This window comes from Salmo salar, chromosome 20 (genome assembly GCF_965601325.2).
Source record: "Salmo salar chromosome 20, fSalSal1, whole genome shotgun sequence".
Lineage (NCBI taxonomy): Eukaryota > Metazoa > Chordata > Actinopteri > Salmoniformes > Salmonidae > Salmo > Salmo salar.
In genome coordinates this window covers 67,622,177-67,759,983 of record NC_138310.1, presented here as the reverse complement: position 1 = coordinate 67,759,983, position 137,807 = coordinate 67,622,177, and the positions used below count along the sequence as shown (strand labels likewise).

The 137,807-nt window shown below is 43.6% G+C and overlaps 1 protein-coding gene across 1 annotated transcript; it reads left to right on the top strand.

Moving 5' to 3' along the window:
• Positions 1–16,532: 16,532 nt before the first annotated feature.
• LOC106581102 (CXADR-like membrane protein) lies at positions 16,533–116,621 on the top strand. Its single transcript, XM_045703857.2, has 7 exons — positions 16,533–17,058; positions 95,715–95,872; positions 101,039–101,240; positions 104,614–104,781; positions 108,337–108,459; positions 109,018–109,159; positions 109,954–116,621. Exons 1-7 carry the CDS (start codon positions 16,953–16,955, stop codon positions 110,300–110,302), a joined length of 1,248 nt encoding a protein of 415 aa, XP_045559813.1. The 5' UTR covers positions 16,533–16,952; the 3' UTR covers positions 110,303–116,621.
• The last annotated feature ends 21,186 nt before the right edge of the window (positions 116,622–137,807 follow it).

Genomic DNA, 137,807 nt, shown 5'->3' with positions numbered 1-137,807 from the left:
TTTGAATAAGACCCACCTTAAACAGTTTGTGTAATGTTAGGCCTGCTGGGCCTTGGGGATACAGCGGAGAGAGGGGGACAAAACCAGGAGGTTTGGTGACTTCATGAATGAAAGGATCAATTGATTGATTTTTTTAAATGCCTGGATGGTAGTTGCATGTGGATGTCTGCTGTGCCCCCAGCATGATTTACAGACACCCGTGGACAATGTTAAACAGTGCTAACACATACGCCTCACAGCTTTGACTGGGGGGAGGAAACTAGAGCCAAGCAACCTTTGGTATTTATCTAAAAGCCAATGCGTATAATTGTCCAATAGCTACATTCCAAGAGACAATGTCACAGCACAGAGAAATCCATGGCTCCTTTAACCTCTGATGAGAACAGAGTCTATTTTTAGAGCTCTGCTGATATTTTAGAGTAAACCAGGCTCACTGAGGCATGGAGATATAGCCTTTGTATTAGAGTGCATTAAGGAACATGTGAAGGAAAGCATATGATCATCCATATAAAAAAAGAATCCCTGCATGCAGGATTTTCTAGGTTACAGCGTTACATTGTCAGGATAAAGGGTATCATCTTTGTGCTACATTTTTCATGTCTTGTCATTCTTCTTTGGTAGGGGCTTGTCAAAGAAATGATCTTGCTTGGCCGGACACTGCGTCAATTACGCCTCAGTCCATAGTTGCTCTGGAAAATAGCCGGGACTTTAGATTAGTTTGCAGCTAGAGGCAAGGAATTTTCTCTGACCAATAAATTCTCCCTTGTTGAATTTTTTTTTTTTTTTTTCTGATTTGGAAGGTTATTTGGCCCCAAAGCGTTACCATCGTAATCCCATATCTTTTCTTTTTTTTGATCGTTCCAAAAATGTACGGTACATTTATCCTTCGGCTCTGTGTGTCTATTTTTTATACTGTGACAGGCATTGACTCTGTATTGGAATGTGGAGGTTTACTTAAGAGTAATAACCGTAAATGTCCTTCATATGGTAGATTATGTTTGCTTTTAATGACGAAAACGCCTCTTCATCCCTTCCAATAAAAAACGCAGTGGTTTTGCCAATTTAGCAAGGGACAGATGATAACATAATTTGTTCCACTCTTGCAATTATTGAGTTGACCTTGGGTGATGTCTTGTGTTATCTCCAAACTCTGCCTTAATCAAGTGACAGTGCCTTAAGAAGGATTTCCCATGAACATTAAACTGCTCTCCTCATCTCCATCTACTGTATACCCATACATTTAAACAAGAGCATCTGGAGCATATATACAGTACATTCGGAAAGTACTCAGACCCCTTGACATTTTCCGAAATTTGTTACGTTACATCCTTTGTAACGTTCGTCGTATGGAGTAGACCAAACTGCAGCGGCTATATTGAACATGTTCTTTTATTCAAAGGAAAACAAAACACTTACACAAAACAAACGACGAAAACAGTCCCGTCAGGTGCACAGACTAAACAGGAATCAACCACCCACAAACACAAGAGAAAATAAACCCACTTAAATATGGCCTCCAATTAGAGGCAACGACAACCAGCTTCCTCTAATTGGAGGTCGTTCCAACATAGAAATAGAAAAACCAGATAAACACATAGAAATAGAAAATATAGAACATACACCAAAAACCCCGAAACACACAAAACAAACACCCCCTGCCACGCCCTGACCAAACTACAATAACAAACAACCCCTTTTACTGGTCAGGACGTGACAGTACCCCCCCACAAAGGTGCAGACCCCGGATGCACCGAAACACAAAAACCCCACAAAATATAACCCCAAACTTAAAGGGAGGGAAGGGAGGGTGGCCACCGACACCGACGGCTCCCGTGCTACACCCCCCCTCCCTAATCCTCCAACTACGGAGGTGGCTCAGGCTCCGGCCTTAGTCCCCCTTCTAACCTGCCCACCCCCGTTGAAGGCTCATGGCTGTAGACCACTGCTGAAGGCTCTGGGCTAAGATGCGTCGCTGGAGACCTCGGGCTGAGGTGCGTCGCTGGAGACCTCGGGCTGAGGTGCGTCTCTGGAGACCTCGGGCTGAGGTGCGTCTCTGGAGACCTCGGGCTGAGGTGCGTCTCTGGAGACCTCGGGCTGAGGTGCGTCTCTGGAGACCTCGGGCTGAGGAGCGTCTCTGGAGACTCAGGGCTGAGGAACGTCTCTGGAGACTCAGGGCTGAGGAACGTCTCTGGAGACTCAGGGCTGAGGAACGTCTCTGGAGATTCAGGGCTGAGGAACGTCTCGGCAGGCTCAGGGCTGAGGAACGTCTCTGGAGACTCAGGGCTGAGGAACGTCTCTGGAGGCTCAGGGCTGAGGAACGTCTCTGCAGGCTCAGGGCTGAGGAACGTCTCTGCAGGCTCAGGGCTGAGGAACGTCTCTGCAGGCTCAGGGCTGTGGGCCATCTCTGCAGGCTCAGGGCTGTGGGCCGTCTCTGCAGGCTCCGGACTGTGGGCCCTCTCTGCAGGTTCCGGACTGTGGGCCGTCTCTGCAGGTTCCGGACTGTGGGCCGTCTCTGCAGGTTCCGGACTGTGGGCCGTCTCTGCAGGTTCCGGACTGTGGGCCGTCTCTGCAGGTTCCGGACTGTGGGCCGTCTCTGCCGGTTCCGGACTGTGGCCGTTTCTGTCGGTTCCGGACTGTAGGACGTCGCCGGAAGCACTGGACGGGGCCCTCTCGCCGGAAGTTCTGGACGGGGAACTGTCGCCGGAAGTTCTGGACGGGGACTGCGCACTGTAGGCCTGATGCGTGGGGCTGGCTTTGGAGGCGCCAGACTATGGACATGCACCTCAGGGCTAGTGCGAGGAGCAGGAACAGGACGTACTGGACTGGGCAGGCGCACTAGAGGCCTGATGCGTGGGGCTGGCTTTGGAGGCACCAGAACAGTAACACGCACCACAGGGCTAGTGCGAGGAGCAGGAACAGGATACACTGGATCTTGAATACGCACTGGAGGTCTGGAGCGCAAAGCCTGTACAACCCGTCCTGGCTGGATTGTAACTGTAGCCCTGCACGGGCGGAGTGCTGGCACAGGGCGAACTGGGCTGTGCTGAGGCATGATGGCTGCCGTGCGTAGAGCAGGCGCAGGGTAGCCTGGGCCTAGGAGACGCACTGGTGGCCAGATGTGCTGTGCCGGCGCACTTCTCCCTGGCTGGATGCCCACTCTAGCACGGCACTTGCGGGGAGCTGGTATCAACCGTACCGGACTGTGCGTGCGGATGGGCGAGACCGTGCACACTTCCGCATAGCACGGTGCTCTCAACGCCAAACACTCCCCATAATAAACACGGGGAGTTGGCTCAGGGCTAACCCTTGGCCCAGCCAAACTACCCGTGTGCCCCCCCAAAAAATGTTGGGGGCTGCCTCCTCTCCTCCTGAAATGGAGGATATAATGCCTCATACCTCTGTTGTTCTGCCTTAGCTGCCTCCAGCTCCTCCTTCGGATGCTTGTACTCCCCAGCCTGGTGCCATGGTCCTTTACCATCTAGTATCTCCTCCCATGTCCACGACTCCAAATAGCTCCTCTGTTGCTCCTTCCTCCGCTGCTTGGTCCTTTCTTGGTGTGTGGTTCTGTAACATTCATCGTATGGAGTAGACCAAACTGCAGCGGGTATATTGAACATGTTCTTTTATTCAAAGGAAAACAAAACACTTACACAAAACAAACAACGAAAACAGTCCCGTAAGGTGCACAGACTAAACAGGAATCAACCACCCACAAACACAAGAGAAAATAAACCCACTTAAATATGGCCTCCAATTAGAGGCAACGACAACCAGCTTCCTCTAATTGGAGGTCGTTCCAACATAGAAATAGAAAAACCAGATAAACATATAGAAATAGAAAATATAGAACATACACCAAAAACCCCGAAACACACAAAACAAACACCCCCTGCCACGCCCTGACCAAACTACAATAACAAACAACCCCTTTTACTGGTCAGGACGGGACAGCCTTAGTCTAAAATTGATTAAATTGTTTTTTTCCCTCATCAATCTACAAACATTACCCCATAATGGCAAAGCAAAAACAAGTTTTTTTTTTTTTTGCAAATGTATTAAATATAAAAAACGGAAATATTACATTAACATAAGTATTCAGACCCTTTACTCAGTACTTTGTTGAATCACCTTTGGCAGCGATTACAGCCTTGAGTCTTCTTGCATATGACTCTACAAGCTTGGCACACCTGTATTTGGGGAGTTTCTCCCATTTCCTCTGCAGATCTTCTCAAGCTCTGTCAGGTTGGATGGGGAGCGTCGCTGCACAGCTATTTTCAGGTCTCTCCAGTCTGAGTTCGCCACAGTCTGAGGTCCTGAGAGCTCTGGAGCAGGTTTTCTCTGTACTTTGCGCCGTTCATCTTTCCCGCGATCCTGACTAGTCTTCAAGTCCCTGCCGCTGAAAAACATCCTGACAGCATGATGCTGCCACCACCATGCTTCCCCGTGGGGATGGTGCCAGGTTTCTTCGAGATGTGATGCTAGGCATTCAAGCCAAAGACCTCAATCTTGGTCCCATCAGACCAGAATCTTGTTTCTCATGGTCTGAGAGTCCTTTAGGTGCCCTTTGGCAAACTCCAACTGGACTGTCGTGTATTTTACTGAGGTGTGTCTTCATTCTGCCATAAAGGCCTGATTGGTGGAGCGCTGCAGAGATGGTTGTCCTTCTGGAAGATTCTCCCATCTCCACAGAGGAACTCTGGAGCTCTGTCAGAGTGACCATCGGGTTCTTGGTCACCTCTCTGACCAAGGCCCTTCTCCCCCAATTGCTCAGTTTGGCCGGGAGTCCAGCGCTACCAAGAGTCTTGGTGGTTCCAAACATTGTCCATTTAAAAATGATGGAGGCACTGTATTCTTGGGGACCTTCAATGCTGCAGAATCTTTTTATACCCTTCCCCAGATCTGTGCCTCAACACATTCCTGTCTTAGAACTCTACGAATCATTCCTTCGACCTCATGGCTTGGTTTTTGTTCTGACATGCACTGTCAACAGTGGGACCTTACATATACAGGTGTGTGCCTTTCCAAATCATGTCCAATCAATTGAATTTACCACAGGTGGACTCCAATCAACTTGCAGAAACATCTCAAGGATGATCAATGGAAACAGGATGCATCTGAGCTCCATTTCGAGCCTCATAGCAAAGGGTTTGAATACTTATGTAAATAAGATATTTCCGTTTTGTATTTTTAAAAATCAGTTTTTTTGTCATTATGGGGTATTCTGTGTAGACTGATGAGGATTTTTTTTGTTTAATCCATTTTAGAATAAGGCTGCAACGTAACAAAATGTGGAAAAAGGGAAGGGGTCTGAATACTTTCCGAATGCACTGTAGAAGTAATTCTGTAAAAAATGTTATCTCACCCACCATGACCCAATGGACACTGTTAGCCTATAGACCTACAATATAGGGGTAGGGGAGTCACATAACAGACATCAAAGGGACTTTCCACCTTTACCAGGCTTAGTGCTGTGGTGAACAAACCAGTTCTATTTATCAGCAGCAGAGTTAGGTCCCCTACCTGTGGAGAACTGATGTGTTCCCACCCACCTGACATATGATGCAATTCAATGTTTTATTTTTTATTTAACCTTTATTTAACCAGGTAGGCCAGTTGAAAACAAGATCTCATTTACAACTGTGACCTGGCCAAGATAAAGCAAAGCAGTGTGACAAAAAACAACAACACAGAGTTACACATGGTATAAACAAAAGTACAGTCAATAACACAATAGAAAAATCTATATACAGTGTGTGCAAATGGAGTAAGGAGGTAAGGCAATAAATAGGTCATAGTAGCGAAGTAATTACAATTTAGCAAATTAACACTGGAGTGACAGATGTGCAGATGATGATGTGCAAGTAGAAATACTGGTGTGCAAAAGAGCAAAAAAAGTAAAGAAAAACAATATGGGGATGAGGTAGGTAGTTGGATGGGCTATTTACAGATGGGCTATTTACAGATGGGCTGTGTACAGCGGCAGCGATCGGTAAGCTGCTCAGATAGCTGATGCTTAAAGTTAGTGCGGGAAATATAAGTCTCTAACTTCAGTGATTTTTGCAATTCGTTCCAGTCATTGGCAGCAGAGAACTGGAAGGAAAGGCGGTCAAAGCAGGTGTTAGCTTTGGGGATGACCAGTGTGACATACCTGCTGGAGCGCGTGCTACGGGTGGGTGTTGTTATGGTGACCAGTGAGCTGAGATAAGGCGGAGCTTTATCTAGCAAAGACTTATAGATGACCTGGAGCCAGTGGGACTGGCGACGAATATCTAGCGAGGGCCAGCCGATGAGAGCATACAGGTCACAGTGGTGGGTGGTATATGGGGATGGCACGGTGATAGACTGCGTCGAGTTTGCTGAGTAGAGTGTTGGAGGCTATTTTGTAAATGACATCGCTGAAGTCGAGGATCGGTAGGATAGTCAGTTTTACGGGGATATGTTTGGCAGTGTGAGTGAAGGGGGCTTTGTTGCGAAATAGGAAGCCGATTCTAGATTTAATTCTGGATCGGAGATGTTTAATATGAGTCTGGAAGGAGAGTTTACAGTCTAGCCAGACACCTAGGTATTTGTAGTTGTCCACATATTCTAAGTCAGAACTATCCAGAGTAGTGATGCTAGTCGGGTGGGCGGGTGCGGGCAGCGATCGATTGAAGAGCATGCATTTAGTTTTACTAGCGTTTAAGAGCAGTTGGAGGCCACTGAAGGAGTATTGTATGGCATTGAAGCTCGTTTTGGAGGTTTGTTAACACGGTGTCCAAAGAAGGGCGAGATGTATAAAGAATGGTGTCGTCTGTGTAGAGGTAGATCAGAGACTCACCAGCAGCAGAGCGACATTGACCCATAAAGGATGCAGGCAATGCGGCAGTGATCACTGAGATCCTGACTGAAAACAGCAGAGGTGTATTTGGAGGGCAAGTTGGTCAGGATAATATCTATGAGGGTGCCCATGTTTTCGGATTTAGGGTTGTACCTGGTGGGTTCCTTGATAATTTGTGTGAGATTGAGGGCATCTAGCTTAGATTGTAGGACGGCTGGGGTGTTAAACATATCCCAGTTTAGGTCACCTAACGGAACGAACTCTGAAGATAGATGGGGGCAATCAATTCACATATGGTGTCCAGGGCACAGGTAGGAGCCGAGGGGGGTCTATAACAGGCGGCAACAGTGAGAGACTTATTTCTGGAGAGATTCCTTTTTTTAATTAGAAGCTCGAACTGTTTGGGCATTGACCTGAAAAGTATGACAGAACTTTGCAGGCTATCTCTGCAGTAGATTGCAACTCCTCCCCCTTTGGCAGTTCTATCTTGACTGAAAATGTTGTAGTTGGGGATGGAAATCTGAGAATTTTTGGTGGCCTTCCTAAGCCAGGATTCAGACACGGCAAGGACATCAGGGTTGCTGGAGTGTGCTAAAGCAATCAGTAAAACAAACTTAGAGAGGAGGCTTCTGATGTGAACATGCATGAAACCAAGGCTTTTACGGTTACAGCAGTCAACAAATGACAGCGCCTGGTGACACACAGGGCCTGGGTTAACCTCTACATTACCCGAGGAACAGAGGAGGAGTAGGATGAGGGTACGGCTAAAGGCTATCAAAACTGGTCATCTAGTGCATTGGGGACAGAGAATAAAAGGAGCAGATTTCTGGGTGTGGTAGAATAGATTCAGGGCATAATGTACAGACAGAGGTATGGTAGGGTGCGGGTACAGTGGAGGTAGACCTAGGCATTGAGCGATGATAAGACAGGTATCTGAGGCATGTTGAGTGGGGCTAGGGGCTCCGCAGTAAAATAAAACAATGATAACTACCCTAAACAACAGTATACAAGGCATATTGACATTAGAGAGACATAAAGCGAGGCATAAAGCAATCACAGGTGTTGATTGGGAGAGCTAGCTAAGACAACAACGGGTAAGACAACAACAGCTAATCAGCTCAGACAACAACAACAGGTAAAATGGCGATGAATGGGCAGAGAAGGTCAGTTAACTACACACAGGGCCTGAGTTCGAGGCTGGGGCCGACAGATAAACAAAATAAACAAAATGGAGTACCATGATTAATGAACAGCCCAGCAGGCATCAGCTATGTAGCCAGGTGATCATTGGGTCCAGTGAACAGCAATAGATGAAACAGGGAAGCCGTTAGGTAGTCGTTACACCACTAGCAAGCGGGAGACACGGCGTTCGTAAAGTTAGCAGGCCGGGGCTAGCAGAAGTGTCTTCACCAACGTCCGGCAATGGCCGGTTGAGGACACATCAGACGGAATTACGTCGGCAGACCAGTCGTGATGGATCGGCGGGGCTCCGTGTCAACAAAGGGTCCAGGCCAATTGGCAAAAGAGGTATTGTAGCTGGAGTCATGTTGTTTGCTAGCCGGGAGATGCGCCTGGCTTGAGGCTAACTGGAGCTAGTTTCGGGACAAGGGCGTTAGCCACTATAGCCACTCGGTAGCAGCTAGCTAGCTGCGATGATCCGATGCAAAGGTCCAGAGCTTACGACAAGAATCCGGTGATGTAGTGGCTTCTAATCGTGTTAGTGAAGAGTCCGGGAGGCATCAGCTGTGTAGCCGAGGGATCATAGGGTCCACTGAGTAGGCCGGAAGATGGGCCTGGCTCAAGGCTATCTTCGGGGCTGGGCCACTCGGTAGCAGCTAGCTAGGTGCAATGATCTGGAGTAATGGTCCAGATCTTACGGCAGGAATCTGGTGATGTAGTGGAGAAAAGCAGTCCGGTATGCTCAGGGTTGATATCGCGCTGTGCAGACGGGTATTATCCAGGCTAAAAGTGGCTGGTGTCTGAGCTAAAGGTAAAGGCCGCTAGCAGTGGCTAACAATGACTAAATAGCTAGTATCTAATTAGCTGGTTAGCAGCTGATGGCTATCTTCTGATGGCAGTTCTAGCTATAAGGTCTAAAACAAAAGCAGATCCGTATCACATTGGGTGAGGCGGGTTGCCGGAAGGTATATTTAATTTAAAAATGGAAAAAGAGATTGAAATATATTGAAAAATATACCAAAAAAAAGACAGAAAAACCTAAATCCACACGGGACAACGACAAACACGTCTGCACTGCTACGCCATCTTGGATAAAGCGCCTGTTGATTTACAATGGCTCTCCTAGCTGTGGCGTGCGCCTCGGAAAGCCTCACATCCCTCACTCCCCATTCCCTAGATAGGGAACATTTCATCAAGGGAGGGGTGGTGGGATTGGAGAAGGAGTGGAGATGTGGCATGACATCAGCTACTCTTCCTGGGATCCACATCATCATACATGACCAGCATTCACATGAATAGGCCTTAAAATGCAATGGAATCAATGCCAAGGAATGCATTCAAAGTGGGTTTAAATCCCAGGCTAATCAGCTAATTCATGGAGTTCAAGAAAGTATCCCAATCGGTGGCTGAGGATCCTCAAATGTCTTAATAGATACATAAAGATTGTTTTCTCTTTTCCCATTAACCACTTTTGCAGGGGGAAGGGTATGGGACGGGGTTGCAATCTGGTACAGTTTCTCTTTGGGATAAACTTCCTCCTGTCAAAAGAGGCTGCCCCTGTGGAATAGAGATGAAATTAAAAACAACAAAAAACAACAGTGGCTCTTTGGGGAGTGGAGAGGGGATACTGAGCCAGGCGAGAATTCATAAGCACCCATTTGCATTTCTTAGTGTCGTAAACCGGCTATGCTAACATAGTAACATAGTTTGCAGTATATCAGTCGATATCTCTGAACGAATGGTTCACAAAAAATTAAGGACCACTTCCTAATATTGAGTTGCAACCCCCGCTTTTGCCATCACAACAGCCTCAATTCATCAGGGCATGGGACTCTACAAGGTGTCGAAAGCGTTCCACAGGGATGCTGGCCTATGTTGACTCCAATGACTCCCACAGTTGTGTCAAGTTGGCTGGATGTCCTTTGGGTGGTATACAATTCTTGATACACATGGGAAACTGTTGAACGTGAAAAACCCAGCAGCATTGCAATTCTTGACACAAACCGGTGTGCCTGGCACGTACTACCATACCCCGTTCAAAGGCACTTAACTCTTGCCCATTCACCCTCTAAATGGCACAGATACACAATCCATGTCTCAATTCTCTCACTGCTTAAAAAAATCCTTCTTTAACCTGTCTTTAACCCCCCTTCATCTACTGTACACTGATTGAAGTGGATTTAACAAGTGACATCAATAAAGGATCTTAGCTTTCACCTGGATTCACCTGGTCAGTCTATGTCATGGAAAGAGCAGGTGTCCTTAATGTTTCATACACTCAGTGTTAACCAAACAATCCGTTCCCCAGGTAGGTCGTCATTGTAAATAAGAATTTGTTCTTAACTGACTTGCCTAGTTAAATAAAGGTTAAATGTAAAATGTTAAAAAAATGCAGAGTTAGTATAAGCAGTATCACACAAAACCTTTGCGAGGTCTTTTTGCACACACAAACATCCACACAAAGGTAAAAACAAAAAAACAATCAAATTAGGCTAAATGTCTTTATTTTAGTAATTATGAATATTTTTCATTAAGTTATGCTTTCTGGCTATAAGAGATTGCATTTTCCTGCGCCTAGTGGTGCTGAAAATACCAAGCAATGTTGGGGAAAACAACACCTAATGTTGTGTGCAATGTAGTGGAAATTATGTTGAAAAGAGATTGATCTGTTTACCTTGAATGCACCATGCATTATACCACCCAGTGCAGAGGAGGCTGGTGGGAGGAGCTTTAGGAAGACTGGCTCATTGTAATGGCTGGAATGGAATTAATAGAATGGAGTCAAACTTGGTTTCCATTATATGTTTGATGTGCTTGATACTGTTCCATTTATTCCATTCCAGCCATTACAATGCGCCTGTCCTCCTATAGCTCCTCCCACCAGCCTCTGACACAGTGGTATATTTTACCTCTCAAAGAATACAACCATGAGATTCATCATAAACAGTGATCATATTCAGACTTTTTGACAATAATCTTCTGACTGACCCCTTTTGATCCATTCAAGCAGCTTACGAATGCAAAACAAAACATTGGTTCCACGTTTGGCTCTTGATTCTGATTCAGTCATTTCCCTTGTCTTTAATCAGTGCATGATAAACATGTTCTGATTTTCGCTCCCTCTCTGATTCTCTACCATGATGAAAGCTTCATGAATAAATTGAAAAGCAGACTCAGAATCTGCTTTTGAAGTCATTGGTCCTTTAACTGCAAGGAGTGTGCACTGCTCCCCAAATAAGATATGGGAATAACAAATGACAGAGAGACAGAGAGCGAGAACGAGAAAAAGAGAGAGGAAGAGAGAGAGAGAGAGAGAGAGAGGAGAGAGAGAGAGTAACAAACATTCACTAACCCTACCTAGCAGTAATTGTGGAGCAATGAACATGCATCTGAACAATCACTTTTCCTCTTGCCATGACTACATCATGGTGAGAGAGGCAGAAACAAAGGACCTTTTGGAAGAGAATACATTCATGTGATTGGATTAAAATATGCTGCCTGCATGTGGATGTGAGCATCACTAAAGGCCTGGCAGTGTTCTAGTACACAGGAGGGAATGTGCTTTACTGTGCTATAAACGAACATTCAACATGGCTCAATAGGCCGAGTGGCCAATGCTGACTCGGGATGCTGACCATAAATCTCCCAGGGCCACCTTCTCCCTCATTAAATTATAAAAGATCTATGAGCCGTGAAACACTGACGGTGAAGGATCCCATCGGTGCCTAAAAATAGAGACCAACAAAAGAGATTTTCAGTCCATATTGTTACTCAAGAATCCTTCTAAGTATGTCTACAGAGCTTATGCACATCTGTGATGCGTCAGCTTGTCAAGAAAATGCTTACACCTCTGTGTGATGTCACGACCACGGAAATACGGTGTAAGAGCGACCAGGGAACACTCGACAGGTACGTTCCTGAGGTTCGAGCTGCAGCTCATTGCTTGTTATATTTGAATTGAAAATCCACTGCAGCACATAAGTTAGGAGTGCTCGGAACTAAAACGGAAGCCATGTTGTGTCTGAAGCTTTTTAAAAAATCATGGACCTTGCACTTATGGAGATTACATTTTCATGCGGTAAAATAAAAAGAGTCCCAACACATCACCATCATAATTTTTAAAGGGGGTCTGTTCCCACAAATGGAATCCTAATGCCAAAAGTTATGCCTCATACAATACCGGCTCTGGGGGAATGAACGCAAGGACAGAATGTGGCACATTGTAACGCTAGCTCACCAATCAGTGTTGACAAGGACCTGTTTCCACACTAGTGAGTTTTCAGGGCCTGTATAAATATCAGCCATCTGCGAGACCATCTGCATTAGGGTGCTATATCATGCACTAAGGCTAAGCCACCAAACATAGACAAGTTTGCTTCCATATCGAGGTCTGCTCCCCATTTGTGATGGATGACCTGCTGCATGACTATTAGTATCTACCTCGCAATGTTTCATCTAACTGCATTACATTTTACTATTACAGGAGCAATTAGGGTTAAGTGCATTGCTTAAGGGCACATTGACAGATATTTCACCTAGTTGGCTCAGGGATTCGAATTATATCTAAATAGGACACATTTATGAATACAAAAACCGTATCAGTTTGTTTAAAATATGACAAAACTGACAAAACTGCACATGCTATAGCACATGGACAGAGTGAGACAAAGAAAAGCACTTCTTCATACCTCTCCTGTCACATTGGCTTGATGTAGATGAAGGGGAAGGGGCATTGTTTCAAGCTATCTAGATATTGTGATGGAAATGAATGGGGGTCTTGTGCTCAGAGAGACACTTCAGAGAGAATCAGCAGTTAGGGGATTGGAGTGGAGGACTGGCCTGGTGGCCACTGGAGACCCCAGACCTGTGTGTTATTTAAATAGATTGTTCAGAGAGAGAAAAGGGGATTAATCTCAATGGGACACTTTGCTCCTTTGTTTATTTACCTCACTGGATGCACAGTCATACATTCTACATCCAGGGAAACCATGAATGGTTACATAAATATTATCTGGATGTGAACTATGCCTCAGGGATAATGGACACTATAAGCCAATAGATATGTAGACAGAAAAACGTCAGAATGTTTACATTTACATTTACGTCATTTGCAGACGCTCTTATCCAGAGCCACTTACAAATTGGTGAATTTACCTTATGTTAAAGTATCTTGTGTTGTGTTGAGTAGTGACATTTGTTGTAATTGTTTATAAATGCAAATATACAGTACATTTAATATACAGTACCAGTCAAACGTTTGAACACGCCTACTCATTCAAGGGTTTTTCTTTATTTTTACTATTTTCAACATTGTAGAATAATAGTGAAGACATCAAAAATATGAAATAACACATATGGAATCATGTAGTAACCAATTTTCTTTCTAAACAAATCAAAATATATTTTAGATTTGAGATTCTTCAAAGTAGCCACCCTTTGCCTTGATGACAACTTGGCACACTCTTGGCATTCTCTCAAACCAGCTTCACCTGTAACACTTTTCCAACAGTCTTGAAGGAGTTCCAACATATTCTGAGTACTTGCTGGCTGCTTTTCCTTCACTCTGCGGTCCAACTCATCCCAAACCATCTCAATTGGGTTGAGGTCGGGTGATTGTGGAGGCCAGGTCATCTGATGCAGCACTCCATCACTCTCCTTCTTGGTCAAATAGCCTTAACACAGCCTGGAGGTGTGTTCTGGGTCTTTGTCCTGTTGAAAAACAAATGATAGTCCTACTAAGCACAAACCAGATGGGATGGCATATCGCTGCAGAATACTGTGGTAGCTATGCTGGTTAACCTCTATGGGCTAGCGTCCCACCTACTCAACAGCCAGTGTAATCCCGTGGCGCGTTATTCAAATTCCTCAAAAATGCAAAAACTTCAATTTTTCAAACATATGACTATTTTACACCATTTTAAAGACAAGACTCTCGTTAATCTAACCACACTGTCCGATTTCAAAAAGGCTTTACAACGAAAGCAAAACATTAGATTATGTCAGCAGAGTACCCAGCCAGAAATAATCAGACACCCATTTTTCAAGCTAGCATATAATGTCACATAAACCCAAACCACAGCTAAATGTAGCACTAACCTTTGATGATCTTCATCAGATGACAACCCTAGGACATTATGTTATACAATACATGCATGTTTTGTTCAATCAAGTTCATATTTATATCAAAAAACAGCTTTTTACATTAGCATGTGACTAGCATGTGACTAGCATTCCCACCGAACACTGCCGGTGAATTTACTAAATTACTCACGATAAACGTTCACAAAAAGCATAACAATTATTTTAAGAATTATAGATACAGAACTCCTCTATGCACTCGATATGTCCGATTTTAAAATAGCTTTTCGGTGAAAGCACATTTTGCAATATTCTCAGTAGATAGCCCGGCATCACAGGGCTAGCTATTTAGACACCCAGCAAGTTTAGCACTCACAAAAGTCAGATTTACTATAAGAAAAATGTTATTACCTTTGCTGTCTTCGTCAGAATGCACTCCCAGGACTTCTACTTCAATAACAAATGTTGGTTTGGTTCAAAATAATCCATTGTTATATCCAAATAGCGGCGTTTTGTTCGTGCGTTCAAGACACTATCCGAAAGGGTAAATAAGGGTGACGAGCATGGCGCAATTCGTGACAAAAAATGTCTAAATATTCCATTACCGTACTTCGAAGCATGTCAACCGCTGTTTAAAATCAATTTTTATGCCATTTTTCTCATAAAAAAAGCGATAATATTCCGACCGGGAATCTGCGTTTAGGTAAACAGACGAAAGAAAATAAAGCATGGGGTCGACTCGGGCACGAGCCTAAGCCCATAGTACTCTGATCGGCCACTTGCCAAAAGCGATAATGTGTTTCAGCCAGAGCCTGCCTCGATATCGTTCAGCTTTTTCCCGGGCTCTGAGAGCCTATGGGAGCCGTAGGAAGTGTCACGTTATAGCAAAGATCCTCAGTCTTCAATAAAAAGAGCCAAGATGAAACACAACTTGTCAGACAGGCCACTTCCTGCATGGAATCTTCTCAGGTTTTGGCCTGCCATATGAGTTCTGTTATACTCACAGACACCATTCAAACAGTTTTAGAAACTTTAGGGTGTTTTCTATCCAAAGCCAATAATTATATGCATATTCTAGTTACTGGGCAGGAGTAGTAACCAGATTAATTCGGGTACGTTTTTTATCCGGCCTTGTCAATACTGCCCCCTAGCCCTAACAGGTTAAGTGTGCCTTGAATTCCAAATAAATCACTGACAGTGTCACCAGCAAAGCACCCCCACACCATCACACCTCCTCCTCCATGTTTCACAGTGGGACTCACATGCGGAGATCATCCATTCACCTTCTCTGCATCTCACAAAGACACGGTGGTTGGAACAAAAAATCTCAAATTTGGACTCATCAGACCAAAGGACAGATTTTCACTGGTCTAATGTCCTTTGCTCGTGTTTCTTGGCCCAAGCAAGTCTCTTCTTATTATTGGTGTTCTTTGGTAGTGGTTTCTTTGCAGCAATTCAACCACAAAGGCCTGATTCACGCAGTCTCCTCTGAACAGTTGATGTTGAGATCTGTCTGTTACTTGAACTCTGTGAAGCATTTATTTGGGCTACAATCTGAGGTGCAGTTAACTGTAACGAATTTATCCTCTGCAGCAAAGGTAACTCTGGGTCTTCCTTTCCTGCGGCGATCCTCATGAGTGCCAGTTTCATCATAACGCCTGATGGTTTTTGCGACTGCTCTTGAAGAAACTTTCAAAGTTCTTGAAATTTTCTGGATTTACTGACCTTCATGTCTTAAAGTAATGATGGACTGTCATTTCTCTTTGCTCATTTGAGCTGTTCTTGCCATAATAGGGACGTGGTATTTTACCAAATAGGGCTATCCTCTGTATACCACCCCTATCTTGTCACAACACAACTGATTGGCTCAAATGCAATAAGAAGGAAAGAAATTAACAATGCACACTTATTAATTGAAATGCATTCCAGGTGACTACCTCATGAAGCTGGTTGAGAGAATGCCAAAAGTGTTCAAAGTTGTCATCAAGGAAAAGGGTGGCTACTTTGAAGAATATAAAATAAAACATATATTTTGATTTGTTTAACACTTTTTTGGTTACTACATGATTCCATATGTGTTATTTATTAGTTTTGATGTCTTCACTATTATTCTACAATGTAGACAATAGTAAAAACTCTTGAATGAGTAGGTGTGTCAAAACTTTTTGCTTGTACTGTATATTTTGAAAAAAATAAGGAATTCCACTCAATTATTTTCCATTTCAATCTTTCCCAACATGTGTTACTTTTTCACTGCGCTGTCTCCCAACTTATTCCATTGGTTCTCCAGATAAGATACAGTATACACTATTGTAAAAATAATGCAAGAACATTAACATTTTCTTTAAAGCACTGAAAAATAGTAGCCTATTACATAAACATTTTCATGCAGACATCTGTAGGGGGAAACATTGTTAACCTTTTTTTGCACTGCTAAGGAAGTGGCCATCAAGTAGCCTACCTCACAGTCAGACCAGCCCAAGATGCCTTTGTGGTCATACGAGGCGATGTGAGCACTTCAGACTCTAGAGGTCCCCGTCCAGCATGCAGCAACATCCACCTATCCAGATTCTGCCCCTCACGTTCTAGTGCAGGGGACAACGGTATAGGAAAAGGCCGCTCAGAGCCACGGAGACAGAGGGAACCTGAGGAACGCACGCTTCCCGGACGAGACAGAAATAACGGGAACTTTGATTTGACGCCAGGCTGATGCAATTACGATAATATAGAGCTGCATTCCTTAGTGAAGGGATGCATTGACATTTCGAGTGTTCAAATATGATGTCCTTGGTTCCCTGCTCATTGTAGATTATATTTAATGTATCTCTCCTATTTCTGATGTGCTACTTCGTTGTGACTGTACACTTGGGTCACCCACATGAATTTTAAGGCAGCCGGAGCGCATTGTTTCCAGCTTCGTTTCATGGGATTTCCAGTCGTGTCGGGTGCCGTGATGTCTGCAACATTTTGGTCTTTGTTTCTGGGTAAGTGAGTTTCCAATCGCAAATATTTAGTTATTTAATAGGAGAGTATCAATGTGACGATAAAGTATGTAATCGGGTTTTTGTTATGAATTATTATGATTTATATCGAGAAGTTATATACATTTGTATTGTTCACAAAAATGTACCATAGCTAACAGCGCTCTATTGTGCGTAATTTTATCCAGAATTATATCGAAATTAGCCTACCAATGATGTAATATAAACTATTCATACTTTTTATCTCACGTTCTTTTTGAATAGCCTAGATCACTTTGACAAATTAGCCATTTTGTAATGTAAAATAAAAAGTGAATGAGATGAGACTTGCGATAAGTAGGCTAATTTAAGTGAAGAATTAGTGTTAAGAAAAAAAGTTCACTTCGTTTAAAAAAAGAAACCCACAGTGTGATTTGTGAATGTGAATTGAAAGCTGGGTTAATGATCACTCAACAAAGGCTACACTACAGGCATTCACTTGACTGGTGCTGGACAAAGACTGGCTGAGTGTATTCTAGGCTATTCATTGTCTGTTAATGACAGATTAAACACAAATGCTTCTTATCAGAAAGCACAAAGACAGGGCAGGCCACATATAATCCGAATCACAAACTAATGTGCTGTGACACCGATTGGCAAACATAGATATTTCTAATAGATCACGGCCGGTGGTGAGCGAGCGGCTCGGCTGGTGCCCTTAAGAGGAATGAGGAAGCTGGATATCGCATGCCCGCGTGTGTCGGGGTCAGAGCTCGTAAGAGTGGTGCAAAGCAAACGATGAATATTCTCGGGCTTGTCTCCTTTGGTTAAATTCCAACAATTCCGTCCATCGTTGTGATGGTGCATTCCAGAACAATTGTTATGTCTATTGACAGTTTGTTGGCTATAGCCTTCTGTGTGAAGCCTAATGTGTCCAGCAAACTTAGACCTGTAATATACTGTGTTTTTTATTTGCAATAGCACATTAAATGCATGACCTCTGGTAATATATTTGGATGTTAAATTGGGCCCTAAAGTCTTCTTTTGTCCAAATTCAATGCAAGGTCCACAATTCTTGCAGTAACCTCACAATGTCTAAATTGCACTGTGAGGTTTCTAACAATTCAGGAAATACCATAGCTAGAGCTTTACATGTTCAAAGTACAGTAGCTATGCCTGAATGAGGTCTCAGTAGCCTGCCCTGCAAGGATAGGCGTATGAGTGAGGCAGACAAATGATGTGGGTTGCCGTCCATTGACCGACTTAAAAAGTTGGACTGAGGATGGGACACGCCATAGCACTTTAATACCCTCTGTCACTGGGATAATGAGGATCATCATATAACCACTGTGTTCATTTTCTATAGCCTATAGGCTGGGGATCACTGGGCTGACAGTCTAGACATGCAATAATAGCTTTAGTGAACTGTATTATCAGCTATTCATTTTGTTAGCTGGTGGTGATGATGGTGATGATGGTGATGATGATGGTGGTGGTGGTGGTGGTGGTGATGACAGTGATGATGACGATGGTGTTGATGATGGTTATGGTGATGATGGCGATGATGGTGGTGGTGGTGATGATGGTGAAGATGGTGGTGAGGATGATGATTATGATGATGATGATGGTGGTGGTGGTGATGATGGTGGTGGTGAGGATGATGATGATGATGGTGATGATGATGATGGTGTGGTGGTTTTGGTGGTGGTGATGTTGAGTATGATGGAATTGGTACACTATATATACAAAAGTATGTGGACACCCCTTCATATTAGTGGATTCGGCTATTTCAGCCACCCCCGTTGCTGACAGGTGTATACAATCGAGCACATAACCATGCAATCTCAATAGACGGACATTGGCAGTAGAATGGCCTTACTGAAGAGCTCCGTGACTTTCAACATGGCACCATCACAGGATGCCAGCTTTCCAACAATTCAGTTCGTAACATTTCTGCCCTGCTAGAGCTTCCCCGGTCAAATGTAAGTGCTGTTATTGTGAAATGGAAACATCTAGGAGCAACAACGGCTCAGCTGCAAAGAGGTAGGCCACACAAGCTCACAGAATGGGACTGCCGAATACTGAAGCACGTAGTGTGTAAAAATCATCTGTCCTCGTTTGCAACACTCACTACCGAGTGCCAAACTGCCTCTGGAAGCAACGTCAGCACAAGAACTGTTCGTCGGGAGCTTCATGAAATGGGTTTCCATGGCTGAGCAGCCTCAGACAAGCCTAAGATCACCATGCTCAATGCCATGCATTGGCTGGAGTGGTGTAATGCTCCAGAGCATTACCGGAGCAGTGGAAAGCTATTTTTCATGGTTCAGGCCCCTTAGTTCCAGGGAAGGGAAATCTTAACGCTACAGCATACAATGACTTTCTAGATGATTCTGTGCTTCCAACTTTGTGGCAACAGTTTGTAGAAGGCCCTTTCCTGTTTCAGCATGACAATGCCCCCGCGCACAAAGCGAGATGCATACAGAAATGGTTTGTCGAGATCAGTGTGGAAGAACTTAACTGGCCTGTACAGAGCCCTAACCTCAACCCCATCAAACACCTTTGGGATGAATTGGAATTAGACTGCAATGAATTAGATTGCAGGCCATGCCTAATCACCCAAAATCAGTGCCCGACCTCACTTATGCTCTTGTGGCTAAATGGAAGAAAGTCCCCACTACAATGTTCCAAAATCTAGTGGAAAGCCTTCTGTTATAGCAGAAAAGAGGGACCAACTCCATTATTTTGGAATGAGATATTCGACAAGCAGGTGTCCACATACTTTTGTTCATGTAGTGTATTATTGTTTGTATTTGGCAGATTAGTGTAGTGCTGATGTGATCTTCAGATGGCATACATGTATTGGTTACATATCCCTCTGTGCGGTCTTTCATAATGGCAAACCAGGTTGAAGGACATTTCCCTTATAATTATGAACAGATCAACACAGAGGCTGAGCTAAGAGAGAAGAGCTTATTCTATTATGGAATGATCAATACTCATTAATAGGGTTCATTTGCTTTTAATTTGTCTTTGGCCTTGGAAGTCCTGAGACATTCTTAATTTAATATCTGTGGGAGATGTAATATCCAGTGTTCCCTTTATAGATAAGTACCACAATTAAACACCACGGAAAACCTCAAATGCCTTTATCAAGGCATACATCACAAAATGAACAGAATAGTAGAAGGTCAAATAATGTGCTAAAGCCCTTAAAACTGCTGGAAGTAGAACCAGAGTAACCAAACCAAAGTAGTGGAGCTTAATGATGGATTGCCTGCCTGTCCTTCCCTCAGCAAAATATGGTATTGAATGGAAAATGTTAAATGACTGTCCATGAAGTAATAACAGATTGTAATTCACTTGACAGAAATGTAATGGGAAAAAATGAGTAGCCTTTCCGTTGGAGTTATTCATTTCCAACCCACAAACGCCCTCATTTCAAATGGAGCTTATGCGCTATGATATTTAGCAGTCTTGCATCTATGCTGCACTATTTGAGTTACATCCTCAAGTCTAATCATTGTTCATCTGATCCGCTATGTATGGAGATAGATACTAGGTTTAAAACGGGTTTCTGTTCCCGTTCTATATTTAGCAAGTCTCCAGGGGTGGACAAAGGATCTCTCAAATGTGGAGATGACAGGAGCCTCCAGAGCCAGAGGTTATGAAGTGACATCTCGATGTGTTTGCTCCTGAATCACACTCCCACACATACTAACCCCCCCCATCTCACACTAATACAAACACACAGCCATTTAAAAAAAATCAGATGACCATAGAACGCATTAAGGCTGTAGTTCTAGTTATTGCATACTTAGTCAGTATTCATCGACTAGGGGCTGTTGTAAGGGGTGCGTAACTGGTGGCAGGGAAGTCAGACGCAGGAGAGCAGAACTTGGTAACAGCCGGAGCAGTTTAATAGTAAAAACCTCCGGCATACGAAATAAAAAATATGGGCACAATAACCCGACGTGCACCAGTCAAACAAATGTGCACAAGCACTTACAAAATAACAATACCACACAAAGACATGGGGGGAACAGAGGGTTAAATAAACAACACATAATGAGGGAAATGAAAACCAGGTGTGTGGGAAAACAAGACAAAAACAATGGAAAAATGGATCGGCGATGGCTAGAAGACCGGCGACGTCGACCGACGAACACCGCCCGAACAAGGAGAGGGATCGACTTCGGTAGAAGTCGTGACAGCTGTATTCAATCAAATTAGATGTTATTAGTCACATGCGCCGAATACAACAGGTGTAGACCTTACAGTGAAATGCTTACTTACGAGCCCCTAACCAACAATGCAGGTAAAAAAGAAAGAAAGAAGAAGAAGAAGAAGAAATAAATGTAACAAGTAGCATGGTCAAATAATAATAATCACAGTAACAGGTCAGCACCTCAGGAGTAAATGTCAGTAGGCTTTTCATAGCTGATCATTCAGAGTATCTCTACCACTCTTGCTGTCTCTAGAGAGTTGAAAACAGCAGGTCTGGGACAAGGTAGCACGTCCAGTGAACAGGTCAGGTTTCCATAGCCCCAGGCAGAACAGTTGAAACTGGAGCAGCAGCATGACCAGGTGGACTGGGGACAGCAAGGAGTCATCAGGCCAGGTAGTCCTGAGGCATGGTCCTAGGGCTCAGGTCCTCAGAGAGAGAGAAAGAAAGAAAGAAAGAAAGAAAGAAAGAAAAAAAAAAAAAGAAAGAAACAAAAGAAAGAAAAAGCAATAGAGAGAAAAGAGAGGGAGAGAATTAGAAAGAGCATACTTAAATTCACACTGGACACAGACTGACCCTAGCCCCACGACACATAAACTATTGCAGCATAAATACTGGAGGCTGAGACAGGAGGAGTTGGGAGACACTGTGGCCCCGTCCGATGATACCCCCTGACAGGGCCAAACAGGCATTATATAACCCCACCCACTTTACCAAAGCACAGCCCCCACACCACTAGAGGGATATTTTCAACCACCAACTTACTATCCTGAGACAAGGCCGAGTATAGCCCACGAAGATCTCCCCCATGGCACGAACCCAAGGGGGGGGGGGGGGGGGGGGGGCAACCCGGACAAGAAGATCACATCAGTGACTCAACCCACTCAAGTGACGCACCCCTCCTAGGCACGGCATGGAAGAACACCAGTAAGCCAGTGACTCAGCCCCTGTAATAGGGTTTGAGGCAGAGAATCCCAGTGGAGAGAGGGGAACCGGCCAGGCAGAGACAGCAAGGGTGGTTCGTTGCTCCAGTGCCTTTCCGTTCACCTTCACAAGCCTGGGCCAGACTACACTCAGTCATTGGACCTACTGAAGAGATGAGTCTTCAATAAAGACTTAAAGGTCGAGACAGAGTCTGCATCTCTCACATGGATAGGCAGACCATTCCATAAAAATGGAGCTCTATAGGAGAAAGCTCTGCCTCCAGCTGTTTGCGTAGAAATTCTAGGGACAGTAAGGAGGCCTGCGTCTTGTGACCGTAGCGCACGTGTAGGAATGTTCGGCAGGAGCAATTCGGAAAGATAGTTAGGAACAAGCCCATGAAATGCTTTGTAGGTTAACCTCTCTGGGCCAGTGGGACGTTAGCGTCCCACCCTAGTCAACAGCCAGTGGAATCGCGTGGCGCGAAATACAAATACCTCAAAAATGCTATAACTTCAATTTCTCAAACATATGACTATTTTCCACCATTTTAAAGATAAGACTCTCGTTAATCTAACCACATTGTCCGATTTTAAAAAGGCTTTATAGCGAAAGCAAAACATTAGATTATGTCAGGAGAGTACCCTGCCAAAAATAATCACACAGCCATTTTCAAAGCAAGCATATATGTCACAAAAACCAAAACCACAGCTAAATGCAGCACTAACCTTTGATGATCTTCATCAGATGACACTCCTAGGACATTATGTTATACAATACATGCATGTTTTGTTCAATCAAGTTCATATTTATATCAAAAACCAACTTTTTACATTAGCATGTGATGTTCAGAACCGAAAACTTCCAGTGAATTTATTAAATTACTCATGATAAACGTTGACAAAATACATAACAATTATTATAAGAATTATAGATACAGAACTCCTTTATGCAAACGCTAAGTCAGATTTTAAAATAGCTTTTCGGCGAAAGCACAATTTGCAATATTCTGAGTACATAGCTCGGCCATCACAGGCTAGCTAATTTGACACCCACCAAGTTTGGGGCAACCTAAACTCAGAATTACTATTAGAAAAATTTGATTACCTTTGCTGTTCTTCGTCAGAATGCACTCCCAGGACTTCTACTTCAACAACAAATGTTGTTTTGGTTCCAAATAATCCATAGTTCTATCCAAATACCTCCGTTTTGTTTGTGCGTTCAGGTCAGTATCCAAAGGGTGACGCGCGAGCGCATTTCGTGACAAAAAATGTCAAAATATTCCATTACCGTACTTAGAAGCATGTCAAACGCTGTTTAAAATCAATTTTTATGCTATTTTTCTCGTAAAATAGTGATAATATTCCAACCGGACAATGTTGTATTCATTCAAAGACTGAAAGAAAAAAATGGAGAAGTCTCGTGAATGATTATCTCAGTCTCACTGTTCCCAGGCAGGCGACTTACAAACTCTGCTGCTGTACTTTGCCCAGAGACAGGAGACACGTCATTCCGCTTTCTGAACGCTTTAGAGAGCCAATGGAAGCCTTAGAAAGTGTCACGTAACAGCACAGATGCTGTAATGTTGATAGAGATGCAACAGAATGACAACAAATTGTCAGACAGGGCACTTCCTGCATGGAATCTTCTCAGGTTTTGGCCTGCCATATGAGTTCTGTTACACTCACAGACACCATTCAAACAGTTTTAGAAACTTTAGAGTGTTTTCTATCCAAATCTACTAGTTATATGCATATTCTCGTTTCTGGGCAAGAGTAGTAACCAGTTTAAATCTGGTACATTTTTTATCCGGCCATGAAAATACTGCCCCCTAGCCCCAACAGGTTAACAGTAAAACAATCAAATCAGCCCTAGCCTTAACAGGAAGCCAGTGTAGAGAGGATAGCATTGGAGTAATATGATCATATTTTTTGGTTCTAGTCAAGATTCTAGCAGCCGTGTTTAGCACTAGCTGAAGTTTATTTAGTGCTTTATCCGGGTAGCCGGAAAGTAGAGAATTGCAGTAGTCTAACCTATAAGTGACAAAAGCATGGATACATTTTTCTGTATCATTTTTGGACAGACAGTTTCTGATTTTTGCAATGTTACGTAGATGGAAAAAAGCTATCCTTGAAATATTCTTGATATGTTCATCAAAAGCGAGATCAGGGTCCAGAGTAACGCTGAGGTCCTTCACAGTTTTATTTGAGACAACTGTACAACCATCAAGATTAATTGTCAGATTCAACAGAAGATCTCTTTGTTTCTTGGCACCTAGAACTAGCATCTCTGTTTTGAGATGTTCTAAAAGTAGAACATTTGCTGCCATCCATTTCCTTATGTCTGAAACACAGGCTTCCAGGGAGGGGAATTTTGGGGCTTCACCATGTTTCAACGAAATGTACAGCTGTGTGTCGTCCGCATAGCAGTGAAAGTTAACATTATGTTTCCGAATGATATCACCAAGAGGTAAAATATATAGTGAAAACAATAGTGGTCCAAAAACGGAGCCTTGAGGAACACCGAAATTTACAGTTGATTTGTCAGAGGACAAACCATCTACAGAGACAAACTGATATCTTTCCGACAGATAAGATCTAAACCAGACCAGACCCTGTCCGTGTCCGTGTAGACCAATTTGGGTTCCAATCTCTTCAAAAGAATGTGGTGATCGATAGTATCAAAAACAGCACTAAGGTCTAGGAGCACGAGGACAGATGGAGAGCCTCGATCTGACGCCATTAAAAGGTCATTTAGCACCTTCACAAGTGCAGTCTCAGTGCTGTGATTGGGTCTAAAACAAGACTGAAGTGTTTTATATACATTGTTGGTCTTCAGGAAGGCAGTGAGTTGCTGCGCAACAGCTTTTCAAACATTTCTGAGAGGAATGGGAGATTCGATATAGGCCAATAGTTTTTTATATTTTCTGGGTCACGTTTTGGCTTTTTCAAGAGAAGCTTTATTACTGCCACTTTTAGTGAGTTTGGTACACATCCGGTAGTTTAGTTGGAATAACATGGCTTTTGATGATCCTTGGTTGGGGTCTCAGCAGATTATTTGTTGCGATTGCACACATAATAAAATGGTGGTCCGATAGTCCAGGATTATGAGGAAAAACATTAAGATCCACAACATTTACTGTAGAACCTTTTGAGAATCTGAGGGGGAATAGGCTTTGTCATGCCCTCTTCACGACTGCCTTGATGTGCTTGGACCGTGTTAGTTTGTTGGTGATGTGGACACCAAGGAACTTGAAGCTCTCAACCTGCTCCACTACAGCCCTGTTGATGAGAATGGGGGCGTGCTCGGTTCTCTTTTTCCTGTAGTCCACAATAATCTCCTTTGTCTTGATCACGTTGAGGGAGAGGTTGTTGTCCTGGCACCACACAGCCAGGTCTCTGACCTCCTCTCTATAGGCTGTCTCGTCGTTGTTGGTGATCAAGCCTACCACTGTTGTGTCATCGGCAACCTTAATGATGGTGCTGGAGTCGTACTTGGCCGTGCATTAGGTAACTGAACACGCACCCCTGAGGGACCCCTGTGTTGAGGATCAGTGTGGCGGATGTATTGTTACCTACCCTTACCACCTGCGAACGGTCCGTCAGGAAGTCCAGGATCCAGTTGCAAAGGGAGGTCTTTAGTCCCAGTGTCCTTAGCTTATTGATGAGCTTTGAGGGCACTATGGTGTTGAATTTTGAGCTGTAGTCAATGAATAGCATTCTCACATAGATGCTCCTTTTGTCCAGGTGGGAAAGGGCAGTGTGGAGTGCAATAGAGATTGCATCATCTGTGGATCTGTTAGGGTGGTATGCAAATCAGAGTGGGTCTAGGGTTTCTGGGATAATGGTGTTGATGTGAGCCATGACCAGCCTTTCAAAGCACTTCATGGCTACAGACATGAGTGCTGCGGGTCGATAGTAATTTAGGCAGGTTACCTTAGTGTTCTTGGGCACAGGGACAATGGTGGTCTGCTTATAAAAACATGTTGGTATTACAGACTCGGACATGGAGAGGTTGAAAATGTCAGTGAAGACGCTTGCCAGTTGGTCAGCGCATGCTTGCAGTACGCGTCTTGGTAATCCGTCTGGCCCTGCGGCCTTGTGAATGTTGACCTGTTTTATGGTCTTACTCACATCGGCTGGTGCTCTCATGCATGTTTCAGTGTTATTTTCCTTGAAGCGAGCATAGAAGTAGTTTATCTCGTCTGGTAGGCTCGTGTCACTGGGAAGCTCTCGGCTGTGCTTCCCTTTGTAGTCTGTAATGACTAGCGCCAGAGCCGGTGTAGTACGATTTGATCTTAGTCCTGTATTGACGGCATAGCGGGATTTCTGATAAGCTTCCGGGTTAGAGTCCCTCTCCTTGAAAGCGGCAGCTCTAGCCTTTAGCTCAGTGCGGATGTTGCCTGTAATCCACGGCTTCTGGTTTGGGTATGTACGTACAGTGGTTTCTCCTTTAAAAGTTGCAGCGTACTGCGGCACAGTTTGCAATGGTGCCGCAGAATTCTATGGCACGTTATTTAAGTGTGAACCACTGGTACCATTAATGCTAGTTAGTGCTAGTTTGACCACCAAAGAGCATCTTTGAGAAGCATTTGATAGCCTTCAATAATGGCTGTACTAGAGAATGCGGGCAAGCGGGGTTCAATTTCCCAACGGGGAGGAAGAAGTAGGCTGTCCTTGTAACTTAAGAATTTGTTGTTAATTGATTCCATATGTGTTATTTCATAGTTGTGGTACAATGTAGGAAATATTAAAAATAAAGAAAAACCCTGGAATGAGTAGGTGTGTCCAAACTTTTGACTGGTACTTGCTTAATTAATTTGATTAATATTATGGTCTTTCTATTCCAAGAATAACGAAAACCCTCTGGGTTTCTGTTGGGATGGAAGGGAAAATATGGCGCTGTACAACGTGATGTCGGGAGTACAGTACTGAATCCCCATGTAGTGCCCGTAGGGCACGCGGGAGACTGGGGTTCAATTCCCTGACGGGGAGGAAGGAATAGGCTGTCCTTGTAAATAAGAATTTGTTCTTAACTGACTTGCCTAGTTAAATAAAGGTTACACTAAGAGCACAATATTTCTGCACTCTAATTCTAGTCTAACCAATGCCCAAGTGGAGATTAAGTGAAAATAAAAATCTCAATGATTTATCTAGACCAGTCCCCATGCTTGTCTCAGAGCGGTGCTAAAATAGTTGTAGGCTTTTGCTTCAAATCCTATTGCCTCTAACTTCAATATGCTCTTTAAATAAATAAGACTTGCGCCACTTTTAAAAGCACATTACTCAACATTAGTGAGACTCATGTCGCCTACGGTAGGCCTACAGTATATCGAAAAATATGACGTGACTCTCCGCCAATAATTACATATAAAGGATTGGAAGATTGGAGGATATTTCTGTAATTCAGTGATATTTATTCTCATAGTAATTTGTTATGGATCCATAACTAAATAAACATCGTAAAGTTGAAAGAGTATTTTTGTCATTATTTTATTAATGAAAGCATGAAGATGCCATTATTAGTTACATTGTTTGAGTTTGAACGTGCAGAACCCCTTCCTGCTCCTCCCTTCCCCATGGCTAGGTCGGTCTTCTGTGCGCAGCTCTGCGGCCCATCCCGTGCCCCCTGCCCTCATGCCTTGAACCTTGCGCGCTTTCAGTGGATACAGCTGAAGACTGCAAGACAGTCCCATTGTGCGCCACTCCGGAGCCATGACCAATATATATTGTCCTGCTAATAACAGGGTTAATAATATATCTGTGAGAATATCCAATGGGCGTGTATATCATTCTAAATTAATAATAAGAATAATCGCTTTGTTTAGAAAATAACAATATTTTACAGATTATTTTATTTTCCAATAACGTAAAATGAGCGAGAAAAATGTAATTGCTGAACATGGGGTGAGACATTGTTACTAATTTGTAAATAAAGCCTGTTTGTTATTTATAATTATTTATTTCTGTTTTTAGAGGGAGAAAAGCCAAAAACTTGCAGATAACTCATGAGTCTCCCAGTCATGTGTCTTGAAACAGCATCTGCAGCAACACAGCTTGCACTGCTATGCAGTGTCTTAGACGATTGCGCCACCCAGGCGCTGTACAAAGTGATTGGTCGGGAGTGGGCTATAGTACTACAGTAAGAGAAAAATAAGACAGTGTAACAACAGTTTTAGTAAGTAATACTGAAGTCGTGCACAATTATCAGTTTCTATTTAGGTTTATGTTGCCCATTCATTGTCAGTTAGAGACAAAGTAGGACCCAAAAGCATAATCAGTGCTCTAACTGCTCCTTGCGCTGGTCTGGAGCAATGAAGTGGTGACGCAGGGTACCATTCTAAACCACAAATTACCTCTAAGTCCCGTGGCGTAAACTCGCCATTTTTAAAGGAGGAACCACTGTACATTTTAGTCATTTAGCAGACGCTCTTATCCAGAGCGACTTAAAATAGTGAATGCATACATTTCATTTCATATTTATTTTTTTTTCCCATACTGGCTCCCCGTGGGAATCGAACCCACAACCCTGGCGTTGCAAACACCATGCTCTACCAACTGAGCTGCAGTCATTGTGGGGACATCATCATCGATGCACTTATTGATGAAGCCAATGACTGATGTGGTGTACTCCTCAATGCAATCAGAGGAATTCCGGAACATATTCCAGTCTGTGCTAGCAAAAAAGTCCTGTAGCTTAGCATCTGCTTCATCTGACCACTTTTTATTGATCGAGTCACTGGTGCTTCCTGCTTTAATTTTTGCTTGTAAGCAGTAATCAGGAGGATAGAATTATGGTCAGATTTGCCAAATGCAAGGCGAGGGAGAGCTTTGTATGCGTCTCTGTGTGTGGAGTAATGGTGGTCCAGAGTTTTTTTCCCTCTGGTTGCACCTTTAACATGCTGATAGAAATTTTGGTAAGACCGATTTAAGTTTCCCTGCATTCAAGTCCCCGGCCACTAGGAGCACCACCTCTGGGTGAGCGTTTTTCTGTTTGCTTATGGCCCAATACAGCTCAATGAGTGCGGTTTTAGTGCCAGCATCAGTCTGTGGTGGCATCAGTCTGTGGTTGTATGTAAACAGCTACGAAAAATACAGATGAAAACTAGAGGTGGATAGTGTGGTCTACAGCTTATCATGAGATACTCTAACTCGGGCGAGCAAAACCTATAGACTTTCTTAGATATCGTGCACAAGCTGTTATTTACAATAATACATAGTCCGCCGCCCCTTGTCTTACCAGACGCCGCTGTTCTTTCCTGCCGATACAGCGTATAACCAGCCAGCTGTGTGTTTATAATGTCGTCATTCAGCCACGACTTCGTGAAGCATAAGATATTACAGTTTTGAATGTCCGGTTGGTAGTTTAATCTTCCGCGTAGGTCATCGATTTTATTTTCCAAGGATTGTTCGTTTGCTAGCAGAATGGAAGGCAGTGGGGGTTTATTCGATTGCCTACGAATTCTCAGAAGGCAGCCCGCCCTCCGGCCCCATTTCCTCCGTCTTCTCTTCACGCAAATGATGGGATCTGGGCCTGTTCCCGGGAAAGCAGTATGTCATTCACGTCGGGCTCGTCGGACGCGTTAAAGGAAAAAAAGGATTCTGCCAGTTCGTGATGAGTAATCGCAGTTCTGATGTCCAGAAGTTATTTTCTGTCATAGGAGACGGTAGCAGCAACATTATGTACAAAATAAGTAAAAAATAAGTTATAAACAATGCAAAGAAACAAACAAAAAAAACACAATTGGATAGGAACACGTAAAACATCAGCCTTCTTCTCTGCCACCATCTAATGCGTATCGCAGAAGTTCAGCGTTACAGCATAATTGAAATTTAAAGATAATTAGCAGAGACTGCATTCCCGCTGCATATGTCGGCTCAATCGGAAATTACCTTTACATTTCTTTACATTGCACAATCTGAAATGCTTCAGCCCTAGATACTGATTTTCATCAACATGACTTGACATACATTTTCCATAAAGCCTACATTTTCTACTTGGAGGTTGTTTTGGTTTGTAGGGTTGGGTTTCACTTGGCAGTTTTGAATTTGTGGGACAAAAATCACATGGTATTTAACACGCTTGGCCTGGACTCTTGGCTGGACAGTGCTTTGGACATTCTTGTGGTGTTTGAGGGAGGAAATGATCTTGATTGTTTGACTTATTAATCCTGTTGGAAGTCGCCGTAATACAAACAGAAAGCACACTATGAATGACTTGCACCTTTGGCATCAAGAGCAAAGAGAGAACAGATATGATTTACCTCCAAGGCTTTGTTTTCCTTTGGCAAAACATTAAATAATAGTGAATCCAAATATTTCAAGCTCTTGGCTGCAGAGATACACAAAGGATGGAAGAACCTTTTAGAAGACATGTGAGCACACATCTAATGATCAGCCTAATGAGAAGATGAAAGAGCACAAAGGTTTGTCACTACTAGAACTATACACCCATATTGCTAACAAACACTGATTAGCTTTTCTTGCAGTTTTTCTAGATGAGTTATGTGTTACTTGATTCCTTTGGCCTTTTTTCTGGCTAATACGCTTTTCATTTTTTTCTGCTGAAAGAACATTGTTTCATTAATTGAGGTGCTTTTAGGAAGGTTTTTCCGTCCAGAGCAAGGCTAGGGCCCAATTCAATCAGATCCGCTTTAGCCGACATCCGCATAGTGTTTGTTTTGACAGTGTCAGAGGTGGAACTTTGTTAGAGCTGTCAAATCCACAAGCAGCTCTGTGGGTTAAGGCCAGTTAAGGTTATTGCGGATCACTGCCATTGGATGCAATGAAACCACACCCGACTAGAAGTTCATGCAGCCGCTTTACAAGTTCAAACACTCAAATTAATTTATAGGCGCCATTTTGAACTTCTAATGCAGTAGGGATAATAAGGAAGGGAGTGGTTTGTGACACACAAGAGCAGCCGCTCCACGATTTGTCAGCTCATACCCCAGTTACACCTCCAACATCATCAAAACATCAGCTATGTAGATCCTGCCAACTCTGGTTAACGTTGGTTAGCGCTTGATCTGATTGAATCCAGGTCCTACTTCTGTGTTTTGAATGAGAGCGACTTTAGGTGAAATAGTGCCTGTTTTATACCTGTTCTTGCTCTCTCTGTGGAACATATCCACTGTGTGTATTTTTTTTACAGTCAAAGACATCCTCAGTACAAGTAAAGGTCATTCTGGTGGGATGAAATTGTACATTTCAGCATGACAGATTTCCGCTCTCTTTTTCTAAATCCTGCCTATTTTAACTCCTAGTGTCTCTCACCATCTAATTTGCATCAATACACTACATTGATGTTGGACATCAATTTCACCATTGATCAATGTTTTTTCAAAAGGTCTGACTCAATATACAGTATGTCTTCATTGGAAATATGACATAGCATTGACATGGGCCACAAACGTCTGGACAGGTAACTTTGTGGGTAGAGGGTGGCAGGTAGCCTAGTGGTTAGAGCATTGGGCCAATAACCAGAAGTTTGCTAGATCAAATCCCTGAGCTGACAAGGTAAAAATCTGTTGTTCTGCCCCTGAAGAAGGCAGTTAACCCACTGTTTCTTGAGTTTGTTCTTAAGTGACTTGCCTAGTTAAATAAAAATCAGTACTGGGTTTGTGTTGTTTTCTGCCCTATAAATCTCAGCCGCTTTTTAACCTTCACTGACAAAATGACTTCCAGATTATTTTTGGAACACATGAACAGGAACTGCCTATTTCACTTTACGGCTAACTTTTGACAGATGTTCTGGAGAGGGTCAGATTTAAGTTAACTCAAGCCACATGTATAGTACAGTAGGCTACGTTCATTCTTGAATACCAAGCTCTTCTTTCTATGTTATCTATCAAGCATTGCAGACCTTCCATTTTCGGTTCATAAATGCGGTTCAAACATAAGAGTGCCCTGCGGCTTTCTCTAATCTCTTCCGCCATGGTCATTTACGAGCAAAGGTTTGGATTTCTGCACTATTTGCAGTAAATAACCATGAACGTCAATGGAGCAAGGACAATTATTGCTTCTTTTCAGAAAAGCTTTGCCGCTAGTGAACATAAACAGTTTGATGAGGGTCTCTGATTGGATGCAGAGATCTGAGGGTGAACAAGACAAATACTGATGCTTTCTGCCCTGAACTACAAAGGGCATGGTGCTGCCTTGCGGTGATTCACCTCACTAAAGTTCTGGTATGATATTTTTAAATTGCGGATAGATTGTGGGTTCTATCAATTTAATTGTTTGCATAATTTCTAATCCCTATTTTTTCAATATTTTTTCTCTATATTTTTTCCCTCTACCCTACAATCCCTACCCTGATTGGAATAAACTAATGGACAACAATACTTCTACTGCTACTTGTAGTTATTTTCTCTTACATGTACAGTACATCTACTTAAATAATTGTACATATATTTCTAATTTCGTCTTTCTGTAAATTCACCCACAGTGGCCAATCCACCATTCATTCTGATCTTAACTCCAACCCTCTGATGTCCAGAGATAATGCAATTTTGCTATTTCCTTTTGCAATACATCCCTCCATTTTACTATTATGTCTTACGGGGATCCTGAACCTCCCTATTTGTAAAATGTTTACCAATATTGTAAAAAATAGATATACTTTACCCAAGAGTATAATGATATTTACTATTGACTGATTGTGGTGTTTCAGATCCCCTGCTATGATATTGTTGCACATCAGTGCTTGACACTGTTGAACTTTAACCACATCTTTCAATTGATACCTAGTGTATGGGTCAATTGATACCTAGTGTATGGGTCAATTGATACCTAGTGTATGGGTCAATTGATACCTAGTGTATGGGTCAATTGATACCTAGTGTATGGGTCAATTGATACCTAGTGTATGGGTCAATTGATACCTAGTGTATGGGTCAAGTGAATAGAGATTGATCAAAATCAACACTTCTTTTGAAACCATTTAAAATGATTCCATTATCATCATTCATTGTTGGGATGCTATCATTCCAAGCTCACTGCTCTGTTTTGCTTCTCTCAAGCATGCTCTGCCTAAGTGAAAACTGGCAGCCCAGAATACGGCTGGCACGCTTGTCTACTCTGAGCAGAACATGCTTTTGATCTGTGTTCTCTCTTTGGAAACTAGGTATATCTGTTTTCAGAGAGGCTGAGTGATCCGACGCGAGTACAGGAAATTAAATAGCTTCAACCCCCCCAAAAAAATCCCTGTACCAAAGGTATCTTTCAATTTCAAGCAGCTTAGCATACTGCTTACATCAATGACACGAAAAGAATAACAAATGCTTAACAATGTATTTTAGATGTGGTTTGCCTCCATTGAAAAGAATGGAATTGTCATTCTGTATGTTCGTTCCATGACTGAAATTGGCCAAACCTTCTTTTTCTCAGAGGCTGTAGTAAGCGTTTCCTCTGTGTCAAATGCTCTAGCCCCCTGTCACCTGAACGACCATTAGCTTGAGCTGAGGTGATCACGCTGCAAGGCTGAGATGATGAGTTGTGATTTGACTGTTTTATGTTATTCGTCAAATGTGCAAGCCCTTGCATAATATGCAGGGAATTGTTGATTTTGCCCCAAAAAATTCTGTAGGGACTAATTGATTATTATGTCCAAATAGAGGCTTTGATGTTCAAAATGCTTGATATGACTGAAGATCTGAATCTTTTGGGAATATTGCTTTCAGAGGAATAGGTTCTCACTATAAAGCACTCTATGATAGGGATTATCAGCTAGATTCAGCCGCGGGACAAGTTTTTCTTCGCTATTTAAGTGCTAATATTGTCACCCATCAGACTATTCTTGATTTAATCTTGTCTTTGCATATACTAAATAATATATGTGTGAAATTTGTTTTGATTTATAGTGGACCATTATCAAGCACCTGTATCGAAACAGGGGCAGGGGAAAGACATGTCATCTATGCACTTAAATAGCGAATGGAGGACGCTATTCCAGTGGTTCATTTTCATTCCAGTCTGTTGTAACGAGAAGCAATGTGCTTAATACTAGGAAAGTTGAGAAATAAATATAGTAGGCTTAGCCTATAGAACGCTGATGGGATAATTCTCTTTTTAATAGAGGCCATCACTCACGCAATTGCACAGCCTAATGTTGCGCAACATGAGCTCATGGGCTCTCATGAAGAGTTTGATTCGATTTTGGATTACATTTGCATTGATGTCAGAGTGATTAGAGGGACAATAGAGTGCTGAATACCAGACAGTTAGCAAGTTTGGTAGGTTACTAACGACCATCAGCAGCATCAGAGCTTGGAGATGCCTAATTACCCTGACTAATCGGTCACGTGGAATTTGACTACCGTTATGACCCGTGAACGCCGGTGTGGCGGTAATACGATCACCGTAACAACCCTAACGAAGGATTGACTTCTTCTCCCACATATGACGTTAAGAAGTAATTTAATTACAGAAATTGATTACAGATTTTTTTTAAATATCAGCCCATGATGCAAAAGCATATTTCACAAGGCAATGGCAACCCTGTTGTTTTTTCTCTCTCTCTTTTTGTGGAATGGGAGCCAACTGAGTGAACGGGGGAAATGTTCCTCATCTGACTATTTAGACGCCCGCTGTTCCTTTCAATTTGAAACAGTCTATTAGCTCTGCTAGCAGGCCACTCCATTAGGTGTTCTGAACCCGCGTGCTCCATTGTCTCACTCCATTTCCCTCTTGCTGCTCTCCCCCAAGCGTAAGTGCCAGTAATCAGCCTCCTGTTCTTCTTGCATTAATCTTCACCCCCATTGGTCGTCACCACTCCATCCGGAAAAGATCCAAAGATGGATGGTGTTTGCAGGGGGAATTTGGTGACCATTTATTAGTGGATTTAAAAGTAAGGAAGAAGGAATGGGTAACCTGCATGTAGCAACAACACCTTGAGGACCATTTGTCTTCTTACCTGAGTTCCTATTTGTCCCTATTTGATTTGGAGGGGTTTTAAAATCTGAAGTTTGTTCATGGTTCAATACTTTTGTTTTATGTCTGTAATTAATTGATCAATACATAACGTCCTGTAATTCAGATAGGTTGCAATTATTTTATTAGAATCATGAAACTGGCTTTATATGATAAACACGTATACTGATGCTGATTAATTTATAACTAAGGATAAATGCATTGGTCATCACGACTGCAGATCTTTTATTGCTATTCAGTACAACTAACTGTAGAATGCAATATTTAGGTCCCACGGTAGTGGCTTGCTTTTATCTTGTACTAGAGGAGTCATGATGGATGGTATAATTATCAAGCGACAATGCCAGGCATTTGGCTGTTCATACCACAGCAAAAACATTGTAAACTGGATATCGCTGATCAATCGCTAGGCTGCCTGCAATTAAGTGTGTAATGCTGCTGATTACACTAGCCTGCAGTGTGTCACACTAACAGTGGCTCAACCTTTAGACACTGAGAGGCGAGATGCACTCAATGGAAGAAGTTTATGTTTGCATAGGAGATTAAGTCACTTATTCAGGTGCTTAGGCCAGGGGTGTCAAACTCATTTTGCCCCGGGGGCCTCATTTGGTCTTTAACGAATTCCGGAGGGGCGCGCTTAAAATTGGTTATATTTCCTCGCCGACAGAATTAGTAAAAAATTGTCCTCTATCCATCGTTTTTTAAATTTCTGATGCTCCCTGACTGTCTAGCTTTCATTTCGGTGAATATTAACGAGCTGGACACAATAAAGAAACTACACAGTTTCAATTTGGTTTTTGTATTTTTGTTTGTATTTTTTACAAATAATGGAATGTGTTTGGCACCCATGGCTTAGAGTTAGATCATGGTGAGTGTACAGTAGATTGCCCTCCCTGCTGAAAAAGCAATTTTTTTCTCCCTTCCTGTGAAACTGTTCCAGAACAGATGGCATCACCACCTTTACTTTTACGAGTCGTTAGACTTGACTTGTTGATGAAATGGAGCCTTTCCGCTATACTGCCCATGCAGATGTGTAGCTCTATGGTTTGATGTTATCCACCATGTAGCATAGTGCCGTGCAGCAATAGCAATGTAATATACAGCCCAGACACCTACGAGCATTACATTTACAGGCTTCAGATATTGCCTTTCCAAAGAGGGCACATAATGTTTTCCCATGACTGAGATGGCAGCAGCACCACGACCTGTGCTCTGATAAAAGTGTAATGTGGGGTTGTTATTCTGCATGCCTGAAATACACACACATTCACACTCTTTCTCTCAGACACACACACACACACACACACACACACACACACACACCACACACACACACACACACACACACACACACACACACACACACACACACACACACACACCCCCCCCCCCCCCCCCGCCCTGGGATCGTGGGGCTCATGGTACGGTTGCGCTCCTGCGTCTGAGGAGGCTTCCAGTACACTGGGGAGTGGGAAATTAATGCCATCTACTCCCCTGTTCCCGGATGGACCAAGCTCCTACTTACATTTCCTGCAGATGCTACCATTTTCACTCCATTGTTTAGTCATCTTCTGCCCCTCCTGTGTCTCTCCTTGATTCTTTACCTTGGTCCTCATCCAGCCTAACTGTAGCTCACTACGCCACCAGAGAAGACACTGGGCTTAGGACTGTGTTTAAAATGCTTGTCATGGTTTTGTGTTTTTGTCACATTTAATGTATCCCATGCTGGTGCTGGACAGTTTGCTTCTGAATGAGATTTTCCTTTTCAAATATTTGTTCATTTCGGAGCAAAGGTTCAGTTGGGAGCAAATAAAACATGACGGACACGGCTTGTCTTTTTTATATTAAATGTGAGGTCTTTAACAGTACACATCATTTTATTGTCTGTGTCATTTCAGAAAGGGAAATCTGGGGTGTTAGCATTTGGCATGATTTGCCGTCTGGGTTCCAGAGTTGCTGTGGAGGAGGAATTGCAACGTTTGCAAAATCATGCTCTTAAAATAATTAAAGTTGGCAATGATGACTGTGTATTCTAGACTAGTCCATGCTCAAAAAGTACAGCGATGGGAAGTACTGTAAAAAAATGTATGAAATGTATGCATTCACTACTGTAAGTTGCTCTGGATAAGAGTGTCTGCTAAATGTCTAAAATGTAAATGTACTATCCCCATAGTACAAAAGTTGACCTATTCAGTGCAATAAATAAATATTCCAAACATAGTCTGGGACAGTTGTGGGATGTGATAGATCCCAAATTAATACAACCACTAGCATCAAATATCCTTTTTTATGCAATGTGGCTGACGCAACAGATCAGAACGTTTAGCTTAAAACTATTATGCTATTTCTTCACATTAGAAGCACAGCAATGCGTACATGGTAGTAGGCTATAAGTGTGAATGTTCTATTAGCGGAAAAAAACATGATCAAAAGTGACCGCAAATGCAATTATGCATATAATGCATTATTTATAAAGATGCATTATATTGTGAAAATTATCTTCCCCAAAATCACACGCAGCTTATATATGCCAGTTAGGCTCTACACTGTAAAGCGGATGTCATGTCCTGACCAGCAGATGGAGCTAGTGTTTTAGTTTTGGGGTCAGGACGTGGCATGTTTGTGTTGGTTAAATGTTGGGTGGATGATTGGGACTTCCAATTGAATGCAGGTGTGTATAGTCGCCTTTGATTGGAAGTCCTATATAGGTGTGTGTGTTTGTCTTTGGGGTTGTGGGGAATTTTTCTGTGCTTAGCCGTGTGCCTAGTCAGACTGTTATTGTCGTGTTATTGTTTTCCTGTGGATGCCTTACTGGAGTCTATTAAAGTATGAGTATTCACAGTCTCGCTGCGCCTTGGTCCTCTTCTCTCCAGTACGACATTTTCAAGGATGAGTACAACTTATTTTATGACAGAATTCCCCACCAACAAAGGACCAAGCAGCGGAAGAAGGCTGGCGAGGTAAGGGAGACCGAGAGGCACCCCCAATAATTTTTTAGGGGGGGGCACAAGGGCTGTTTGACGGGGCAAGAGCTGCCCGCCAGTCAACAGTCGTCACCAGAGCTGCCCGCCAGTCAACAGTCGTCACCAGAGCTGCCCGCCAGTCAACAGTCGTCACCAGAGCTGCCCGCCAGTCAACAGTCGTCACCAGAGCTGCCCGCCAGTCAACAGTCGTCACCAGAGCTGCCCGCCAGTCAACAGTCGTCACCAGAGCTGCCCGCCAGTCAACAGTCGTCACCAGAGCTGCCCGCCAGTCAACAGTCGTCACCAGAGCTGCCCGCCAGTCAACAGTCGTCACCAGAGCTGCCCGCCAGTCAACAGTCGTCACCAGAGCTGCCCGCCAGTCAACAGTCGTCACCAGAGCTGCCCGCCAGTCAACAGTCGTCACCAGAGCTGCCCGCCAGTCAACAGTCGTCAGAGCTGCCCGCCAGTCAACAGTCGTCAGAGCTGCCCGCCAGTCAACAGTCGCCAGAGAGGTCAGACTGCGCTGAACTGCCGGAGTGGCCAGACTGCGCTGAACTGCCGGAGTGGCCAGACTGCGCTGAACTGCCAGAGTGGCCAGACTGCCCCGACCTGCCGGAGTGGCCAGACTGCGCTGAACTGCCAGAGTGGCCAGACTGCCCCGACCTGCCGGAGTGGCCAGACTGCCCCGACCTGCCGGAGTGGCCAGACTGCCCCGACCTGCCGGAGAGGCCGGACTGCCCCGACCTGCCGGAGTGGCCGGACTGCCCCGACCTGCCGGAGTGGCCGGACTGCCCCGACCTGCCGGAGTGGCCGGACTGCCCCGACCTGCCGGAGTGGCCGGACTGCCCCGACCTGCCGGAGTGGCCGGACTGCCCCGACCTGCCGGAGTGGCCGGACTGCCCCGACCTGCCGGAGTGGCCGGACTGCCCCGACCTGCCGGAGTGGCCGGACTGCCCCGACCGTCCCAGCCCGAGTGGCCCTCCTGTCCCGACCGTCCCAGCCCGAGTGGCCCTCCTGTCCCGACCGTCCCAGCCCGAGTGGCCCTCCTGTCCCGACCGTCCCAGCCCGAGTGGCCCTCCTGTCCCGACCGTCCCAGCCCGAGTGGCCCTCCTGTCCCGACCGTCCCAGCCCGAGTGGCCCTCCTGTCCCGACCGTCCCAGCCCGAGGGGCCCTCCTGTCCCCCGTCCCAGCCCGAGGGGCCCTCCTGTCCCCCGGCCCAGCCCGAGTGGCCCTCCTGTCCCGACCGTCCCAGCCCGAGTGGCCCTCCTGTCCCGACCGTCCCAGCCCGAGTGGCCCTCCTGTCCCGACCGTCCCAGCCCGAGTGGCCCTCCTGTCCCGACCGTCCCAGCCCGAGTGGCCCTCCTGTCCCGACCGTCCCAGCCCGAGGGGCCCTCCTGTCCCCCGACCCAGCCCGAGGGGCCCTCCTGTCCCCCGGCCCAGCCCGAGGGGCCCTCCTGTCCCCCGGCCCAGCCCGAGGGGCCCTCCTGTCCCCCGGCCCAGCCCGAGGGGCCCTCCTGTCCCCCGGGCCCAGCCCGAGTGGTCCGTCTGCCAGGGTCAGCCCAAGTGGCCCATCTGCCCGGCGCAGCTAGCAGCGCCACCGAAGTGGGCTACGCCGACGGTGGAGCAAGGTCCACGCCCTGCACCTGAGCCACCTCCAGGATAGGTGGGTTGGGGAGGGAGGGTGTAGCACAGTGCCGTCGGTGACGGCAGCCACCCTCCCTTCCCTCCCTTATTGTTTTAGGGTTATTGTTTATGGGTTTTGTGTTGGGTTTTTTTGTTGGTAGGTGCATTCCGGGGTCTGCACCTTCAGGGGGGGGTACTGTCACGTCCTGACCAGCAGATGGAGCTAGTGTTTTAGTTTTGGGGTCAGGACGTGGCATGTTTGTGTTGGTTAAATGTTGGGTGGATGATTGGGACTTCCAATTGAAGGCAGGTGTGTATAGTTGCCTTTGATTGGAAGTCCTATATAGGTGTGTGTGTTTGTCTTTGGGGTTGTGGGGAATTGTTCTGTGCTTAGCCGTGTGCCTAGTCAGACTGTTATTGTCGTGTTATTGTTTTCCTGTGGATGCCTTACTGGAGTCTATTAAAGTATGAGTATTCACAGTCTCGCTGCGCCTTGGTCCTCTTCTCTCCAGTACGACATTTTCAAGGATGAGTACAACTTATTTTGTGACAGCGGATTAATGTGCTTAATTTTAAGAAGTTATTTGGCCACTTTAGTTGTGATACAAACCTTATTAAAACATATAGGCCTATGGGCTAGGCTACATAAGGTGTGCGACTATGATTCGAAAAAGTATTTTAAAAAAGACATTGTTTCTTATGCTCGGCATCATTTATAAGTGATAATATACACTGCTCAAAAAAATAAAGGGAACACTTAAACAACCCAATGTAACTCCAAGTCAATCACACTTCTGTGAAATCAAACTGTCCACTTAGGAAGCAACACTGATTGACAATAAATTTCACATGCTGTTGTGCAAATGGAATAGACAACAGGTGGAAATTATAGGCAATTAGCAAGACACCCCCAATAAAGGAGTGGTTCTGCAGGTGGGGACCACAGACCACTTCTCAGTTCCTATGCTTCCTGGCTGATGTTTTGGTCACTTTTGAATGCTGGTGGTGCTTTCACTCTAGTGGTAGCATGAGACGGCGTCTATAACCCACACAAGTGGCTCAGGTAGTGCAGCTCATCCAGGATGGCACATCAGTGCGAGCTGTGGCAAGAAGGTTTGCTGTGTCTGTCAGCGTAGTGTCCAGAGCATGGAGGCGCTACCAGGAGACAGGCCAGTACATCAGGAGACGTGGAGGAGGTCGTAGGAGGGCAACAACCCAGCAGCAGGACCGCTACCTCCGCCTTTGTGCAAGGAGGAGCAGGAGGAGCACTGCCAGAGCCCTGCAAAATGGCCTCCAGTAGGCCACAAATGTGCATGTGTCTGCTCAAACGGTCAGAAACAGACTCCATGAGGGTGGTATGAGGGCCCGATGTCCACAGGTGGGGGTTGTGCTTACAGCCCAACAGCGTGCAGGACGTTTGGCATTTGCCAGAGAACACCAAGATTGGCAAATTCGCCACTGGCGCCCTGTGCTCTTCACAGATGAAAGCAGGTTCACACTGAGCACATGTGACAGACGTGACAGAGTCTGGAGACGCCGTGGAGAACGTTCTGCTGCCTGCAACATTCTCCAGCATGACCGGTTTGGCGGTGGGTCAGTCATGGTGTGGGGTGGCATTTCTTTGGGGGGCCGCACAGCCCTCCATGTGCTCGCCAGAGGTAGCCTGACTGCCATTAGGTACCGAGATGAGATCCTCAGACCCCTTGTGAGACCATATGCTGGTGCGGTTGGCCCTGGGTTCCTCCTAATGCAAGACAATGCTAGACCTCATGTGGCTGGAATGTGTCAGCAGTTCCTGCAAGAGGAAGGCATTGATGCTATGGACTGGCCCGCCCGTTCCCCAGACCTGAATCCAATTGAGCACATCTGGGACATCATGTCTCGCTCCATCCACCAACACCACGTTGCACTACAGACTGTCCAGGAGTTGGCGGATGCTTTAGTCCAGGTCTGGGAGGAGATCCCTCAGGAGACCATCCGCCACCTCAGCAGGAGCATGCCCAGGCGTTGTAAGGAGGTCATACAGGCACGTGGAGGCCACACACACTACTGAGCCTCATTTTGACTTGTTTTAAGGACATTACATCAAAGTTGGATCAGCCTGTAGTGTGGTTTTCCACTTTCATTTTGAGTGTGACTCCAAATCCAGACCTCCATGGGTTGATAAATTGGATTTCCATTGATTATTTTTGTGTGATTTTGTTGTCAGTACATTCAACTATGTAAAGAAAAAAGTATTTAATAAGATTATTTATTTCCTTCAGATCTAGGATGTGTTGTTTAAGTGTTCCCTTTATTTTTTTGAGCAGTATATAATCCACAAGTGATCGGCTAATATTGTCACCCATCAGACTATTCTTGATTTAATCTTGTCTTTACATATACTAAATAATATATATGTGACTATTGTTTTGATTTAGAATTGACTATTATCATGCACCTGTATCGAAACAGGGGCAACAGGAAAAAATACATGTCATCTATGCACTTAAATAGCGAATGGAGGACACTTTTCCTGTGGTTTATTTTCATGCCAGCCATGTAGGCTATACTCTTGTTGTAAATATAAGCCATGTGCTTACTATTAGGAAAGTTGAGAAATAAATATACTAGGGCTAGCCTATAGAAGGCTGATAGGATCCTCCTATTTTTTCATTAGCAGCCATCACTCTGTTTTCTCCCGCAATTGTATAGCCTTTGCATAGAAATGTTGTGCAACATGAGCTCATGGGCTCTCATGAAGTGTTTGATTAGATTTTCGAATGCTTTTGCATTGATGTCAGAGTGATTAGAGGGACAATAGAGTGCTGAGTACCAGGCAGTTAGCAAGTTTGGTAGGGTACTAATGATCAGCAGCAGCATCAGAGCTTGGAGAAGCCTAATTACCGTGACTAATCGGTCACGTGGAATTGACTGCCTTCATGACTCGTGGCGGTAATACGGTCACCGTAACTGCCCTATTCTACATGGAACCCAGAAGGGTTCTACCTGTAACCCAAAAGGGTTCTCCTATGGGGATAGCTGAATAACCCTTTTGTCCAAAAGTGTAGAGGAGAAGATACTATGTACCCTACTAGCCTTTCCTCTTGGCATTGAACAATGTGGAAGAGCCGACTCGTCACTAACCCCTTTCTAATCAGGCAATTAAGTCTAACCTGCCGTGGTAGGGCCGAGAAGTCATCTGCAGTCTCAGAAAACACCAAGCGTCTCATGCCCCCTGGCTGCAAACAGAAGGCACATGCAGGCCTGTTTGGTGGGATTCACTCCCCATCCATCCCCCTTCCCCTCCTCCCTTCTTCTGTGGCCCTCCCTCTTCAATATGACCCTCACTCATCGCTTCAGATCACAAGCAGGGTCAGGCCGCATTGAAGCCTTTGGTGTCCAGCTAGTAGCTTCATAGAATCACGTTATCCATGATTGATGCTTGTGCTCTTCCTGTTTGGCGATGGGACATGAAACAGTACATGGTCTTATAGTGTTGCTTCAGTGTTGACTGCTACCCTACTGCTGTATTTCAGTGAACCTGACCTGATTATAACATGGTGCAGCAGCAGCGTTTTCCTGTCCTGGCGCCTCAGCCGTTAGTGGAGTATTTAACATGTTTCCTTTAGTCCATGAGTTATTCATGCCACCAAAAGCTCCTCCTCAGGGAGGGGACTTTGGGCTGCAGCGGTGTGGATGGAGGGATCCTACTGCAGCTGGAGGTGGTGTGGTGCGAGGGTGCTTGTTTCTACTTTACCTCCCTCCCACATGACGCTCATAAATAAAACAAGGCCCACCTCTCCTTCACCTGCTCACTCATTACTAGATAATCCTGTGTGTTAGTGTGTTGTATGTGCGTGCGTGTATGTGTACAGTATGTGCGTGTGTGTGTGCATGTGTACGTGTGGATCATGTGTTTCTTTAGATTGCATCTTCCTAGTGTGTTATGGGGATGTCTGTTAAAACATGTAAATTCATTCACCTCAAGGATGTTTTGCTTATCCCAGGCTAATGTTGATTGTTTAAAATTGATACTCCGCATTCCTCCTCTTGCCCAATTAAATTATAGTGACATCAGTTAGCATGCTTTTCCCTCCTCTATAGCTTATTGCTGCTGTGTCATGTACAGAATTAGAGCCTAAGTTAATGTGTTTAAAGGCAGTGATAATGGCAAGGCTTACGGCTGCTCAGAAAGGGATTACTGGACATCGTTTTCTGTCTTCAAATAGCTGGCTTAACCGTCAGATTACTTTCTTCTTCTCTGGTAATGAATCACTGGTGTTGCCTGACAAACGGCATGAAAGAAAACGTCTCACTCTGCGGAGAAGGCAGACTGCTGCTCATTAGCGCTGGAAAGGTATACTGCACCGCACAGTGCAGAGAGAGAGAGACAGGAGACGTCCTGGCAGATTTGCTTGAAGTCTCTGAAGTCTCCTCTTTCAGGGCCAGTTGGCTAATGATTGATCAGAAACATTTGAGAAGCGATCCATATGTGATTTGTAATGAGAGTGTTTGTGTGGGTGTACAGGAATGGCCTCATGCATATACTAAAGCAATTGTACATGAGAGGGTGTGCTAAATGACTTTTTTTTTTTGCATGGCTGTGCTGCGGATGTAGGTACAAGGCAGAGCGGAGTACAGTAGCTCAGCACAGCCATGCTAAAAAAGTAGTTTTGCACAACCTCGAGTGTAAAATTGCTTTTCTCCAATGGGTTACCAATGAAATAAAAAACATTATTTTGATCAATGTATTCATAGGCTACTATTTTATCTCTCAATGAAAATATAGGCCTAGTCCCAACACATTCTATAAGTTAGGTTGCCAGAGACGTGACCCAATCGTTAAGTCTTTTTGTTCTATATCTATGGACGCAACCCAGTTGTTCATTCTAAATGTTCCGTTGCCATGCTGTCTGGCAACACTCTTATCCCTTGCTTGCTAGCTATCCAACTACGGCTAACACAGTCATGTCAAACCGTGCAGCTAGAATAATAGAAAACTAGCTGCATTTCATTTGACTTGTTTTTCAATTGATTTTTCATTGTATATAGAGTATCCATAAAAATGCTGATTATGCTGATTCATGATTCCGACTGGCTGAGAAAAGATTTCCATCTCGTCCTGACACGTTCATTCTCAATATGACAGTGGACTTCGAATTTCAATATTGAAGCAATGTTGCAAATTTCAAGAGACAGACAGCAATGTTTGTACAAACCCCCGTTGTTGCAAACCAAATGTAAGGCTAGAAGCAAAGGAAAATAATGGTGGTCCCGTGTGGCTCAGTTGGTAGAGCATGGCGTTAGCAACACCAGGGTTGTGGGTTTGTTTCCCACGGGGAACCAGTATGGAGAATAAAATGTATGCATTCACTACTGTAAGTCGCTCTGGATAAGAGCGTCTGCTAAATGACTAAAATGTAGATGGTTTTTACAGTGGAGATCAAGTTAATTCATTGGCTGACTGAGCTGATGGGACACTGGATGCTCATGTATTTCTCAGATGGAACAACATGCCCATTTTTGCGTCATAGGCTTATCCGTGCAAAACATTTTTTTTAGTTTGGCTTACGATGCATCTCAACCAATCACAATGCTTGTTTTGACCAACCCGTTGTAGAAAGTAGATGGTAGAAAGTAGATTGATATACATGTATAAAACAACATGTTCAATTGATCCCGTTTTGATGAGAAAAGTATAACAAGTATATCAAGTGGCAGTCCCTTTGTTTAGGGTTTCCACATCCACTCCAGTTTTGAGAACAAACCCACTAAAGGGTGACATATTGTGTGTCAAGATCCATCTGCAGATCACGTGAGCGGATCAATAGCTAGAAATCACTCCTGTGAGCGATTGGCGCCTGTGAGGCAGCTGGATTGGGGGGTATCAGGTACAGGTCACCTGGAGGGTAAACTGACAAGACCTTACGAAAGTGCCCTGTGAGCAATGGCCGAACGCTTCTGCTCTGTTATTGGCCGAGCAGAGTGACACCAGATCCAGCAGGAGACGTGCTTGACAGCACAGCAGCATGCTGAAGGATAAATAGTTCCCTCCCTTGCAGACGTAATCCTTTCCTCCAAATGCACTGCTTACAGGACTGGAGAAATGGCTCCTTATTCAATATTCAATCCACATAGCATGGCAGGATGAGACAGTGGTTTCTTACTTCCCTTGTTAGAGGAAATGTATTGAGTGTGCACCCTGAGGACTCACATCCCAAAGCAATGCTATCTGATGTTGCAGGCAGTGGCACTCTGCTTATGGCTGGAGCTGCGCTGGGTTGTGTGTTCCAGGAGGCTAGCTAACGAGTGTTCACCAATAGCCCACGGTAACTGCACTGGTGATTGGATTGTCTTGGGCACGCTTTATCTGAAGGCATGTCAATAGCTCCGGTATACCCCTGCCTATTCATCGATTGACTGGTTAGCGCCATTTTGTAATGAGGTTGTTGCCTGGTCTCCATTACCTCCGAGGAGAAGCCATACAGTATGAGGGTGCATCAGTGCTTAATGAAGAGGGTTGATTCTAGCACTGTACTATCAGTATGACCCAGTTACCTCACTAGTATGTCGCTCTCCTTCTATCTCCCATCCTCTCCTTCAGGCCATCCTCCCACCAAGCTAAACACCTCCTGCAATTGATTTCACAGGACATTTGTGCAGGAGGTGGTGGGGCAGTTAACACATCCTGTCTTCAGGGCAGACATTTTGATGTATCACGCCATGCATTATCATTGGAATGCATTAGCATGCCTGGCCAATGGCTTGGCTACATGGGTTTTGAAAGCCACCATTATTTTACCTTAGATCTTTCAGCAGCACGGTATTGAGATCTGTTAAAGTAATACAGTATGTTTCCCGTACATGTATCATTCTTTTCACTGACCTATTCTAATTGGATTAGGAAGAAATAAGCAATGATGCATTTTTATACATCCCAAATGTCTTTTGTGTTATAGTCTCCCACTGTGTCGTTTGAATGGAACTGAAGGATGAATGATGTTTCACTCAGCTGACCCTACCAGACCATTCATCTTAATGTTTAGAGTGTAGCCACCACATACTCTCAGTCTTGGTTTGACTACAAGTCATCATAGCCAGTATCTCTGTGTGTTGTGCAGCAACAGAAACACTACACACGCAGAGCCATAGTCCATCAATTTATGGGACACTGCCATTTCTTTCCACCTGTATTGTTTTTGTTTCACGCCTCACCCCTCCCTCATCTTTTAACAAACTGTTTTTACTGTCCTTTACCACTCTCTGAGTAATGGAACCAGCTATGTACGGGTAGAGCATCATGGACATGTAGCCACTGCAGGGTGTGATGGTTAAGGGTACGGGCTATGTACGGGTAGAGCATGATGGACATGTAGCCACTGCAGGGTGTGATGGTTAAGGGTACGGGCTATGTACGGGTAGAGCATCATGGACATGTAGCCACTGCAGGGTGTGATGGTTAAGGGTACGGGCTATGTACGGGTAGAGCATCATGGACATGTAGCCACTGCAGGGTGTGATGGTTAAGGGTACGGGCTATGTACGGGTAGAGCATGATGGACATGTAGCCACTGCAGGGTGTGATGGTTAAAGGTACGGGCTATGTACGGGAAGAGCATGATGGACATGTAGCCACTGCAGGGTGTGATGGTTAAAGGTACGGGCTATGTACGGGTAGAGCATCATGGACATGTAGCCAGTGCAGGGTGTGATGGTTAAGGGTACGGGCTATATACGGGTAGAGCATCATGGACATGTAGCCAGTGCAGGGTGTGATGGTTAAGGGTACGGACTATATACGGGTAGAGCATCATGGACATGTAGCCACTGCAGGGTGTGATGGTTAAGGGTACGGGCTATGTACGGGTAGAGCATCATGGACATGTAGCCAGTGCAGGGTGTGATGGTTAAGGGTACGGACTATATACGGGTAGAGCATCATGGACATGTAGCCACTGCAGGGTGTGATGGTTAAGGGTACGGGCTATGTACGGGTAGAGCATGATGGACATGTAGCCACTGCAGGGTGTGATGGATGACCACTCAACCATGTGCATCCTGCTCACCAGATGCAGCTTATAAATTCTGCTCTGAAGTGGGGTTGGGTCTGGGGTGGACGAGGGGTTGAGTTGGGTTGGGTTGGGTTGGGTTGGCTGCAGGAACATATTGGAGGCTATTGCTTGGTAAAGGAATGCTCTGTAGGGAGACACTGGAGGACAGAGTAGGAGTGCTATAGGAAGAGAGAGAGAACCATTGAGAGAAATATAGAGAGACAGAAACAGAAGGAGGGAGTCTGGGATAGTAAGCAAGATGGAGAGGGAGAAACAGCACTTGAGAGAGAAAAAAGAGAGCAAGAGAGGGGGAGGAAGGGAGAGAAGGAGAGAGAGAGGCAGGGAGGATCCTTCATTGATCTTGTGGCAATGATGAGGGCTGTCATAATGAGGCCTGTGCTGTGCTCTCTGCTGTGTGTGTGCGTGTGTGCGTGTGTGTGTGTGTGTGTGTGTGTGTGTGTGTGTGTGGGTGGGTGTCTATGCATGCGTGCGTGTGCACGCTGGGCCACAGTGGAGGGAGGCAGCAGGACTCATCCATCATGTTTCCCCTTGGCCTATGGTGCCCTCAGAGGAGTGCGGCGCTGTCACGGTGACATTGGGCTCATTTTCGACCAGAAAAATGTAGAGTACACAACAAACGCCGCAGCCCACACACTCCGGCTCCAGCACCACCAGAACCGCCTCAGACACCACATTAATAATCCCTCAGTCTCAGTGGGTCTGGTTCTCAGTCTCTTCTTTGTGGCTGCATGTCCGCCGGGACAGATTGCTAATCAGAGATGTGTGAGGGTCTCCTTTGTCCGCCATTTAGACACCGCTTCAGGTGGGCTGTCCTCCGTTTAGACACCGCTTCAGGTGAGCAACTCCCTCAGATAACCTTGGGCCTGACTGGGAAAGGCTGAGGAGGGAGGACAGGATTAGGGTTGTTTATGAACACGGCACATCCCCCCTTGTCTCCCCCTCGCCCCCCTGCTTGCAAATGTAACGGGTGAGTCAGCATGAGCTATCCAATCAATCTGTTTATGCTCGCCTCTGAGGGGACAATGTGAGCGCCGTGCTGCCTGTCGACTGACTGCTGCTTCGTGACTCAGTAGCTTGCCAGTCCCTCCCCAACCTCAGTGTGTGTGTGTATATGTGTGTGTGTGTTTACGTGTGTGCGCGTGTGCTTGCGTGCATTCATGCATACATGTGTGCGTGTTTGTATGTTTGTATTCTGTGTGTATCTCTGTGTTTATTCTCCATCTCTCTCTGTGTGTGTGGGAGAGAACATGACTTCCATCAGAAGCTGCTGTACTGGGAGAGAGAGATAGATAGTTGTCAAGGTCAGGTGACATGCTGGGTAATGAATATACAATTCACTCGTCCCCGGGAGAGAGGGAAAGGAGAGACGAGGAAGATGGAGAGATGTGTGTGTATAGGAGGAAGGGAGTGAACACTGCCTGGTCTCAGGCTTTATGGAGAGTGGTGTTGGGTCTGTTACAGTGTCCTACTGACTTTTCTGAGCACATCACACTCCTATCATCCATCTCCTGCATTTCTGAATGGGACGTATATGGGGTTAAGGTGTTGGTCGGTGGACAAGGGAAGGGAAGCCACTGCCCTGTGGCTGTAGTTATTTACAGTCCCTCATCATCCCTACCCCCATCCCGCCTCACACACACGCACACACGTACACAGACACATACACACATACATACTGACGCACATACACACATACTGACGGACACACATACATTGACACACACATGCACACACAGTAACCAGTCCCCAATCAGACTATTTTACAGTAACGTATACCCTATCCCCATCCAGCTGACATAAAACAATAGCACACCAATCCCAGCCCCTACTGAAGTGACACACGCGTCAACAGAGAGAGACAATGTCCTTCACTGTCCCAAGTCAGCATGTTCCTCTCTGTTCTGCTATTTTGTTTTGAAACGGACAGATCTATCTCCAACAGCATGGTTCATTTAGAAGATGCTTGTGCATGGCGATTGATTGTTCCCTTGTAACCAGAAATCCATGGTCATTCATTGTCTTTATCACTGATCTCATTCCTCCATTTGCATTGAGCTCCCGGTCCAGTGACCTCAGGTTTCATTGAAGTGAGGATAAATGTGTACGCATGTTATTAATTGTGTGACCCCTCTCAGTTGAATGTACTATTGAACAGGACCCATGGCAGTATTGTCTTTCATACGGCCCCAGGAATAACTTCAACTGACTTCCTTCCTTCGTATGAATCAATAGTATGGGCCCTAAGAAATATTATGCGATTCAGTTTACAAAGGATGTGAGTTCTTGAATACACCAACGGTAGCCATAATGGACATCCCACTGCAGATAACAATGTTGCTGTTCCCGCTTCTGTAGCTGTTGTGGATGCCGCATACTTTTGTTTTCAGTGAAAGTGGATTCCTTTAAATGCAGTGTAAGCTGAAAGCTGAGGCTTTTGATGTGTACAAGTATCTTGCTCTTTTTCCTGACATAACTGAGTGGGTTTGTACTGTACTGTATTGCATCTTATCCTACTGTAGCCTGTCACCGTGAAGGAATTTTGAATATTACATTTCAATAATTCTGTCACTGGAAAACTCAAGTCTTTCTCTGCTGCATGGCATATGTCCTCGATTTCCCCTAATCCCTATTATGGTTGAGAAGCGAAGGTCATTGTCAAAGCGGAGGAGTGATTAAGTTAATCCACTTGTTTAGTGAATCTGATTTACCTCATTTTCCAATCTAGGAAACAATGTTCCAGTACAAAGACATCAAAATGATAGTGGTGCATAAATGAGGCCCGGGCTAAAAAATATTCTGTTATCTGTCTGCATTATCTGCATCCCTTCTCCTGTGTTTCCTAGTTATAGCGACCCAGTGGATTTTAAATGAATATATTCAAAGCTATCTGTGTCATGCATGCAGGGAGAGAGAGAGAGAGACAGACAGACAGACAGACGGACAGACGGACGGACGGACACAGACAGACAGACAGACAGACAGACAGACAGACAGACAGACAGACAGACAGACAGACAGACAGACAGACAGACAGACAGACAGACAGACAGACAGACAGACAGACAGACAGACAGACAGACAGACAGACAGACAGAAACAGAGAGAGAAAGCAGAGAGAGAAAGCAGAGAGAAAAAGAGACTTTCGGGGAAGCAGGTAGCCTAGCGGTTAGAGTGTTGGGCCAGTAACCGAAAGGTTGCTAGATCGAATTCCTGAGCTGACAAGGTCAAAATCTGTCATTCTGCCCCTGAACAAGGCATTTAACCCACTGTTCCTAGGCTGTTATTGTAAATAAGAATTAGTTCTTAACTGACTTGCTTAGTTAAATTAAAAAAATTAAGTCAAGCTCATAATCATCAGGGGGGCAACACCTAATGTCTGGTTCTGTGTAAATTGCCTGACAACCTGATGTTTCTGGATTCTACTGACCTGCTGAGGGTGCCCTAAACAGTAGACATCTAAAAACCATGTCAGTCAGTCTTCTCTCACTGACATGGGGGTTTTGCTATGTTATGGTTCTTCTCTTGCCACGTGTTGTCCTCTTGATTATAGTGTTGCAGGTCTTTTGGATTCCATCGGTGGTGCCGTATGAGTGTGTTTGATTCGGATGTGGTGTGAGAGGAAGGCTAGTTGCTGGCTGTATCAGGGAGAGTTCACCAGTGGAGGCTGCTGAGGGGAGGACGGCTCATAATAATGGCTGGAATGGAGTCAAAATGGAGTCAATGGAGTGGTATCAACCACATCAACCACGTCTTTGATGTGTTTGATGCCATTTCATCGACTCCATTCCAGCCATTATTTTGAGCTGTCCTCCCCTCAGCAGCCTCCACTAGAGTTCGCCATTAAAAGCCCTTTCTCTTTCTTTCTTCTCTGTTGTTCTCAATCTCACATATCCTCGACTGACTGCCGAGATGCTTTGTTTTCTGCCCTGCCTCTGGAGATTGTGTAAAGCACAGTTATCGCACTGGGGGTATCACGTAGACTGCAGAAGTTCATTCCCTTTCTCCATGTATTTCTTTCTCTCTTCTTCTCCACCACCCAGGGTTTCCTCCTGTCAGTTTCAACCGCAGAATGGAACTCACTAAACAAGCTCAATCCTCTGAACTCTAGTTGACTCCAGCTCATTTGGGGGAAAAAAAAGAAATTAAGGAAGTGAATTCCTTGGTCTTCCAGAAATCCTGGTTGGTGGATTTCTGATTTCTTGCTTATTCCCTCCTGATTCCGGGAATCCTCCAACTGGGATTTTGTGAAAACCAGGGAATTGATTGATTGTTCCCGGAATTTTGCAACCCTCAGCATACCCAATCTAAATACTTCATGATCCACATCCTTTAGATTACTCTTTAGCGGGGAAGTTATTTTCCCGCACTCATTAACACTCTTTCTCTCTCGCTGGGGTTTAACAAATCCCACGGTCACATCCGTCATAATTAAGTCCTAAATTAGTTATTGCCTAGCATTTCATTAGGAAAAGGTAGACGCCAGCAACAACTTAATTACATGCCATTCCCCCACTTTATTATTTTCTGAAGGACCATTTGTAATGATGAAGAGATAGAGAGGGAACTGTCTAGTGTGGGAGAGAGAGATGATGCTTATCACTTTAGTTCTCATGGCACCAGCCAAATGTTGCCTTTTGGGGAGATGTAGTTCAGAGCACCCTTTCGTAGACTCCGGGTGATCGCTGTGCGCTATACTGGGATGTATGTGCTAATGAAATGCTACAGATGTAGGATCTTCATTTGAGCCAGTTTGCAACAGCAGGAAAATAATCCTGCAGCAACAGGACATCTGAATTATTATGTGGATTATAATTAATAGATGTTTTTTTAAATTTAGGCAAGTGTAACGATCGTCGTCGGGTGATGAGGAAGCGGACCAAAACGCAGCTGGGAGCGAACACATGTTTATTCTTAACACTGAAATAAACACGTACACAAAACCAAGAAAATGCCGATACGTTAACTGCTCAAAACAAAGAGACAACACCCCACAAACAGCGTGAGGGAAAAAGGAACTTAAATGTGATCCCAATCAGAGACAACTAGCGACAGCTGTCTCTGATTGGGAATCGACAGAACCCAACATAGAAATAAACCACAGAGAGCTCACACAAGGCTATAACGCAAACATAGAAAACAAACCAAGGAAAAATACCCAACATGACACACCCTGACCAAAATACCCGAGTTCACCTGGTCAGGGCGTGACAGTAACTCTGTGTTGTTGTTTTTGTCGCACTGCTTTGCTTTATCTTGGCCAGGTCGCAGTTGTAAATAAGAACTTGTTCACAACTAGGGCACCTGCTCCTGCGTGGCGCAGTGGTCTAAGGCACTGTATTGCAGTGCTAGCTGTGCCACCAGAGATTCCGAGTCCGTATTGGAGTTGCAGCGATGAGACATGACTGTAACTACTGCCAATTGGGGAGAAAAAAGGGGGTCAAAAGTAAACTAGGTTAAATAAAGGTGAAATATATATTTTTTTTAAACGTTGTCTGCGGGCTCACAACCGCAGACCACGTGTAACCACGCCAGCCCAGGTCCTCCACATCTAGCTTCTTCACCTGCGGGATCGTCTGAGGCAGTGCTGAGAAGTATTTATGTCTGTAATGAAAAAACTCATTCCGATTGACTAGGCCTGGCTCCTCAGTAGGTGGGCTTATGCCCTCCCAGGCCCACCCATGGCTTCCCAGTCATAGATTAGGGCCTAATGAATTTATTTCAATTCATTGATTTCCTTATAAGAACTGTAACTCAGTAAAATATTTGTAATTGTTGCATGTAAAATGTAGATTCTTGTTCAGTTTAGTTGTAATTGTCACAATTGTTTCAAAGTAACTCCAGTATTTGGAGCTCATAGGGATTCACATATAATTTCAGCTGTCACAGAGGATAGATAAAAATAGTTTGAGCTGAGTAAGACAGACAGACAGACAGACAGACAGACAGACAGACAGACAGACAGACAGACAGACAGACAGACAGACAGACAGACAGACAGACAGACAGACAGACAGACAGACAGACAGACAGACAGACAGACAGACAGACAGACAGACAGACAGACAGACAGACAGACAGACAGACCTGTTATGGAAAGCACTGGGAACATCCAACAGTGTGAACTGTTGATTACCAGCCAGAGGATTCACACTGGGAGAGACACTGTAGATTGTATGGAGACACTCATTTACTTCATGTTCAGTGTTTCAAACAGCTTGTTGTGATTAGCAAATAGCAGCTATAGCAGCTATACAAGCATTTCGCTACACTCGCATTAACATCTGCTAACCATGTGTATGTGACAAATACAATTTGATTTGATTTGATTTGCAGATGAACTGGAGCATTGGTGTCAGAATATGAGGCCTCAAGAAGACTAAATGTAAACTGTCATCGCCAACTGCACAACACTTTATTTAGTACACTTCTTGCATCTCACATGCTCTCTTGTTGACTATGTCTTCATGACATTATTTATGACATTGGTTTCATAATAACAGGAATTGAACTTAGCTGATTTCTTGGTACACTATAATAATACGTCCTACTAGAGAAAGAGCTAGAGAGAGCTAGATATAGAGGAGGTGTATGGTCTTCAAACTAGTGACCTTTCAAAACCAGTGCTCTAACCACTATGATACTTGCCACTCTACACCATAGCATAGAAAACCGAAGACTGTCAGACATGGTTTTTAGAAGTCTATTATTTAGACTGAGAGAGAGATCCTTTTGGTCTGGTCACACAAATTGACAATTGACCGTTTTATTCCCTCCCTCCCTCCCTCCCTCCCTCCCTCCCTCCCTCCCTCCCTCCCTCCCTCCCTCCCTCCCTCCCTCCCTCCCTCCCTCCCTCCCTCCCTCCCTCCCTCCCTCCCTCCCTCCCTCTTCTTCTAATGGGGCTTCCTCATGTACCAAGCCATCGTTATAATGACCAGAAACAGAGAGCAACTCATCAGAATGTGACAGAGAAGCTAATTTGAGTTGATTCACAAACATATAAACGTCCATTTTTCAGGACCCTGTCTTTCAAAGATCATTTGTAAAAATCCATTGTAAAGGGTTTAAACACTGTTTCCCATGCTTGCTCAATGAACCATAAACAATTAATGAACATGCATGCACCTGTGGAATGGTCGTTAAGACACTAACAGCTTACAGACGGTAGGCAATTAAGATCACAGTTCTGAAAACTTAGGACACTAAAGAGGCCTTTCTAATGACTCTGAAAAACACCAAAAGAAAGATGCCCAGGGTCCCTTCTCATCTGCATGAATGTGCCTTAGGCATGCTGCAAGGAGGCATGAGGATTGCAGATGTGGCCAGGGCAATAAATTGCCATGTCCGTACTGTGAGACGCCTAAGACAGCGCTATAGAGAGACAGGATGGACAGCTGATCGTCCTCACAGTGGTAGACCACGTGTAACAACACCTGCACAGGATCGGTACATCTGAACATCACACCTGCGGGACAGGTACAGGATGGCAACAACAACTGCCTGAGTTACACCAGGAATGCACAATCCCTCCATCAGTGCTCAGACTGTCCGCAATAGGCTGAGAGAGGCTGAACTGAGGGCTTGTAGGCCTGTTGTAAGGCAGGTCCTCACCAGACATCACCGGCAACAATGTCGCCTATGGGCACAAACCCACCATCGCTGGACCAGACAGGACTCGGTGTAACGCTCATTCCTTCGACGATAAACGCAAATCCGCCATCATTGCAGGCAATCTCAACACTGTGCGTTACAGGGAAGACATCCTACTCCCTCATGTGGTACCCTTCCTGCAGGCTCATCCTGACATGACTCTCCAGCATGACAATGCCATCAGCCATACTGCTCGTTCTGTGCATGATTTCTTGCAAGACAGGAATGTCAGTGTTCTGCCATGGCCAGTGAAAAGCCCGGATCTCCATCCCATTGAGCACGTCTGGGAGCTGTTGGATTGGAGGGTGAGGGCTAGGGCCATTCCCCCCAGAAATGACCGGGAACTTGCAGGTGCCTTGGTGGAAGAGTTGGGTAACATCTCACAGCAAGAACTGGCAAATCTGGTGCAGTCCATGAGGAGGAGATGCACTGCAGTGCTTAATGCAGCTGGTGGCCACACCAGATACTGACTGCTACTTTTGATTTTGACCCCCCCACCCCCCACCCCTCTTTGTTCAGGGACACATTATTCAATTTCTGTTAGTCACATGTCTGTGGAACTTGTTCAGTTCATGTCTCAGTTGTTGAATCTTGTTATGTTCATACAAATATTTATACATGTTAAGTTTGCTGAAAATAAAAGCAGTTGACAGTGAGAGGCCATTTCTTTTTTTGCTGAGTTTATGTCTAGAAATGGCTGACATTGGGGATTGACCTCGTCAGCTTGAAACAGACGATGCAGAATTTAGTTGTTAAAGCGGAAGTTCACCCATTTTACAGGAGGCCTTATTTTCACTTTTTCTGTGCTTGTAGTTGATACCCCAAACCATTTCTCATATTTTGTTTTTTCGTTACAGAGAAAATTGATTGTCACATTTTGCTGACTCATTACTTGCCTTAGACTACAATGCATTATGAAAATGTGTTTAAGCATGTTATAAAATGCTCCAAACCCCCTAATATTACATCAGAATCTCATTCTGGATAACACCTCTGTACTCAATTTTAGAAAACGTTTTCCACTGTCCCATAAATCCATATTTGCATATTTTTGTTGTTGTTGTTGTGAACAGCATCATTCAAACATGGATTTATTGCATGGTGGAAAGACAATCCCAAATTGAGTGCAAAGACATTATCCAGAATGAGATTCTGATGTAATATGAGGTGGTTAGTTGACAGTGAGAGGACGTTTCTTTTTTTGCTGAGTTTATGTACATATGCAAATGCATATCTTCATTATATTATTTATGACACTGGTTTCATAATAACAGGAATTACACTTACAGGAATAATAACAGTATTTCTTGGTACACTATAATAATACTTCCTACTAGAGAAAGAGCTAGAGAAAGAGCTAGAGAGAGCTAGAGAGAAAATTATTAATTAAGAGAGAGAGAGAGAGCTAGAAAGACAGAGATGGAGAGATAAAAAGAGAGGGAATGAGAGAGAGATGGAGGAGGTGTATGGTCCTCTCAGATGAGAGTGAAGATTCTAACTCTGTTTGGAGCCTCAGTTGATCTCCTCCTGTCCTCATGAAACAGTGACAGAGCACTTAGCACTCACCTCAGGCTGAGCCAGCTTCAACCCCTCTCCCTCCCTTTCCTCCAGAGAACAGGATAGGATGAAACATCATAAAACAGTGTGGGAGCCTTTCTCTATTAGTTATTAGGGTCCCGAGTGGCGTAGCGGTCTAAGGCAATGCGTCTCTGTGCTAGAGGCGTCACTACAGACACTGGTTTGATCCCGGGCTGTATCCCGGGCTGATCCCGGGCTGTGATTGGCAGTCACATAGGGCGGTGCACAATTGGCCCAGCGTCGTCCGGGTTAGGGGAGGGTTTGGCCAAGGTAGGCCGTCATTGTAAAATAAGAATTTGTTCTTAACTGACTTTGCCTAGTTAAAAAAAGGTTAAATTAAAAAAAAGTGTCCTATAGACTATCAATGTTCTCTCAGTCCCTGAAATCCTGATGCTCTGATGCAGAGTATTTTTCTTATTAGCCTGAATCAGGAGAAATGCTATTTGATCTATTCGTCTGCCTCCTTGAATTTTCCCTGGCAAACCTTACAGCGCATTGTGACAATCTCTTTTGTAAATAGAGACTAAACCAAATAAGGGCTGTAAATGATTGGAAAGCAGGTGAAACAGCTCAAGTGCCCAGATTGACTCATTTAGCGCAGATTAACACTCTTAAAAGCAATTTACTGTAACATTGAGAGGAGGCCTGCCCTGCCTGTGGCCATCAGGACTGGCTGAGGTGTGCCAAGTTCAATTTCAGAGTAATAGGGGAGTGTCTCCTGCTCAAATGGATCATTGCGCCCAAGCTCCAAGGAGATCATTTGAATGGGCAGGTAGGTTTCCAAGCAGACACTGATCATGCAGTCTAGAGGAGGACTGAGACAGTCTGGCTGCTTGGTGAGTTATTTGAAGGTAAAGAAAAAGGAATATAAAAATGGTGTCACCAGACCTATAGCTGAACAGCTCTGGAACACATCATCAGAAAAAAAGCTACTTTTAAATAATCCCTCAGGGGTTGGAATTTCTCACTAGCTCACTAATTGTGTACTTTAGGAACTCAAACTCCCAGCCATCCCTGATGTACCTGAGATGGTTAGTACGAGTGAGGATCAAAGGGAATTTGAATAAGACAGACTGAATGAGGTCACCCAGGCTGTTAACAGTGAACTAACACAAAGAAATGGGCAGGCAGACAATGCAACTTAACAGTTAATCCATTTAGGGCTGTTAAGTATAGATGTAGGATCTTCATTTTGATCACTCTTTTGTTAATGCGAATTTTCCTGGAAAGCAGGAAATGCAAAAAAAAAAAAAGACTTCTAAAGTTTGTAATTTCAGACTTTATTTTTTCTTACAAAAAATGGATCAACCCCTGGGGCAGCAGGTAGCCTTGTGGTTAGAGTGTTGGGCCAGTAAGCGAAAGGTTTCTGGATTGAATCCTGGAGCTGACAAGGTAAAAATCTGTTGTTCTACCCCTGAACAAGGCAGTTAACCCACTGTTCCCTGGTTGGATGTCATCATAAATAAGAATTTGTTCTTAACTGACTTGCTGTCACGCCCTGACCAGGTGAACTCGGGTATTTTGGTCAAGGTGTGTCATGTTGGGTATTTTTCCTTGGTTTGTTTTCTATGTTTGCGTTATAGCCTTGTGTGAGCTCTATGTGGTGTATTTCTATGTTGGGTTCTGTCGATTCCCAATCAGAGACAGCTGTCGCTAGTTGTCTCTGATTGGGATCACATTTAAGTTCCTTTTTCCCTCACGCTGTTTGTGGGGTGTTGTCTCTTTGTTTTGAGCAGTTAACGTATCGGCATTTTCTTGGTTTTGTGTACGTGTTTATTTCAGTGTTAAGAATAAACATGTGTTCGCTCCCAGCTGCGCTTTGGTCCTCTTCCTCATCACCCGACGACGAACGTTACAGTTACACATGGGATAAGCAAACGTACAGTCAATAACACAATATAAAAATATATGTACAGTGTGTGCAAATGTAGTAAGATTAGGGAGGTAAGGCAATAAATAGACCATGGTGGCGAAATAATTACAATTTAGCATTAACACTGGAGTGATAGATGTGCAGATGATGATGTGCAAGTAGAGATACTGGGGTGCAAAAGAGCAAAAAAATAAATAGCAATATGGGGATGAGATAGTTGTGCTATTTACAGATGGGCTGTATACAGGTACAGTGATTGTTAAGCTGCTCTGACAGTTGATGCTTAAAGTTAGCTAGGGAGATATGTCTCCAGCTTCAGTGATTTTTGCAATTCGTTCCAGTCATTGGCAGCAGAGAACTGGAAGGAAAGCCAAAGTAGGTGTTGGTGTCACGATCATCGTAAGAACATTCAGACCAAAGCGCAGCGTGAAATCGGTTCAACATTTTATTAGAAGTGAACCGCACAAAAATAACAATAAAGAACAACCGAAACGTGACGTACTGGAGTGCTCACAGGCAACTACACAAAAACAAAACAACAAGATCCCACAAAACACAGTGGGGAAATGGCTGCCTAAATATGATCCCCAATCAGAGACAACGATAAACGGCTGCCTCTGATTGGGAACCATACCAGGCCAACATAAAAATAAAACAACCTAGATTACCAACCCTAGTCACACCCCGACCTAACCAACATAGAGAATAAAAGGCTCTCTATGGTCAGGGCGTGACAGTTGGCTTTGGGGATGACCAGTGAAATATACCTGCTGGAGCGCGTGCTACGGGTGGCTGTTGCTATGGTGACCAGTGAGCTGAGATAAGGCGGGGCTTTACCTAGCAAAGACTTATAGATGCCCTTGAACCAGTGGGTTTGGCGACGAATATGTAGCGAGGGCCAGCCAACGAGAGCATGCAGATCACAGTGGTGGGTAGTATATGGGGCTTTGGTGACAAAACGGATGGCACTGTGATAGACCACACCCAATTTGCTGAGTAGAGTGTTGGCTATTTTGTAAATGACATCGCTGAAGTCAAGGATCGTAGGATAGTCAGTTTTACGAGGGTATGTTTGGCAGCATGAGTGAAGGAGGCTTTGTTGCAAAATAGGAAGCCGATTCTAGATTTAATTTTGGATTGGAAATGCTTAATGTGTGTCTGGAAGGAGAGTTTACAGTCTAACCAGACACCTAGGTATTTGTAGTTGTCCACATATTCTAAGTCAGAACCGTCCAGAGTAGTAATGCTAGGCGGGCGGGCAGGTGCAGGCAGCGATCGGTTGAAAAGCTTGCATTTAGTTTTACTAGCATTTAAGAGCAGTTGGAGACCACAGAAGGAGTGTTGTATGGCATTGAAGCTTGTTTGGAGGTTTGTTAACACAGTGTCCAAGGAAGGGCCTGATGTATACAGAATGGTGTCGTCTGCATAGAGGTGGATCATAGAATCACCAGCAGCAAGAGTGACATCTCTACATCTCTACTGACATAGAGAAATTAACATTAGAATATCTGGAAATGCTCCCTCAAAACTTGAGACATCTGTGGCATTGTGTTGTGTGACAAAACTGCACATTTTAAAGTGGCCTTTTATTGTCCCTAGCACAAGGTGCACCTGTGTTATGATCATGCTGATTAATCAGCTTCTTGATATGCCACACCTGTCAGGTGGATGGATTATCTTGGCAACTGAGAAATGCTCACTAACAGGGATGTAAACAGATTTGTGCACAAAATTAGAGAGAAATACGCTTTTTGTGTTTACGGAATATTTCTGGGATTTTTTTTCTCCCAGCTCATTAAACATGGGACCAACACTATACATGTTGCGTTTACATTTTTGTTCAGCGTAATACGCCACTTGTAGTCATAAATGAATAGATCTTTATTTGTTATTATTCACATGAACTGAACCTCATAAAAGACTCATTCAGAACAACATTTGGCTCCAGTGAACATTTCTATTTTCTACCATGATATTTTTTTTCACATTCTTTGGTCTGTTCCATGGACAGGGTTAGCAATAAAGCCTTCACAGAGCCACCCTGTTCTGGTGTTATAGGGTGGGGAATTAGTTTGTGAGTCTGCATCCACCAATCCCGGTGACTGTCTGGTTACAGTAAACGGGATGCCTGGGTTCTTGGGATCTGGTTTCATAGTGCGGGTTGGACGCCAGATGTCCACGGACGTGCAAGGCATAGGCGGGTCCCTGCTCCCAGATGTGAAAAAGCTTGGCACGACACAGACTGTTTTCTCCTTGGCATGATACAGTGTGGACGCCACGCCATCCTCAGCCTCAGTCCTACAGTACTCTCAGCCCCAGCAGTGCAGTCAGCAGTAAGATGCCAGAGCGACCAAACACTGATTACATTACTGAACTCTTTCACTCCTCCTCTCCTTCTCACCACAGACTGCTCTTTACAGCAGAGCACTCTGAAAAATAAAGCAGTCGTCTGAAAAGAAAGCAACACCAGTTAGTCTAAATGGTGCTTTTTTTCTACATGTTTAGTACAGTAAACAAGCTTCGCTGAATGTAATGACAGCAAAGATGTTAGCTAGCTAATTACACCAATTAGCAATCATTGTTTTGATTACGTCTCTTCCTGATAATTTATTATAATGACATTCAGTTGCTCTGTGATTATAATTATCACCCCAAGTGTGTTTTCCAGTGGTCCTGATTGCCTTGGTCCCATTTAATTTGGAGAGCAGACCATGGATGAGCTGAGGCCTCACAGATCATCATGTGATTGAGAGTCCCTGATCAATGAGGGAAAAGGGCCAATGTCTACTGTCTCCATCCATCACACCCCCATATCCCAAGATTACTGAGTCTCTCGGCCTCAGATAGCTCATCCTATGTTTATGGGCTGGCTTGGCTAAGGAAATATCCTCCTGATAACCCTCTGAAGGGGTCAACCGGATGGTCTCTCCACCTGACCCTATGGACCCATGTGACCAAGCCCCCTGCTGAAATAATGAAGGAGGGCCTGTTAGCTTGACGGGGAGCACCCATGTCAGGCTGATTAAAACACGATGCTCTGTACTTACTGCCACAGGCCAAGGATGCGCAACACAGGAGGCTCTAAACTCCCCCACCGCATCGCATTACTGCCTTGTGGGGGGTTGAGCCGAGGACCAAGATGGCTGCTGCTGCTCTCCACTTCTGGAGGTGTATTTGTATTTATTAAGGATCCCCATTAGTTTCTGACAAGGCAGCAGCTACTCTTCCTGGGGTCCAGAAACATTAAGGCAGTTATATACAATTTAAAATACTACATGACCCTTTTCACAACACATTAAGTGTGTTCCCTCAGGCCACTACACTATTACCACATATCTGCAATACAAAATCCATGTGTACATGTGTGTAGAGTGCATGTCTTATCATGTGTATCTGTGTCTGTGCCTATGTGTGTGTGTCTCTTCACAGTCCCCACTGATCCATAAGGTGTATTTTTATATGTTTTTTAAATCTGATTCTACTGCTTGCATCAGTTACCTGATGTGGAATAGAGTCCATGTACTGTAGCCATGGCTCTATGTAGTACTGTGTGCCTCGCATAATCTGTTATTGACATGGGGATTGTGAAGAGACCTTTGGTGGTATGTCTTGTGGGCTATGCATTGGTGTCTGAGCTGTGTGCTAGTAATTTAAACAGACAGCTCGGGGCATTCAGCATGTCAACACTTCTTACAAAAACAAGTATTGATGAAGTCAATCTCTCCTCCACTTTGAGCCAGGAGAGATCTACATGCATATTATTAATGTTAGCTTTCCGTGTACACCCAAGGGCCAGCCATGCTGCCCTGTTCTGAGCCAATTGTAATTTTCCAAGGTCCCTCTTTGTGGCACCTGACCACATGACTGAAAAGTAGTCAAGGTGTGACAAAACTAGGGTGACAAAACCTGCCTTGTTGATAGTGTTGTTAAAAAGGCAGAGCAGCGCTTTATTATGGACAGACTTCTCCCCATCTTAGCTACTGTTGTATCAATATGTTTTGACCATGACTGTTTACAATCCAGGGTTACTCCAAGCAGTTTAGTCACCTCAACTTGCTCAATTTCCACATTATTTATTACAAGATTTAGTTGTGGTTTAGGGTTTAGTAAATGATTTGTCCCAAATACAATGCTTTTAGTTTTTAAAATATTTAGGACAAATGTATTCCTTGCCACCCATTCTGAAACTAATTGCAACTCTTTGTTAAGTGTTGCAGTGATTTCACCCGTTGTAGTAGCTGACGTGTATAGTGTTGAGTCATCCGCATACATAGACAGTGGAATGTCATTAGTAAAGACTGAGAAACGTAAGGGGCAGAGACAAATGCCCAAAAATGTCAAAAGCCGCACTGAAATCTAACAAAACAGATCCCACAATCTTTTTATCATCAATTTCTCTCAGCCAATCATCAGTCATTTGTGTAAGTGCTGTGCTTGTTGAATGTCCTTCCCTATAAGCATGCTGAAAGTCTGTTTACAGTAAAATAGCACTGTATCTGGTCAAACACAATTTTTTCCAAAGGTTTACTGAGGGTTGGTAACAGGCTGATTTGTCAGCTATTTGAGCCAGTAAAGGGGGCTTTACCATTCTTGGGTAGCGGAATTACTTTTGCTTTCCTCCAGGCCTGATGGCACACACTTTCTAGTAGGCTTAGATTGAAGATATGGCAAATAGGATATGGTAATATCATCCGCTATTATCCTCAGTAATTTTCCATCCAAGTTGTCAGACCCCGGAGGCTCGTCACTGTTGATAGACAACAATACTTTTTCACTTCTTCCACACTCACTTTATGGAATTCTAAATTACAATGATTGTCTTTCATAATTTGATCAGTTATACGTGGATGTGTAGTGTCAGCGTTTATTGCTGGCATGTCATGCTTAAGTTTGCTAATCTTGCCAATGAAAAAATCATTAAAGTAATTGGCAATATCAGTGGGTTTTGTGATGAATGAGCCATCTGGTTTTAGGAATTTTTAAATTCCTCATCAATCCAAGGGGATTTAACAGTTTTACAGTAATTTTCTTAATGGGTGCATGCTTATTAGTAATTGAAATAAGCAATTTCATAAATGTGTCAAGTGCGACGTTTGGTTGTTCCTCATTACACACCACAGACCAAGAAATATTCTTTACATCAACAACATAGGAATTACTACAAAACTTATTGTATGACCTCTTATACACTATATTAGGCCCAGCTGTTACGCTCATCGAATGAGGAGACCAAGACGCAGCGTGGTAAGCGTACATCTTTCTTTATTAGATGAACACCAACAAAACAACAAAATACAAAACCGAACGTAACATTCTGCAGGGCTAGACAGCACAATGCAAAAACAAGATCCCACAATCTCAGGTGGGAAAAAGGGCTGCCTAAGTATGATCCCCAATCAGAGACAACGATAAACAGCTGCCTCTGATTAGGAACCATACTAGGCCAACAAAGAAAAAGAAACATAGATTTGCCCACCCAAGTCACACCCTGACCTAACCAAATAGAGAATAAAACAGACTCTCTAAGGTCAGGGCGTGACACCAGCCTTTGGAACTTTGGTTTTCCTAGATATGCCAACTATATTGTGATCACTGCATCCGATAGATTTGGATTCTGGCTTTAAAGTATATTTCTGCAGCATTAGTAGAGATGTGATCAATACATGTTGATGACTTCATTCCTGTGCTGTTTGTACTGTAACTACCCTGGTAGGTTGCAACCAGGTTGCAGGCACTGGTAACAGTTGAAAGATATTTCTTGAGTGGGCATCTTGATGAAAGCCAGTCAATATTTAAATCACCCAGAAAATACACCTCTCTGTTGATACGTCATCCAGATACTAACTGTTAGGATTTGGTGTCACCCCTGGCAGAGTGGTGTCTAGGATTGGCGATGATGAGTGTTTTGGTATCGTGAGAATTTGATGTATGGTTTGTGTGTCTGTCTGTGTGTGCACTAGTTTGTGTGTGTGTGTGTGTGTGTGTGTGTGTGTGTGTGTGTGTGTGTGTGTGTGTGTGGTGTGTGTGTGTGTGTGTGTGTGTGTGTGTGTGTGTGTGTGTGTGTGTGTATGCCTGCCTCTCTGCCTGTGTGTGTGTGTGTGCTTGTGTGTGTATACACACTGTGTCACTGCAGCTGAAGGATTGTCACTGATAGTGGCCCTGCTGTGAAGTGAAGGTCACTGTACTCTGTGGCTTTCATCTGGCCCTCTCTGAGGGACACCTCTGTGCATGTCAGCTAATGAGACAGGGGAGAGAGAGGTAGGAGGGGGAGAGAGGGAGAGGAAGGGAAGAAGTAGTCAGGGGCGCGGTAGAGATTACCGCAACAAACAAGAAGATGGAGAGAAGGGTGGGTGCAGAAATGTGGGAGTCATATGGAGTGTGGTTGCAGAGTGAAGGCCTATCCAAGGCACAGTGGGAGAGGCCTCCTGCAGTCTCACCTACCATGGCTCACAGCACTGCTCCTATCCCACCGAGCCTGCTGCTCTCTCACTACACACTCCTATAGCAAGGAGAGAGAGCTCCCAGACATCGTCAGGAATGATGGATTGGGGTGGGATGGGGGGTGTGCACTGCAGTGGATATGACAGATGGAACATGCATTATTTTCCCGGTGGGTTTGGCTTGGGCTAAAATGTATACCGCGAGCACAGTATGGAAAAAGCCTCCAGTCTGTAGGATGAGGGCTCTTTTAGTGGTTGTTTTTTACCCCTGAATCACAACCAGCAATTCATACGGTATGAATTACGCCATGTCAGGGGCAGCAAGAAAGAGGTTGGCAGACAGACAACAGTTTACACAGGCATAGACGGTTGGTAGATAGGCAGGAGGTTTGGATAAAGAACTGTTTTAGAAATCTGGTCTGAGTGTGCTAACTCAGTTAGCACACACAGACCAGGCAGATTTAGGCTTCAACATGTGCATAAAACTGACATTGTTTACAGGACTATATCCCAGATTTAGGCTTCAACATGTGCATAAAACTGACATTGTTTACAGGACTATATCCCAGATTTAGGCTTCAACATGTGCATACAACTGACATTGTTTACAGGACTATATCCCAGATTTAGGCTTCAACATGTGCATAAGGTCAGTCTCCATGACAGTACACAGTTTGGCTGCCATAATGCTGATACATGACTCATCAGCCCTGTGACATCATTACACAAGCATAGCCCCTGCTGTCATTCATTTACATACAGTATGCATATATAACTCCAGCCACAATCCACCATTTCCATTTAATTTTCCTCATGTTATGTGTGGTTTGTTTAACAGCTTAATTTACATAGTCATTAATGGACAAAACCCTCAAGCTGGTCACACGTCAATTCCCAATGCTTTCATAATATTTTACTTTGTGCATAAATCAATAGGCTTGACCATAATTCCCATGACTAGTTAAAAATAGTTCTAAACGCCCTCCATTAAAGTATGTCAGTTGTGATGTGCATAACGTAACTGTATGTAGCAGTAGATATAGCTCTCTTCATTCATTTAAAATGAGCCTGTTATGACTCCCCGGAGCCACAGTGGAGACTGGAGTCTTATTGAACGCTGAACTGGAACCTCCTGTTGGACAGTGTAGCCAGTGAAGTGTCAGAATGTACGCAGAGCATATACACTAGATAAGGCCGAATCATAGCAAGGAATAGTGTTGTACTATACTTGATGTTCACTACTGTTCAAAAGTTTGGGGTCACTTCGAAATGTCCTTATTTTTTAAAGAAAAACTATTTTTTTTGTCCATTAAAATAACATCAAATTCATCAGAAATACAGTGTAGACATTGTCAATGTTGTAAATGACTATTGTAGCTGGAAACGGCAGATTTTTTATGGAATATCTACATAGGCGTACAGAGGCCCATTATCAGCAACCATCACTCCTGTGTTCCAATGGCACGTTGTGTTAGCTAATCCAAGTTTATCATTTTAAAAGGCTAATTGATCATTAGAAAACCCGGTTGGAACCAGAATTATTTTCCAATCATTTCGTTCTGAAGAGAACCATTATTTTTTTGTTCCGTTCCACTATTCCGACGAGCATAATAAAATTCTGAACCAGTTCTAACAAAAAACAAGTGATGAATTATATCGTTCCTTTCCATTCCTTTTTAAACCTCTGAAATTGTCATTTTGTTTACAATTAGCTTAACATTAAATTATTTCAGATAGAACAGCTTGTTATGGAGCGGATAGCTATTTACATGCATTGGACAGACGAGTGTAGGACGCAAGATGCGACTGAAATGTTGTGGGTGGGGAGAGAGCGAGAGAGGGTGGAGAACAAGGCTTGGCTTGAAGCGCTGGGCAACTTGTTGTTTGCATTATCTGAATTAAGCCCACGGAACTATACCTACGGAAGAGCGGTTTCTATGAAGGAACTTTGAATGTCTTTGAACTTCAGAATGTGCATTGGACCAGCTAGCTAGCTAACAAGCTTGTGTGGGCATACTGGCACCAGAATTAAAATATACATTTTAATAAATCCAATGTCAAATGTGATAACTATAGTGTCCTTAACTAGCATCAAAAGGTTAATCCATTCTTCTCTAAAGAAAAATCTCACTCCCTAATTTCTGAATCACGCTTATAACGTCATTAGGCTACTAGACTATGCTTTGGAAGGAAAGGGGCGGGTTGCCTACACACGCATAGGCAAAGATTTTCCATGGCAGGCAGGCAGACACTGGAATACGTTTCTGAATGACAGAGGCTTTGCATAGGCACTTTGTAGAATTTTTTGGGGGACTGGAAAAAAATTCCCGGAACGTAATTAACCTTTTTAACCGGTTCCCATGCTTTTAAAATAACGGTTCTGATCCGGAACAGTATAGATCACTTTCGTTCGTGGTTCTGATTCTGTTCCTTGAAAAATGCCGTTATTTTCCAGTTTTTGGTTCTGTTCCCTGAACCAGTTCCAATCCCTGATAACGATATATCATTGGGGTCAATTCCATTTCAATTCAATCGTTTCAAATCATTGAAATGCATTGAGGAAAATTGGGATTTCAGTTTACTTTCTGAAACCCAACCCTGATATGTACTTTGGAGTAGAATATTCTGATTTATTTTTGTTTATTCATCCACACAGTATAACCTAATGTTGCTTTGGAAGCAGTGAAACAATGCACCAGAGAATCAGCCCAATTGCAAAATGGCTCGTGGACAAAACCTGTCAGGTTTTGGCTCTGATTCCCCCATCATGGAACAAGTCTCTGAAACCACTGTCACCTCATTTGTCCCTTCCCATCCGTCGCTCCCAGTCACAAACAACACTGCCATTTTACTGGGCCAATTAAAAGGCAGTGACATTCAAGCGTGGGAGACGGAGTGACATTAAGATTAATTTCTGGTAAAAACCCAGTGACATTACTCTGCTGATCAGCCGGCGAGCACACAGGCACGCTTGTACCTACTGGCCAGGAGCACTTCTACAGCATACAAATCCGCTGCTGGGGACCCGGTCTCAATATGAAGCCCTTCAAATGTCATTAGACATTTTTATTCCATGCTTTTGGCAATTAAGCTGCTTTTCATAAAGTGAAAGGGAGGGATGGTCTCTTGTGCTTACCTCAGCAGCGATTATTATTCAGTATGGTTTGATATACCGAGCAGGCGAGTCTCTCTCTCTCTCTCTCTCTCTCTCTCTCTCTCTCTCTCTCTCTCTCTCTCTCTCTCTCTCTCTCTCTCTCTTTCTCTTTTTCTCTTTCTCATCCACATTCATCTAGATATCCGTCCCCTTTGTGTTTGAGTGACAGGGAACCTAGCTTGTCATGAAGGACATCTGGGGGAGGAAGGACATTGTGGCATGAAGGTTGCGCTATGGAGTCTGTAGCACTTCGCTAAGGGTAGCCTTACAGCTCCAGTTGCCTCCGTACTCATGTGTGTGTGTGTATATTTGTGTATGCGTGCGTGTGAGCGTACGTGTGTGTGTGCACCCTCCTAAAACCCTACTCCAGGCAAATATCCACTGCTCATTAAATCATACAGGGCATTTCTCCCTCTCATCAACACCAGACCCATAATCAGCATGCAGTCCCACCCTGAACCTCCCCAACTACTGTATGTCTGCATTAAGAACCAGGCACACATCTCAGACAGAATGAAGTCCTGCACCTGCCTGACCTCCCCTCCACCCCCTATTAGAGGAGTCTCTCACGCAGAGCAACTTGTGTCGCATCACATCACTGGAATGCAGGTGGGGCTAATAGAAATATTAGAGTGAGAAACATGTTGAAGGTTTTTTTCTAGGAGTTGACCAGATTAGACTGGACTAATCTGCCCGACGATTGGGAATATAAATTGCGTCCAGAGCCTGTGTGATTGACCATGGTGGGATAAATAAGCCTGGAGCAGAGCAGGCCGGTCTGAAACAGATCCTGCTTACCCCATCACCGCCCGGCTGTCCTCTACTCAGATACGCTGGCTAGCTGCTCCAGCTGAAGACACGGACCGGGCCACTGCATGGCATCTGGGCCAGAACCGAAGCTGATTGAATCAGTTCTTGTTTATTGGATGCCTGGGAGAATGTTGTTATTGCCCTGGCATTGGCTCATCCATGCATGGCAAGTGCATTATTCCCCTCCACCGAACAGTCGCCATGCAGTTTGTGTTGTAGTGTGTGTTCTGTGTGTGCACTGTGGGCTTGTCAACATCAAGGCAAAAGGGGTGGGTGGAGAAGGTTTGGAGGCAGAAACGGGTTGAAGGATGTGGGTTGGGATGAATTGAAGAAAGAACGAACGTCTCACTGCAGGCTCCTGAAAACATTCCCTCACCCTCTTTCCCCCAGAACCCTCCACCCTACCCTACCTGCATCACCCCCAATGCAGCAAAGAAGCCAGACAGGGATGGTGAATCTGGTTTGAGATGGTCATGTTCCACACAAAGGGAGTAGCCTGAGAGTGAAGTGTACCACCACTATTGATACAGTGCCTCTTAGACTGGGATGGGTGGATGGCAGTCAGACAGACAGCATGACAAAGTCTCTTTATACAGCCTCACTTTGTCTGAACTCACTCTAGTTCTGAATAGGAGGATGCTGCAGTTCACTGTTTGACATAATCGTCTTTGAAAGGTACGTTGGACAATGACAGATGCCAAATCTTTGTTTTATAGGCTTTAGTACCTATTCTCTGTGATGTTTTATATAACCAGATGATGATGGGATCAGGCTCTCACCGGTTCACTGTGTTGTGAAGTCATGACACCATGATGTACTCATCACACCCAGAAAGCAAAGCCCACAGTCTTCTGCTGTGGGATAGGGCTTATCTGGCACGGACATGGTTAAATGCAGAATTATATAAAATGGATGCCATGTTGTTTTTATGTTTTATGGAGTACTTGAGTCTAGATATGTGTGTGATGCTGCATGGCGCAGGGCGGCATATAAATGGCATATAAATCAACTCCTGCCCCTTGAACTCAAGTCAGCTCACAGAAACATGAAGGACATACAGTCCCAGATCAGCAGTCATTTGTCCCTTTTAGAACAGATAATATTCTATTCTAACGTGGTTGCTGCCCTTCAAAAACATGTTAACGGTATTATTTGGGGTAATGGTTTTCATTTTCCTTCTTGAAATCCGATTTGTCAGCTGGGGACAGAGAAAAAGTAGTCATTTTCAAATACATCTGAGATCCACTTTTTATTTATTTGTTAGGAGGGTAAAAATGGGAGAGGAGGAGAGAAAGAATTGCTTCACTGAGTGAGCAGAACGTTCTGTATAGTGTGGCGCATAGTGAGGCTGTTCTTAACCTCTGTGTAGGATCCAAACGCCAAAGAGCCAAACGTCTTTCATTAATCTTGAGACAAAGTCCCTGCATCAGCAGAACCGCAGACTCCACGGCAGAGTGAGGATCATACCGAAAACTTTGAGAAGAAATACAACAAGAAATACAACACACTCCACCCGCCTCAACAGTAGCTATCCCTCCTCTGCTCCTTGCTCACTTTTTAATTAAGAAGAAGAAATGACCCTAAGGGTTGATGCATAAGAGACAAAACACTTAGCATGTCTGGCCTTATATAAGGTTCTACATTCTGTTGCCTAAAATAAATCCATTTATTCAGACCTCCAGGGTACGCTTTTTCATGGCTAAAAGGGTCCTGTGTTGATTCTAGTTTAGCTGCCACACTACTTAAGCACTCATCTAGGGCTGTGTGGCTGTATTTAAATGAAGGAATGGGAGGTATGAATTTATATAACATACCAAGAGAGGGAGGAGAGGGGGAAGACCAGGCTTGATGAAAGAGAAGAGGGAGAAAGACTCTAAATTCAGTCTCTGAAAGCAAAACTGTAAGCTTTTGCCAAATGCTAAATGAATATCTACAGTCCTCTGAATTAATCATAATTGATACCCATTTGAAATTAGAGAGAGATAGAGGAGAAGGAGAGAGAGGGAGAAGGAGAGAGTGAGAGTGGGTAGGGAGGCTGTGTTCCTTTGTGTTGCTTTCCTGTGGTGATGTCATAGGGGATCAAGTCATGGAGGCTCGGGCCTGGCTGATGATTCACACAGATAGATGAGGAAGCCAATAGGGACAGGGGAAGACCCAGAGGGCAGGAGAGGAGTGGATAGCAGCAGCAGCTCCCTCCCTGCCACATGAAGGGAGCCAGTTGATTAGGAGGAGGAGAATAATAAGCTTAGCCTGCATGTGTATTGTGTCAAGGCTGGCTAAGTTTAATAGGGGACTCACAGCAGGTAAACCACAACTAACTAAACTCACACTGCATCACTAGGAGCACATGTTCAACCACAGAACTAGCCTGTCCTGTGCCAGGTCTACCCCATTGTTCTGCTATTGTTATTGTTTGTGTTTGCAGTGCTGGGTATTTTGTCATCTAAGTGGTTTGCTCTATACCGGCTGAACTGTCTCCGGAACGTTTTACATATATGTCCAGTAGGTCCAGTGTCTTTTTAATGGCTCTCTTAATTAACTAACTGTAAAATGTTAGTCTCGTTAGAGAGGATGCCCAAGCATGCCATTTAGCCCAGGGTAATGAGATTAACCTCTTGTTGGCCAAGCAAACACAGATTAAACATTACGTATCAATTAAATTAGGTCTTTCTTTACTCGATCCTAGTCCAGGGCAGCAGCCAGCGAAGCAGCCACAATTCTTTCAGCAGAAACATAGCTGAAATGTCATGGGGATATGGAGTGTGTTTGGCGTTGGGTTGTGAGTGTGGCCAACCAGCTCCATGTCAGAGGGAACAGGGATGGATCCTGGAGCAGTGTCTGGAAAATAGTATGCTACATTGCCTGGCTCAGGAGGGCCATTGTGAACAACCAATGAAAGAAGACCCTTAATCACTCACACACACCTTCTGCCCTGAACACGCACACACTCACACTCATACTCACACACACACACACACACACACACACACAGTCTGAACACATGAACTGGGTGAGACAGAGAAACAGGGACACGTGGCATGTTTAGCAGAGTCCTCCGCTGGCCAACAGAAAATCACCTCCAAGCTGGAAAAACAAGCCTTGTGCAGTTTGTTTGTTTTTTCTCTTTCTTCCCCAGACCACTAAACCACAGTCAAACACCCTCCATCCAAGTTGCTCAAGTTCTCTGTGTTGAGCACATCTCATGTCCTGGACAACTGGAACATGAACTTTATACCACATTGCTGTAAAACATTCAAATTTGAGGGAAAGGCTTGAGTTAACGTATATTGATTGCATTTAATTGAACTTACAGGTCTTACATCCATGTTACACAGACAGTAGTTGCAGACAGGGGTATTAATGTGTCATTTTAATAACTCAACTATGCAATTATAAATTCTAAGGTATAATTAGTAACTCCAGCAATTGTGGATCTGTGTCAGTTTTTTTCACTCTTTTTTCACTCTTTTTTTCACTCTTTTCACATCACTGTCACATCACTGTCAAACGCTCCCTGAAACACTTCAGCGAGCAGGCCTTTCTAATCGACCTGGCCCGGGTATCCTGGAAGGATATTGACCTCTTCCCGTCAGTAGAGGATGCCTGTACTCTCTCGTTGGCTGGCCCTCGCTTCATACTCGTCACCAAACCCACTGGCTCCAGGTCATCTACAAGACCTTGCTAGGTAAAGTCCCCCCTTATCTCAGCTCGCTGGTCACCATAGCAGCACCCACCTGTAGCACGCGCTCCGGCAGGTATATCTCACTGGTCACCCACAGAGCCAATTCCTCCTTCGGCCGCCTCTCCTTCCAGTTCTCTGCTGCCAATGACTGGAACGAACTACAAAAATCTCTGAAACTGGAAACACTTATCTCCCTCACTAGCTTTAAGCACCAGCTGTCAGAGCAGCTCACAGATTACTGCACCTGTACATAGCCCATCTATAATTTAGCCCAAACAACTACCTCTTCCCCTACTGTATTTATTTATTTATTTATTTTGCTCCTTTGCACCCCATTATTTCAATTTGTACTTTGCACTTTCTTCCACTGCAAATCTACCATTCCAGTGTTTTACTTGCTATATTGTATGCACTTCGCCACCATGGCCTTTTTTTGCCTTTACCTCCCTTATCTCACCTCATTTGCTCACATTGTATATAGACTTATTTTTCTACTGTATTATTGGCTGTATGTTTGTTTTACTCCATGTGTAACTCTGTGTTGTTGTATGTGTCAAACTGCTTTGCTTTATCTTGGCCAGGTCGCAATTGTAAATGAGAACTTGTTCTCAACTTGCCTACCTGGTTAAATAAAGGTGAAAAAAAATACATGATCCATATAAACTCCTGGATTAGACAGGGATGTTTCTACTCCTCGCTTTCTCCCATAATGTTGCAGTTTGCGCTCATTTTCTTTGCCACTGTCGGTTGTCACTTTCCACCCCATGGCTTACTTTACTGTATTGCGCGACTTTATTTCACACAAAAACACAACGTAACCCCTTTTAGGCAGAATCTAATTTCATTACATTCATCAATGCTCCCATTTAACTGAAAAGTCTGAATCAGGGTCGATCAATTATTTTGTCTGAAGGAAATTCGGAGTGCATTCTTGATGTGTCTGGAAAGAACTCCTGAGACTACGGCGACAAATCAGAGAGACTGCAGGTCTGCCCTTTACCCTGTTGTCGCATTGAGCCCACGCCCTGCTCTGAGCACTGAGCTCTCAGCCTTGGCCCAACGAGCTCCGCATCTCGTTTAATCAGGCTTTGGGGAGTGAAATATGGGCCTGGCGAGCCTGCTGCACCAAAGTCCCATTCATCTGGTTTCAATCTCCTCTCCTCCCTCGGATGTGGCCGCGTGGGAATTCCTTATCTGCCTGACGGGCTGGGAGGGGCCAACCCGCACTGAGACTGAATGGGCTGAGCAGCCCAAAGGCCAGCCTTATTTATTGGGGGAGTGTGTGAGAGCTGTGAAGCTTCTGCCACATATGGATGCATGGGGACCTCTGCTCTGCTTTGCTGCTGACCCCCAGTGATGGGAGAAGGTTTTTGGCCTTTCCTGGTGCTCCATTTCTAAAGGGCTTTTTAGGCATGTTGTTAACTGGTGCTGTAAGATGCCTGGTTGCGTCACATGCGTTATTTTAATGGATATCTAGTATATAGCACATTACAAGTGGACAAAGTACAGTAAAGATTATAAATAGTTTACTATTGATAGGCTGCTATGTACAGTGAGGGAAAAAAGTATTTGATCCCCTGCTGATTTTGTACGTTTGCCCACTGACAAAGAAATGATCAGTCTATCATTTTAATGGTAGGTTTATTTGAACAGTGAGAGACAGAATAACAACAAAAAAATCCAGAAAAACGCATGTCAAAAATGTTATAAATTGATTTGCATTTTAATGAGGGAAATAAGTATTTGACCCCACTGCAAAACATGACTTAGTACTTGGTGGCAAAACCCTTGTTGGCAATCACAGAGGCCAGACGTTTCTTGTAGTTGGCCACCAGGTTTGCACACATCTCAGGAGGGATTTTGTCTCACTCCTCTTTGCAGATCTTCTCCAAATTGTTAAGGTTTCGAGGCTGACGTTTGGAAACTCGAACCTTCAGCTCCCTCCACAGATCTTCTATGGGATTAAGGTTTGGAGACTGGCTAGGCCACTCCAGGACCTTAACCTGTTTGGGCTAGGGGGCAGTATTGAGAATTTTTGAAAAAATATGTGCCCATTTTTAACTGCCTCCTACACCAACTCAGAAGCTAGAATATGCATATTATTGTTCAGGTTTGGATAGAAAACACCCTAAAGTTTCTAAAACTGTTTGAATGGTGTCTGTGAGTATAACAGAACTCCTATGGCAGGCAAAAACCTGACAAGGTTTCATGCAGGAAGTGGCCTGTTTGACAAGGAGTCGTGCGTCTTGCATCTGTTTATTGAAGAGTAAGGATCTTAGCTGTAACGTGACAATTCCCAGGGCTCCAATAGGCTCTCAGGACCCGGGAAAATCATGAAGGTTGACGAGGCAGCCTCAGGCTGAAACAGATTATCACCTTATCCAAGTGTCCCATTAGGTGACAATGGAATGAGGCGCGTGCGCGATTAGCCCCCGTGGAGTATTTTAATTCGGCTGTTTAGTTTATTGCAGATTCCCGGTCGGAATATTATCGCTTTTCTACGAGATAAATGGCATAAAAATTGGTTTTAAACAGCGGTTGACATGCTTCGAAGTACGGTAATGGAATATTTAGACATTTTTTGTCACGCCATGCGCCATGCGCACGACCGTGGATTACCATTCGTATAGTGTCTAGAACGCACGAACAAAACGACGCTATTTGGATATAACTATGGATTATTTGGGACCAAACCTACATTTGTTATTGAAGTAGAAGTCCTGGGAGTGCATTCTGACGAAGAACAGGAAAGGTAAGAACATTTTTCTTATAGGAAATGTTATTATGGTGAAGGCTAATCTTGCCGGGTGTCTAAATAGCTAGCCGTGATGGCTGGGCTATGTACTTAGAATATTGCAAAATGTGCTTCATCCGAAAAGCTATTTTAAAATCGGACATATCGAGTGCATAGAGGAGTAATGTATCTATAATTCTTAAAATAATTGTTATGCTTTTTGTGAACGTTTATCGTGAGTAATTTAGCAAACTGTTAGTAAATTCCCTGGAAGTTTGCGGGGGGTATGCTTTTTCTGAACGTCACATGCTAATGTAAAAAGCTGTTTTTTGATATAAATATGAACTTGATTGAACAGACATGCATGTATTGTATAACATAATGTCCTAGGTGTGTCATCTGATGAAGATCATAAAAGGTTAGTGCTGCATTTTGCTGTGGTTTGGGTTTTTGGTGACATTATATGCTAGCTTGAAAAATGGGTGTCTGATTATTTCTGGCTGGGCACTCTCCTGACATAATCTAATGTTTTGCTTTCGTTGTAAAGCCTTTTTGAAATCGGACAGTGTGGTTAGATAAACGAGAGTCTTGTCTTTAAATAGCTGTAAAATAGTCATATGTTTGAGAAATTGAAGTAATAGTATTTCAAACGATTCAAAAATCGCGCCACTGGATTAGACTGGCTGTTACGTAGGTGGGACGAATTCGTCCCGCCTAGCCCATAGAGGTTAACCTCTATGGGCTAGGTGGGACGCCCACCTACTCAACAGCTAGTGTAATCCCGTAGCGCGACATTCAAATACCTCAAAAATGCAAAAACTTCAATTTTTCAAACATATGACTATTTTACACCATTTTAAAGACAAGACTCTCGTTAATCTAACCACACTGTCCGATTTCAAAAAGGCTTTACAACGAAAGGAAAACATTAGATTATGTCAGCAGAGTACCCAGCCAGAAATAATCAGACACCCATTTTTCAAGCTAGCATATAATGTCACATAAACCCAAACCACAGCTAAATGCAGCACTAACCTTTGATGATCTTCATCAGATGACAACCCTAGGACATTATGTTATACAATACATGCATGTTTTGTTCAATCAAGTTCATATTTATATAAAAAAACAGCTTTTTACATTAGCATGTGACTAGCATGTGACTAGCATTCCGACCGAACACTGCCGGTGAATTTACTAAATTACTCACGATAAACGTTCACAAAAAACATAACAATTATTTTAAGAATTATAGATACAGAACTCCTCTATGCACTCGATATGTCCGATTTTAAAATAGCTTTTTGGTGAAAGCACATTTTGCAATATTCTAAGTAGATAGCCCGGCATCACAGGGCTAGCTATTTAGACACCCAGCAAGTTTAGCACTCACCAAAGTCAGATTTACTATAAGAAAAATGTTATTACCTTTGCTGTTCTCCATCAGAATGCACTCCCAGGACTTCTACTTCAATAACAAATGTTGGTTTGGTCCCAAATAATCCATTGTTATATCCAAATAGCGGCGTTTTGTTCGTGCGTTCAAGACACTATCCGAAAGGGTAAATAAGGGTGACGAGCATGGCACATTTCGTGACCAAAAAATTCTAAATATTCCATTATCGTACTTCGAAGCATGTCAACCGCTGTTTAAAATCAATTTTTATGCCATTTTTCTCGTAAAAAAGCGATAATACTCCGACCGGGAAATAGTTTTTTATTACAAAGAGAGTGAAAGTAAAAGCATGCTATCCCCTCATGCACGAGCCTCAGTCTAATGGCCCTCTGATAGAGCACTTGCCAAACGCGCTAATGTGTTTCAGCCTGGGGATGGAATTACATCGTTCAGCTTTTTCCTGCCTTCTGAGAGCCCATGGGAGCCGTAGGAAGTGTCACGTCATGCCAGAGATCCCCTGTATTTGTTAGAGATGATCAAGGAGGGCAAGAAATGGTCAGACAGGCCACTTCCTGTAAGGAATCTTCTCAGGTTTTGGCCTGCCAAATGAGTTCTGTTATACTCACAGACACCATTCAAACAGTTTTAGAAACTTTAGGGTGTTTTCTATCCGAAGCCAATAATTATATGCATATTCTAGTTACTGGGCAGGAGTAGTAACCAGATTAAATCGGGTACGTTTTTTATCCGGCCGTGCAAATACTGCCCCCTAGCCCCAACAGGTTAATGTGCTTCTTCTTGAGCCACTCCTTTGTTGCCTTGGCCGTGTGTTTTGGGTCATTGTCATGCTGGAATACCCATCCACAACCCATTTTCAATGCCCTGGCTGAGGGAAGGAGGTTCTCACCCAAGATTTGACGGTACATGGCCCCATCCATCGTTCCTTTGATGCGGTGAAGTTGTCATGTCCCCTTAGCAGAAAAACACCCCCAAAGCATAATGTTTCCACCTCCATGTTTGACGGAGGGGATGGTGTTCTTGGGGTCATAGACAACATTCCTCCTCCTCCAAACACGGAGAGTTGAGTTGATGCCAAAGAGCTCCATTTTGGTCTCATCTGACCACAACACTTTCACCCAGTTGTCCTCTGAATCATTCAGATGTTCATTGGCAAACTTCAGACGGACATGTATATGTGCTTTCTTGAGCAGGGGGACCTTGCGGGCGCTGCAGGATTTCAGTCCTTCACGGCGTAGTGTGTTACCAATTGTTTTCTTGGTGACTATGGTCCCAGCTGCCTTGAGATCATTGACAAGATCCTCCCGTGTAGTTCTGGGCTGATTCCTCACCATTGTCATGATCATTGCAACTCCACGAGGTGAGATCTTGCATGGGGCCCCAGGCCGAGGGAGATTGACAGTTCTTTTGTGTTTCTTCCATTTGCGAATAATCGCACCAACTGTAGTCACCTTCTCACCAAGCTGCTTGGCGATGGTCTTGTAGCCCATTCCAGCCTTGTGTAGGTCTACAATCTTGTCCCTGACATCCTTGGAGAGCTCTTTGGTCATGGCCATGGTGGAGAGTTTGGAATCTGATTGATTGATTGCTTCTGTGGACAGGTGTCTTTTATACAGGTAACAAGCTGAGATTAGGAGCACTCCCTTTAAGAGTGTGTGCCTAATCTCAGCTCGTTACCTGTGTAAAAGACACCTGGGAGCCAGAAATCTTTCTGATTGAGAGGGGGTCAAATACTTATTTCCCTCATTAAAATGCAAATCAATTTATAACATTTTTGACATGCGTTTTTCTGGATTTTTTGTTGTTGTTATTCTGTCTCTCACTGTTCAAATAAACCTACCATTAAAATTATAGACTGATAATTTCTTTGTCAGTGGGCAAATGTACAAAATCAGTAGGGGATCAAATACTTTTTCCCTCACTGTATATTAGGCCTACTGAAATGCTGCATTGTTTTCTTATGCCAGCATTTAGTAAGTAAAGAGATGCCTGTACTTTATATGTGAGTGATTGTGTGCTCTGTGTACTCATGAGACAGAGTGTGTGTATGTGTGTCTAGCAGGCACTCACTGTCAGTCTGCTCCATTGGACCTGAGTAGCCAGAAGCACAGATGGTAACCTGGGCCATTAGTGATCCTCTGAGCATAAATGAGACCTTTCCTGGAAGCTCTGGCTCCTGTTTGCCCACCACAGCCACAGGAGCACTTTGTCTTTGTCAGATACCTCACAAATCAACACATTTCACAAGCCGTGAAAGCTGCCACTGCACCTCTTCACCTCAGGGGAGATCAAATCAAATCAAGCTTTATTTCTATAGCACATTTCAGACATGGAATGCAACACAATGTGCTTCACAGGAAAAAACTATGAAAAACAATGAAAATAAAAACGGGTATATTTACTACACAAGAAAATAAAGGAAAGCCGCACACTCTAAGAGCTCAGATGCAAAAATTTAATCACCAACGTTTCGACAGCGAAGCTGTCTTCATCAGGGTATCATCAAACACTGCGAGATGAGTCATTTATATAGTGTCAAGAGACACACAGGTGTTTGTAATCATGGCCAAGTATGGCCTAATATCATTGGTTAACTCAAATATTTAAAAAAATGGCATACAAAGAACATACAAAAAGACAAACAAATGGATAGCATACGATCATAGCATTTGTAGTCTAAAATGTATCTAACAAACAATTACAATGGCAAAATCACAATTATCACAAGAATGGCTTCAGATCAAAGTCTATGTTGAGACCGAAGGGAGCAAGGGTCTTTAAATTAAAGATCCAGGCAGCCTCTCGTTTCAACAATAAATTATCAAGGTCACCCCCTCTCCTCGGGAGGGTGACATGTTCGATACCAATATAACGCAGAGACGAAATCGGATGGTTTGCTTCCAAAAAGTGGGCCGCAACTGGGTAAGTTAAGTTTTTGCACCTAATGGTGCTACGATGCTCTGAGATACGTACTTTTAATTCACGCTTTGTTTTACCCACATAATTTTTACCACAAGGACAAGTTCTAAGATAAATAACTGCCTTAGTGGAACACGTAATAACACCTTTAATTGGGATAGATTTCCCTGTTTGGGGGTGTTTGAAGGATCTACATTTATAAGTGCCATTGCATTGAGCACAGCCATTACACTTGTAATATCCATCCAGTATGGGCGCAAATAGACGTTGTTCAGGAATATCTTGGGGTGGTAAATCAGAGTGTACCAATTGGTCTCTGAGATTTCTTCCCCGCGAGAATACGACCAGGGGAAGATCAGAAAACACATTAACGAGACTATCATCATATTTCAGAATGTGCCAATGTTTGTGAACGATTCCTTTAATTTGTTCAGAGCACTTTGAATAGCGGGTAATGAGAACGCAAGAATGCGTCTTTTTGCGAGACTGACCTTGAAAAAGGTCATGTTTACTATATTTACTACACAACCAACATAAGAAGATAAAAACTCAAGATTAACAATAAAAACTGAAAGATTAAAAAGCACCCTAAGGAAAAGCAAAGCTAAAAAGTTGTGTTTTAAGATCTCTTTTAAATATGTCCACAGTTTCGGCCCCCCTCAGGTTTTCTGACAGGCTATTCCAGAGGCTGTGGGCATAGTAACTCAAATCTGCCTCCCCATGCCTCTTGGTCCTAGGCTTTGGGATAGTTAAAAGGCAAGTTCCAGAGGACCTGAGGGACCTACTGGGTACATAACTTAAAAGCATGTCTGACGTATTGGGGTGCACAATCATGGATTAATAAAAAAAACAATAGAAGAATCTTAAAATTAATTATAAAACTCACAGGCAGCCAGTGCAGAGACCTTAACACTAGTGTAATGTGTGCTCTCTGTCTTGGTCAGTACCTGTGATACAGTGGTGGCTGGTGGGAGGAGCTATAGGAGGACGGGCTCATTGTAATGATTGGAATGGAATAAATGGAACGGTATCATACACATCAAAGATATGGAAATCACGTTTGACTCTGTTCCATTTATACCATTCCAGCCATTACAATGAGCCCGTCCTCCTATAGCTCCTCCACCAGCCTCCACTGCCGTGCTGCAGCATTCTGTATGTTTTGCAGTTGACCAATGGCTTTCTTGGGTAGACCAGACAGGAGAACATTACAGTAGTCAAGCGTGACTCAAGGCTGCTTGTAATAAAAGCCTGAATGAGTCTCTCTGTATCTGCCTGAGAGAGAAACGGCCGCACCTTGGCAATGTTCCTCAGGCGGTAAAAAGCTATTTTGGTTACATGTGCAATTCAAAATTGAGTTCAAAATCTAAAATAGCACCTAGGTTTTTTACTTGGTGTTTTTTAGATTTATTGCCCGTGAATTAAAATATCCCGGCAGATTATTTCTCTGTGCTTTGGCTAAAACAATAAGTACCTCAATCTTGTCTTGATTTAGCTGGAGAAAGTTGTGAGCCATCCAAGTATTTAAATCACTAATACAGTCTAATAATTTATCAAGTTGTGTAGCAAACTCATGCAGCAAACTCATCACGTGGAGGAAAGCTCGTATAGGTATGCCATGGTAGGATTTATCAGGCCATCAATGGTCGAGAAGAGCACTCAAATTATTCTGATTATTAGTCATCAAGTTAGAAAAATGGAGATGGGTCCCTCGACGTGCCCTTCCCAGTCATCAGACAGGATGGATAGGGTGACTCCACTCCCATGCAGCAACAGCAGCATCCTGTATCCACTCCTGGTTTCATGTGTCCTGTATTTGTTATGTTCTGCTTAGTCGATCAAGTAAAATGATGAATCAGATGCATACCATAATTCTGGAGACAGCGCGAATATGTTACTGATGCTGGCGAGCTAGCAGACTCAGATGAAGGGGAGGGAGTTAGTGTCCCATCTGTTTTCAATTAACTTGTTAAATGTACAACATGGAACTCACTCTGTTCTGTTGTTGTTCAGATCCTATTCTTCCATGGACAACAGCCCAGCTCTTCAGTGCCTTTGCTCAGATACGCTCCATCCAACCCTGGGTGAACTCAAGGGCTTCGACAGTGACAAACAGTGGCAGTGGACAAACTAATGGAATTAAATGTGTGTTGAGAGGAGAGGGACCAGGAAAGTATCCAGAGGCCCAGCAGCATGTTCAGGCCACAAAATGTAGCATGTCCAAACCCAGGCTGTTTTACACCATCTAAAGCCATGTTTTAGCGTTAGCATGTCCAAACCCAGGCCGTTTTACACAATCTAAAGCCATGCTTTAGCGTTAGCATGTCCAAACCCAGGCCGTTTTACACCATCTAAAGCCATGCTTTAGTGTTAGCATGTCCAAACCCAGGCCGTTTTACACCATCTAAAGCCATGCTTTAGCGTTAGCATGTCCAAACCCAGGCCGTTTTACACCATCTAAAGCCATGCTTTAGCGTTAGCATGTCCAAACCCAGGCCGTTTTACACCATCTAAAGCCATGCTTTAGCATTAGCATGTCCAAACCCAGGCCGTGTTACACCATCTAAAGCCTTAATTTAGTACAGCTCTAAATATAGTCCAGGCTTTGAGGTTGTTTTCAAACAGCCCTGTTTTCACGTACCACCACTATCTTTTGTATACACTCATGTGTTTTATTGTCTTACTTGTAAAAGGAGTTAGAGAGACTCCTTTAAAACATCATCATCGAAGTATTGAATTGCATTTAATAAAAGTTTATGGCACAATACTTAAGGCAGACAGCATTTGATGTTTTTTATTGGTCGTACAGTACGCTGAAAAAGAGCTTCCATCACCACAGAGCAACTGGGCAACCACCATGCATTCCACTTCTTGGTCATCCACCTAGTCAGCTCTATTTTCCACCTAATGGACATAAAAAATTGCAGATTGCAGCTAAATGGACTTGGCAGCACCGTAGCGTATTAAGTATTGATCTTCGGAGGTCAATGCACAAGTCCAGGCAGCACCGACAATGTGAGTGGAGTTCACCAGCAGCCAGCCACAAATGGAGATTAGATTCATAAATAACAGGGAAATAAACATTGTCCATTTTGTGTCCTGGATAATGGAGAGACTTGCACACAGGTGCCTGTTGTGCCAGGTGAAGTAGTATACAAAAAGGTTATTGATATGGGTACTGTGGCAATTATGTTTGGTCTCAGTGCTTCTCTATCTGTCTGTCCATAGCATAATTTAGTTTCTATCACACCAATACCCAACATGACAGCTCCTGTTTATCAGCAGCAGGCGAGGCATTCTTAAACAGTGCTTTAATTCATAAGGCCAGCTTCCAAGTTGACTGCACCATCTGTTTTGATGGCAGGGTCAAGCCGAGCCTGAACCCCATGGAGGCAAATGTATGACTGTTTTTCTTTTTCTAGGTATCGTTTCTTGTTTCTTCTCCAGCTAACTGTTACAGTATAAGTCCTCTGCTATTAATATTTCCTTTCTGTTTACACAATCCTGGAAAATAACCTTTCTGTTTGCCAAGAAAAATATCTTAATGCCACTCAAAACGAAACATAGACCAGGCTCAGAAAACAATAGTTTTGCTGAATTCTTGGAGAAACTTTCCAAGTGCTTGATAAAAATAAATGTTTTCCTAATAGAGGTAAATTCATATAGTTTGTATGAAAATAAATGTGATTTCTCAACAGGATATAGAATTGTTTTCTTTGAATATCACAAATTGCTGAGTCTTTCAATTATTGCCATTGTTTTCCATCCTCACTTACTGTTTACACACACAGTGAGGTGGTTGTTTACACAACCACCTCACTGGGCAAATGATTTTCAGCAAAGTTTTCTAATGTTTCTATGGAAACAGCAAAAAGTGGTCTATTCTAGCCTGTCTGGAAATGTCTTACCGTGTCAAGGATTTCAGTCCCCTGTCCATGAAATATGGATACTCTGCACTGTACTCGGTGGGGGTGGGGCATTGGAGGCAAGTAAAGTTTGTGCAGGGGCGTGTGTGTGTGCGTGTCTCTCTGTCTCTCTGTGTGTGTGTGTTCCGGGGGGGATGTGCCTTTATAAGGCCCACACCACAACCACATGTGAAGCAAACACACACAGCACATTAGTCACATTTTTTTGAAGAGTAAGTCTACACCTCTCTCTCTTTCTATCATTTTCTGTCCTGGGAAGAGAGAGCTAAGCACATACTGTATGTAGACACTCTGGTCATGTGTAGCAAAGCGAATGCACACACATGCTGGGTTATTTTGGAGCGGCCAGATGTGCGGAGGATATATTGCCACAGCAGTGCAGAGGGTCTTTCTCCAAGCCCCACAATGCAGCTGACGCATGTTATCTTGCGCAGGCCAGACCATTTGATATTTGGGGGGCTTGTTTATTTAGAATACCTCATGGAAATGGGAGGTCCTTTACATGGTGTTATTTCAACCTGAAAATAACCCCTTAAATGGTTGAACACCATACAGACTCCAGCGATTATCCTGCGAGGGAGCCTGGAGTCTCTTACAATGCATTGGCATAATTAAAATGTAAACGGAGAACATCCATTCCAAATGATGAATTGGGTTTGAATTAAAACTCAACCAATGACTTTCAGTGGTGTCTTTGTGTTTGGGCCCTTTTAAGTGCTGTGCCTCTCTTTCCACTCTGTCATATGTTGGAGCTGTGGTTTTACTGAGCCACATAAAGATAAAGGGAGGAAGGAGGAAGTGGGGCGGCGGTGGCTGCTTACTGGAACGTCTCGAGTACCACATGTGGTACACTCTGGAGCCCTTGTCGTTTAAGCTAACGCTAACGGCTAAGCGGCTGATGGAACATCCATAGGATCTTGGATAACACCCGTGCATACAGTATGATTCCAACAGATGTAGGGTTTGGAAGATGTAAGCAGGTTTTAGTGACTTGGCGTTCCTTTGGGAAAAGTTGTAATTAGCTTTTTTTTGCTGAGAGAGTTTATCGAAAACTTTTGGGGAATTAAAAGCCCTCGGCATGAAACCAATTTAGCATCTATTTTGGGATTCTGTCAGTGGGATGGCGTCCATTTTTCGCTTGATGTGACATAGATGACGAGCCCCTGAAATAGATGCTACTGAAGGCAACAAGCAAGCTTGAGGTGAAAACGTACCACAGTGTCCTACATTCTTCAGACCTTAGTGGAATTTCATCTCCCATTCCGTATTTCCCGTAGGCCCTCTCCCTTTACCTGTTCCTCTCTTCCAGGTCCAACGGATTATCCTGAAAGTGATTCCATTCCTTCTTTGCACTCGCCTGCTCTAGCCAGGCTCTTAGGAATCCATCATTGCAGACGAGTGCGGACACGACAGGGCCCTCATTTTAAAAATGTTTCCTTTCAAGCTTGAAGTGGCCCTGATCTTTAATAGTGCTGCAAGTGGCATGGAGAAAAGTTCCATGTCAGCAGAAGGGGTGTTGGTCACCGAGCGCAATGCAGGGAAGGATTATGGGTACTTTATCCCTCCAAAAAGCAGCCTGCAGTCAGAGAAAACACAGCCCTCTTTGATTCCACAGGAGGAAAATATTCATGACTTGGACCAAGAGTTAGGGAGTGCCCGCGACACGTGCGATTTAATGTTTGGGCGTGATCTCTGGGAGCGTTTAAAAAGATTTACCCCCTTCAGAAGAACTAATTAAAAAGAGCCTGTATAAGAGCCTGTATAAATAAAGGAGTCTCTTTGAGAGCTCTGACAAGGGTTGTTTTTGTAGCCTGTCAGTTCGTACTACCGTCTCAGAGCATGGCTCTTGTCTGGGGAGCCATCAGAGATGTGAGAGGATTTCAGTGTTTCATGCCTTCCGTCTCGCTGGAAACCTCAGAGATGGCAGTAAAAGAGAGAGCATATGCTTTACCTCCCTCTGTGCCCATCTCTGTGATAACTCTGTTTCCCTGTGAAGAAAGCACCAATATGCTGTATTTACCATTTGTATAGCCACAGCAACAGGAGGTCAACAAACCCACTGTGATGCAGTGTTCATTTCATTGATCTTTCTAAAACACCAAGCTGCACCTCTGGCTGTGACCTCTGAATATTTCACTGTTTTCCATCATCTGAATGTTTCTCCAGCTCAACTAAAACCTGCTGTATGTCAGCAGTCACTTCTGATGCATTTCATACATATTGGTCAGAACAAAGAGAAAAGCCAAATACAGTGCACCTGGTAACCTGGGAGGCTTTTCTCTATGTCCCAGCCCAGTGTTCTCTGAGTAGTTCTCCCCGTCCGCTCCCTCTGTTCTCTCCTCCTGCCAGAGGAGCCTGTCAGTGGCGCAAGCTAAAACGTTTAGTATAGAGTGGCAGTGCTGAGAGATGAATGCTGCAGACCTCTCTCCCTGTCTGGACCCATACCTTGTGTGGAGCAGCTGGTAAGTCCTATGCAATTTGAAACTCCATATGCCCCACGACTGCTATACTCTAATTCACATGTCTGCACAGAGGCATTGATTTACCGTCAACATGAGATAGCCTTGTTTTTCCATTATGCAGATAGAGGAGTATGGAAGCGCATTTCTGAGACAGCATATGTTCACATAAAGCATGCAGCACACAGATACTGTTCACTCTCACACACAGATGCACTCTTATTACAAAGACAAATACATATACTCTAAAGGACTCTAAGGAGTTAGTTCTGCATCCTCTACTTTTCCTCACTGCTTGTTCCTATAGCTAAGGTGAGATTAAAGTTCATTGTGGCCTTTTCCTCTCTTTTCCCTCTCTTCTTTTTCCTCCACTGATCTCTTCAGTCTTCAGAGCCAGAGGTCAGGAGCTTTAGCGGTGCTGAGGCCCGAACCAAGCCAATGTGCTGATGGGATGTGGAGCTTGACTTTGGTAAATGTGAAAGATCTGGGGCCGCTGCCTGCCTGCATCCCACTGGCTGCTCTATAATAAGATTGTACCGTTCTGTGGGGAGGTGGATTTACTGGAGCACAACTCCCCCTAGGGCATTTTTATAGAAATTGGATCCTCCACTACAGTTGCCCTAGCTCTCCCTCATTCGCTCTGTCTCTCACTCTCTCTCTCTCATTTCTCTCTCTGTCTCTCTGTCTCTCACTCTCTCTCTCTCTCTCTCTCTCTCATTTCTCTCTCTGTCTCTCTGTTTCTCTCTCTGTTTCTCGGTCTCTCTGTTTCTCTCTCTGCCTCTCACTCTCTCTGTCTCCCTGTCTCTCTGTCTCTCTGTTTCTCTGTTTCTCTGTCTCTCTGTCTCTCTCTCTCTCACTCATTTCTCTCTCTGTTTCTCTGTCTCTCTGTTTCTCTCTCTGTCTCTCACTCTCTCTCTCTCATTTCTCTCTCTGTTTCTCTCTCTGTTTCTCTCTCTGTTTCTCTCTGTCTCTCACTCTCTCTGTCTCCCTGTCTCTCTGTTTCTCTGTTTCTCTGTCTCTCTGTCTCTCTCTGTCTCTCACTCTCTCTCATTTCTCTCTCTGTTTCTCTCTCTCTGTTTCTCTCTCTGTCTCTCACTCTCTCTCTCTCATTTCTCTCTCTGTTTCTCTCTCTGTTTCTCTGTCTCTCTGTTTCTCTCTCTGTCTCTCACTCTCTCTTTCTGTTTCTCTCTTTGTCTCTCTCACTCTCTCTCTCTCATTTCTCTCTCTGTTTCTCTCTCTGTTTCTCTGTCTCTCACTCTCTCTCTCATTTCTCTCTCTGTTTCTCTGTCTCTCTGTTTCTCTCTCTGTCTCTCACTCTCTCTCTCATTTCTCTCTCTGTTTCTATCTCTGTCTCTCACTCTCTCTGTCTCCCTGTCTCTCTGTTTCTCTGTCTCTCTGTCGCTCTCTGTTTCTCTGTCTCTCACTCTCTCGCTCTCATTTCTTTCTCTGTTTCTCTCTCTGTTTCTCTGTCTCTCACTCTCTCTCATTTCTCTCTCTGTTTCTCTCTCTGTTTCTCTGTCTCTCAATCTCTCTCTCACATTTCTCTCTCTGTTTCTCTGTCTCTCTGTTTCTCTCTCTGTCTCTCACTCTCTCTGTCTCCCTGTCTCTCTGTCTCTCTGTCTCTCTCTGTTTCTCTGTCTCTCTCTGTTTCTGTCTCTTTGTCTCTCTGTCTCCCTCTGTCTCTCTCTGTCTTTCTTTAGCTCTTTTCTTTGCTTCAGTAAAAACCGAGCTCCATCAAAAATGACAATGTGCTGCCGCGTTGATCACAGTCCAGAGAGTAGAGGAAATGAGGGGGGGGGGGGTGTCTAGTCGGAGTCAGAAGTTGTTAACATAGTTACCTTATCGCGAAATACCCCTTTGACTTACAGCTCTCAGTTTAGATGGCCTCCTTAACATGGCATTTCCCAGGGCCCTATGGAATGTCAAGAAGACGTGAATGAATAGAGGCCTCGTGATCAGACATGGGTTCAAATACATGTGTATTAGAGTATCTGGTATTTAAAATACTTTTTTGTGTATTTGACTATTTTCAAATACACAGCCCAAAACAAGTACTTGTATTTGAGTACTTGAATGGTTATTTGTAAAAACCAAATAGTATTGTATTTCAAGTACATTGACTCAAATATACTCCCATGCAATTAACCCAGGAATTTGAATATAGTATTTGAAATAAGTATTTGAAAATACCGTAAGATACATTCCAAGTGGATTTTCAAATATATTAAAATATTCAACCACCCCACTGGGCAAAGATATCAATTCAACATCTAATCCACATTGGTTCAACGTAATTTCATTGAAATTATGTGGAAATAATGTTGATTCAACCAGTGTGTGCCCAGTGTGACTTGTCTTTTTAAATATATTTGAATAGTTACTTTGAATGTATGTGAAAGTATTTGAGATATTTGAAATAGTATTTGAACCAAGGTCTGCTCGTGATGGAACATGTTTCGAGTTTTGTCATGCCTGACTGTAGGTAATGTCTTAGACTATTTACTATGTCACAAGTATGCATAGTAATTCAACAATTGTTTTGCTTCTGTTGCCAGAAAGCTGGTTAGCAAACTGCCCACCAGTTCTAGTTTGTATGGAAACGACCAAGTCAAACAGTATTATGCCGAGTTATTTTGCAAAGGTAGCAACTGTCAAAGTAGCAATTATGCTAGCAGAGCTTAAATGTGCCAACGCCACAGGCCTGGATAATATTCCAGCAAGGTTTCTTAGAGATTCTGCTGAGCAAATTGCCCCTTGCATTACGCATATCGTTAATCTCTCTCTTGAACAAGGCATCTTTACCAAGGACATGAAAAAAGCTAAAGTTATACCTCTGTATAAGAAGGGGATAAAGTCTGACCCTGGGAATTGTAGGCCAATATCTATCCTCATTACAACATCAAAGATCCCGGAGAGAGTTGTACATGAACAAATGTATGAATATGTCAAACTAAGTCTAATGTATGATTTTCAGTCGGGATTTAGAGAAACATACTCCACTGATACTTTACTTGACTGACTTCATCAGGAAAGAGATTGATGAGAGAAATCTTTGTGGAATGGTACTCCTTCCTCCTGGGGGGGAGCATGTCCAATAAAGTGCTAGGGAAGGTTAATTCCGGGACCAAGTTTTTGGCTAGAAAGTCCAAGCAGCTTGATAAGGACTCCATGAGAGTGCTAGCCACAGACCTAATTCAATTCCATTTTGACTATGCAAATACTTCCTGGTTTGGGGTCTTGTCTAATCTTCTGAAGGGGAAGCTCCAGATTGCCCAGAATGAGCTGATCAGGGTAGTATTGAAGGTGAGTCCACATACTCACATAGGCAGGAGCTGCTTTCAGGAACTCAACTGGCTGCCTGTTGAGGGTGTCCCAGATTAGACTGAGTCTGGTTTCCAGGTGTATTTATGGTTCTGCACCCAGATATCTGACTGATTACTTTCCCCATGTTAGGGATGTACAAAACCACAGCACCAGATCAGGTGTTGCTAATTTGTGCTTATACAAGTTCAGGAGTAATGCTGGGAAAGGTACTGTCTAGTATACTGGAGCCTCAGGGTTGAATGCCTTAAAAATAAAGAAAAAAACTGTTTGATGTCTTCTGTGCCCATATGAATTTACCCTGCGATGTAACTGCAATGATGAGATAGATGTTGTTCTTCTTTGTTTTTATGCTTTATTATCTTGCTGCCATACTCTGTCTCTTGCCTCAAGAGGACCACAGTGGAAATAAGTTCCTGACTTTATTGTGTGTTATCCTCGATGATTTTACTGATGTGCATGTATGACTTCTTCAAGTTTTATGTGTGCTTGTTTTTTTAAATGGTTGAATTAATTAACTCAATTAAAGTATGCTGAAATATCCCACTATATTAAAACCATTGAAAGCCAATGTCATAAAACTACAGACTACCTGATGTTCCTATACAGAGTCACCATAGTCTGCTGTGACACCCTGGTATGCCGCATACTGGGCATCTCACAAATGCTGGTTCCCATCGGTCCACACTGCCACAGCTGTGCACACTGTGAATGAGGCCAATCCAAATTTGAGTGCAAATAGATTTCAAGGCAGGCTTATTTTGGACCACTATGTTATCCATTCCACAGCACAAAATCCCCTCTCCAAGACCATAAACTGTGGATGTAAAAGCTGACTGTAATGTCACTATAAAGACATTGAAATGTTTGTCATGTTATTGGCTGAAAGTTAGATAATTTCATATGTGGTAAATCTATTGACAGATGATGAAGTGAAGCCTACTTCCAAACCCAAACAGTCTTTATTGGCTCATTGTGCTTGTTGGAAGGTCGTTGAGAGTTGGCAAAAGGAGTGAGCGATATACAGCACAGTTAATTGCACATACAACACACAAACTTCCATATACCCCCTTTGATAACTAGCCCTACTTGTATCGCTCAAATGCAATACTCTCCCCTGCCTGTGAGTCCTCTGTCAAAGAGAGGAAGCAGGGAGGCGTGGGCGGGCTGGCGGTGGAGAGGTGAGCCTACTAGCTGTTATCAGGCCCAGCACACAGAGCAGGGAGTTCAGCCCTGGGGTGACGAGTGTGGAGGCACTGATTAGACAGCACGGCTTAAACAGGCCTTGTCTAGCAGCGGGCACTGGGCTCCCAACGGACCATCACCGGGCCCCAACACTCACACTCTCTCGCACACACACACACTCCAGCCAACCTTCTCCTTCCTCCTCCTCCTTAAAGTGATTAGGAGCTATGCTGAGAGGATACCCAGTGTCCTCTGTGCTGGCTGGATCCTTCTCTCCTAGGCTTCCCTCCATGACTTCCATCCAAAGTAATATCTGCGGGGAGCCCACAAGATGAATGGCTCTGCAAATGCTGCATTAAAAAGTTATGAACAGGGATACCTTCAGTGGTGCTGGGAGCTCCTTGGCTGGGAAGAGGTGGCCCTTTTTTCTGCTGAGTAGTGATTTGAGCAGAGCAGGGGAGAGCAAGAGCAGTAGGAGGACCTCAGTAATGTGTCCTGTCAACAGGGTCGTATTCAGCGGACTAAGGGCCCTGCTGTACTGTAATATGGCTTCCTCTCCTGTGTTGCTGGGTGCTAGTCAGTGAGGGCATCTGGGGTTGTGTCTAAGTGGTGACTCAGATGGATGTGAGTGATTGGCGTGGAGCCCAGGGTTATTGCAGCAGGGAAATGTGAAGTGAAGGAAACTTAACCTCTTACATCTAGACGTTCCGCTAGCGGAACACCTGCTCCAATATCCAATGATAGGCGTGGCGCGAATTACAAATTCCTCAAAAATACAAAAACTTCAATTTTTCAAACATATGACTATTTCACAGCATTTTAACCTCTATGGGCTAGGTGGGACGCTAGCGTGCCACCCGTGGTGCACTCCATCAACAGCAGGTGCATTTCAAGAGCGGCAAATTTGAATCCAAATAAATGTCAAAATTCAAATTTTTCAAAAATACAACTATTTTACACCATTTGAAAGATAAACATCTCCTTAATCTAACCACGTTTTACGATTTCAAAAAGGTTTTACGGCGAAAGCATAAATTTAGAGTATGTTAGGACAGTACATTTACAAGAGTTGTGTGTAATGTTTTGTCAAGTCAAAGACAGGGTCACCAAAACCATAAAACCAGCTAAAATGATGCACTAACCTTTTACAATCTCCATCAGATGACACTCCTAGGACATTATGTTAGACAATGCATGCATTTTTAGTTCTATCAAGTTCATATTTATATCCAAAAACAGCGTTTTACTATGGCATTGATGTTGAGGAAATCGTTTCCCTCCAATAACCGGCAGTCAAGTCAGCGTCACAAATTAAATAATTAAAATTAGAAAACATTGGTAAAATATTATATTGTCATTTAAAGAATTATAGATTTACATCTCTTGAACGCAATCAACTTGCCAGATTTAAAAATAACCTTACTGGGAAATCACACTTTGCAAATATCTGAGCACTGCGCCCAGAAAAATACGCGTTGCGATACAGACTAGACGTCATGTTGGGGAGATCTAAAATCGAAAATACTATGTAAATAATCCATTACCTTTGATTCTCTTCATCAGATGTCACTTCCAGGTATCACAGGTCCATAACGAATGTAGTTTTGTTCAAAAAAGCTCATCATTTATGTCCAAAAATCTCCGTCTTGTTAGCACATGATCTAAGCCAGCCGGACTTCTCGTCATGAACGAGGGGAAAAAATATATTTCCGTTCGTTCAAACATGTCAAACGTTGTATAGCATAAATCATTAGGGCCTTTTTTAACCAGAACATGAATAATATTCAAGGTGGACGAATGCATACTCTTTTATAACGTATTGGAACGAGGGTACCCAACATGAACTCGCGCGCCAGGTGTCTAATGGGACATCATCGTTCCATGGCTCTTGTTCGGTCAGATCTCCCTCCAGAAGACTCAAAACACTTTGTAAAGGCTGGTGACATCTAGTGGAAGCAATAGGAAGTGCCAAAATATTCCTCAGCCCCTGTGTTTTTCAATGGGATAGGTTTAAAGTCAATACAACACATCAGGTATCCACTTCCTGTCAGAAAATGTCTCATGGTTTTGCCTGCCAAATGAGTTCTGTTATACTCACAGACACCATTCAAACAGTTTTAGAAACTTTAGAGTGTTTTCTATCCATATATAATAAGTATATGCATATTCTAGTTACTGGGTAGGATTAGTAACCAGATTAAATCGGGTACATTTTTTTTATCCAGACGTGCAAATGCTGCCCCCTAGCCCTAACAGGTTAAAGACAAGACTCTCCTTTATCTAACCACACTGTCCGATTTCAAAAAGGCTTTACAGCGAAAGCAAAACATTAGATTATGTCAGCAGAGTACCCAGCCAGAAATAATCAGACACCCATTTTTCAAGCTAGCATATAATGTCACAAAAACCCAGAAGACAGCTAAATGCAGCACTAACCTTTGATGATCTTCATCAGATGACACACCTAGGACATTATGTTATACAATACATGCATGTTTTGTTCAATCAAGTTCATATTTATATCAAAAAACAGCTTTTTACATTAGCATGTGACGTTCAGAACTAGCATACCCCCCGCAAACTTCCGGGGAATTTACTAACAATTTACTAAATTACTCACGATAAACGTTCACAAAAAGCATAACAATTATTTTAAGAATTATAGATACAGATATAGATATAGATACAATTATAGTACATAGCCCAGCCATCACGGGCTAGCTATTTAGACACCCGGCAAGTTTAGCCTTCACCAAAATCAGATTTACTTTAACAAAAATGTTATTACCTTTGTTGTCTTCGTCAGAATGCACTCCCAGGACTGCTACTTCAATAACAAATGTTGGTTTGGTCCCAAATAATCCATCGTTATATCCGAATAGCGGCGTTTTGTTCGTGCGTTCCAGAAACTATCCGAAATGGTAAATCAGGGTCGTGCACATGGCGCAATTCGTGACAAAAAAATTCTAAATATTCCATTACCGTACTTCGAAGCATGTCAACCGCTGTTTAAAATCAATTTTTATGCAATTTATCTCGTAAAAAAGCGATAATATTCCGACCGGGAATCTCCTTTTCGGCAAACAGAGGAAAAATCACAAAGACGGGGGCGGCCAGGGCACGCGCCTAAGCCTACAGTCCCTTGATCGGCCACTTGAGAAAGGCGATAATGTGTTTCAGCCTGGGGCTGGGATGACGACATTCAGGTTTTTCCCGGGCTCTGAGCGCCCATGGAAGACGTAGGAAGTGTCACGTTAGAGCAGAGATCCTTTGTAAAAGATAGAGATGGCAAAGAAGTTCAAGAAATGGTCAGACAGGCCACTTCCTGTAAAGGAATCTCTCAGGTTTTGACCTGCCATTTGAGTTCTGTTATACTCACAGACACCATTCAAACAGTTTTAGAAACTTTGGAGTGTTTTCTATCCAAAGCCAATAATTATATGCATATTCTAGTTACTGGGCAGGAGTAGTAACCAGATTAAATCGGGTACGTTTTTTATCCAGCCGTGAAAATACTGCCCCCTAGCCATAACAGGTTAAAGAGCTGCACACAAAGTTCACAGAGTAATGATGTCATCACTGTGAGTCAGTCAACCAATTCTGAATAAGCGGTTTACAGTTATGATACCTTCCTCCCCATACCAAATCAAATCAAATTTGATTTGTCACATGTGCCGAATACATCTGGTGAAGACTTTACCATGAAATGCTAGCTTACGACTCGTAAGATGTCACCCATCTCCATCGGCACCATCTTTAACACAAACTTACACCAAGTCACATGTTTTATAGGGCAGACTAGCGACCATTCTCATTGGCTCTGACAGCTCTTACGTGTGCTGTTCCTGAGAGGGTGGCCACTGAATAAGAAGAAAGGTGCCTATGACTGATGCATTGACCACATTAGGTGATCCATGGAACATTGACATTCTTTCAATGAGTCGCTGTTTGTTGAATCACTCAAGCCCAGACATAACACACTCAGGGCTAGGCAACAGGCCATACAGTGTTTGTGTAAGTATGTATACCACACTGTATATTTAGTGATTTATTGAAACACTCAGCACCTAATCAGCAACATACCACTGAGTAATGAAAAGGAGAAAATATAATATTTACATGACCAGGACATACTGCATCCGAACAAGAATTTGGATAACTTTATTTAAAGCTCTTTGAAGCCAGGATCTTAGCCCACTCTCTGCAGTGACTAAATTAAATGTGCTAGTTAGGTTAATGCTGAGGCACCAAAAATATCTCTTGCGTTTGAGAGAGTAAGCCCAGTGGGGCTGTGGAGCCTGTGCATTGTTTTCCCTGTGCCGGGTCTACCAGGTGGAGGGAGTCGTATGTCCCCTTGGCCCCCACTACGGCCCCCCTAAACTTCATCCCTCTGCAAATCCCCCCGACGCCTCTCCCTAATTCCCCTCAAGCCAGTGGGGCTGTCCAGCATCCTCCAATAAATTAGCCCAGCGGCCCCCGCTGCGTAATAGGCCCTAACAGTCTGGCTTCTGGCCAGGGGCCGAGTCACAAGCCCCATGTATGCTACTGACTGAGCCTAGTGTAACCCATACCCTGTCCTACAGCAAAGAACCTGACAGCTAGGGCGGCTTGGGAGATATTGACTAGTTATAGTCTTTATCTCATTGTGGTTTGGATGGTTTTTATTGTTTGATTCTGTTTCTTTTACGTATTATGTCCTAGTAATTCTGATTCTGTTTCCTATCTCACTAGGTTTTTTACTCCAGCTATATTCTGCCTGTGGCTGCTGTCTGGCGGTGTATCTGGTTCTAGTTGTCTGACAGTGTCTCTGTTCTCTCTCTCTCCAGTGCTGCTGAGCTTGCTGACGGCTGGCGCCCAGACAGAAATGAAGAGAGTTGTCGGAGACAACGCCACCCTGCCATGCCACCATCAGTTCTGGCAGTCCAACGCGCAGTTGCTCGACATCGAGTGGCTACTGCAGAAGCCCAACTCTAAGCAGAGAGTGGTGAGGAAGCTGCTCTCTCTCTCTCTCTCTCTCTCTCTCTCTTTCTCTCTTTCTCTCTGTCTCTCTCCTGTCATTCTTTGTCATTGTCTCTCTTTCCTTCTTTCTCTCTTTCTTCTCTCTCCTTTTCTCTATACCCCCCATCTCTTTGTTGCAACCAATATGATATAATTTGAATAGCTTTTTCAAAGGCACACTTATACAACACAATGTTCCTCCAATTTGTTTCCTTCCCATCTCAACCCTTTTCTACTTCCTACAGTTTACTCTTACTCTCTCCCAATTCCTCATTCCTCTATTTATTTAATCTGCTCAGGGTTTTGTTCATAGCCTTTTTCAGATTCCCTGAAGTGTTACAATATCGACAGAGATACAGTAGTAAACAAATTACTGTGACTGAAAGTCCACCAGAGACACAGTTAATAAATAAAGCCTATACATCCTACCAGCTGTGAAAATAGAATACCTAGACCTTCCAGTCCCTGACAATTGAATTAGACCACATCAATACTGCCAGCTCTTAATAGGATAAAAATGGATCCATCCTATCACCTACCTTGAATCATTTACCCGAGTCTAAAAACAGCCCTAATCTAATTACTTGTGTTGTAGCTCTCAGAAGATGTTAGAGTATCAGTTTCTGTTTTGATTTGTTCCTGTTTTTTCTTAATGAAATGCAGTATCTGATAACAGTAAGACCATGGAATCTCAACAGGCCTCGTCAGAACAAAGAGGTTTCTTCTCTCTTTGGAAGTCATTCGTTAACACACTGATCTGTTGATTAGCAGTGAGAGATTTGGTTCCACAAGAAAATGGAGACAGGACAAAGGGGAGGAGGGAGAGAAGGGAGGCGGGAGAGAAAGGAGGAGAGAGAGAAGGGAGGAGGGAGAGAAGGGAGGCAGGAGAGAAGGGAAGAAGGGAGTAGGGAGGGAAGGGATGAGGGAGAGAAGGGAAGAAGAGAGTAGGGAAAGAAGGGAGAAGGGAAGAAGGGAGTAAGGAGGGAAGGGAGGTGGGAGAGAAGGGAAGAAGAGAGTAGGGAAAGAAGGGAGAAGGGAAGAAGGGAGTAAGGAGGGAAGGGAGGTGGGAGAGAAGGGAAGAAGAGAGTAGGGAAAGAAGGGAGAAGGGAGAGAAGGGAAGAAGGGAGTAAGGAGTGAAGGGAGGTGGGAGAGAAGGGAAGAAGAGAGTAGGGAAAGAAGGGAGAAGGGAAGAGGGGAGTAGGGAGAGAAGGGAGGTGGGAGAGGAAGGAGGAGGGAGAGAAGGGAGGAGGGAGAGAAGGGAAGGAGGGAGTGAAGGGAGAGAAGGGAGGAGGGAGAGAAAGGAAGAAAAGGGAAAACAAATGTCTAACACTATTATTCCTCTGAAGGGGCTGGCACATTGCATTGACTATTTAACAGGGAGATAACATTGAAGGCACCATTAATTAAAATCAAATGTCTGATAATTTGATTAGGAATGAGACTGTGCCTGTGGCGGAATGAATAACAAATTATTTTATTTCCGCTGAAAGGCCATGTTGAAATGGAAAAGAGCAGCTTGTCAACATTTAGCCTCTGTTGCCGAGCGTACAGGCTACATGTGTCAGGAGCACAGAGGGGAGAGAAAGCCTGAGCAAGGGCAGGGTTCACTTGTGCTAACCTGGGGATGCGTATGCTAATGATAATGGTGTTAACCACCCATAGGCCCATATACTGAGGCCTTCCACAGACACGGAAACAAACAAAAATTTGACCAACTGGGGACATTTTGTTAGTCCCCACCAGGGTTGGGGAGTAACGGATTACAAAAAACTAGTAGCTGTAAACCGTTACATTACAGCAAAAATACCAGCAATAATATAGTCATCAGATTACAGATACTTTTGATAAACTAGATGACTTCTTCGAGGATTACTTTTCAATTCATAAATTTGCGAAAAAAAATCTTTGACACTTCATCGGTTTCTCAATGACATTCAAATCAGCATTGAAAAAAGGCACAAGTTTAAGTTTGTTCACCTGAGCGAGTCTGACCACAAGTCAGAGACCACGATGATGACACACCAAATGTGTTTGATGGATTGTGGGAAAAGAGCAGGGATAGGCTTTTGTAGGCTACAGCCAAGCTATGTCTTCCAATGGTGCAACTGCTGTCGGCATCCAAAGATTATTCAACTTGAATAAACACTTGGAGGTAAGGATGACAGCAGTGGTGTAGTCTACGGCGATACGGATATCACTTATTATTGATATCTACATAGCACATTGATGTAAATCACACTGCTGCTCTCTCATTTAGCTATTTGCATTTTACGGATTGTGGTTGTTATGGATGGCTGTTCACAGATCTAAATGTGTATTTGAGCTGTTACAGTATGGTTGAATGGTTGAATTCAAGAAGTTTAAGCTGCCTATCAATCATTGTTTTTGAAACCAGTGGACAGCCAGTGAAAAATGCGCTCTTGCAACAGCTGCATGGTGCAGATCCCAGCCTATTGATTAAAAATAGGGCTTTAATTGCTCAATCTAATACATGCTGATAAAAGAAATCTATAGGCCTAAATCTATATGCTCAAACTTGCACACTTTTGATAGACTTAAAGGGGCAATCTGTAGTTGCTACATCCATTTTTCGACTTATAAATTATATACATTACCAGTCAAAAGTTTGGACACACCTACTTATTCAAGGGTTTTTCTTTATTTTTACTATTTTCTACATCATAGAATAATAGTGAAGACATCAAAACTATGACATAACACATATGGAATCATGTAGTAACCAAAAAAAGTGTTAAACAAATAAAAATGTATTTTAGATTTGAGATTCTTCAAAGTAGCCACCTTTTGCCTTGATGACAGCTTTGCACACTCTAGGAAATTCTCTCAACCAGCTTCATGAGGTAGTCACCTGGAATGCATTTTAATTAACAGGTGTGCCTTGTTAAAAGTTAATTTGTGGAATTTCTTTCCTTCTTAATTATTTTGAGCCAATCAGTTGTGTTGTGACAAGGTAGGGGTGGTATACAGAAGATATCCCTATTTGGTAAAAGACCAAGTCTATATTATGGCGAGAACAGCTCAAATAAGCAAAGAGAAATGACAGTCCATCATTACTTTAAGACATGAAGGTCAGTCAATCCTGAAAATGTCAAGAACTTTAAAAGTTTCTTCAAGTGTTGTCGCAAAAACCATCAAGCGCTATGATGAAACTGACTCTCATGAGGACCACCACAGGAAAGGAAGACCCAGAGTTACCTCTGCTGCAGAGAATACATTCATTAGACTTACCAGCATCAGAAATTGCAGCCCAAATAAATGCTTCACGGAGTTCAAGTAACAGACACATCTCAACATCAACTGTTCAGAATAGACTGCGTGAATCAGGCCTTCATGGTCGAATTGCTGCAAAGAAACCACTACTAAAGGACACCAATAAGAAGAAGAGACTTGCATGGGCCAAGAAACACAAGCAATGGACATCAGACGGGTGGAAATCTGTCCTTCGGTCTGATGAGTAAAAATTTGAGATTTTTTGTTCCAACCTCCGTGTCTTTGTGAGATGTGGAGTAGGTGAACGGATGATCTCCGCATGTGTGGTTCCCACCGTGAAGCACGGAGAAGTTGGTGTGATGGTGTGGGGGTGCTTTGCTGGTGACACTGTCGGTGATTTATTTGGAATTCAAGGCACACTAAACCAGTATGGCTACCACAACATTCTGCAGTGATATGCCATCCCATCTGGTTTGCGCTTAGTTGGTCTATCATTTGTTTTTCAACAGGACAATGACCCAAAACACACCTCCAGGCTGTGTAAGGGCTATTTGACCAAGAAGGAGCATGATGGATTGCTGCATCAGATGATCTGGCCCTCCACAATCACCTGACCTCAACCCAATTGAGATGATTTGGGATGAGTTGGACCACAGAGTGAAAGAAAAGCAGCCAACGGGTGCTCAGCATATGTGGGAACTCCTTGGAAAATCATTTCAGGTGAAGCTCGTTGAAGGAATGCCAAGAATGTGCAAAGCTGTCATCAAGGCAAAGGGTGGTTACTTTGAAGAATCTCAAATCTAAAATATATTTTGATTTGTTTAACACTTTTTTGGTTACCACATGATTCCATATGTGTTATGTCATAGTTTTGATGTCTTCACTATTATTCTACAGTGTAGAAAATAGTAAAAATAAGGAAAACCCCTTGAATGAGTAGGTGTGTCCAAACTGACTGGTACTGTCTGTTAATGTAAAGATATAATTTAATGTAGTAGAAAGGGATGGGTTAGAAGAAACCAACATAACCAACCCATAAAGTCAAATGTAACATTTTATAGGGTCAGCTATGTTAACTTTAACATTGATTTATCCTGCAATAGATGTGGTTCAATTGGTAACATATATTTTTGTCTTTTTCTAATGCCTCCTAAGGGGAAAGTAATCTAAAAGTAACAGAATGTAATCAGATAATGTTACTGAGTTTGGGTAATCAAAAAGTTACATTACTGATTACAATTTCAGACAGGTATCTAGTAACTGTAGCGAATTACATTTAGAAAGTAAGCTACCCAACCTTGATCCCCGAAAGGTCAAATGCGATGTCGTGGGGGTTTAGGGTTAAGGTTAGAATTAGTGTTAGGGTTAGAATTAGGTTTAAATTCAGGGTTAGATTTAGGGTTAGGGTTAGGTTTTGGGGTTAGGGTTAGGGTAAGGGTTAGAGTTAGGGTTAGGGGAAATAATTTTGAAAAGGACATCATTTTGAGTCCCCACAAGGTTAGTTGTACAAGACTGTGTGTGTGTGTGTGCGTGTTTGTGTGTGTGTTTGTGTGTGTGTGTGTACTGTAAATGGCAAGTTGTCACCTGCAAGCACAGCAGGTAAACCCAGCTCCTGTGGCACTGATGTGCTGTGGCACCAGCATTTAGCAGTCACTATCTGCAGGCTCTCAGTTGCCCTGAGTAATAGGCTGCTGTGACAGCTGTGTTTGATGGTGTTGTTGTAGTGTGTGTGTGTGTGTGTTTACAAGGGAGAGAGAAAAAAGACAAAGAGAGGGTACATGTCTGTACTGTATGTGTATGTGTCTTTATGAGCAAGCAGTGTCCAATGCATGTGTAAATCCAGATACAGATCTGATGTCTTTACATATGTCTCTGCATACAGCTCTCTCAGTGTGTCTCATTGTCTCTCTCCCCAACCCAGATCATCACGTTTTTCGGGGGCCAGGTGTACACCAGTGAGGTGACCAGCGAGGCCAGTCGTCTGTCTTTCGCAGGGGACTACCTAAAGGGTGACGCCTCCCTGCTCCTCAGTGACCTACAGCTGACGGACTCTGGAGAGTACTACTGCAAGGTCAAGACAGGGGGAAAGTACCACTGGAGCCAGGTTAACCTCATAGTGCTGGGTGAGTCTGCTCTCCAGCTCTGTCTCTCACACACGCTAATCAATAGGGAATTAGCAGGCACATTTCCTCTCTCATGCTAACTGATCTAATGATTCAATTTGATTTAGATGGAGTGATTCGATTTCGATTTTTTGTTTGGCCTTGTTTCTCTGTTGCGAGGGTCTCTGAGATGTGTGGTTGTTGAGGCATATACAGTAGACGTAACATGTCATATACAGTGAGGGAAAAAAGTATTTGATCACCTGCTGATTTTGTACGTTTGCCCACTGACAAAGAAATAATCAGTCTATAATTTAAATGTTAAGTTTATTTGAACAGTGAGAGACAGAATAACAACAAAAAAATCCAGAAAAACGCATGTCGAAAATGTTATAAATTGATTTGCATTTTAATGAGGGAAATAAGTATTTGACCCCTCTGCAACAACTGCCCGAGTTACACCAGGAACGCACCATCCTTCCATCAGTGCTCAGACTGTCCGGAATAGGCTGAGAGAGGCTGGACTGAGGGCTTGTAGGCCTGTTGTAAGGCAGGTCGCCACCAGACATCACCGGCAACAACGTCGCCTATGGGCACAAACCCACCGTCGCTGGACCAGACAGGACTGGCAAAAAGTGCTCTTCACTGACAAGTTGCAGTTTTGTCTCACCAGGGGTGATGGTCGAGTTCGCGTTTATCGTCGAAGGAATGAGCGTTACACCGAAGCCTGTACTCTGGAGCGGGATCGATTTGGAGGTGGAGGGTCCGTCATGGTCTGGGGCGGTGTGTCACAGCATCATCGGACTGAGCTTTTTGTCATTGCCGGCAATCTCAACACTGTGCGTTACAGGGAAGACATCCTCCTCCCTCATGTGATACCCTTCCTGCAGGCTCATCCTGACATGACTCTCCAGCATGACAATGCCATCAGCCATACTGCTCGTTCTGTGCGTGATTTCCTGCAAGACAGGAATGTCAGTGTTCTGCCATGGCTGGGACCTGTTGGATCGGAGGGTGAGGGCTAGGGCCATTCCCCGCAGAAATGTCCAGGAACTTGCAGGTGCCTTGGTGGAAGAGTGGGGTAACATCTCAAAGCAAGAACTGGCAAATCTGGTGCAGTCCATGAGGAGGAGATGCACTGCAGTACTTAATGCAGCTGGTGGCCACACCAGATACTGACTGTTACTTCTGATTTTGACCCCCTCTTTGTTCAGGGACACATTATTCAATTTATGTTAGTCACATGTCTGTGGAACTTGTTCAGTTTATGTATGTTGTTGAATCTTGTTATGTTCATACAAATATTTACACATGTTAAGTTTGCTGAAAATAAACGCAGTTGACAGTGAGAGGTAAAGGCAAGAAATGGCTGACATTGGGGATTGACCTCGTCAGCTTGAAACAGACGATGCAGAATTTAGTTGTTAAAGCGGAAGTTCACCCATTTTTACAGGAGGCCTTATTTTCACTTTTTCTGTGCTTGTAGTTGATACCCCAAACCATTTCTCATATTTTGTTTCATTACAGAGAAAATTGATTGTCACATTTTGCTGACTCATTACTTGCCTTAGACTACAATGCATTATGAAAATGTGTTTAAGCATGTTATAAAATGCTCCAAACCCCCTAATATTACATCAGAATCTCATTCTGGATAACACCTCTGTACTCAATTTTAGAAAACGTTTTCCACTGTCCCATAAATCCATATTTGCATATTTGTGTTGTTGTTGTGAACAGCATCATTCATGGATTTATTGCATGGTGGAAAGACAATCCCAAATTGAGTGCAGAGACATTATCCAGAATGAGATTCTGATGTAATATGAGGTGGTTTGAAGTGTTTTCGAGCATTTTAGAACATGTTTTAAACACATTTTCATAATGCATTGTAGTCTATTGCAAGTGATGACTGTGAACAACTATTGTCTCAGTAAAAAAATACACTTTTTTTAAAACTGTTTGGGCGGGGGTCAGCTACAAGCACAGAAAGAGTGAAAATGTGTGAACTTCCCCTTTAAACATTGCTACCATGATAAGAAAATAAGTTTTCTGTCATTATACGGCAGACAAGCTCTTTATGATAATTTAATATGTGTTATATCTGTTTTTAATTATTAAACACCAGACAGAGTTCTGAGCCATAATTCAGCTCTCATAAGTATGATGGCAAAGCCAGCTGGGCTGCTTTAGTAGAGGCAAAGACGCCATTGTTGTTTTATTCTCTGTTCTGTTTAGTTTCTTCATTGCCCCAATACACAGAGGCTTGGCGGATCTGTTTTAAATGGTTTAGTTTTAACTGTCTCTGTGGTAAATGTGTCTCTGCATATCATTGAATAGACAAACAGCTTTGAAGGACAGACAGGCAAATGGAGAGCAGCAATACCACAAAGCCGTCTAGTAGTCCAATGGGGGAAGTGAGATCATTTTCAATGTCAGAAACTATGCAATTTATTAAAACATCATGGGAGATTAGTTCAACCGGCGGTTATTGGTTCTTTAATGGAACAGTCTCTTAATCCTTTCTCTCTTTTCTCTCTCTCCTCCATAAAGACATTTCATTGAGTTAACGCTTAGATTTTTACAAATTGCCATCAGCTTTGCAGTGACACTTTCGATTTTGAGAGACGAACATTTGCATTTTTCTTTCGCAGTCCTGATGTTAAGATAATGGGTTGGCAGAGGAGCTGGCTGCTGGCTGGGTCTGGGCCTGGGCCTCTGTGTCAGTGTGTGTGTCCTCGCTCTGGATGCTCCTGTTGCAGAGAGAGCAGCCTAACTGGCCCTGACAGAGCTGTGAGATGAACTGCAGAATCCCCGGCACTCTCCTCAGCCCCCTTATTATATCCCTTACTGAGTGTGTGAGCAGCATGTTCACCAGGCCGGTTAGACTAGAAGGGAAGGGATGGAGGGAAAGGATGGACGGATGGAAGGAGGAAGAGATGGAGGAATGGGTTGAGGGATAGAAGGATGAGTTGAGGGATGGAGGGAGCTGCAGCTGCTGCTGTGAAGCAGCCATAGAGCTTAGAGCAGGGCTGGCCATCTAGTGACCTCCAGGCCACAGGAACTCAGGTGCACAGCACTCTATCCTGACCTGTCTCTGTTTGCAGGCTTTCAAAACCAACTCACAGTCACTTATTGATCTTGGCCTGGGCCTTTAATACTACTCTTAATCCCAGCATTGACTTCCATAAGAAACAAACAAGCTATTGTTACACTCAATAATCTTTTAGTATTAATTCACATTTACACATGCTGCTACAGTATGTCATACTCTGGGCTAAACAGCATATTATATGAATTAATCATTATCTGTATTAAGTACCATCCTGTTTTCTTTTTTGTATAATAGTGTTATTTGTAGTGTTATGTAACTACTGTTCTGTTGTTTCTACAGTGAAGCCCTCTAAGCCACGATGCTGGATGGACGGCAGGCTGTTAGAGGGCAGTGACGTTAAACTGAGCTGCAAATCCAGTGACGGCTCAGACCCTATCAAATACAACTGGGGGAGGGTGCTGGATAAGGGAAAGAGTGTTGGGAAACTCCCCCTACTGGCACTGAGAGGTAAGTAGATTGTCCACAAGTACACATGTGTATGTGTAACACGGGTCCCCTAAAGAGGACATTACATAGTATATTACTTTGATGCTAGTATTTCCCAGAAGAAATTTGATCCCCAAACACCTAAATTCCAGTCTGCCTCCGAAACACCAAAATGTAATGGAGATTCAATACAGCACGAAAACTTCCTCCATTCCAGACTAGGGTTCCCCAACTGGTGGCCGAATTTGGCCAGCAGGCGATTTTATTTAGCCCCCCAAGTAAAAAAAAAAATATATATATATATATATATATATTTAAAAAAATGGGGACATAAAAGACTGTAAAACACCAGAAAATCAGCTCCAAGTGATATTTATTTAGAACATTTGTCCAAAAGTATTCCCACGCATAATAGAGGGATATATGTGATCGTATTCAAATGTAAGCAAGGTTTTATATCTGTTTGGGCTTCTTGCGGTCAATTTGCGTTCTAAAAATTATTAGTAATTATGTTCCGAACCCATGACCATTTGCTCAACAAAACAAATTGTCCAGCAGCTGAATCTAGTTGATGATCCCTATACTAGATGCATCTATCCCCAAGGCACACAACAACACGCCTTCATTACATTTAATTTTTACCACCTATTTTCCCCACTCAACTCGCATTAGCCATGGCACGTGCCAATGCCAAAAGCCTAGAAGTTAATGACCTCCATGAAACAACACCTGTACAGTCTAATTAGTTTTCATTGGGCGATAAAACAAATCGGCATGGGCCAATATTTATTGGTAGTGGTAAACAGTAATATTACGTGGCTGTTGTGACGGGGATGACTAAACGACTCTTAACCCAGTAAAGCTCAATCGTTCTCTCAGACAAACTCTTTCAACTCCTCCTAAATTCCCCCAGTGTCTACGGGCCCCTCTTCAATCACCAGAGCCACTCTGAGTCTGAGTATACCCAATCTCTCAGAGGCCAAGATAAACATTTGCGAGTTCATTTCCTGCTCTGTCCCACAAAGTGTGATACATCAGAGCTGACACGCTATTACAGACAGGAATGGTTAGCCATAAACAGACCTGAGTCAAATCTAACTAGGCTTAACACTCATCAATACAATTTCACCTAAATACAGACTCACAATGCATTTTTCTTGCTGCTGGTCTGTACTAGATTATCATAGAATGGAGTGGATCAGAGCTAAGTAGACTTTGATATGAAGTGCAGTACATCACTGCAAAGATTTACTACATGCTGTTAATCAAATTACTCTTCAAGGTCATGCTAACTGTAGAAGTGCATGAAACCATTGTAATGTAAATACATGTACAAACTGCACCACAGACAAATCAAATCAAATTGTATTGGTCACATACACATGGTTAGCAGATGTTAATGCGAGTGTTGCGAAATGCTTGTGCTTCTAGTTCTGACCGTGCAGTGATATCTAACACGTAATCTAACAATTTCACAACAACTACCTTATACACACAAGTGTAAAGGAATGAATAAGAATATGTACATATAAATTATATGGATGAGTGATGGCCGTGCGGCCTAGGCAAGATGCAGTAGATGGTATCGAGTACAGTATATACCTGTGAGATAAGTAATGTAGGGTATGTAAACATTATATAAAGTGGCATTGTTTAAAGTGACTAGTACCTTTATTACATCAAATGTTTTATTATTAAAGTGGCTAGAGATTGATTCAGTATGTTGGCAGCAGCCACTCAATGTTAGTGATGGCTGTTTAACAGTCTGTTGGCCTTGAGATAGAAGCTGTTTTTCAGCCTCTCGGTCCCAGCTTTGATGCACCTGTACTGACCTCACCTTCTGTATGATAGCGGGGCGAACAGGCAGTGGCTTGGGTGGTTGTTGTCCTTGATGATCTTTTTGGCCTTCCTGTGACACTGGGTGGTGTAGGTGTCCTGGAGGGCAGGTAGTTTACCTCCGGTGATGCGTTGTGCAGACAGCACCACCCTCTGGAGAGCCTTGCAGTTGTGGGCGGAGCAGTTGCCGTACCAGGCGGTGATACAGCCCAACAAGATGCTCTCAATTGTGCATCTGTAAAAGTTTGAGAGTGTTTTTGGTGACAAGCCAAATTTCTTCAGCCTCCTGAGGTTGAAGAGGCGCTGTTGCGACTTCTTCACCACGATGTCTGTGTGGGTGGACCATTTCAGTTTGTCCGTGATGTGTACGCCACTACTGTCCCTTCAATGTGGATAGGGGGCTGCTCCCTCTGCTGTTTCCTGAAATCCACGATCATCTCCTTTGTTTTGTTGACGTTCAGCGTGAGGTTATTTTCCTGACACCACACTCCGAGGGCCATCACCTCCTCCCTGTAGGCCATCTCGTCGTTGTTGGTTATCAAGCCTACTTAACTTGATGATTGAGTTGGAGGTGTGCATGGCCACACAGTCATGGGTGAACAGGGTGTACAGGAGAGGGCTGAGAACGCACCCTTGTGGGGCCCCAGTGTTGAGGATCAGCGGGGTGGAGATGTTGTTGCCTACCCTCACCACCTAGGGGTGGCCCGTCAGAAAGTCCAGGACCCAGCTGCACAGGGCGGGGTCGAGACCCAGGGTCTCGAGCTTAATGATGAGTTTGGAGGGTACTATGGTGTTAAATGCCTAGCTGTAATCGATGAACAGCATTCTTACATAGGTATCCCTCTTGCCCAGATGTGTTAGGGCAGTGTGCAGTGTGATTGCGATTGCGTCGTCTGTGGACCTATTGGGGCGGTAAGCAAATTGGAGTGGGTCTAGGGTGTCAGGTAGGGTGGAGGTGATATGATCTTTGACTAGTCTCTCAAAGCACTTCATCATGATGACGGAAGTGAGTGCTACGGGGCGATAGTCGTTTAGCTCAGTTACCTTAGCTTTCTTGGGAACTGGAACAATGGTGGCCCTCTTGAAGCATGTGGGAACAGCATACTGGGATAGGGATTGATTGAATATGTCAGTAAACACACCAGCCAGCTGGTCTGCGCATGCTCTGAGGACACGGCTAGGGTTGCCGTCTGGGCCGGCAGCCTTGCGAGGGTTAACACGTTTACACTGACAGTGCCGTGTCAGTGGCACTGTATTGTCCTCAAAGCGAGCACAGAAGTTCTTTAATTTGTCTGGGAGAAAGTCGGCGGTGTCCGCGACGGGGCTGGTTTTCTTTTTGTAATCTGCGATTGACTGTAGACCCTACCACATACGTCTCATGTCTGAGCCGTTGATTTGTGACTCTACTTTGTCTCTATACTGACGCTTAGCTTGTTTGATTACCTTGTGGAGGGAATAGCTACACTGTTTGTATTCGGTCATGTTTCCAGTCGCCTTGCCATGATTGAAAGCAGTGGTTCGCGCTTTCAGTTTTGCGCGAATGCTGCCATCAATCCACGGTTTCTGGTTGGGGAAGGTTTTAATTGTCACCATGGGTACAACATCACCGATGCACTTGCTAATAAACTCGCTCACAGAATCAGCATATACATCAATGTTGTTGTCTGAGGCTATCCAGTCCTTTCGGATTTCCCTGGTTGAGCAGGTTGTTAAATCACAGTCTATATATCTCTCCTACAGATCTGAAGAATCCAGAGATCGTCACCCTGCGGAACCTGACGAAGGACAGTACAGGTTTCTACAAGTGCACCGCCAGCAATGACGTGGGCGAGGAGAACTGCATCATCGAGGTCACCATGCAGTGTGAGTAGCGAAAGATGCTCTCCAGCTCCGCACCACACCGTGCTACGATGGTGATGAATGACTGTAGTTTCCAACAGCACCTGAAAATTGTTTTCTCCTCCCTCCACTCCCCTCTGCCTCAGTAAACCAACACTGGGGACGGTACCGTTAAAACATTGGCCATTGGTCATCAGCTTCACCCAAACAGCCATGTTTCAATGTCAAAGCAATAGATTTCCAGAAAGGCACATGAATTTTAGGGTCACAACAGGGTAAACTGTTGGGGACATGATTTATAAGTTAACACAGCAACAGAAATGGTTTGATACCATTTTGTTAGATTCCTAGCTTTGTAAGGGACTGAACACATAATACACACAACATCAGCAAAATCTATGATCTACAAATTTACAGGATTTACCTATAGGGACTAAACCATTATTTTCAAAGGGATTGTTTATGTGAGAAGCATCAATATTTGCATGTGTGCACAGTACGGTATGGATACTATATGTGCAGGTGCATTTGTGGTGGTTTTTCTCTGCCCTTCTGATGTCACAGATGTGTGATGTTCCACAGATGTTCGAGGGATGGGCGTGCTGGCAGGTGCCGTGGTGGGCGTATCCTTTGGTGTTCTCCTCATCATCCTAATCATCTGGCTCGTCTTCCGCAAGAAAGAGAAGAAGAAGTATGAGGAGGAGGAGACACCCAACGAGATCAGGTCAGTTATTTTTCTTCTTGTTCTTCTTCTTGTTCTTCTTTTGCTCTTTTTCTGTCTAACTAAAATACTAAAGCAAAGTACCCACTTCTGTGCATGTGTATGTACACATGCGTGTGTCTCTGTAATAAATCCCTCATTGTCAAGCGTAGTATTGATTGGCTTCCGAGAGCCTTCTTTTCACACCTCTCTGCTCCCATGACCAGAGCTTCTCTCCTTTCCAGAGCAGCCCTTAGAAGGCGGCAGGGCCTAGGTGTGGATTGAGGCCGTGTTGCTCTACAGTAAACTGGGGCCTCCAGGCTGCTAATGGCACGGCTAGTTACAGCAGCAAAAAACAAATGTCACAGCTTGGAGGCTGTGTAGCTGCTTATTTGCCGGTGTTCAGATGAATAATGCAGCTTGGTTGGGGATGACTGTGTAGTAAATAATGCAGACTACGGGGAGGTGTTTCCTGTTTACATGCCATCTTTAGCCACTGAGCGGGCGGGAATGGATGGAGCTCGCAGGCTAGGTGATGTAGTTTTCTGAAGTGGACTCGGTGACGGTGGTGCCAATGTAATGTGGTGGATTTAGACCCAGACGAATTAGACTATATTTATTTAGACACTGTGTCAGACCAAGATGATAATGCAGCAAGTGCAGTGGAGCATCACCAAACCCTTTTCCCTGATTGTATAAGACGGTTTTCTCCACTGGCTCTCCTCAGAAAGGCCGTAGAGTTTGTCTAAGTTTATGATTGTCACGACTGGCCGAATCTAAGTAGCTCTTGTTTGTTTTTGCTGTGTGTCTCCATACAGGGAGGATGCAGAGGCTCCCAAGGCCAAGCTGGTGAAGCCCAACTCCCTGTCCTCATCCCGCTCTGGCAGCTCCCGCTCCGGGGCCTCCTCAACACAGTCCATGGTGCACAACACCGCCCCCCGCGGGCACCGCCCTCGCCTCCCAGCCATTGCTGCCCTTAAGGAGAACGGACAGCCCCCTGACTTCCCACAGTCCCCCCCAGCCTACACCACGGTGGTACCACCCAACAAGATCCCTGAACCCCCCGGCACCCCCAAATACAACATCAACTCCAGGAACCAGATCTCTGGGCCCACTCCCCCAACTCTCATGGTCCCTGCCCAGACCAAGGCCTTTCAAACTGTGTAGGAAGTAGAAGAGAGTCCATCCTGGCTGTGTTGAAGTATACGACCCACCCCCTCCCCCCACCCCTTCAAAGACACAAACTCTTCCTTTAAACAACAAAATGCAACTAGTAAAAGGATGTAATTAAAATAATATATAATAGAAATCCAAAAACTTTTAATGAATGCATACTTAAAAAGGGAAAATAAGAAATGCTTGCCCCCTACTGAATAAAAAACAACAAAACTAAACTAAAAACCCGAGACAGAACTTTTCTGTTTATGTCTCTCGGCTAAAGAACTTATTTTTACACTTTTCTTTCAACTTTGAAGGCATGGGAAGCAGTGAGCGAGCACAGCGCTGTGTGCGGTGAGGTGGAAGGAAACCCAGAGTGGAGCTTTTATTTATTTATCAAATCAAAAGGACGGGAGTGCAGAGAAAAAGGAAGAAAGAAGGGATGGGATGAGAAAAGAGAGATCCAAAGTCAGAGCCAGGTGCCGATGGAGATGACGGAGGGATGAGGGCATGAAATACTGAGAGAGAACAAGCCTCTTTATTTTGGCCTTGTGGTGTCTCTGACTCATCCAACCACACCAATCCAAGCAGGCAGACACATTGGAGCTTCCCGCTACAAACCACACACCCAAAAACACCCCTGGCCCTCTGACAGATAGCAGACTGTTTTCCCTGTGAGGAGAGAAACCGTTAGATCACCCCTCCAAACCACAGGCGGCCGGTGGCACCTTATTTGAGGAGGACGGGCTCATAGAAATAGCTGGTATGGAATAAATGGAATGGTATCGAACACATCAAACACATGGGGTATTTCTCAATATACATACTACCGTGCTCTACACTCTCATGCTCCGAGTGATGTTCTCTCGAGTACGTTCTTGTGAGGACGAGTGTGGAGAACGCATAAAACATATTTGAGAAGCACTCGCACTCCCCCTACTGTATTACCTCACACTGCATCTCCCCATTCACTGAACCTTTTCCAGCCAGGACAATGGCAACAATAGACGCAACAAGATATACATAAAACAAACGTTTTACCTAATAATTATGAACTAGATATATGTGAATTGTTGTACTCTTGTTAGCCACATAGTTTAACAGGCAAAAATGACCTAAAACTAATGTTATGCAAGGTAGATGTTCATTTTTCATGGTTAGCTAGCTACCAATTCTTCGTGGCTAGCTAGCTAGCCCTACTAAATTACTATGGATTTACCCATTCACTGAACCTTCTTCCAGCCAAGACAATGGCAATAGAGATTAAACAAGATATAAACAAATTAAATGTTTTACTTCATAACTATCAGCTAGCTATATGTGAATCGTAATAATGTAGCTAACCACATAGTTTAACAGGCAAAAATGACCTAAAGCTAATGTTATGCAAGGTAGATGTCAATTCTTTGTGGGTAGCCAGCTTACAATTCTTCGTGGCTATCTGGCTAGCTAACAGTAGTAGCTAACCAGTTTTCCCTATTGACTTAATATGGGCTTGCATTCTACGATACGTAGGCAGGTAAACATGCCAAAAATAACACAGCATGTATTTATTAACCTATCAAGATAAAATATTGTAGTCATGCAACATATGAGATGAGAATAGGCAACATTTCATTCCGAAGTGTATTTTCTCTCAATTCAGCTCAAATAATGGATTTCAAGAAATGTTGTTTTATTTTTTACATGGTTGCATCATATTTCTTTGCATCATTTCTGTTGAAGCTTGCATCGATGCATGCTTCCAAATATGTACAGACTCATTCGAGAAGTGCCCTCTGTGCTCCATTTCGCATACTTCGATTTGGACTCATAGTCCGACCCTCCCCTTCTCCAATTTGCGTGCTCAGAGCATGGTAGTATGTATTTTGAGAAACACCAATGCTTTCCCTGTGTTTGATACTATTCAATTCACTCCATTCCAGCCATTATTATGAGTCTTCCTCCCCTCAGCAGCCTCCTGTGTGCAGACGCTCTGTGATTCTTTACGGACTCCATGACATCTAAGACACACCATGTTCCATGGTCCTGACCCCATTTAGAGAACAGCTCATCTGCTTTTCTCAACAGGAGAAACTTTAGCCACATTCATAGGATGTATCACTGACATGGTAGCCTGAGTTCTGCTGAAACTTTTATTTTCCCCCCCACATCCTCTCTCTCAGCTCTGTGGACATTCTACATCAGGGATCGGCAATTCTGGCCTCCCGGGTCTGTAGTGGTGTCACACTTTTCCCCCATCCCTAGCAAACACAGCTGATTAAACTAATTGCATTCTAAACTGAAGATCGTGATTAGTTGATTATTGGAGTCAGGTGTGTTGGCTGTGGCTGGGGCAAAAGTGTGAGGACTGGCGTTATCATCCCATATAGTATGTAAACTCCTCCGCAAATTAACATATGGGTGAATAAGGTGTTAAAGTACAGTACATAGAGATACATGACTGAATATACTGGATAAGAATAACTTTAAGACAAGGGGGCATAGTATCCCTTCTATTTCTATTTTACTCCCCCCACCCGGGCATGTCTGGACAGGTTGTGAAGGGTGACACACAGTTTCAAATAAATCAATCAAATTGATTTATAAAGCCCTTCTTACATCAGCTGATGTCATTAAGTGCTGTACAGAAGCCCAGCCTAAAACCCCAAACAGCAAGAAATGCAGGTGTAGAAGCACGGTGGCTAGGAAAATCTCCCTAGAAAGGCCAGAACCTAGGAAGAAACGTAGAGAGGAACCAGGCTATGAGGGGTGGCCAGTCCTCTTCTGGCTGTGCCGGGTGGAGATTATAACAGAACATGGCCAAGATGTTCAAATGTTCATAGATGACCAGCAGGGTCAAATAATAATAATAACAGTGGTTGTCGAGAGTGCAACAGGTCAACACCTCAGGAGTAACTGTCAGTTGGCATTTCATAGCCGATCATTCAGAGCATCTCTATCGCTCCTGCTGTCTCTAGAGAGTTGAAAACAGCAGGTCTGGGACAGGTAGCACGTCCGGTGAACAGGTCAGAGTTCCATAGCTACAGGCAGAACAGTTGAAACTGGAGCAGCAGCACGACCAGGTGGACTGGGGACAGCAAGGAGTCATCAGGCCAGGTAGTCCTGGGGCATGGTCCTAGGGCCCAGGTCCTCTGAGAGAAAGAAAGAAAGAAAGAAAGAAAGAAAGAAAGAAAGAAAGAAAGAAAGAAAGAAAGAAAGAAAGAAAGAAAGAAAAAGAGAGAGAGAATTAGAGAGAGCATACTTAAATTCACACAGGACACCGGATAAGACAGGAGAAATACTCCAGATATAACAGACTGACCCTAGCCCCCGACACATAAACTACTGCAGCATAAATACTGGAGGCTGAGACAGGAGGGGTCGGGAGACACTGTGGCTCCGTCCGACAATACCCCCGGACAGGGCCAAACAGGCAGGATATAACCCCACCCACTTTGCCAAAGCACAGCCCCCACACCACTAGAGGGATATCTTCAACCACCAACTTACCATCTTGAGACAAGGCCGAGTATAGCCCATAAAGATCTCCCCCACGGCACAACCCAAGGGGGGCGCCAACCCGGACAGGAAGATCACGTCCGTGACTCGACCCACTCAACTGACGCACCCCCCCTCCCCCCCATGGTTGTGTCTCAGCCTGAAGAAGTGCCACCAATCCCCAGGATGGGTCATCGTTGCTTTTTTTTTTACTATTTTATTTACCTCCACTGTTTAGCAATGTTACTAAAACCAAAGCCTGTCAAAAACGCCATGAATGTGTGTTGAACAAAGATGGTCACTACGATTATTTGCTTGCTTTGTAAGGTACTGAATGGAAGTCAAAGATAGGTACAGAGGCACACATTACCTTGAAGTTAATCCCCCAAATACTGTGGATGAGGGAATGGAGGAAGGAGTATGACTTTAGTGACTTGTATTGTACAGTGTGCATGGTTCCACCCATGGTAGGTACTCTGCTTGGACCCACAACAACAGAGTGGCACTCAATTACTGTCTCATTGTGTTTATGGCTGCTCAGTACGTTGGCCAGGCTTTGGCATCAGCCATCCCCTTTGTTGTACAGCTGTCAGACCCAGTGTAGTTTGAATGAAAGTTTACAAAAAAAGGACAAGTAGGCAATTTAGTGTGCCTTTGCAATCCCTATCCCCTTTGACGGTTTCTTTCTCTGTCCTTATCGTGAATGCACAAGTGGTTTGAGTTATCTGTGTTGATCCAGCTTTGGGAATCTACAGCCAAACTACAGGGGCGTAAGCCAAACGTGTGATTATATGTAACCCAATCACATTGCAGAGAGTGTACATCTCCTTAACGAGACAACGATCTATGCCAATGGAGTAATGTACATTATGTAGTCATAGTGTTGTTTTATATTGTACATACAGGTAGATATACGCACATGATGTCATTTAATTTAATAGACAAGGTGGTGGTGGTGTTGCTGGTGGTGTTAAGGCGTCCAATGAGGAAAGAAATGCCTTTTCAAAGAGAACAGGATGGTTTATATTGGGCCAGGGAAGCTGATGTGTTTTAGTTCGATACAGGCCTTCAGGGCCACACCCACCCATTCTCATGTTAGCCGCTCATTCAAAGGAGAAGGATAGGGGGACCAGCCAGGCATATCCTATCTGAATGGATAAGGCTTCAGTGCAGACACAGTGTTTATTTTAGTTTCTGTGACAGTATAGCATATGCCTATTATTGAAATCAATTCAGTTTCACAGGCAGCAATCTTGTTTTCGCTAGTGCTAGTGGTGTCTCGAGACAATGCCTGTCCATAATTCATACTCATCAAGTCCTCTGGAAGCCGCTCGCATGCTATCTGCCTGGTAATGCTGTGTTTTAATATAGCTATGCACTGGTCTATTTGTGTATTGACAGCTTCCCATCATACACACACACACACCACACAGTACACAGTGAACCGAAACCCAAAATAGTCAGACTTGTTATTTCTGTTCCTTTAGAATAAATTTGATGGAGGGAATGTCGGGGGGCATTATGACTGACTGATGGTCCTGCCCATCAAAGGAAGCACAAAAATAACCATTGCATAGCCCAGGAGACAATACACACACACACACACACACACACACACACACACACACACACACACACACACACACACACACACACACACACACACACACACACACACACACACACACACAAACAGTGCTATGTGTCTTAGCATTCTCAAAAACAGATGCTCTAACACAGTTTTCAAGGGAACCTGAGAGAGTAGTGGGAGAGGTGGGGACGTATAACAAAATTAAAATCGAGCCAGAGCTCTAGGCTCCTCCATTTAAATTCCCTCCACTGCCTATAGGAGCAGCCCGGTGGAGGATAGGATACTTTGTCTTAAATTCCTCCGGCTTTTTGATTTGCTTTCCAGCAACTGGAGGTCTCAGGTGGCAAATTCCCCAGTTTACGAGCCCTCACATTGCTTCTCCTCATCTGTGCCAGCTTTGTGGACTGTCAAACCTACTTCTCCAAATGAATCCTGATAGGCTTTTGTCTGAGCAGTCGGGAATTTAAACTAGGCTTTCTCTCCGTCCCAGATTTGCAACACACTAAAAAATGGTTCTTAAAGTGGCACCACTATAATGTTATCAGCATTCAAACGTAAGTGAAATGATTAATGATTCTGATTATCCTGCATTATATTATATGAATATGAATCTCATGTAGCCACCATGTTTGTGTTCTTTAGCAGTTTTTAGGATAAGCAGTCCAGCATGACAGATTGAAGCTCAGACTGTGTTTGGCCAGCCTCTGGTACGGGAACATGATGCGTTGTGACATTCTGAAAGTGGAGGGGTGGAAGTACATCTCAGAAAGGAGGAACGCTAAGGGTGCTGCATGTCAAAGGCCATCGAGCAGATGAGGGGAATGCTTTGCTTTGATGTAAATGTATACCTGTATTTGGCTAAAATCATGTTATTGTAAATATATATCACAGACAGTTTTATGAAGCTTTATTTTGTTTTCTGTTTTGGTTCTTCTGAATCCATGTACTTTGCACTTTTGTGTGCTGCGCTCATCGTGGGTGAGGGTTGGGGGTTGGGGGGTTTGGCTTTGTCTGTAACGACCTTGTCTGGATGTCAGACAGACAGCTCAGCACGGCATGATAAAAGGAAATATAAACCTCTTTACTTTTCACTCATCTGTCATCTTCTTCACAATCGCTTCTCTTTGGTTTTTTAAAGCGGTACAGTTTGTTTGACAAAAACAATCCATGTAAATATCACAAGTAAAAAATGTATATTTTTACGACTTCTGAGTTAGTACTATTTCCTTTGCAAATAAAATATACAATGACAAGTTATATGGCTTTTTTTGCTTCAATCAAGGCAAATGCTAGCAGTGAAACTGACATTCGATACCAGCTGCCTCTCATGTGTGTGACATTGTAATGGTATTATACTGGTGACTCAAGGTGAGAGAGCTAGGGACCACCTTTCTCTGTGTTGCTAATAGGGCTCATGATCTCTCTCGGCAGTAGCAGAGGCTTCACCCTAAGTGCTACTCTCCAGGCCCATGGATGTGACAGTTATGCCTACTGCAGGAAGATCAGAGATATCTATTGGCCTGTCAGCCTTTTATTGACTGACATTTAGAATTGTCCCTCAGAAAATGTCTTCCTATGTTGACAAGTATACATGTCTAGATAAATGGTGACTTTTATATTTTTTTCAAGGAACATAGGTATCATACAAAAGTATGCCTGTTAACAAATCACGACAAACAGTGATTATGGAATATATTCCTCAATGTCACATCCTGACCATAGAGAGCTCGTATTTTTCTATGGTTGAGTAGGCCAGGGCGTGACTGGGGGGTTTTGTCTAGTTTATTTATTTCTATGTTTGGTTCTAGTTTCTTTTTTCTATGTTGGGGTTTTTGTCTAGTTGAAATGTTCTAGGTTGTGTTCTAGGTTCTTTTTTCTATGTTGGGGTTTTTGTCTAGTTTACATTTTCTATGTTGTGTTCTAGGTTCTTTTTTCTAGGTTGGGGTTTTCTTATGATTCCCAATTAGAGGAAGCTGGTCATCGTTGTCTCTAATTGGGGATCATATTTAAGTTGTTGTTTTTCCCACTAGTGTTTGTGGGAGATTATTTTGAGTTTATGCATGTAGCACCTCTTTGTCACGGTTTGTTGTTTTTGTTTATAGTTTATTGTCTGTCTTGCATAGTTTCACATAGAAATAAAGATGTGGAATGATACGCACGCTGCGCCTTGGTCCGTTCCTACACACAAACGTGACAGAATCTCCCACCACCAAAGGACCAAGCAGTGGGCCCAGGAGGAGCAGGGATCCTGGGCCCGGGAGAGAAGAGAGTGGAGGACATCCTGGACCTGGGAGGAGGTAATGGCAGGGGACAAGACCCTGCCATGGAAGCAGGCGGAGACAGCGAGAGAGGAACGGCGATGATACGAGGAACTAGCACGGCAACGACGGAAGCCCGAGAGGCAGCTCCCCCAAAAAATTGGGGTGGCACACGGGGAGATTGGCGGAGTCAGGGTTGAGACCTGAGCCAACTCCCTGTGCTTACCGTGGGGAGCATGTGACCAGTCATAGCCCGGTGCGCACTGTGCCTGCGCCCCGCATTTGCCGGGCTAAAGTGAGCATTCAGCCAGGACAGGTTGTCAGTGCTCCTGGTCTCCGGTGCGTCTCCTCGGTCCAGGATATCCTGCACCAGCTCTACGCACTGTGTCGCCAGTGCGCCTTCACAGCCCAGTGGGTCCTGTGCCAGCGGCCCGCACTTGCCGGGCTAAAGTGAGCATTCAGCCAGGACGAGTTGTGCCAGCTCTACGCTCCAGACCTCCAGTGCGCCTTCACGGTCCAGTATATCCTGCAGCGGTTCTACGCACCAGGTCTCCAGTGCGCCTCCACAGCCCAGTACGTCGCACTCTCCCCGCACTCTCTCTGAAGTGCGTGTCCTCAGTCAGATACGTCCTGTGCCTGCTCCCCGCACTCTCCCTGAAGTGCGTGTTCCCAGTCAGGTATGTCCTGTGCCTCCTCCTCGCACTCTCCCTGAGGTGCGTGTCACTAGTCCGGTGCCACCTGTACCGGTCCCACGCATCAGGCCTCCAGTGCGCCTCCCCAGTCTAGTACGTCCTGTGAATGCTTCTCGCACTCGCCCTGAAGTGCGTGTCACCAGTCTGGTGCCACCTGTCCCGGCTCCACGCACTAGGCCTCCAGTGCGCCTGCCCAGTCCGGCAACAGTCCCCAGTCCAGAGCTTCCGGCGACGGTCCAGAGCTTCCGGCGACGGTCCCCGGTCCAGAGCTTCCGGCGACGGTCCAGAGCTTCCGGCGACGGTCCAGAGCTTCCGGCGACGGTCCGGAACCTCCTGAGACGGTCCGGAACCTCCTGAGACGGCCCCCGGTCCGGAACCTCCTGAGACGGCCCCGGTCCGGAACCCGGAACCTCCTGAGACGGCCCCCGGTCCGGAGTCTCCAGCGCTGGCCCGCGGCCCGGAGTCTCCAGCGCTGGCCCGCAGCCCGGAATCTCCAGCGCCGGCCCGCAGCCCGGAGTCTCCAGTGCCGGTCCGCAGCGAACCCACCGATGCTGGCGGGTTCGCAGGATGAAAGGGTTCTTCATCCCGCACCAGAACCACCTCCGATGCAGGAGGATCCGCGGGATGAGAAGGTTCTTCATCCTGCACCAAAGCCGCCACCAACAGTAGACACCCCCCCCCAACCCTCCCTTTTGGTTTCAGGTTTTGCGGCCGGAGTCCGCACCTTTGGGGGGGGGGGGGGGGGGGTACTGGGACGTCCTGACCATAGAGAGCTCGTATTTTTCTATGGTAGAGTAGGTCAGGGCGTGACTGGGGGGTTTTGTCTAGTTTATTTATTTCTATGTTTGGTTCTAGTTTCTTTTTTCTATGTTGGGGTTTTTGTCTAGTTTAACTTTTCTAGGTTGTGTTCTAGGTTCTTTTTTCTAGGTTAGGGGTTTTCGTATGATTCCCAGTTAGAGGCAGCTGGTCATCGTTGTCTCTAATTGGGGATCATTTTAAAGTTGTTTTTCCCACTAGTGTTTGTGGGAGATTATTTTGAGTTTATGCATGTAGCACCTCTTCGTCATGGTTTGTTGTTTTTGTTTATAGTTTGTCTGTCTTGCATCGTTTCACATAGAAATAAAGATGTGGAAGGATACACACGCTGCGCCTTGGTCCGTCCCTACACAAACGTGACACTCAAGTAAATGGTAAGAGATATAAAGTGAATGTACTGTAGATATGAGAGCAATAAAATGGGTATTGGTTTGGCTACATACCACATATTAGACTCTGTTATCTGACATCTGCTTGTTGCTGATCCTATTTGTTTTAACATTACCATAATTCCAGAGCCCCTCATACATATCCAACCAGATTGATTCAGATTTTCAAGCCAACATCACATTTCTCTACTCTGCTGCATGCCTCTGTGCTCTTTGATTCCACAGGATTAACAGTGTGTGATGACACATGTACACATACACACTTCAGCATCAAAATCAAATTATCTGCCATGAAAATCAATAGCACAAGCACTGACCATTGTATGTCTCTCATTTTAGAAAAATGTAATTGAAAATGAAAAAGGCGATTCTAGTCCTAGTGTGGAATACTATAATGGATTACCACGGGAATAGAAAACAATGTTAATCTAATGGGTTCTAACATAACTATGATAAAGATGAGTCCTTGTCCTTATCTCGATTTTGCCATGGGAAAATGTTATCAACCTTATTTGGCTGTTGAATAAGATTTGATTACATTTTCTCATGGCAAAAAAATCTGATTAAGATATTCGTCATCGAGATAAGGACACAGTGACTCATATTTATCATATTTATGTTAGAACCCATTAAAGTAACATTGTGTTTTCTATTCCTGTGGTAATCTTCAAAGTTAATGTATGTATACTGCTCAAAAAAATAAAGGGAACACTTAAACAACACATCCTAGATCTGAATGAAAGAAATAATCTTATTAAATACTTTTTTCATTACATAGTTGAATGTGCTGACAACAAAATCACACAAAAATAATCAATGGAAATCCAATTTATCAACCCATGGAGGTCTGGATTTGGAGTCACACTCAAAATTAAAGTGGAAAACCACACTACAGGCTGATCCAACTTTGATGTAATGTCCTTAAAACAAGTCAAAATGAGGCTCAGTAGTGTGTGTGGCCTCCACGTGCCTGTATGACCTCCCTACAACACCTGGGCATGCTCCTGATGAGGTGGCGGATGGTCTCCTGAGGGATCTCCTCCCAGACCTGGACTAAAGCATCCGCCAACTCCTGGACAGTCTGTGGTGCAACGTGGCGTTGGTGGATGGAGCGAGACATGATGTCCCAGATGTGCTCAATTGGATTCAGGTCTGGGGAACGGGCGGGCCAGTCCATAGCATCAATGCCATCCTCTTGCAGGAACTGCTGACACACTCCAGCCACATGAGGTCTAGCATTGTCTTGCATTAGGAGGAACCCAGGGCCAACCGCACCAGCATATGGTCTCACAAGGGGTCTGAGGATCTCATCTTGGTACCTAATGGCAGTCAGGCTACCTCTGGCGAGCACATGGAGGGCTGTGCGGCCCCCCAAAGAAATGCCACCCCACACCATGACTGACCCACCGCCAAACCGGTCATGCTGGAGGATGTTGCAGGCAGCAGAACGTTCTCCACGGCGTCTCCAGACTCTGTCACGTCTGTCACGTGCTCAGTGTGAACCTGCTTTCATCTGTGAAGAGCACAGGGCACCAGTGGCGAATTTGACAATCTTGGTGTTCTCTGGCAAATGCCAAACGTCCTGCACGGTGTTGGGCTGTAAGCACAACCCCCACCTGTGGATGTCGGGCCCTCATACCACCCTCATGGAGTCTGTTTCTGACCGTTTGAGCAGACACATGCACATTTGTGGCCTGCTGGAGGTCATTTTGCAGGGCTCTGGCAGTGCTTCTCCTGCTCCTCCTTGCACAAAGGCTGAGGTAGCGGTCCTGCTGCTGGGTTGTTGCCCTCCTACGGCCTCCTCCACGTCTCCTGATGTACTGGCCTGTCTCCTGGTAGCGCCTCCATGCTCTGGACACTACGCTGACAGACACAGCAAACCTTCTTGCCACAGCTCACATTGATGTGCCATCCTGGATGAGCTGCACGACCAGAGCCACTTGTGTGGGTTGTAGACTCCGTCTCATGCTACCACTAGAGTGAAAGCACCGCCAGCATTCAAAAGTGACCAAAACATCAGCCAGGAAGCATAGGAACTGAGAACTGGTCTGTGGTCCCCACCTGCAGAACCACTCCTTTATTGGGGGTGTCTTGCTAATTGCCTATAATTTCCACCTGTTGTCTATTCCATTTGCACAACAGCATGTGCAATTTATTGTCAATCAGTGCTGCTTCCTAAGTGGACAGTTTGATTTCACAGAAGTGTGATTGACTTGGAGTTACATTGTGTTGTTTAAGTGTTCCCTTTATTTTTTGGAGCAGTGTAGATTGCCATAGTACATAATTGGAGCACTGACAATGTTTCTGTTCATCAGTTATAGAATTGTGCCCCCTGGTGTTGATTGAAGATCTCAGTGAAAACTGCTCCATCTGTGATGATGCTGCTGGACCCTAAAGTGATAACAGCCATGCGCATTTTAAACCAAGAAATCAGCCAATAAAGTAAATGAGCCACTTGATCAGTATCACAAATCCTCAAGGTGATTAATGACCACATGTTACTATCTAGACTACAGTATGGTGGTGGTGGGAATTGGGATGGAAAGAGTGAAGGCATGAATAGCTTTGGTTGAGACTCCCTCTGGTGGTTCATAATATGGCCACCTCCAGAGGTATCATGGTTATCACAAACCACGTTTCCATCCAACCATTTCATGCAGATGAATTACCTGCCACATGAAAAAAGTCATGACCGGGCTTATCGAAACATGAAATGCCTGTACAATTTTATAATAGAATGGCATTGATAAGAGCATGATGATATAGGCCTACAGTAATGTAGTATGTACCCACTGGGCACACACATATACTTTGACAACCCACATGCAACTATCATGGTCATTTATCTATCTGGACCAGAATATTTTCTGCCTAAAGGACAATTGGTAACCATCTGCCCATTGATTCCCATCTAAAATGGTAACTGCTGCTGTATAGGAAACAAAGCCTCGCTCACCAGGGTTATAGCTCTGTATAAAAGCCAAAAAGGTGGTGAAAGAAGACTATTGAGCAATTGATACATTTGTCTGAAGGTTGTGTCAAACTTAACACACACATCGTAGACTTTTAACGATGTCTGTCTGCCTCTCAGTTCTCTCAGTGATTCTCAGTGGATAATGGGTATTGCACTGTGACCCGCATCTCAAGCACATTTCACTGTCTGACGACTACACTAATTACAGTGCTGCCATAAAGTCAAATAGAGAGGTTAATAGGATGCTATTTTTAACATCCACTTGGCATTATAATTCCCTTTTTAAATCAAGAGTCCCCGGCTCCCCCTTCATCCAAATGAACTGTGCAGACAACATTCCAGTCTGAAGACACTCAATTGCTCACAATTTACTCCTTGATACTATTCTTCTTGATTGTGCCCTGCTCATAGTGCTAAAAGGAAGATCATTACTTAGTGGAGCAATGGGCATCAATGGTGCATCTCCAGCTAACTTTGTTCTGGATAGTTTTCATAACCTTATGCCAGGTGGTTCCTGCCTTATCTCTTCCTCATTCGTCCTTCTCCTTGGCTTTGGGTGGCCAACATTCCTTTTGACCTGTGTGTGAACGGCACAATATTGGGGAATCTTTACCAGCTACAAAAGTTTTGTTTCCCAAGATGTTCTTTTGGGCAAAAGGATTGCCCATGGGACTTTTAGGAGCCATTGGTCAAACATAAATGTGCTTTAATTAAGCCATTGGCATTAGGCTTCATCTGTGAGATTCTAATTAATTCACAAAACCTTATTGATGCTAAACAAAAAGTAGAGCGCTTGTTACATTAAGATCTATAAAGTAAAAAAAAACATTGTTTGTGTGGCCTAATTATACATTAAAGCAATTAATAAAATATCCTAATGTGGCAGAGTGCAGAAAAGTAAGAGTAGGCCTAGGCCAAATTGGCATGCCATGCGGATTCATAATCAAATTATTCTGGGCCCTTAAGAAATGTTTTTGGCAGATGCTGTGCTGACTCCATGCAGTTCAATGGAGGAGAGCTAATTGAATACAAGTGATGACCAGGCTATCCGCCCACAGTAAAGTAATTGATCTGAGACTCCTCAGGAAAACTACAAAAATCAGCAGAGCTGTGAGGATTACGCTATTAGTGACAGTCTACAGAATTCTGTATGAGAAGTCTTCTATTTTCTAACCATAGGCTATGACATATGGACAGACAACATACAGTATGTCATGTGGGGTACGCATGGGTTGATTCTGGGTGTATGTACAGATGTAGGATCTTCATTTAATCACGCTGTTGCAGGAGAGCTTTCCTGCAAACTTGTAGTATATTTGAAGTTTAAAATGGCCTCTGAAGTTTGTAATTTCCACTTTGAAATTTCAGTCCATTTATTATAATCCACAAAATAATTCACATTTCCTGTTGTTGCAGGATTATTTTCCTGCTGTTGCAAACTGACTCAAATTAAAATCCTACATCTGTTGGTCCACCCATGCTCACAAACTGGACAAAGCTAACCCTTGGAGAGTGTGGGTCATGCTGGCTAGCCAATCAGGGCCTGAAGAGACAGCATGGCTAGCTCATATACAGGGGAGAGGTGAATGGGGACTGTCAGATTGCTATCACCTCCAGCTCCTGGCCTTAGCCAATCTCTTACTTGGGGGGGAGAAGGGGTGAGGATGGTTGAGAGCTAGACAAACAATCAACCCACACACTGGAAAAATGTCCTAAAGGAGCCAATTGGATTACATGAAAATTCAACACCTACAGTAGGATTGGGATGAGTACCAGAAGTGTTGTGAAATCCAATACGTTGCTTTAGAATTAGCTAGCCTAACATGAGGACGAAAACGCAAGTTTAATTAAAAACTAGCAGTGTTTCAATCTTCTCGATTTTGCATTTCAGATAATGGGATAATTAGGAGTAAAGGGACATCTTCCATCCCTGGATTGAGGTACGTTTTCTAGCCAAATCCCGCGTTCATTAACATGGTGCAAACATAATGGGTGAGAAGCATTTAGAGTCATTGGCTGAACCTCAGGTCGAAACATAAAGGAAAGTCTGTGGTAGCCTACCTTATGTCAAGTTTGGGGTGACAGACAGCATCAGGTCAAGCAAATAAGAATTGTTTAAGTAAACATTCATTTACATTTTCAAAGTTCCAACAAAATCAACATATTTGAAACTGTTCACTGACTTGTAAACAGGGACTCATCAGATCCATTAACAAAGAATTCTCACTCTACAGTGGCGCGCGGTCATCTATAATGATTCTGTCTCATCATTTGGAATACGTGCTTGCGCAACTCCAGTGAAGCGTTTTGTGTGTCGCGTGGCACCAACTGCGCCTCAGCGTCCCAATTATACTTTTCAGCGGGGAGTAGAGCGTATAGGATGCTGTGACAAGGAGCTTGGATGGAGGGAGACCACAATATAAAAGCGACAGGAGTACCAACACTCGTTTTTATTAGTCCCTTATAGTGCGGTAGTCTTGTCTCTCGAAGTGCGCCCTCGTCATCAGTAGGCTGTTTGTAAACACAGTGCGCATGTGTTGCGATAAACATCATGGCCTTAGGACACCTCATCCCGCAACTGAGGCTGGAGGAGTCGGCTGGGGAGGGTTTGTTCAAGAGCATCTCCTTCCCTCTCTTTCAGCAGGGACAAAATCAACGTGGGAAAACAACCTCCCCTTCTAGTGACAGAAAACAACACAGGTAGTCTAGTTTTGATTCTGTAGAACACTGAAAACCTGATGTTTCCAAACATGCATGGTATTGTAAGTGAAGAGCCGAACATGTGATAAATTCCAACTAAATATTAGATTGAGGTTGGCTTTGTGTTTTAAGTTATTGGAAAGAGTTGCATAGTTGTGCTGCATTTGGCCTACATTGCACTATGTGAGTTTTTTGGCAGAAATGCCTTCTGGAACATGTTAACTTTCATATGCCTTGATAACAAACTTCTATTCCATACATAAATATGAGTAAAATTGTTAAGTTATGAGCCTAGTTGGTTTAGCCACGGAAAAAGTAAGGAACCTTCCCACTAGTCATGATTTGCTAAGATAATCGATGGGCTGGACTTGCAGGGAGATGAGTTTGGATTGCTCTGCCATGTAGAATGCTTCTGTCTATAACGTGAGCTGTTCAGTATGTGTTGACAGTGCTTACTACCGCACCATTTTTGAAAGATATAACGTTAGCCATCGAGAACTACAAAAGATTTGCTACTTTTCTCAACAACATTGATGCCCTAAATTTAGCAGGTGCTATCAACAGATCAGTTGGAAAAAGTGATGGGCTACTTTCTGCACATGCCACGGTCAGTGTGAACCGGAGTGACTTGACACAACGCTAGCCAATCAAGCGGTAGCTACAAACAAAACAGAATAAAATGTTTCCAGTCTGCCGTTAAGGGTTCATCCATGTATATGGGTAAGAGTCTAGCTACATTTTCTGATAAGTTTCACATTTTGTCAGAAAGTTGTTTTTATTGCAAGTTAAAGTGTACTGTTAGTTAGTTACCAAACATTAGCTTGCTGTTTCGCTAGCTAACGTTACGTGATTGATCTGTGTAGTAATATTATTTTAATCAGAAATCCATTTGCATTGCTAGTTATTGCCTAATATTAGCTAGCTAACATTGAACCGAATTTGTTTGCTTTAGCTACCTGCAGATTCATTCTACAGCTATGAAAATGTTTGTATTGGTAGTAGTATGAGTTGGGATTATGCCGGTTCATTGTTTAGCTAGCTATCTACCTAGCTAGCTACATGTCTAAACAAAAGACTCCACTTCGGACGGATTATTACGTGACCCATCAAATTAGCCAGATGTGTCTGGGTGTGATTACGGCCGTCTATTGTATTTCATGAACATGTGTACATGCCTACACAATAGTGGCCCATCCACTTAGCTATATGTGGCTGGGGGAGTGGTTATAGGATTTCCGACACATGACCCATCAATGTAGACAAGTGTGTCAGGTAAGAATCATCTAATAATGATGAAATATTTATAAAATATTTTTATCTAGACACTGTTTTTGATATTGCTACTATGCAAGTAACCATTTCACTGTACCGTTTACACCTTCTGTATGATGTGCATGTGTCAAATAAACATCCATTTTATTTGATATAGCTTGTGTTTACCACATTGCCTCACATGTGAATCCTTAAAAATATGAGTGGAGCTAAGGCTTAAAGATAGTGTGCACGATGTTGAATGGGTGTAGACAAAGAAGAGCTCTCCAGTAGGTGTACCAAAATATTCAAGGGCCATTTTCTCAAAAGTGGGGTTACAAGTTTATCAACATTCAAAGCAGAATTACTTTCCCATTGTTCGTCAACTGCAGTGTATGATACACCATTTTTTTTTTTGCGCTGAGTCTCTACTTTTATCCAATGTGAGGCAATGTGGTAAACACAAGCTATATCAAATAAAATCTGTTTATTTGTCACATGCACAGGATACAGAAGGTGTAAACAGTACAGTGAAGTGGTTACTTGCATAGTAGCAATATCAAAAATAGTGTCCAGATAAAAATAGGTTATAAATATTTCATAATTATTAGATAATTCTTACCTGACACACTTGTCTAAATTGATGGGTCATGTGAAGGATGTTTGAATCTAAACCAATGTACTGTAGATTCTTTTAAGATTGTTTTATACATCCGTTTGGGTCTCTATAAGCTACAATAATTATGAGGTCCTAAACTTAACATGAAAGTTCATCCTTGCATCTGTGTGGGCTAATATAGTCAAAATGTTTGCCTTAGGGTAAGTCGAGCCAATGGCCACCATACCCCATACAAATTATGATTACATTTAGTCTGTTTTATGCATAAAATATGCATAGTATTTGTGCAATGTGTCATTTATAAGAGCATTTGTATTATTACAGAGCAGATATCATCGTGCCTTGTGTATAAAAATGTAAGACAAGCAGGGATCCAGCCCCCCTTGAGGTTGTTGAAAGGGCAACCAAGGAAGTGAGAGAAAGAAAAGTCCATTCGAACAGCAGCAAGGGATGAGGCATTTACTGAATGACACTGAAGAGGTAAATTGGCAAAAAAGAAAATGAATGTACCTGTGTGAAAGAGAGCCTATGATAGAGTAGCAGAGGCACACAAGGTCTTATCTGATGACATGGAGTCTGAGCTTGCTAAACATATATCACGTTATATCAAGAATATCACCTTCCAGTTTCATGGGCTTAGTAGCCTCAAATGCAGAGAACTAGCCTACGAATTGGTACATCGAAACAAAATCCCTGTCCCAGACCATGAATTTAACTTTGACTTACCAGCACCATCTCCCACTGTCACAGGACACCATCACCCACTTACCCAAGGCGGCTCAACTTACCCTGTGCCAATGCTCAACTTACCCCATAACCGGGGTATGCTGTGCAAAGATACCACTTTTTTGGACAAGCTATGTTTTCAAAACTGTTATATGTTTATGAATTATGATTATTTCCAGAGATACACAACATCCTGAAATATGTAGGTATCTTTGTTAGAAAGACTATTTCCCTTGACGTAGTGATACTGAATGTAATCAATGGCTCAACATACTCCACTCTCCACTATATGTTCCTTCAATCAGAAATATCAATAAATTATTCTTAACCTTTTACTGCAGTGGGCTAAATCAGGGTCACACAGAGCATTTCTCAGTAGTTTTAAACAAATCTACTTTGGGCTTAAAAAAAAGATGACACCTGTACCATGTCAGATATAGAATTGAAATGTATTACATTTTTGAGTTTGCATCCCAATATTGCAATTTATATATGTACATCAAATCGAATCAAACTGTATTTGTCACATGTGCCAAATCCACAGGTGTAGACCTTACAGTGAAATGCTTACTTACAAGCCCTTAACCAGCAATGCAGTTCAAGAAAGGATGAAGAAAATATTTACTGAATAAACTAAAGTTATAAAAAAGAATAAGTAACACAATAAAATAACACTAACGAGGCTATATACAGGGGGTACTGGTAACGAGTCAATGTGCGGGAGTACAGGTTAGCCGAGGTAATTTTTACATGTACAGTTGAAGTCGGAAGTTTACATACACCTTAGCCCAAAACATTTAAACTCAGTTTTTCACAATTCCTGACATTTAATCATAGTAAAAATGCCCTGTCTTAGGTCAGTTAGGATTACCACTTTATTTTAAGAATGTGAAATGTCAGAATAATACTAGAGAATGATTTATTTCAGCTTTTATTTCTTTTATCACATTCCCAGTGGGTCAGAAGTTTACATACACTCAATTAGTATTTGGTACCATTGCCTTTAAATTGTTTAACTTGGGTCAAATGTCTCGGGTAGCCTTCCACAAGCTTCCCACAATAAGTTGGGGGTAATTTTGGCCCATGCCTCCTGACAGAGCTGGTGTAAATGAGTCAGATTTGTAGGCCTCATTGCTCACACACGCTTTTTCAGTTCTGCCCACAAATTTTCTATAGGATTGAGGTCAGGGCTTTGTGATGGCCACTTCAATACCTTGACTCTGTTGTCCTTAAGCCATTTTGCCACAACTTTGGAAGTATGCTTGGGGTCATTGTCCATTTGGAAGACCCGTTTGCGACCAAGCTTTAACTTCCTGACTGATGTCTTCAGATGTTGCTTCAATATATCCACATAATTTTCCTTCCTCATGACGCCATCTATTTTGTGAAGTGCACCAGTCCCTCCTGCAGCAAAGCACCCCCACAACATGATGCTGCCACCCCCGTGCTTCACGGTTGGGATGGTGTTATTCGGCTTGCAAGCCTCTCCCTTTTTCCTCCAAAGATAACTATGGTCATTATGGCCAAACAGTTCTATTTTTGTTTCATCAGACCAGAGGACATTTCTCCAAAAAGTACGATCTTTGTCCCCATGTGCAGTTGCAAACCATAGTCTGGCTTTTTTATGGCGGTTTTGGAGCAGTGGCTTCTTCCTTGCTGAGCGGCCTTTCAGGTTATATCGATATAGGACTCATTTTACTGTGGATATAGATACTTTTGTACTTGTTTCCTCCAGCATCTTCACAAGGTCCTTTGCTGTTGTTCTGGGATTGATTTTGCACTTTTCGCACCAAAGTACGTTCATCTCTAGGAGACAGAGCGCGTCTCCTTCCTGAGCGGTATGACGGCTGAGTGGTCCCATGGTGTTTATACTTGCGTACTATTGTTAGTACAGATGAACGTGGTACCTTCAGGGGTTTGGAAATTGCTCCCAAGGATGAATCAGACTTGTGAGGTCTCCAGTTTGTTTTCTGAGGTCTTGGCTGATTTCTTTTGATTTTCCCATGATGTCAAGCAAAGAGGCACTGAGTTTGAAGGTAGGCCTTGAAATACATCCACAGGTACACTTCCAATTGACTGAAATGATCAGAAGCTTCTAAAGTCATCTTATGGCTTGGGGGTAGAAGCTGTTAAGGAGCCTTTTGGTCCTAGACTTGGCGTTCCGGTACCGCTTGCCGTGCGGTCGCTGAGAGAACAGTCTATGACTTGGGTGACTGGAGTCTTTGACAATTTTTTTGGGCCTTCCTCTGACACCGCCTATTATATAGATCCTGGATGTCAGGAAGCTTGGCCCCAGTGATGTACTGGGCCGTACGTACAATCCTCTGTAGGGCCTTATGGTCAGATGCCGAGCAGTTGCCATACCAGGCGGTGATGCAACTGGTCAGGATGCTCTCGATGGTGTAGAACTTTTTTGAGGCTCTGGGGACCCATGCCAAATCTTTTCAGTCTCCTGAGTGAGAAAAGGTGTTGGCGTGCACTCTTCACGACTGTCTGGGTGTGTTTGGACCATGAAGACTGAAATATAACAAAGCAGTTTCACCTAGAAACACCAGATTTTTAGCAGTTTTTAATAATTTTTGTTGACTATGAAATTATGAAAAATAGTAATAGCATTCCACCCATGAGGCCACTAGGTCATTTGACTACAGGAAAAGGTTTTAATTATATTGGGTCAATTGAAATGTATGAGTATGTAGGCCTACAGAATGCATTATTACAAGAATAATAATAATAATGGACAGCACAGGAGGTTGGTGGCACCTTAATTGGGGAGGACGGGCTCGTAGTAATGACTGGAACACATGGTTTGATGCCTTTCCATTCGCTCCGTTTCAGCCATTATTAGGAGCCGTCCTCCCCTCAGCAGCCTCCACTGATGGACAGGTAAAGGTTAGTTTAACCTTCACACTAAGGATATGATAACCATATCAAGTGTGCTTCTTGTGTGCTGCATCATGGCACTTGTATCTCTTGTAACCAGGCCTATATTGTATTTGAACTCCTTGGCAAATTTTAAGGATGAACTTAATCTGAGGGTTTCAGAAGAAAATAGCCTTTATGTATTTTTTACAGACTTTTATTTATTTTTCTATGTCAATATATTATTTGCTGTCAGGATTTTGCTGTCAAACTGGTGGCAATAGTTGGACAAGTTGTAAAGATAATTGAAAATAATGCCATTGTTGATTAGATTTTATTTTTTTTCCTTCATTTATTTAGGCTATTTTCTTGAACCATATGGTCTATCTATTAGAAACTCATGGACAATATGGACACAGATTATAACAAATTAATACTGTATATGAATAAAAAAAATAAAAAATATTCAAGTATAAATAACCAAAGTTACGATAGATTGCCATAGATTTTCTGTTAATTACCAAAATGACTGAAGATTCCAGTAACTTTGGTAAATTACCAGTAGCTTTGCAACCCTAGTTACTTCATACAGATTGTGATTACTTCCTCACTGTCTGTAATGTAGGATGTTATCGTAGTAAACTTTATGTGGGGAGAGGGGTTTTAAGTCTGGATTTATTTGCAAATGTTTTCATATGGATAAAACACCACAGAACCTATGATGTAGCTGCTGCTTTAGATACACGTTTGATAACACTGCAAAGTAAACGCTGGCCATAAACAGGGGTTGCAAAGACGATGGAGATGTTTTAAAACATTAATCATGCTAAAGCCAAGGTGCAGTTGAGTCACTGATAGGCCAGAGATGGATGGGATTTCCATACTCGCTCAGGTCCCTCTCCTTATCCAGTTGTACTAAGTACCAGACTATAGCGTATTTAGCACTTGATGAACAATTAACTTTAAAATAATATAACACCATGGTATAGCAAGATTTCTTTATCAGAAGTAATACAGTATGTCTCTGGAATTGCAGTCGGGGTGCTTGCTAAATGGTGTTTAGTATGAGTGACAGTGGTGGTTAGCAGGGGTGGTGGTCTCTGGGTAACCTGGCTATTAAGAATCCCTCCCTCTCTGTGGCCACGTATCACACCTCTAGGTCTACTGCAACCAGTCTGTCTGTCTGTCTGCTGACTCTCAGAGCAAAAATGATGTATGACAACTGTGTCACAGCCTAATTGCACAGCCCTGTGTTACTGTGCTAAAAGGCATCAGCCTAATAGGAATACTAAAGAAAAAGCTTCTGCTGAAAAATAGGGTCTCTCTGTGGCCATCCAGTTGTCATTCATACTCACTCAGACATGCGTAGACATTTGTGTTGCACAGATACAGAATGAATGAGTAACCAGATGTGTGATGTTTCATGGGGGACCTTCTTGAGCTATAGTTCTGTTGTCACTATAACCCATTTACTAGATGGATGTTTAATTGTCCCCGTAACACCAGGTTGAACCTGCCCTTGCCAGGACGAGATGGTGGCATTGTTTTACTACAGAAGACTGTGCATGTCATGGCACAGTGACGGACATCACAACTGCTAGAGCTACCGTAGGAAAGTGCTTGTCAGTTGTCAGGCTTCTGTACTCTTCTCTGTATTAACAGGAAAGATTTGAGTTTCATGTCAATTTAAACTGTAGCCACAGACAAAAAATGGCAAGCCTTTCTGCAGTTATTCTGGCTATAAAATTAAATGAAAAGAGTGTCGTCCTCTTGACCTCCTTTTGGCTTACAGTTCTAGCGGATTTCTGCCTGCTTTTGTGGCATTCCAAGCTTTGACGTTTTTTTTATTCTGTTTGATTGGTTTAACAGACCTATTGACCATAAGACAGAGTGTCAAATAAATGTAAATAACTGGATGAGATTAGTTAAATGCGATAAGGCAGGTTGGGGTAGAAGGAGTACGCGATAACAACAGTGAGAGAATGGATCATCCTTTCCCATACATTGACTATGTTTATATGCACACTAATAATTTTATATTAAACTAATTATGGCAGTAGGCCGAGTATGGCATTAGTCATATAAACACATTACTCTGCTTATCTTAATCAGCATAAGGTCATAATCGAAGTAAGCATTCGCCGATTAAAACACCAGGTTTTCTGAGCAATACTTCAAATTATTAGGACATGTAAACACCTTAATCGGCGTTCCAGCGGAGTATTTGATTTGCACATGTGCTAGCACCAGCCGAGAGCCTCCCTCTTTAGCGTGAGTGAAGTTAGTTCAGAACAACTGAAAGTATGCATCTTAGAAATAGTTTTCATATACAAACATTATATGTCTGAACTCAGAATCAAATAGGCTTCCCGAAAATAACATTGTCGCTGTGGAAGAAAGTTTATTTTGATTTGTGATTTTCTGCATTTATCAAAGTCCCATCAGGTAGCCTGAATACAGATGTGTTAGGGAAATCGTTCTTCTTGCAAAGCATGTAATAGATTTAATCAAACTAATATATTAATCTATTATGTAACCGTGTGATTGATACACTCATTGATACACCATTACTGTGGCCATCCAGTGGGTGTGTCTATTATCTCTCCACTGCTCTGCTTGGTCGTGCAGTTTCATTTTCACAGGCCTTTTCCAGCTAGCTGATTTATATGCTATAGAGAAGCAGTAATAAAGAAGTCATCTGGCTCTGCCATCTAACACTACTCTACTCCTGGCTCCCATCCAGATGGATGAATATGTATGACTTCTTTATTCCAGCTACTCATTTAGAATGGGTGGAATCAAGAGTTACTGCAGCCAAGGGTGATGTAATGACTGGTGTGGATGCTGAAGATGTGCAGTATAATTAAAAGCTTTTTGGAGCTGTAATCCATTAAGTTTTAGGCCTTCATAAGTTGTATAGTGTGCTAATATTATTCTCCTCTTTTCCTCTACTAGTTACTCCTGTGTCTTATTGTAGGTAGTCATGGAAGATATAATGATAGTATACTGTGTGCATTATTTACATTTTCCAGCATGCTTGCTGATATGTGGACTGATGTGTAAGGTATGACTATATTTAGACTAGAGCAATTTATATTCATGGCACTTTGATATCTTTCCAGACAGCTCAGTTCCCTCTGAAACAGCAGGAGGCTGATTGGAAAGATGAAATCTTGTTCCCAAAGCGCACACAATAACGGAAATGATAGGAATGATAATCTCTCACACATATCCACCATCTCCCCTAGTGTAGTCTCTAGTTTGTTAGCCTGATGTTTATATAGTAGTCTGTAGTTTGTTAGCCTGGTGTTTATATCATAGTCTGCAGTTTGTTAGCCTGGTGTTTATATCGTAGTTTGTTAGCCTGGTGTTTATATCGTAGTTTGTTAGCCTGGTGTTTATATCGTAGTTTGTTAGCCTGGTGTTTATATCGTAGTTTGTTAGCCTGGTGTTTATATCGTAGTTTGTTAGCCTGGTGTTTATATCGTAGTTTGTTAGCCTGGTGTTTATATCGTAGTCTGTTAGCCTGGTGTTTATATCGTAGTCTGTAGTTTGTTAGCCTGGTGTTTATATCGTAGTCTGTAGTTTGTTAGCCTGGTGTTTATATCGTAGTCTGTAGTCTGTTAGCCTGGTGTTTATATCGTAGTCTGTAGTTTGTTAGCCTGGTGTTCATTTTGTACATGCTGCATGTGGATCGTGTACTCTGTGTCTATATATTCTGCTTGTTTATTGGATGTCTGTATATTCTGTTTATTGTGGCAGCACCATTTTACAGTGTCAAATTCCTGTACATGCAAATGTATTTGGTGAATAAAGGTGATTCTGAATGCCTTGAAGGAGGAAGGAGTAGCGATTGCAGTGCCATCCGGCTCACAGAAGGCACAGGGTGGCGTGTACCTGTCAGGTGAGCCGGCAGCGATGACACCCATTGTATTTTAGCTGTATGGTGCTTTTGATTTAAACACCACAGGCTTATCAAACAGCCGTAATGTGGTACGTCAATGAAAAGGTCAGCAAAGTGCAAGTTTTCCCAACGTCTTCTTTAGTTGGCTAAGGAGTAGGCCAATGGCCTTTCTTTCTCCCAAGGAACAGTTCCCACCTCTAGTCTCTCTCTGTTGACATGCCTCCTAATGAGGACAATCAAAACTGTGCTAGTAGATGAGGCAAATTGGAGCCTTGGTAAAATGATTTTAAAAAATGAAATCCCTGTGAGATCTAGTGCACCAGTTCTCTCTGATTATCTCAAGCCACCGCCTAGATCAAAGCAGCCTGGCACATTTTACATCTATTTTCAAAAGCAAGCGGACACATAGTCCCTCATGGCAAGTGAGCACGGGGATTTTTGCTTACTGGGAAAAATGACCTAGCCTATATTTTCATGGAAATGTTTCTTTGTGAGAGTGAAGTGAGATGAGACGGAGCTGGCTTTTTGGATGCTTTTTCATTTAATTTTTTGTACCAATGTCACAGCGGTCGATGAAAGGGGACCAAGGCGCAGTGTGTTGAGTGCTCATTCTTACTTTATTTCACGAGAACACTTAAACAAAATAACAGAACGACAGCCAACAGTTCCGTAAGGTACTCAGACAAAACGGAAAACAACTACCCACAACCCCAAAGGAAAAACAGGCTGCCTAAGTATGGCTTCCAATCAGAGACAACGAAAGACACCTGCCTCTGATTGGAAACCATACCCGGCCGAACATGAAAACCAACACATAGAAAATGATAACTAGAACAAACCCACATAGAAACAGAAAACCCAAAATACCTACAAAACAAACCCCCCTGCCACGCCCTGACCACTCTACTATGGCAAATGACCTCTTTCACTGGTCAGGACGTGACAACCAAATGGAAAAGGTTGAGTCTTATACTTAGATATAGAGTATTGCTCATGTGCTGTGCTCACTGTAATTTCAGTCAAAGATCTGGCACATCTTGCTGTCCGCAGATTACAAATCACCAAGCTCCCAACCCCGTACTTGGGTGTCCTGTGTGCATCCTTGTCTTCACAACTGGGTTAAACATCACGTTGAGTTTCCCATGTCTGGGTCATGAGCAGTGTTCCAGGCAGGTGCTTGGAACACATCACATCACTACACCCTGCCTGTGAAACCTTAACCACAGCACCTGCCTGGAACACTGCGGTTAAGGTTTCACAGCCAGGCAGGGCAGACCAGGCCAGGCAGGGTGTAGTGATGTGCTCCTTATCAGACATTGTTCGGGGCTAGGGCTGCCACACTCCTACTGTTTTTTCCCCAGGCCCTCAGGCCCTGAATCCTCCCAAAGGGCCAATACACAGTAACAGGATAGTCTCTCTGGATAGTCTCTTCCATTACTCCATACAGGTCCACAGACCAACAGATAGACACACGTACAGCTCTCGTCTTGCTCTTTGGGGATGTAACTCCCACTTGTACAGCACCAGTGAAGTGCATTCAGCTGTAATGTGTTTAGATATGGTGCTTTCTTACTGGCCTGAGGCTTACTGTGATAGCCCTACACTCTTCCAAATCAGTAGATTCAGTTTTTTACAGCGTTGCCACCTAAGGCATTTTCAGTCTGCCCACAATGGATACACTTATTCAGTTGTAGCTAAGCCTATACTGTATAACTAGTTGATTTGATGTAATCACCAGAAAATCTAATATGATATTGATGATAATGGATCTGCTTAGCTAGTCTGATGTTCTATTGAGTCTTAAAGCTGCAATATATAACATTTTGGGCAACCTGACCAAATTCACATAGAAATGTGAGTTACAGATCTGTCATTCCCTTTGAAAGCAAGTCTAAGAATCGGTAGATATGTTCTATGTGCACTATTTCTATTCTTCGCGTGCTTAAGTTTAGTTTTTGCATATTTTACTTTCGGTTTTGTACACCAGCTTCAAACAGTTGAAAATACAATATTTTTGGTTATGGAAAATATATTTTACAGCGTTTTAGATGGTACAAAGATTCTCTTTATACATGCTTGTTTTGTCACATGAACTGAAATTATGCGAACTATTAGAATTTTATCAAACAGGAAATTGCAGAGCAATTTCTGCATAGTGCATCTTTAAACGGTGTGATATTTCTATCCTATGTGTTCTTCAGCAGCAGAGCAATCAGGCCCATAGGCTGCTGTTAAGCTGTCCTGTCTAGGTAATTAGATCCAAATCGTCCTTATCACAAAAGCCCTAATCCCTCTGATATGTACAGCATCCTGGTGTTACTGAGAATGCTGTCGCTGAGCTCAGCCCAGTTGACAAACTGCAGCACGGAAGGAAGGCAATATTCACTGTGTTGGTAATTGGATCGCATGGCTGGAGTTTAGCAACATTCTTGTCCCGAGGCCGCCATATGTCATGATGGGTCTGGAGATGTGCCTTGCAGTCACAGTGTGTATGTGTGTGCATGTCCGGTGTGCGTGTCTTGTGTGTGTGTGTGTCCGGTCATGGCTCCAAGCCCCCCCAACCACTCAGTGCAGACCAGATGGTTAGATTAAATCACATGAAGGTGTTTCTTGCTAATGCCCTGTTCAGTCAGGTGTTATCCCTTTGAAAATATCAGTTTTGCTTGGCATTAGTTTTAAGGCATCTTGTGAAACCTCCAACCAACTATATATTTTTGCATTGAAATGTTCATCATTGATTAACATTTCAATGATGAACATCTGATTAAACACCTCCAATACTGAACCCTTACAGGACCCTGCGCTCCTCTTCCAGGGCCTGTAAATGAACAGCCATCCTCTGGGCACATTGCCACTAACTGGTCTCTCTCTCTCTCTCTCTCACCCACCAGGGCTCCAGCTAATGAGACAACACAGAAAAATGGATTTAGCTCTCTACTCCCTCCCTATCTCAGAGGCCAGAGATAAAACAGAGGAGTTCCCAGGGTCAGGGCTCAAAGTCATTTCCTCTCCTCTGACCGACTGCACTGAAGAGATGAATTATAGACAAATCAGGGAAATAACTAAGTGAACATCTAACAATGGTATTGTATTACAGGAAAGTAGGTGTTATGGTTTAAGGTGCTTAAAATTGTTAACAGGTTTTCTTTCAAAGAAAGACCAACAACAATGCATTTTCAACAAGGATGCAAAGAGTTAGTTTGTTTTCTCTGATCATGTGAGACTTCCTTGCTCTTTCGTCTCTGTATGCAG

Excerpts from the sequence above, each read along its gene's own strand:
- LOC106581102 (XM_045703857.2), top strand. The coding sequence starts at position 16,953 with ATGAATTTTAAGGCAGCCGGAGCGCATTGTTTCCAGCTTCGTTTCATG. Across the intron at positions 17,059-95,714 it reads ATTTTGGTCTTTGTTTCTGG|TGCTGCTGAGCTTGCTGACG; the intron begins GTAAGTGAGTTT and ends CTCTCTCTCCAG. Across the intron at positions 104,782-108,336 it reads CCCCCTACTGGCACTGAGAG|ATCTGAAGAATCCAGAGATC; the intron begins GTAAGTAGATTG and ends TCTCTCCTACAG.